This window comes from Rattus norvegicus, chromosome 5 (assembly GCF_021556685.1).
Source record: "Rattus norvegicus strain SHRSP/BbbUtx chromosome 5, alternate assembly SHRSP_T2T, whole genome shotgun sequence".
In the NCBI taxonomy this organism is placed as follows: domain Eukaryota; kingdom Metazoa; phylum Chordata; class Mammalia; order Rodentia; family Muridae; genus Rattus; species Rattus norvegicus.
In genome coordinates this window covers 115,587,096-115,704,656 of record NC_141538.1, presented here as the reverse complement: position 1 = coordinate 115,704,656, position 117,561 = coordinate 115,587,096, and the positions used below count along the sequence as shown (strand labels likewise).

General features: G+C 40.2%; 2 protein-coding genes and 1 non-coding gene across 24 annotated transcripts; all 3 read left to right on the top strand.

The window, feature by feature from the left end:
• Positions 1–42,908: 42,908 nt before the first annotated feature.
• Positions 42,909–87,908, top strand: Mysm1 (myb-like, SWIRM and MPN domains 1). Of its 21 annotated transcripts, none has more exons than XR_015619505.1 (22): positions 42,909–42,995; positions 46,689–46,764; positions 48,261–48,331; positions 50,512–50,589; positions 50,677–50,700; positions 52,014–52,092; positions 54,320–54,418; positions 56,580–57,298; positions 60,676–60,806; positions 62,009–62,112; positions 63,392–63,469; positions 65,004–65,092; positions 68,348–68,402; positions 68,729–68,779; positions 69,109–69,183; positions 69,678–69,866; positions 70,993–71,125; positions 73,673–73,778; positions 73,952–74,009; positions 74,801–74,969; positions 77,991–78,119; positions 78,574–79,742. XR_015619505.1 is itself a non-coding variant. In NM_001428926.1 (22 exon segments), coding segments are annotated over 20 exon segments (2,436 nt in total). In that variant the 5' UTR covers positions 42,926–42,933; the 3' UTR covers positions 74,960–75,397; positions 75,428–77,017; positions 77,076–79,738.
• On the top strand, positions 55,188–55,323 carry LOC120103252 (small nucleolar RNA SNORA70). The gene has a single exon (XR_015621537.1). It is a non-coding gene; the product is annotated as a small nucleolar RNA SNORA70 (small nucleolar RNA).
• An 11,187-nt stretch (positions 87,909–99,095) lies between the features above and the next one.
• Eqtn (equatorin) lies at positions 99,096–110,671 on the top strand. 2 transcript variants are annotated; one of them, XM_087550524.1, is made up of 10 exons: positions 99,096–99,653; positions 100,967–101,113; positions 101,329–101,484; positions 102,541–102,627; positions 104,057–104,119; positions 104,717–104,761; positions 105,810–105,869; positions 109,157–109,310; positions 110,218–110,291; positions 110,410–110,671. In XM_087550524.1, exons 1-10 carry the CDS (start codon positions 99,584–99,586, stop codon positions 110,535–110,537), a joined length of 984 nt encoding a protein of 327 aa, XP_087406650.1. In that variant the 5' UTR covers positions 99,096–99,583; the 3' UTR covers positions 110,538–110,671.
• The last annotated feature ends 6,890 nt before the right edge of the window (positions 110,672–117,561 follow it).

Genomic DNA, 117,561 nt, shown 5'->3' with positions numbered 1-117,561 from the left:
AGGTCCTTTGCATATATATTATGATTTCCCATGTAGTACTTTTATGGGATTCCTGAGGGTACAACAGATGTGTCTCTGCTTCATGTATTTTTCTCTTGGGCTCTTTCTGTTTTTTTTTTTTAATTTTTGGTCCAGTTCCAATATGTTTATTTTTGTTATATCATATATCATATCATTATCCCTTAGAGGCCTCCTTGTTTTCTAATGAGAGACAGAAAGAGGTGGATCTGAATGGGAGGAGGTGGGGAGAGACTGGGAGGAGCAGAGGAAAGGAAAATTGTAATCAGGATATATTATGTGAGGAAAGGAATCTACTTTCAATAAAAAGAAAAAATAGAACAACAAAACATGTAGAAAAGGATGGGATGTCACATGTTCTCACCAAAGAAATAGTAAGGGCTTGAAAGGGTGAGAGGACTAGTGACCTTAGTTTGGTGATTTCGCAATGAACACACGTATTTGAAATATCACATTGCACCCTATAAATAGGTACAATTATTTACCAGTTAAAGCTAAAGCCAAGGTTGCCAAGGATGGAAATGTGTGCATGTGGTCCCAACTACTCAGGAACCAAAGTGGGAGTATTCTTGGGTCTAGGGATTTAAAGTCACCCAGGGAACTTTGTGAGGCTTCATGGAAAGTCAATCAACCAATCAGTCAATAAACAAATAATCAAGAGTTCAGAAGAACTAAGGCTCTCCTATCCATAGCAGTTGGAAACAGAGCTTCTGTTTGAACACAGATCAGCCTGATGCCAGTGCCCACAGTCTGTGCTGTAACGACCGCTTCTCTGGGATGGCTTCTAAATTGATCGTGCCCTGCTATGTAGCAATGAGATGAAAGCATGAGTGTCCGTGGTGTCAAGGGGAATGCCATTCCAGAAACTTTGTTTTCTTAACAAATGAGGTTTAGATGCGTGCCCACCCCTTGCTCATTATAAAAGATTCATTTGCTACCCAAATAAATAATGAGGTTGTAGCTGTCTGCATTCAGCCATAGGAAGACACATAATTGTATTTCTTCCATCATGGAAGAACCAGCTGTGACACTAATAAAAAGGACTGCTTTTCAATTATTTCAACAGAGTAAATAAACGTCCCTCGTGGTTAACAGAAAATTGGTTTCCTACAGAGTTGACAGATCTGAGGGACCTGAGGGGGGAGGTGGCTGGGGAGTGAGAGCTGAGCTCTTCCTCCTCCACTAGTGCTTCTTTCTGAGGATGTGGTCTGAAGGTGCCTTGGATATTAAAGATATTTTCGGTTCCTTTCAGGAGATTACCAAGTGCACATCAGCTTTCCCCTTCCCCAGCACTCACCCTTCTGGTGGCAGGAAAGGCGGCTCCATTGTTTCTACAGCAGACTTTATGGCTATCACTTCGTCAATGCTATCAATTCATCAATGCTTTCCCACTCATTCATCTCACAAATATTTCTAAAACGAGTGACTTCTTTCCCCACAAACTAAACACTTGCTATGTGTCATCTGCACACACAGCTTTGGGGATACATCTGAAAGCATCAGCTCTTGCCTCAAGGTGTGAATAGTTTAACAGGGATATAGACCCACCCATCACTTTTTATGGGCCTTTCAAAAAGATTTCAATCCCAGTGGGAAAGGTAGTAGTAGAGTTTTCAAAGTCTTGGTAAATAGAATAAAAAAAGCCTTTTGCCTCCGGCCCTTAGCTAGAGTTACAATCCAAAGCCAGCAAGAGATCATTCAAAAATGAAGATGATGTAGCTTTCCAATGCTAACAGTGAGAAATGTGATTTTACTTACAGAATCTTAGTGGACATGAGCCATAATAGGAAGCAGATGACACACCTAAATTGAACAATTCAGAGACTGTTTCCTTACAAAAGTGTATGAGTGTGTGGGGATCAATGGTGTTGGTGGAAGAGGCTTCACCAGGAATATGGGAGAACCCAGGGCTAACAGCATCCAGGGCTTACCCCTTCTAGGTTCAGAAGAACCAGGAAGTGGCCTGGCAGAGAGAGCTGGACTGAGGAGGGAAGCAATTGTGTAGCCGAGTTGGTGATGAGCCCTAGCCTGACCAGGACGACTGGACAAGGAAGGTGTGGAGAAAACAACAGTTTTAATCACCGTTCCTTTGCCGTGAAGGGACACTGTGACCACAGCAACTCTTTTTTTTTTTTTTTTTATTAACTTGAGTATTTCTTATATACATTTCGAGTGTTATTCCCTTTCCCGGTTTCCGGGCAAACATCCCCCTCCCCCCTCCCCTTCCTTATGGGTGTTCCCCTCCCAACCCTTCCCCCATTGCCGCCCTCCCCCCATAGACTAGTTCACTGGGGGTTCAGTCTTAGCAGGACCCAGGGCTTCCCCTTCCACTGGTGCTCTTACTAGGATATTCATTGCTACCTATGGGGTCAGAGTCCAGGGTCAGTCCATGTATAGTCTTTAGGTAGTGGCTTAGTCCCTGGAAGCTCTGGTTGCTTGGCATTGTTGTACTTTTGGGGTCTCGAGCCCCTTCAAGCTCTTCCAGTTCTTTCTCTGATTCCTTCAACGGGGGTCCTATTCTCAGTTCAGTGGTTTGCTGCTGGCATTCGCCTCTGTATTTGCTGTATTCTGGCTGTGTCTCTCAGGAGCGATCTACATCCGGCTCCTGTCGGTCTGCACTTCTTTGCTTCATCCATCTTGTCTAATTGGGTGGCTGTATATGTATGGGCCACATGTGGGGCAGGCTCTGAATGGGTGTTCCTTCAGTCTCTGTTTTAATCTTTGCCTCTCTCTTCCCTGCCAAGGGTATTCTTGTTCCCCTTTTAAAGAAGGAGTGAAGCATTCACATTTTGATCATCCATCTTGAGTTTCATTTGTTCTAGGCATCTAGGGTAATTCAAGCATTTGGGTTAATAGTCACTTATCAATGAGTGCATACCATGTATGTCTTTCTGTGATTGGGTTAGCTCACTCAGGATGATGTTTTCCAGTTCCAACCATTTGCCTACGAATTTCATAAAGTCGTTGTTTTTGATAGCTGAGTAATATTCCATTGTGTAGATGTACCACATTTTCTGTATCCATTCCTCTGTTGAAGGGCATCTGGGTTCTTTCCAGCTTCTGGCTATTATAAATAAGGCTGCGATGAACATAGTGGAGCATGTGTCTTTTTTATATGTTGGGGCATCTTTTGGGTATATGCCCAAGAGAGGTATAGCTGGATCCTCAGGCAGTTCAATGTCCAATTTTCTGAGGAGCCTCCAGACTGATTTCCAGAATGGTTGTACCAGTTTGCAATCCCACCAACAATGGAGGAGTGTTCCTCTTTCTCCACATCCTTGCCAGCATCTGTTGTCCCCTGAGTTTTTGATCTTAGCCATTCTCACTGGTGTGAGGTGAAATCTCAGGGTTGTTTTGATTTGCATTTCCCTTATGACTAAAGATGTTGAACATTTCTTTAGGTGTTTCTCAGCCATTCGGCATTCCTCACCTGTGAATTCTTTGTTTAGCTCTGAACCCCATTTTTAATAGGGTTATTTGTTTCCCTGCGGTCTAACTTCTTGAGTTCTTTGTATATTTTGGATATAAGGCCTCTATCTGTTGTAGGATTGGTAAAGATCTTTTCCCAATCTGTTGGTTGCCGTTTTGTCCTAACCACAGTGTCCTTTGCCTTACAGAAGCTTTGCAGTTTTATGAGATCCCATTTGTCGATTCTTGATCTTAGAGCATAAGCCATTGGTGTTTTGTTTAGGAAATTTTTTCCAGTGCCCATGTGTTCCAGATGCTTCCCTAGTTTTTCTTCTATTAGTTTGAGTGTGTCTGGTTTGATGTGGAGGTCCTTGATCCACTTGGACTTAAGCTTTGTACAGGGTGATAAGCATGGATCGATCTGCATTCTTCTACATGTTGCCCTCCAGTTGAACCAGCACCATTTACTGAAAATGCTATCTTTTTTCCATTTGATGGTTTTGGCTCCTTTGTCAAAAATCAAGTGACCATAGGTGTGTGGGTTCATTTCTGGGTCTTCAATTCTATTCCATTGGTCTATCTGTCTGTCTCTGTACCAATACCATGCAGTTTTTATCACTATTGCTCTTCTTCAATTTCCTTCTTCAGTGTCTTGAAGTTCTTATTGTACTGATCTTTTACTTGCACAGCAACTCTTATAAAGGAAAGCATTTGACTGGGGGCTTGCTAACAGTTCAGAGGTTTACTCCATTGCTATCATGGCAGGAATCATGACAGCATGCAGGCAGACAAGGCTCTGGAGAGTAGCTGAGAGTTCTACATCTGGATCTGATCTACAGGCAGCAGGCAGAGAGAGTGAGACAGAGAGACAGACAGACAGATGGGCAGACGGACAGGCAGGCAGGCAGGCAGAGATACTGGGCCTAACTTGAGCGTTTAAAACCTCAAATCCCGTCCCCCAGTGACACTTCCTCCAGTAAGGCCTTACCCACTCCAACAAAGTCATACCTCCTAACCCTTGTCAAGTAGCACCACTCCCTAATGACCAAGTGCTCAGATCTATAAGCCTATGGGGGGGTGTCATTCTTATTCAAACCACCATATAACTACCTTCTCTTATTTGTCTACGAAGGTTTTTCTTCCCTTCATGTATAAGCTGTCTTCTGCCCTGAATCTGGCAATGAATCAAAATCTGTTAGATATGTTAGGTGATTAAGAAAATTAGAATAGACCAGAGAGGGAGAGAGAGAGAGAGAGAAAGAGAGAGAGAGAGAGAGAACAAAAGGAGGAGAAAAAACAGATCCTGAGAGATTTATATGTCTGAATAAAAGTTTAATTATTGTAACCAAGCCCTTGGGAAGCCACTAAATAATTCTATACTTTATTTGTATATGTACATGTGAACTCAAGTACATACATGTACAGGTTGATAAACACATGTATGTGTGTAGGGCAGAGGTGAAGCTAGGTGTCTTCCTCTATAGCTCATCACCTCATTTTTTATTTAAAATTGCATTTATTTTTTATGCATTCATTGCGTGAATGTTTGTGTATGCATGTGTGTGTATGCATGTGTATGTATGTGTGTGTGCACGCACACATGCTGCATGTGTGCATGTGTGTGTATGCATGTGTATGTATGTGTGTGTGTGTGCACGCACACATGCATGTGCATGTCCTCCACAATGTATGTGGAAGTCAGAGAACAACTTTTGAGCATCAGTTCTCTCCGTCTACCATGTGGGCTCCGAGACTGAACTCCAATCGCCAGGCTTGGTGGCCAGTCCCTTCACTCACCGGGCCACCTGAGCAGCCCTCCATCTTAGTTTTTGAGCAGAACCCCTCACTGAACTTGGAGCTCACTGATTGGCTGGTCTGCGTGGCTAGTTAGCACCAGGAATCCTCTTGCCTCCCCCTTTAGGACTTTGATCCCAGGTAATTAGTTTGGGGATCTTTTTTATTTTAATTGAATTGTATGGATATTTTACCTGTGTGTATATCTATGTACCATGTATGTGCCTGTGGTAGCCTCAGGGGACAGAAGAAAGGATCTATTTCCCAGTCCCTGAGGTAGAGATGATTTGTGCCACCACATAGGTGCTGGGAATCAAACCCTGGTCTTCTAGAAGAACAACAAATACTTTTAACCAATGATAACTACTCCACTATCCCTGGTGCATAAGTTTTAATATGAGGGCTGGGGATTCGAACTCAGGGCTTCCTCAACCCCCAGTGAATGATTTAAACTCAAGTCACTAGTATAATCATATTGATAGAACATTTCTTTGTCATAAAAGATGGATTGGAGGCCAATGAATATAGAAGAGAAAAAACTAAAGAAATAAATAGTGGATGGAAGTGAGAACCTGGACACAGGCCACAATTATGGAGATGAGGAGAAAGGGTGGTTTAGGCTTAAATGGCTCATGAGATGAAATGGGCAGCCTTCAGGCTGGTTCCCAGGGTTCTGACAGGAATAACAGTGCATAGCCCTACTTGCTGGAACTAGAAGAGAAAGAATAAGGTCAGCAGAGGAGACAAATCAGGGTGGCCTAAGGCATACTGAGTTCTGTTTCCCAGCCAAATGAGCCAAGTAGAGCTATTTTGATTTGAGTCTCAAGAGTCCGAGGGTGGAAGACAGAGGTGGGCTAAAGTAGACTCACAAGACATGGGAGAACAGTGGTGACAAGGCCAGGATGATTCACTAGGGGTGGTAGGAGAGAGGGCTTAGGCGAGGTGTGACTCTCATGCCCTCTTCATGAGTTGAAAACAAGAGTTCCTCCTCCATGGAGAAGTGTGTCAAAGAGCTTTGTGAATAGCAGATACTGACAGACATTCAGATGTAGAGAAAAGGTAAAAATGCACAGAAAGTTGGTTGTCTACTATGTCAGACCACACAGCAGCTGCTTTGTGACCAATAAGCACTACAGCATTGTCTGTGCATTGCACTTCCTACGGATCTGTCTCTTGTTCTACATACTGTCAGGGGGAGCAATAGACCCTACAGTGAAAAGAGCTTGCACTCTCCCTAAGCCTCAGCATCAGCAGGTAATCCTAAATGTAATAATGTGGCACACTGATGACTCCAAACTGGATATACAGCCCAGTGCCTCTCTGTAACTGACAGACACTCTTTTCTGTCCATTCTCACTGTAGAACGGTGACTAATGTTCTTTTCTCCATTTGAATTCAGGGACTGATGAAGCCAAACCCCTTGGAGACATTTGAGTAAGAACTGGGTTGTTTTGTTGCTTTGTTTTAATTAATTTGAAAATCATCGATACTGTGCAAATGGCAACTGACTCATCAAAGGTGGGTGTTTAGAAGGGATAAGTGGGAAAGTCTGATAATTTTTCTCATTAATTAATTTGGTTCTGAAAATAAGCAACGGTCCACATTCTCAGTGAAATAAAACAGACTAAAGAATAGCCAAGAGGTTAGGCCTGAGGTAGAATTATTTAAATTCTACCCTGGATATAGAATCTCACTTTGGGCAGCCATGCAACTGTGTGTGTGTGTGTGTGTGTGTGTGTGTGTGTGTGTGTGTGTTTATGTGTATACACACACATATAAGATTTTCCCTAAAATTTCTATGAATCCATGCTCTTTTATGATAAAAAGTTTATATTAAAAACACTGAACACACATGTGCTATGTAAAGTAAATACATCATTTATTATAATTATTATAATAATAAATATATTACAGTAGCTTGTTTTCACTATTTTAAGACTATCTGATTAATATAATGACATTCACTCCTTTATCTTACACCTAATAAATCAAGACTCTTTGGCTGCTGGCACCAGAAATTACAACTAGCAAGTATAGAACAGAATCTGCTGGGGAAACATGGAGCTTCCACAGATTTCAGAGAAAAGCAGGGAACTGGGCTTAGCAAAGTAAAAAAAAAACAGAAGCCAGGGAACTAGAGAGATGATTCAGTGCTTAAGAGTATTGGCTTCTCTTGCAGAGGACCTGAGTTCTGTCCCAGCACCCTCATGGTGGCTCATTTGTAATTCTAGCTCAAGGGGACCCAATGCCTAGAATACGGCATCAGGCACATACGTGGTACGTATACATATATGCAAGCAAAATACTCCTACACATAAAATAATACAAGTGAATATAAAAGGATGCCAGGGGAACTGTGGGCACACATCTTCAGGCACCCAGTGAACACCACCTGCCCTTCACAGAAAGATCTGGTCAGCCCAGTGAAGGTCAAGTGTCTTCTGAGGGCACCTTGCTATTTGTCTGTCCAGGAAATATTTGGCATCCATTACATTTCTTTTGGAACTAAGGTTAGCATCATGAGCAAACACTGCCCCCCCTACCAGAGTATTTTATTTTTATATTGCTGTGGCAAAACACCATGACAATGGAAATTTATAGAAGTATTGAAGTATTTAATTGGGCTTATGGTTCCAGAGTTTTAGAGTCCAGGATGGCAGCAGGAATAGCAAATAACTAACATCTTTATCCACAAGTAAAAAGCAGAGGGAGGGAGAGAAAGACACACACACACACACAGTGTGTGTGTGTGTGAGAGAGAGAGAGAGAGAGAGAGAGAGAGAGAGAGAGAGAGAGAGAGAGAGCCTGTCCCCAACAATCCACCCCACATAATACTTCCCAAATGGTTCCATTAAATGGAGACCAAACAAATGAGCCCATGGAATGATTCTTATTCAAACCACCACATTCTACTCCCTACCTCCAGTGACTTATGGGCATAACACAATGAAAATTGTATTTTGTCCAACTTTGAAAGTCTCCATAGTCTTTTATAGTCTGAATATCATTTTGAAGTCCAAAGTCAAGTTTCTTTCTTGAGATTCGAGGCAATTTCTTAATTGTAACCTTCTGGAAAATAACAAAGAAGATTATTTATTTCCAACATACAATGACACAAAATTCTCATTACCTTAGTGTCAACTGAAGCAAAATCAAAACCCACAAGGCCATCTTTAAATCCTGTAGCTCCATGTATGTCAGGGGGCTTAGTGGGTCTTCCATTTCAGTTTTACTGAATGAAACATACTTCTCTTTACTGGGCTAGTACCACTCCCTGTGTGCAGCTCTCCTTGACAAATATCTCATGGTGCTGGCATATCCAATATCTTAGGGTCCCAACACAATCCAGGTTTCACTTTCAGAGTATTACAAATGGGCTCTCAGGACCTAAACATAAGGACTTCCTTGACCCATGCCTGTCCTCGGGAGCTCCCTTTAACTGTGGGGGAAGGTTCTAAAAGCTCTTCATTCATGTAAACGTTCATGATTCTAAAGCTAGAACCACATGGATAACACAATCAAGTTTGACTCTCAATTGGGGTGAATCTCAGTACTCTAGAATCACACCTGCAGCAACCTTGACTTCTAGTACATTTTTAGGAGCAGAAATTCCTTAGGCCTTTTCCTTTCACAAGTTGGATACTTTAGCTGGGTAAGGTCTTACATTGAAGGCACACCTTCATTTTTCCCATCTTAGATCAGACCTCTCCTTAAATTTCCTTTTTACAGTGCAAGCCTTGGCTCCAGAACTAAATTTCCTGGTGCTCTTTTTTGCTCTAGACTCTTCATTTTGTATTCCTTTCTATCCTACTTGCTCTTTTTCCTTGTCGACCTACATAAGACAAACTATAAATGACTACATGATAGAATCAATATTAAGATGCCTCCACAACTCGAAAAAAGAAATTAGTCATTACTTTTCAATTTAGTGTCAGAAAAATTCTTAAGACAGGGAAAGAAAGCAGCAATGTTCTCTGCCACGATGTCATAGGAATGGCATCTACCCTACTTACTGATGTTGTTCCCCTCTGAGACCTCCACAATCCACATAGCTCTCACTCAGTATTACTATCTTTCGAGATCCTACTTGGACGGCCCATTTAAGTTTGACTTACAGCATTCAAATGCTTTCCTAGTCCAAAATCCCAAAGTCTTGCACGTTCCTCCAAAGAACTACATGGTCAGACCTGACAGCAGTAGGCTACTTCCTGGTACGAACTTCTAGCTTAGGTACTTTTCTATTGCTGTTATAAGACTCCATGACCTATGCAACTAAGAAAGTGTTTAATTGGGCTTACAGTTTTAGAGGGTTAGAGTCCCCAATGGCAGAGCAAAGACCAGGCAGCAGAAACAGCTAAGAGCTCAAATCTTGATTCATAAGTAAGAGGCAGGGAAAAAGAGACCAAAAATGGCAGTAGTCTGTTTAAACCTCAAAGCCTGCCACCAGTGACACACCTTTTCTAACAACACACACCTCCTAATCCTTCCCAAACAGTTCCACCAATGGGGGCGGGGGTGTATATGCAAATACATGAGTCTATGAAACTATTCTCATTCAAAATATCACACAGAAAATAATTTTTACTTACAATTTTCAAAGTATAATTTATATACAAGTATATATCTATCTAGAAATGTGTTAAAGTAGTCTCTACCTCCATATCTGTCCTTCTCTGATATTGAATCCATTTACTTTGTCTAGATCAAAAATGGAGTCAGGATCATGATATGACTGGAAACCAGATTGACTGAGAAACTGAGGTGGGAATAGTTTGAAGAGAAGGAAACTTGATGAACTGACTTCCATGGCTATGCTCCCAAAGGGCTTATGTCCATGTTCAGAAGAAAATGAAATGTGCTTTATTTCTGGTAACTGTGGTTAAGATCAGTCAGTAGAGGTTCAAGGGAAGCAGGTGTCATTTACAAACAGAACTTCCTAGCAGTCAGAACTACTCTACTCTAGAAAGATGGAAAGGCCTATGTTAAGGGAGTTCCAGATTAGGCTGCTATGGTGGTTTGAATGAGAATGACCTGAGTATTTGCTTAAAGACTGAAGCTAAAGTTGAAATCAAAAATGTCTAACTCTATAGGTGGTTGCTTCAGAATTCCAAAGCAGTTTTCACTCACACATACTAATATAGACTCTACAGGACATACTATAAAAACTGGTGTAGGTCTTCCTTCTCTCTAGGGTTGTTGGCAACAGGCCCATGAGAACAAAGGGAGCAGAGAGACTAACAGAGTTTCAGACAAGCCCTGTGAGTATGAACGGTAATAATGACAAACCAGAACCAGCTTCAGGAAGACAGATCAACTTCACTTGGAATGATCCAAGGGTTATGTATTCAGGGTTAAGGAAGAAGAAATGTCGAGGGTGGGCAAAGGTCATTGGCTAAAGACTAGGGTACGGGGTACCTCACTAGCATGGGGAAGGCACTTTAGGCATCTCAGGGGCTTGCTCTTCAGCTTCTCATCTGCGGAAAGGAAGCTGAACCTGTAAAGTTCTGCAGGTAGATAAGTGTGGGGCAGCAGGGGATGGGGTGGGGGATGGGGAATAGGGTTAACTCCCTAAACTATGTCAGAGAAGGAGAAGCCCTGGGGACAAAGGAAGTCTGCCACAGAGGACAATGATAGACTTTGTTGACCTCAGCAGGGCAACAGACTGGTTCATGACAGGCACTCAATAGATCCTAGGTCTCTTCTACCCATTTACCTTGTGACTTTAACCTAAACATGCCAATGGGCTAGTGCTCACCTCCCCGTGTTGGGCCCTGTAATATCTTCATCCTCCGCTGGTTACAGTGGGGTCACAACTGTTCTCATAATGAAGTTCTTAGGGATTCTTGGGAACAAGACATCTTCTTCAAAGGCTCCTCTTATGTCTTATTTAACAGAGTTGGGCCAGAGTCTCATCCCTAAACCAATCAATGGTGAAAGATCAAGCAATTGAATAAAGGAAGGAGAAAGGGAACTAGGAAAAAAAAGAAAAAAGAAAAGGGAAAAAAGATAATGAATGCTGCATAGGTGACAGCTGTGTCCCCCAGATCCATAATTTTCTGATAAACAAACCAAGGCATAGAAGGGTTTAATATTCCAGATTCAAGGGTAGGAGTGTGGCCATCACAGGAAGTGTGGCCATCACAAGAAGTATGGCCAGCCTAGAAAAGTGGTTCCCAAGTGGAAAGTCAGGGCCAGGTCAGAGCAGGAATAAGAACAGTGGTTCTAGTCTGCATGACACTTTGAAGTCATTTCCAACAGGATGGACTACATTAACTTCCTAAAGTTCTAGTTCCTAGGGATTCGGAAACCCTGAACATCAAAAGTGTTTTTCTTTTATTTTGTTTTGAATTCTCCAGGATGTTTTAATGCAGCACCGAGAGCAGAATCACTGGTTCAGGAGCAGAATGACGGTTGACATGTAGAGGGCTGATGCTAAAAGCACCGCATGACAGGAAAACATGGAGCCTGCCCCTTCTGCTTCCTCCCAAGGAACTGCTAGCTTTTTTGAGTATAGCCAGGTTCTAGTCCCTCATGTGACCCAGAACTTGACAGTTGGTCAGGCAGTTAATGATGGACTGAGTCACAGATGATATACTCACAAAACATCACTTTTATTCTGCTCCTACAGAGCAATCATGTTTCCATTTTACAGATAAGCAAACCAAGACCCTGATATTCTTCAATGATCTATCAACCAAAGAGATTGGGAGGGTGAGAAGTCAAACTAGAATCTAGAGAACAGTAGCAACCAAGAAATAATAGGGTCCTACGGCAGATTGCACCCCCTTTTGTCCACCCCCTCTTTCAACCCCTGTAGCATCACATCTTACTGATTCTGTTCTCCTGGCCTCTCTCATTCTCCTTGGAACCCTAGCCTGCCGGAAAAGAGGAAGAAAGGACTGGAGGTACTAAGGATAGCCCAGAGTCAGGACCAGTCCGTGTGCCTGAGAAACTATAGCAGTGGGCAATCCTACAGCCATCCACACTGGGAGGCCTGGGAGCTGGTCTGAACACAGCACTTCATCTGTGATGTGACCTTGATTAATTCTTTATTTCTGACCTCCAGTGTCATCATGAAGGGTTTGCACCAGGACATTTGGGTCACAAACTCCAGTTCTGAGGTCCAAGTAGATACAGGGAGATAAATGGGGACTGATGAGCAGACCAGTATGTGCCTTGTTGAATAACGCTGTGAACTAAATGAGTTCCAGAACCTGTTGCTATAAGGGCTGGTGGACTTCGCATTGTGAAGACTTTGGGGTTATTTTTAAAGGATTGCTATTAAATCCTTATTTTTATGTGTAATCTTGTGGTTAAGCTATTCACCCAGTAATAACAATAGTAATAAATGTGTGCAACAAAATAAATAACAAATTTATATATACATAAATATATATACATATATATACATATATATGAAACCATACATACATACATACATATATATATATATATATATATATATATATATATATATATGAAACCAGGTTGAACTTGGCCTCATCTGTGAGACCTCTGCACTAAATTGTCTGAAAGGCCCTTGCAGGATGTAGAAGTTAGAATTTCGGCATTAACTGGAACTTTTATCCAGGAAGTAAAATCGAAATGGCACCATCCTTATCGCAAACTCCTAGTAGCTCGGTGTGCATTTATTTCCCTGATCCCTGGAGAAATACCTTCCTTAGAGAACTCAGTCTGGTTTTAATAGCTGGCCTGATCACTTCATAGAGAAACAGTGACCCCTGGTGGAAGAACCCAGGAGAGCAATGCCACGGTGCTGAGATAATGTAAGGCTTAGGAGAAGTGACTGTTTTCACTTGAACTAGATTTAATGAAGAATAATAAATAAAACTTAGATGCATATGTACGGATGGTTTGATGTATGTTAGGCAAAAATTGGGCTTTCATGTATCCATTTGGGAGTAATTACTCTTAATATATAAAAAGAAGTTGAGGATTAGCAAAAGAATGAAAACATTTGCTAGATTGACTGACAGCAATCTGGAGTGGGCAGGCGTGGAGAGACAGCTAGATCTCCAGGCAGTGTTCTGAGAATCAGAGACTTAAGCGACTTACTGAAGATCTCGGTGATTACTTCCATGCATTCTTTTGATGAATCCCCAATAACTCGCCAAGGCATGGACTACTAATTATCTCCATTTGACAAATAAGGAATGCGCAGGACAGGGACTCTGAGTGACAGAGCCCTTGGCCGTTAAAGAACTTCTGGCTGACTGTGCTGTGTCTTTCGCAATGTTTATAGGGTCTTCAATCATCTCAAGAGAAAGAGTGCCGCTGGGATTCCCCACATGCACTCCAAGCCCTAACACTGCAAATTAAATACGTCTTGGACACCAGTGACTTTGACAGTCACCATGAAGACCTTTGACTGACAGCAAAAATCTTTGGGACAGGACATGAACATTTTCTTTCCTAATCACACTTGTGGTGTTAGGGATTGAACCACCTCACACATGTCAGGGAAGTGTCCTGCCACTGAAATGCACCGCCGGCTGGTATTTTTGTTCTTTGCTTTTAGAAAATTTTGAGAGGGTCTTGGCAAGTTGTCCAGGTTGACCTTAAACTCACTCTTCATCTGCTTCACAGGCATTGAACTTCTGATCCTCTGGTTCAAATCACTCAGTAGCTGGAACTGCACTTCTGAACCACCAGGCCTTGCTGGGTTTTTCTTAAAAGTCCATTATGAAAGACTTTCACCTTCATTGTAGATAACTGACAGGCACAACCAAGCTATAACACTGTAGGAGGGCATCACCCTGCACTGACACTATCCCCTTCTATTCGTTTCTTCCAATTATAACTTTATTTTATTTTTAAATAAATGTGATCAGACCAAACCCTGCTACTTTATTTATGATTATTCAAAGACATAGTTAAGTTCTGTCAAGATCTTTATTACAACCATATTTAAACATATAGCCATTAATTTGTCTAATTATACTGAGTAAATGCATCATATTTTATCTGTTCTCCTATCTTGAACATTTCCAGCATTTTGGTATTATAAACAATGCTCGAACCTTAAACATTCTATGAATACTTCAACATTGTAAACAAATGTTGTATACAAAGATGTTAGTAGTGGCCTTCAATTTTCTACCTAACTCTTACCCCCAACACACACATGTCCACTTGATCTTTACTGCACAGTCCCAAGTCTCATGATGTGGCCTAAGCCATTCCCTCTCTGGAATACTCATGAATCTATTCATAGGGAAGCACTGGTTCATCTTTCTTAAAAGAAGATCTTAAAAGCAAGCTCCACTGTTGTTGTCATAGAAAGGCTCCCTTCTCTGCTCTAAGACTTCTCATCCTGGTCTCACCATCCTTCTCTCTAATTGTTCTGTTTGACTGAGCGATGCAAGCGTTTGGTTAACCGGTTGGAAAATTGGTCATCACACTGCTGGCTGAATGGTATAATGGAGGAAGTCTAGTGTCAGAGCTAGATCATTATTGAAGATAACACAATTACTCATGCATGTGTGTACACACGTAACAACCCTGTATATACACTACCCTGTAAAGGCATTCTTTTTCCTGTTGGTTTTTTATTTTCTGGATGAGCACACTTTGTTCTTGTAGGTTATAGCAAAGAAAGAGCCCAGGGCCTAGGGCCCAATTTTAATTTCTACTCTGATATTCTACTAGATTTGGAGCAAAAACTCTGTTAGGCATAAAATTGAGTTCTGGAAGTACACAACCTACATAACTAATGAGAGAGAGAGAGAGAGAGAGAGAGAGAGAGAGAGAGATTTGTGTGCAGAAGTCAAGCACACTAACAGAAAAGTGAAGTAACTTGTATATGCATATGTATATGTATATGACTATATAGAATATTGGTTTTGGGAAATAAGGAATTAAACAAAACAATAGTCCATATTGTAGATGCAGAAGAAACTGAGTGGAAGGGAAAATTTAAAATATGGAGGAATATTTGAAGCTCAACAGATCGTCCCTGGGTGGACCAAAGAGGAAAATATCACAGATAACACACTAAGAAACCTCCTTCAGGCATAAGAGCCAGGTCCTCATGCCAGTGGGTAATCAAAGTAAATCAAAAGATATGTAAAAATATGTGAAAAAGAGGTTAGGGATATATAACCAAAGTCACCTAAAGGCAACTGTGTCTAAGGTCTCCCTATGGCATGGGCATTTGAAGCCCGGAAAACTACATCTTGTAAAATGTATATTCCCAGCGTGCATTCATTTCCTAGAGCTGCCATGACAAAATACCAGAAGTTGGCCAATTATGCAGCAGGAATTTATTTTTCCACTGTCCTGGAGGCTAGAAGATCTAGATCAAGGGATTAGCAGGGTGATTTCTTCTGACACTGTTCTCCTCTTGTACAAGAATCCCTGCCTTCTGTGCCATAACCTCTGCCTAGACTGGAGCCATGCTTTTGGAATAAGGACCACATGGCTTATTTCATGCTATCTGTGTTACCTCTTTAAAACCCTTATTTTCTGAATCCAGTCACATTGTGCGGTACCAGGGATCAGGACTTCCATGTAGGGATTTCAAATATGCATTTCAACCTCTAACAATGAATTTCTGGATGACAGCCACCCATTAGTTTAATAATGTGTCATCTGACATAGAGGAACCGCTCAGTAAATAATCATTGAATCAGCCAATGAGCACACAAGTACTGTCAGGTGTACCCACTGCCGTGGCTCCTCACAGGGATGGACACGGAAATGGAATTCTCTCTTAAGCTGCTTTCTTTTTTCTTTTTTTTCCTTTTTTTTTTTTTATTAACTTGAGTATTTCTTATTTATATTTCGAGTGTTATTCCCTTTCCCGGTTTCCGGGCAAACATCTCCCTAACCCTCCCCCTCCCCTTCCTTATGGGTGTTCCCTTCCCAACCCTCCCCCCATTGCCGCCCACCCCCCATAGACTAGTTCACTGGGGGTTCAGTCTTAGCAGGACCCAGGGCTTCCCCTTCCACTGGTGCTCTTACTAGGATATTCATTGCTACCTATGGGGTCAGAGTCCAGGGTCAGTCCATGTATAGTCTTTAGGTAGTGGCTTAGTCCCTGGAAGCTCTGGTTGCTTGGCATTGTTGTACTTTTGGGGTCTCGAGCCCCTTCAAGCTCTTCCAGTTCTTTCTCTGATTCCTTCAATAGGGGACCTATTCTCAGTTCAGTGGTTTGCTGCTGGCATTCGCCTCTATATTTGCTGTATTCTGGCTGTGTCTCTCAGGAGCGATCTACATCCGGCTCCTGTCGGTCTGCACTTCTTTGCTTCATCCATCTTGTCTAATTGGGTGGCTGTATATGTATGGGCCACATGTGGGGCAGGCTCTGAATGGGTGTTCCTTCAGTCTCTGTTTTAATCTTTGCCTCTCCCTTCCCTGCCAAGGGTATTCTTTTTCCTCATTTAAAGAAGGAGTGAAGCATTCACATTTTGATCATCCGTCTTGAGTTTCCTTTGTTCTAGGGATCTAGGGTAATTCAAGCATTTGGGCTAATAGCCACTTATCAATGAGTGCATACCATGAATGTCTTTCTGTGATTGGGTTAGCTCACTCAGGATGATATTTTCCAGTTCCAACCATTTGCCTACGAATTTCATAAACTCGTTGTTTTTGATAGCTGAGTAATATTCCATTGTGTAGATGTACCACATTTTCTGTATCCATTCCTCTGTTGAAGGGCATCTGGGTTCTTTCCATTTTCTGGCTATTATAAATAAGGCTGCGATGAACATAGTGGAGCACGTGTCTCTTTTGTATGTTGAGGCATCTTTTGGGTATATGCCCAAGAGAGGTATAGCTGGATCCTCAGGCAGTTCAATGTCCAATTTTCTGAGGAACCTCCAGACTGATTTCCAGAATGGTTTTACCAGTCTGCAATCCCACCAACAATGGAGGAGTGTTCCTCTTTCTCCACATCCTCGCCAGCATCTGCTGTCACCTGAGTTTTTGATCTTAGCCAATCGCACTGGTGTGAGGTGAAATCTCACGGTTGTTTTGATTTGCATTTCCCTTATGACTAAAGATGTTGAACATTTCTTTAGGTGTTTCTCAGCCATTCGGCATTCCTCAGCTGTGAATTCTTTGTTTAGCTCTGAACCCCATTTTTTAATAGGGTTATTTGTTTCCCTGCGGTCTAACTTCTTGAGTTCTTTGTATATTTTGGATATAAGGCCTCTATCTGTTGTAGGATTGGTAAAGATCTTTTCCCAATCTGTTGGTTGCCGTTTTGTCCTAACCACAGTGTCCTTTGCCTTACAGAAGCTTTGCAGTTTTATGAGATCCCATTTGTCGATTCTTGATCTTAGAGCATAAGCCATTGGTGTTTTGTTCAGGAAATTTTTTCCAGTGCCCATGTGTTCCAGATGCTTCCCTAGTTTTTCTTCTATTAGTTTGAGTGTGTCTGGTTTGATGTGGAGGTCCTTGATCCACTTGGACTTAAGCTTTGTACAGGGTGATAAGCATGGATCGATCTGCATTCTTCTACATGTTGCCCTCCAGTTGAACCAGCACCATTTGCTGAAAATGCTATCTTTTTTCCATTGGATGGTTTTGGCTCCTTTGTCAAAAATCAAGTGACCATAGGTGTGTGGGTTCATTTCTGGGTCTTCAATTCTATTCCATTGGTCTATCTGTCTGTCTCTGTACCAATACCATGCAGTTTTTATCACTATTGCTCTGTAATACTGCTTGAGTTCAGGGATAGTGATTCCCCCTGAAGTCCTTTTATTGTTGAGGATAGCTTTAGCTATCCTGGGTTTTTTGTTATTCCAGATGAATTTGCAAATTGTTCTGTCTAACTCTTTGAAGAATTGGATTGGTATTTTGATGGGGATTGCATTGAATCTGTAGATTGCTTTTGGTAAAATGGCCATTTTTACTATATTAATCCTGCCAATCCATGAGCATGGGAGATCTTTCCATCTTCTGAGGTCTTCTTCAATTTCGTTCCTCAGTGTCTTGAAGTTCTTATTGTACAGATCTTTTACTTGCTTGGTTAAAGTCACACCGAGGTACTTTATATTATTTGGGTCTATTATGAAGGGTGTCGTTTCCCTAATTTCTTTCTCGGCTTGTTTCTCTTTTGTATAGAGGAAGGCAACTGATTTATTTGAGTTAATTTTATACCCAGCCACTTTGCTGAAGTTGTTTATCAGCTTTAGTAGTTCTCTGGTGGAACTTTTGGGATCACTTAAATATACTATCATGTCATCTGCAAATAGTGATATTTTGACCTCTTCTTTTCCGATCTGTATCCCTTTGATCTCCTTTTGTTGTCTGATTGCTCTGGCTAGAACTTCAAGAACTATATTGAATAAGTAGGGAGAGAGTGGGCAGCCTTGTCTAGTCCCTGATTTTAGTGGGATTGCTTCAAGTTTCTCTCCATTTAGTTTAATGTTAGCAACTGGTTTGCTGTATATGGCTTTTACTATGTTTAGGTATGGGCCTTGAATTCCTATTCTTTCCAGGACTTTTATCATGAAGGGGTGTTGAATTTTGTCAAATGCTTTCTCAGCATCTAATGAAATGATCATGTGGTTCTGTTCTTTCAGTTTGTTTATATAATGGATCACGTTGATGGTTTTCCGTATATTAAACCATCCCTGCATGCCTGGGATGAAGCCTACTTGATCATGGTGGATGATTGTTTTGATGTGCTCTTGAATTCGGTTTGCCAGAATTTTATTGAGTATTTTTGCGTCGATATTCATAAGGGAAATTGGTCTGAAGTTCTCTTTCTTTGTTGTGTCTTTGTGTGGTTTAGGTATAAGAGTAATTGTGGCTTCGTAGAAGGAATTCGGTAGTGCTCCATCTGTTTCAATTTTGTGGAATAGTTTGGATAATATTGGTATGAGGTCTTCTATGAAGGTTTGATAGAATTCTGCACTAAACCCGTCTGGACCTGGGCTCTTTTTGGTTGGGAGACCTTTAATGACTGCTTCTATTTCCTTAGGAGTTATGGGGTTGTTTAACTGGTTTATCTGTTCCTGATTTAACTTCGATACCTGGTATCTGTCTAGGAAATTGTCCATTTCCTGAAGATTTTCAAATTTTGTTGAATATAGGTTTTTATAGTAAGATCTGATGATTTTTTGAATTTCCTCTGAATCTGTAGTTATGTCTCCCTTTTCATTTCTGATTTTGTTAATTTGGACACACTCTCTGTGTCCTCTCGTTAGTCTGGCTAAGGGTTTATCTATCTTGTTGATTTTCTCAAAGAACCAACTTTTGGTTCTGTTGATTCTTTCTATGGCCCTTTTTGTTTCTACTTGGTTGATTTCAGCTCTGAGTTTGATTATTTCCTGCCTTCTACTCCTCCTGGGTGTATTTGCTTCTTTTTGTTCTAGAGCTTTTAGGTGTGCTGTCAAGCTGCTGACATATGCTCTTTCCTGTTTCTTTCTGCAGGCACTCAGCGCTATGAGTTTTCCTCTTAGCACAGCTTTCATTGTGTCCCATAAGTTTGAGTATGTTGTATCTTCATTTTCATTAAATTCTAAAAAGTTTTTAATTTCTTTCTTTATTTCTTCCTTGACCAGGTTATCATTGAGTAGAGCATTGTTCAATTTCCAAGTATATGTGGGCATTCTTCCCTTATTGTTATTGAAGACCAGTTTTAGGCCGTGGTGGTCCGATAGCACGCATGGGATTATTTCTATCTTTCTGTACCTGTTGAGGCCCGTTTTTTGACCAATTATATGGTCAATTTTGGAGAAAGTACCATGAGGAGCTGAGAAGAAGGTATATCCTTTTGCTTTAGGATAGAATGTTCTATAAATATCCGTTAAGTCCATTTGGCTCATGACTTCTCTTAGTCTGTCGACATCACTGTTTAATTTCTGTTTCCATGATCTGTCCATTGATGAGAGTGGGGTGTTGAAATCTCCCACTATTATTGTGTGAGGTGCAATGTGTGTTTTGAGCTTTAGTAAGGTTTCTTTTACGTATGTAGGTGCCCTTGTATTTGGGGCATAGATATTTAGGATTGAGAGTTCATCTTGGTTGATTTTTCCTTTGATGAATATGAAGTGTCCTTCCTTATCTTTTTTGATGACTTTTAGTTGGAAATTGATTTTATTTGATATTAGAATGGCTACTCCAGCTTGCTTCTTCTGACCATTTGCTTGGAAAGTTGTTTTCCAGCCTTTCACTCTGAGGTAGTGTCTGTCTTTGTCTCTGAGGTGTGTTTCCTGTAGGCAGCAGAAAGCAGGGTCCTCGTTGCGTATCCAGTTTGTTAATCTATGTCTTTTTATTGGGGAGTTGAGGCCATTGATATTGAGAGATATTAAGGAATAGTGATTATTGCTTCCCGTTATATTCATATTTGGATGTGAGGTTATGTTTGTGTGCTTTCATTCTCTTTGTTTTGTTGCCAAGACGATTAGTTTCTTGCTTCTTCTAGGGTATAGCTTGCCTCCTTATGTTGGGCTTTACCATTTATTATCCTTTGTAGTGCTGGATTTGTAGAAAGATATTGTGTAAATTTGGTTTTGTCATGGAATATCTTGGTTTCTCCATCAATGTTAATTGAGAGTTTTGCTGGATACAGTAACCTGGGCTGGCATTTGTGTTCTCTTAGGGTCTGTATGACATCAGTCCAGGATCTTCTGGCCTTCATAGTTTCTGGCGAGAAGTCTGGTGTGATTCTGATAGGTCTGCCTTCACATATTACTTGACCTTTTTCCCTTACTGCTTTTAATATTCTTTCTTTATTTTGTGCGTTTGGTGTTTTGACAATTATGTGACGGGAGGTGTTTCTTTTCTGGTCCAATCTATTTGGAGTTCTGTAGGCTTCTTGTATGTCTATGGGTATCTCTTTTTTTAGGTTAGGGAAGTTTTCTTCTATGATTTTGTTGAAGATATTTACTGGTCCTTTGAACTGGGAGTCTTCACTCTCTTCTATACCTATTATCCTTAGGTTTGATCTTCTCATTGAGTCCTGGATTTCCTGTATGTTTTGGACCAGTAGCTTTTTCCGCTTTACATTATCTTTGACAGTTGAGTCAATGATTTCTATGGAATCTTCTGCTCCTGAGATTCTCTCTTCCATCTCTTGTATTCTGTTGGTGAAGCTTGTATCTACAGCTCCTTGTCTCTTCTTTTGGTTTTCTATATCCAGGGTTGTTTCCATGTGTTCTTTCTTGATTGCTTCTATTTCCATTTTTAATTCCTTCAACTGTTTGATTGTGTTTTCCTGGAATTCTTTCAGGGATTTTTGCGATTCCTCTCTGTAGGCTTTTACTTGTTTATTAATGTTTTCCTGTGCTTCCCTAAGTGTGTTCATGTCTTTCTTGAAGTCCTCCAGCATCATGATCAAATATGATTTTGAAACTAGATCTTGCTTTTCTGGTGTGTTTGGATATTCCATGTTTGTTTTGGTGGGAGAATTGGGCTCCGATGATGGCATGTAGTCTTGGTTTCTGTTGCTTGGGTTCCTGCGCTTGCCTCTCGCCATCAGATTATCTCTAGTGTTACTTTGTTCTGCTATTTCTGACAGTGGCTAGACTGTCCTATAAGCCTGTGTGTCAGGAGTGCTGTAGACCTGTTTTCCTCTCTTTCAGTCAGTTATGGGGACAGAGTGTTCTGCTTTCGGGTGTGTAGTTTTTCCTCTCTACAGGTCTTCAGCTGTTCCTGTGGGCCTGTGTCTTGAGTTCACCAGGCAGCTTTCTTGCAGCAGAAAATTTGGTCTTACCTGTGGTCCCGAGGCTCAGGTTCGCTCGTGGGGTGCTGCCCAGGGGCTCTCTGCAGCGGCAGCAACCAGGAAGACCTGCGCCGCCCCTTCCGGGAGCTTCAGTGCACCAGGGTTCCAGATGGTCTTTGGCTTTTTCCTCTGGCGTCCGAGATGTGTGTGCAGGGAGCAGTCTCTACTGGTTTCCCAGGCTTGTCTGCCTCTCTGAAGGTTTAGCTCTCCCTCCCACGGGATTTGGGTGCAGAGAACTGTTTATCCGGTCTGTTTCTTTCAGGTTCGGGCGGTGTCTCTGGCAGGGGTCCTGCTGCTCCTGGGCCCTCCCACACGGGAGCCCAGAGGCCTTATACAGTTTCCTCTTGGGCCAGGGATGTGGGCAGGGGTGAGCAGTGTTGGTGGTCTCTTCCGCTCTGCAGCCTCAGGGGTGCCCACCTGACCAGGCGGTTGGGTCTCTCTCTCACCGGGTCTGGGAGAATTATTCTATTTTATTAGTGGTATCACTAATCGCTCTTTGTGCCTAATTTATGGGCACATATATTATGCAGAGGAACATATGTATAGGAAGAAACACAGCATACGTGAGGTTTAGTACTACCTGTGGTAATGACTATCCTGAAGGGTTCTGGGAACATGTATCATGCTTGTTTTGAGAATGAGATAAAATAGCATGTGTGGATTATCTCGTATACAGTGAGTAAAAGATACCACTCCTCCATAAGGAATTCTCAGAGCCCCCTGGACAGCTATCCCACTACTGAGGAAACCAAGGAAGTTGTCTGATCTGAGCCTCGGATCCCCTAGAACCCTGAAGCTGTTGCTGGTGAGCAACAAGGCTCTCCTCCAGTTTTAACAGCCTCCCAGCTGATGAAGAGATGATCATTTCCTTCCAGAGTTGTTTCGTTCTCTTTCCAAGACTTCAGAGTAGCTGCTGGCTCCGTAGGAAGAAGCGCTCTGAAGCTGAGTCAACCGTCACTCATCCTGGGAGGTGACTCACACACCAGCGTGTGGTCCACAAATGCTATGGGGGTGGTACCTCTCCAGAGACTGCTGATGGCCCGGGCTGAGTTGTTTGTGATCACAAACCAGCAGACAGGAGAACAGCTGCTTTTAAGTTCTCATACCATCGTGTCCTGTCTGTACTCCTACAGGAGCAGGAAGGCATCCGCAGGCCTTTTGGAAAGATGAACTTGGGAGTGAGGGGGACCATTCTCCCACTCTCTGGCCTTCTTTTGCAGTCTGGCTAAGAGTCAGAATGAGATGTGGAAGGCTTGAAAAGTTGTGTTAGTCATGGTATGGTAAAGAGAATATGATCAGATGACAGGGATTTTGGAAACTGGGGGCAATTTCAGGGAGGCAATCTCATTCTGCCTCAAGTTTCGCACCATGATGACTATTTTTTTAAATACGAAATGTCTTTTTTAATTTTGTGTTTTCCCTATGCCATAATAACCTTCACATATGTTAGAGATTGAAGCTACACACAGCTCTTCCTAGAAAGATGAAAATATATTCTGCACATTGCAGGGGAGACGAGGGAAACTGACGTGTCCACAAACATTAGCAGGATTTCACAGCCAGTAAAAGCACCATACACAGAAATCTCTCATGACAGTTGAGCTGATTGGTATACCTTGCTAATATAATTCCAGCACATTTTCCAAGCCAGTTCTAACATTAAAAATGCTTTCCATAACATTTCATAGTCTTTTAGTTTATGGTGGACTTCATTATACATTCCATGTACATATACAGCCCACAGATGAATGATAAAATCGGCCCACGATAACATTTTATGAAGATTTAAAAATGATTAACTTATTGTTTTTCTGCCTCTTCCAATACATGAATACTTTATGGGTACAAGACCTCATTGCTCACCTTTACCATGTTTGCCCTGTGAAGGCTGGCACAAGTCCTGTGTTAAAATAGTCGAGTCTGGATCTGAGCCTTGATTTTCTCTCAAAAAACCACAGGGATGCTCTAACCCTGGATAATGTAATGGTGTCTTCAAATCAGGGTCTGAGGCCAGATGTGGTCTACAGTTATCAGTACCTATTCGTTAATTCCCCACAGAAAGTGACTGTTGGGAACTTCCATAACAGCCGCCTTTTGCCAGAACAAATTTATTGCATTTTTGTAAGAATATTAATTAGTAATAGAATTTTTAAGATTTAACTAAAGCGTCATCCCAGTCTGAGAACCATTAATGCTGCCGTCCCATATAAGTGTGCTCCAGCCTGTAATTATTAAAGCAAATGTTTTATTTTAAATACCTTCCTCTGGTTTATCTCTTATCATCGTATTTCCACCTCATTTGGGTCACATGATCTCCATTTTAAAGTTCTTAAAGAAGGTATATTTTTTAAAAGTGGATGTGATAGAGTCGAGACACACAACGGTTTTGTTAATTTACATATTTTATTTGTTATTCTTATCTAATTTTCAGTGCTGGAACAGGACCCTAGGGCCTGTGCATGTTAACCAAGCACTCTACCAAATGCTGTGAACAGAGAGACTCTAAGTTCAGCTCAGTCCTGTGAAATCCCATCCTCCCACTGTGTGGCAGGCACGTTGCTTGGCTCTTGTTCTGCAGTGGGAAAGCTCCCTGGATGAGCCTTTGGTTGAAAGCAGCTTCTCCTGTCTAGTGAGGTGCTGTGGTCTGAATGTGAGGTGTCCCCCACAGTCCCGAGCTGGTGCCACAGGACCTTTAAGAGGTGAGTCACTAGAGGCAGTCCTTGAGGCTTTATGGCATGGCCCTACCTTCTATTCTCTCTGCTTCCTAAGTGTATGTGCAATGTGACCAGCAGCCTCCTATTCCTGCCACCATGTCTTCCCCGCCTTCTGCTGTCCTTTGCATCATCGTGGACTGCATCTCTGTAGAACTGGAAGCCAGAGTAAGTCCCTTTTCTGTTAAGTTGCTGTAACTGGGGCATTTCACCAAAGCAATAAAGACTGGAGCAGGTCATGGGCAGCTTGCCGAATACTGGTTCAAAACATGTATTGGACTAGTAAAGTTGTAAAAACCATTTTCCAAGTTTACTAGTTCATAGGCATTTAAAGACCCTAATTTTATATCCTGCAAGTGAGAATTATGTAATTTTATATGTGGTGAGCAGCTGTGTAGTTCAGGGGAAGGAAAGAAGACTTTAGAATCAGAAATAAGTCGGCCTGAATTTTTCATTCTATTGACTAGCAAGTCAAGGCTTGAGGGGGGCAAAAATTCTTCACCTAAGGTGAAGTTAATAATACTTCTCTGGAGTCCTGGTGAGAACCGTATGATATTCAAAATGTGCACGTAAGGGGTTGGGGATTTAGCTCAGTGGTAGAGCGCTTGCCTAGGAAGCGCAAGGCCCTGAGTTCGGTCCCCAGCTCCGAAAGAAAAAGAACAAAAAAAAAAAAAAAAAAAAAAAGAGTGCTGTTCCTCCATAGAGCCCAGGTTCCCAACACACACATGGCAGCTTACAGCAGTTGGGAACTTTAGTTCCAGGAAAGCTCAGGACTTCTTCTGACCTCCTTGAGCACCAGGCACACATGTAATATCTATACATACATGGAAGCAAAACACTCATACTCACAAAATGTGCACGTAAGATCATACTTCAAAAGACTGTGCTTTTCTGCTCTTTTGTTTCCATGATGAAATCCTGTTAAGGAAATGTAAAGAGTTGCTTTTTTCACTTCCTCTCATGGAGAGATGGAATCTAGTTCTCCCCTTCATCCTAAACTAGTTACTTTCTTGACCAGCCAAATGGAACAGAAGTCATGCTTTGGAAATGGCAAAGCTATGTCATAAGAAATGCTGTTGCTTTCATCCTGGTCTCTAGGAAAATCAGTTTCAGGGGAAAGGCAGTCACTGTGTAAAGGACTGATTACTCTTAGTATTTTATGTGTGAAAATAGAGAAGACAGTGGGAGGAGGGATGCTATCCATGCAGAACAGTCATCCCAGACTCCTCCACTGGGTGACTTGTGTGTCAGTCTGGGGAAGCTAAATATAGTCCACATGTGGTGTAGCAAGAAGCTTGGTCCTTAGAGTTGACACTTTCCTTGAGATGTTTTACCAAGAGTGAGGAAAGGTGGGAAATGAAGAGAGAGCATTAAAGGGAAAAGAGAGAAGAAAAAGAACAGTAAGCAGTGGTCCTGACAGGATGCCAGGATTTTCTGTCTTTCCTTTCTGGGCAAGGGAACGTGAGCACACAGATGGGGCACAGAGAAAGCAATGCAGGTCTCAAATGCTTGAGAGTCAGGAGGAATCAGAGCAGGACTTTGAGCCACTGGCCACTTGATCTCCAAAGTTGATGTAAGTCCCTGTCCAACTGGCTCCGGGCATAACTGACTATTTGTCAGGAGCAGAAATGAATGTGTGTGCTTCTGTCAAACAGTGCTGATGAGGTCTTAAACCCTCCTGCTTGTGTGTCCTAGAGGGACTTATTAGACCCAGTTTGGGGCTTGTTTTTGTTTGTTCTCCAGCTTTAGAGCCTTTCTGCTCAGCTCACTTTGAGGGTAGGCTGGGGGCAAAGCCACACGAGCTCAGATATAAAGGGTACCTGTGCCGTGCACCGTAACCTGGCCGAGCTTTCTCCACCTGTATCACCTTCGTTTTCTCCCATAGCATTTCATCCTTCCAAAAGCCCCCTGACATTCTGGTGGTGAAACCGAAGCCCAGGAAGCACAAAAACTGATCCCCTTGTGTGTGGTTTCAATTGCTGGCAATCAACTGAATTTCTGATATACAAAATTCAAAAATAGACAATTTGTGTTTTAAGTTGCACATGACTGAGGATGACAGAGTCCTGTGCCATCCTATTCCATTATGCCCAAGCAGGAATCACCCCTTCATCTAGCATTTCCAAGACGGGTATGCTACCTGCCCATGAGCCACTCAGTAACACAGCGTTTCTACACTGTGCATATATACTACCTGCCAGGGATCAGCAACATCAACTGTGGTGATAAAATTCATCTTACTTAGTAATCCCAAAATGCAAATGTAGCAATCAGGAAGTTCAGCTATGTCAAAGAGAAACCATAAAGCCAAAGAGAAGCTTGTTTGAAAGGAAATGTAAATTTTTATTTTACACACACACACACACACACACACACACACACACACACATTATTCCATGGTTCTAGACATCTGGGGGACTTAGAGCATACCCATCCCTACGAAAGGAACACTATGAATGCATCCTAGCACCAAAGCCAGAAATTCAGATACTCCCTTCCACCCTACCACCATTCATTCTTCACTCCAGCAAACATCACCTTTCCCATACTGAGGATCTAAATGCTGAGATTCGAACAAGCCAGAAATGGAAAATTCAAAAGAGAGAGTGAAGCTGGGTGAGCAGAATGCTTTATAATCTCAGCTGGCAGGAAACTGAGACAGAGGATTGTGAGTTCAAAGTCTATCCTAACTACAAAGAGAGACCGCTCTCTCTCCCAAAACTTTAAAAAAAAAAATTAAATCCCTGTGGTAAAGTAAGGGTGGAGGGAGTGTCTACAGTGTCCCCTAGGGGGCATCTGAGATGGCTCTGTCCCTCCTTCCCAGGGTCCTGGCAGTCTTGGCCCCAGGCCTACATGGGAAGATGAAGAGAACGAAGGGAGGAGGGGCACGGGGGACTGTTCTGGGCTAATAACATATAAATACTGCACCCCAGGCATCAGAGCCTTCCAAGTCTCTGGCTTCTTTTATGCTGGGTCCAGACCAAAGCTGAAAATTGTAGTGGTCATAGTGTATTTTCAGGGGCTTAGTGGGATCAGTAAGGAGAATGATGTGGAATCTTCCTAATGCACTTTCTGAGCCAGGCAGCCTAGAAGCCAAAAATCTTATCAAATGTCATCTGGTCTACTTAACAAAGGAAAATCACAAGTTCAAGGTGTCAGTAACTGAGATGGAAATGGGCTTCAGTGAGCATGAAATTAGATCAAACAGAGGCCTGGAAAATGCTTCCCCATACTAAATGGAAACCATGGAGATATATATGAACAGTTCCTTGATGTCTAACTTTTCCCCCCTTTCAAAGGGCTGGGAAAATTAGCTAACTCTTTAAAGCACAGATCCGAAAACAAATAATTAACACAACCTCTGTGCTTTTGAAATTATTTTTACCGACCCACTTACCTAAACAGTGACTTACAAAGAGGTCTCTTGAGGTTTCTTATGTAACTGGAAACAAACCATGACACGGAGACAACCACACATGAACACATTGAAGAAAACCTTCTGCCCTCTGAGATCTCAGGCTGATGTGAGGCTTTTGTTGATGCTAAATATTACTAGTCCATTTCATTACTCTAGAGCTAGACGATGACATTTTCACCCCGAAAAAAAATGTCTGTGTCTGAGACAGGATCAGGAACTATGTCAAAATATATACAAAATGGAGACATGTTCAGTTTAGTTCAACAAATATTAGAGTACTTCTGCCCTAGTTACCGTTCTATTGTTGGGATGAAACACCAAGGCAACCTATAAAGCCATTTAATTGGGGGCTAGCTTACAGTTTCAGAGGGTTAGTCTATTATCATGGCAGAGAGCATGGTGACACGTTGGGTGGCATGGTGCTGGAAAAGAAGCTGAGAGCTCTACATCCTGACTCACAAGCAGCAGGCATAAAAAGAGACACTGGGTCTCAGGCTTTTGAAACCTCACAGCCCAACACCAGTGACACGCTTCCTCCGAGAAGGTCACACCTCCTAACCCCTCCAATCCTTCTCAAATCAACTAGGGACAAAAATACAAATATATGAACTTAGAGGGGCCAGTCACATTCAAACCACTAAACCATAGCACCTGCTTTATATCAAAAACTGAACAAAGAATTAGAGAGAGTTACAGTTGCATGAAGTAGAACCCTGCCTCCAATAGTCCGAACAGATGAGAGAATGAAATTAAAGTCTTTAATAAACCACCATGTTTCTCGGGTCTCTGAAGTCCCACCCATCTTGTGTCAAAGCATAGTGGCCTGGTTTACTCTTTTCAGTTTTAGTGGCACACAGCACAAGAAGGAAGAGTAACTTCTGCTCCAATAAAGTTTATATCTGATGAAATACAGTAGCTGTTAATAAGATATAACCTTGTTAAGATAAACAGGCTTGAAATAGCCTTTTAAACGCAAAAGTTCTTCCTTCCTTCCCTAGAGTATTTTTATTTTTTTTGAAGTTGGGAAATGCTGGTTTTATTATTTCTCCTTTAATTTTTTGTTTGTTTTTTTAAAAACATTTTTTCTTTTATTGGATTTTTTTCTTTACAATTTAAATGTTATCTCCTTTCCTGGCTTCCCTTCCAGAAACCTGCTATCCCATCCCCCTCCCCCTGATACTATAAGGGCGCTCCCTCACCCACCTACGCACTCCCTCCCACCTCCTGGCCCTGACATTCCCCTACACTGGGGCATCAAACCTTCTCAGGACCAAAGGCCTCTCCTCCCACTGATGCCCGACAAGACCATCCCTTGCTACATATGCTACTGGAGCCATAGGTCCATCCATGTGTACTCTTGGGATGGTGGTTTAGTACATGGGAGCTCTGGGGGGTCTGGTTGGATGATATTGTTTTTCTTCTTATGGGGTTGCAAACCTCTTTAGCTCCTTCAGTCCTTTCTCTAACTCCTCCATTGAAGACCCCGTTTCCAGTTCAATGGTTGGCTGTGAGCATTCGCCTCTGTATTTGTCAAGCTCTGGCAGAGCCTCTCAGGAGACAGCTATATCAGGTTCCTGCCAGCATCCTTCTCGACAACCACAATATTGTCTGAGTTTGGTATCTGTACATGGGATGGATCCCCCTCGTTGGGCAGTCTCTGGATGACCTTTTCTTTAGTCTCTGCTCCACACTTGGTCTCCATATTTCCTCCTATGAGTATTTTTGTTCCCTCTTCTAAGGTCTGAAGCATCCACTCTTTGGTCTTTCTTCTTCTTGAGTTTCATGTGGTTTGTGAATGCCCTAATAACCACTGAGTGCATAATAACCAGTGAGTGCATACCATGTGTGTTCTTCTGTGACTGGGTTACCTCACTTGGGATATTTTATAGTTCCACCCATTTGCCTAATAATTTCATGAAGTCATTGTTTGTAATAGCTGAATGGAATTCCATTGTGAATAATGTACCACATTTTCTATATTTATTCCTCTGTTGAAGGATCTCTGGGTCCTTTCCAGCTTCTATTATAAATAAGGCTGCTATGAACATAGGGGCGCATGTGTCCTTGTTATATGGTGGAGCATCTTCAGTTATATGCCCAGAAGTGATATAGCTGGGTCCTCAGGTAGTACTATGTCCAATTTTCTGAGGAACCTCCAGACTGATTTCCAGAATGGTTGTACCAGTCTGCAATCCCACCAACAATGGAGGAGTGTTCCTCTTTCTCCACATCCTTGCCAGCAACTGCTGTTACCTGAGTTTTGATCTTAGCCATTCTAACTGGTGTGAGGTAGAATCTCAGAGCTTTGATTTGAATTTCCCTGATGACTAAGGATTTTGAACATTTCTTTAGGTACTTCTCAGCCATTCAATATTCCTCAGCTGAGAATTCTTTGTTTAGCTCTGTAGCTCACTTTTTAAAAGGGTTATTTTATTCTCTGGAGTCTAACTTCTTGAGTTCTTGTATATATTAGATATTAGCCCTCTATTGAATGTAAAGATCTTTTCCCAATTTGTTGGTTGCTATTTTGTCCTAATGACAGTGTCCTTTGCCTTATAGGAGCTTTACAATTTAATGAGGTCCCATTTGTCGATTCTTGATCTTAGAGTATAAGCCGTTGGTGCTTTGTTCAGGAAATTTTCCCCTGTGCCCATGTATTCCAGACTCTTACCCACTTTCTCTTCTATTAGTTTGAGTGTATCTGGTTTGATGTTCCTTGTTCCACTTGGACTTGAGCTTTGTACAGGGTGATAAGAATAGATTGATTTACATTCTTCTACAAGCTGACGTCCAGTTGAACCAACACCATTTGTTGAAAATGCTGTCTTTTTATCCACTGGATGGTTTTAGCTTCTTTGTCAAAGATCAACTGACCATTGGTGTGAGGGTTCATTTCTGGATCTTCAATTCTATTCCATTGATCTACCTGTCTGCCTCTGTACTAATACCAAAGTTTTTATCACTATTGCTCTGTAATACAGCAGGAGGTTAGGGATGGTGATTTTCTTTGTTTGTTTGTTTGTTTGTTTGTTTTTGTTTTTGTTTTTTGGGGGGTTATTGTTGTTGTTTTTTCTATCTTTATTAAATTGGGTATTTCTTATTTACATTTCAAATGTTATTCCCTTTCCCGGTTTCCATGACAACATTCCCCTAAACCCCCTCCCATTCTATATGGGTGTTCCCCTCCCAATCCTCCTCCCATTACCGCCCTCCCCACAAAATCCCATTCAGTGGGGGTCCAGCCTTGGCAGGACCAAGGGCTTCCCCTTCCACTGGTGCCCTTACTAGACTATTTATTGCTACCTATGAAGTTGGAGCCCAGGGTCAGTCCATGTATAGTCTTTGGGTAGTGGCTTAGTCCCTGGAAGCTCTGGTTGGTTGGCATTGTTGTTCATATGGGGTCTCAAGCCCCTTCAAGCTCTTTCAGTCCTTTCTTTTTTTTTTTTCTTTTTTTCGGAGCTGGGGACCGAACCCAGGGCCTTGCACTTGCTAGGCAAGCGCTCTACCACTGAGCTAAATCCCCAACCCCTCTTTCAGTCCTTTCTAAGATCCCTCCAATGGGGGTCCCATTCTCAGTTCAGTGGTTTGCTGCTGGCGTTCACCTATGTATTTGTTGTATTCTGGCTGTGTCTCTCAGGAGAGATCTATATCCAGTTCCTGTCAGCTATTTTCTTGACTTGAAATTTTCAGGCACAATGATATAGGTGCAGATAACTTTACTCACAAAGAGATAATATATACATAAAAAGAACAATTTCATTTTCCAAAATTTGGTTATTTTGCCTAAATATTCAATTTTGCCCTGACTACACAACTCAAATTTCTTGTACAATTCTTTCTCAAACATGGTTCTCAAACGTTAAGAATAAACACCCAGGCAACAGAACTTCAGATAATCAAATTCCAATATTCCGAACTCAGTATATCTGCCAGGTAGTTCTCCACTGAGAGATCTTCCAACCATTTAGTCCTTCACAAGCCCTCCATTTTCCACAGCCTCCTCCTGATTCCTGCCAACCTCTAAACACATCTTGTACTTCTCAGAGCTCATTATTGCTCTTCTTTGTCCTTTTTCTGGAATGCCCTGTCACTGTCTCCCACTCGGAAATTCCATGTGCACCATCCAAAACCCAGGCCTATTCACGGTGTTAGCTTAGGCTTCTCCAGGAAGGTAAAGCCAAGTCAGAACTTGAAGACAGTCATGAATTTAAGAAATGATCTCAAACATCAGGAGAGCAGGCTGTCAGGATGAAAGGGTGAGGGAAGTCAGTATTAGAGCTAGCTTCTGCATCAGTCCCATCCGTGGGCACCCGGGGACCTGCCCTCTAAGCACCATTTGGCCTTTGAAATGTTATCTGTTGGGCGACGATTTATCCTTCTGCTTCTACTCCCCACCCCCATTGGTTCCTGGTTACCACCTCTAGGGATATTAATGTTCTTGCTCTTTTGGCTGCACATACATTAGAGAACCCCCTGATGGAGAAAGTAAGAGATGATCAGAGCTGCCGGGTTGTACTGGGGTAAAACTAGTCACCATCTAAAGGGTATGCCGATAAAGGGGACAAGAAAAGAGGTGTCTAACATCCTAGACTTAACTTGCCTGATCAGTTGCCCTCCATTGGACCAGCCATAGGCTTCTACTTCAGAGTGCTTGTCCTGCTGTGTTGTGGCTTTTTGACTATGGACTTAGAAGCGTCAACAAATTCTTGTTCACCTTGGTGGATGTACCCAGGACAATCACACCCTCTAGTACCTCTGTGGCTAAAAATGTACATTTAAATTAATAGATCACATAATGGCCACTCTATCTTAATTAGTTGATTATACAAGCAAGCTTCAAAAAGGGGGAATGAAAACAAAATTGATATAAACAAAGACCCCCAGTTATAGGGAAAAGGAATTATTTTAACTATACCGCCGACTACATGTGGTGGGGTTCTTTTTTGCCAAAGGTATTTGACAAAGAAGAAATGTTATAGCAGGAGCTCTATCCTAAGAAGTTGATTGATTGTTCAAGGAAGCTTTTTGAAAGAAAAGAAAGTAGGCAAAAATTGGGGGCTGAGAAGACAGTTGATGTAAAAAAAAATACACACTTATAAGGAAAGGAATTATTTTCACAATACTGTTGGGTACATATGCTGTCTATTTTTCCAAAAGAAACCTGACAAATAGGATATATACATGTAATATTAAGGACTAGTCAGTATAAAATCCTAAATAAACATGAGTGAACTGTAGCTACAGTCTATCCTTCATCTCATTAGATCCCTATCATAAACTGATTTATTCAAAATAAAAGCATAAATAGTGCATACACTAACACCAAGTTCTATGGGTTCTGTCTCAGTACTACCCAGCCCCCACCAACATCATCCCCTTGCTCATTTCCACCTTGCTGTTTCTCCCAGGCACATCTCAGCCTGAAGCATTCACACTAGTGATTCCATCCACTTGACATTCACCGTTGAACAGTTAAGACTCCCTAGGAGTCTTATTTAGAACTGCTAGTTCCCCAGCCCTCTGAACCCCTGGTCTCCTTTCCTACACAATGTCCTCCCCACGAATACATAAGCTTACTATGCCTGTTGCTTATTTCTCATCTGCTTCTAGGAAGTGAGCGATGTCCATATAGTTAACATTGTCTTTCTTTATGACATATCCCAAGCGTTCTGGATGGAGTTTGGAATGAATTGGCTAATCAGTGAAATACAGAACTAAATTGATTATCTGAAGGCTTGACATCAGCAATGTACTTCATAATGTAGAGGAGATGGGATGCATTTGCTTCTCAGACAATGATGATCACCCAGTATGGACCAGAAATGGAGAATCTAAACATCATACCTGCCCTGAGGACTTTCTGTGCATATGGGAACAGATGATCACAGGCATACAGTGTGCAGAGTTATAATAGGAAAGAGAGAACCTAAGGATGAACAAAGGATGTTTCATATTCAACAAAGGGAAGGACACCAAACTAGGTTTTGGGTGCGTGTGTTTATCAAGTGTGCAATACAGAAACAGGAGTCAGCACAAGCTCACATTGACACTGAGTCCCTTAATACAATCCTGAGTGAGTTCTTGTCCTAAACGTAGTTGTTTGCTCTTTGTCTCCCTTTATTTTTTTTACTTTCTTTTTTATTAAAAATAGATTTCTTTTTCTCACACAACATATCCTGATTACACAACATATCCCTGTACTCCTCCCAGCTCCCTATTGCCTCTCCTCACATCTGGATCCACCAGGTTTCCGTATCTTACTAGAAAATAAACAGGCTTATGAGGGATAATACTAAAATAATGTAAAAACCATAAGAAAACAAAAACTAACATGTTGGAATTGGGCAAACAAACAGAAGGAAAAGAGCCCATGAAGAGACAAGAGACAGAGACACTCACATACCCAGGAATTCCATAAAATCACTGAACTGGAAGCTATAATATATAAACACAAAGGACATGCAGAGTAAAATGAGAAAAGAAAGAATATATAGCGATAAAATAAACAATAATAAAGTTTAAAATATTTTAAAGAAAAGAAAGAGCCCTGATATAACATTGTGAGACAAGGAACTACCTTCGTTTCCTGATGCCTATCATGCAGCCTACGTTAAGAACACTTTGTTTCCCCAGTGAGACTCTCTTGGAGGAAACAATTTACAAATGGTTATCACTTGGAAGGAGTTTCCGGGTTAGGGATGGAAATGTGTGTCCACTTCTCTTTTCAGCGCTGGATCACCATTTTATTTTCACTGTTTAAATTCTGGCAAAATAAATTCTAGCACATGTGAAGTGCGTTCAGTACATTCCCAACACACAGCCATTACTGCCGTCCATCTACAGAATTCTTTTCATCTTTAAAAACAGAAGGTTTGTGTCCATAAAACACCAGCTCCACATTTCTCTTGCCCCCAATCTCTCAAAATTATAATCATATTTTATTTCTCTAGGAATCTGAGAGCACTTGAAGTCCACACAGGTATCACAGTATCTGTGTTTTGTATCCGGCTTGTCTCACGTTACATAATTAACTTGTCTCATTTAGCACAGTGAGATAAGCCAGTTACAAAACAATACTGGGACTAGACAGATGGCCCAGTGGTTAAGAGCACTGGCTGCTCTCCCAGAGGTCCTGAGTTCAATTCCCAGAAACCACGTGGTGGCTCATAACCATCTCTAGTGGAATCCCATGCCCTCTTCTGGTGTGTCTGAATGTAGCACCGATGTACTCATATACATAAAATAAATAAAAATTAAAAACAAAAAGCCAACAATACTTTGAGATTTCTTTCCCCTTAAGACTAAGTAATATTCTATTGTATCTGTATTTCACATTTTCTTTTCTATTTACTTACTAATGGACATTTGAATTGCTTCTATCTCTTCAATATTATAATACTTTTAGAAAACTGGTGTAAAAATGTTTGAAATTTCTGCTTTCAAGTTTTTGAATATACATACTCAGAAGTCAAATTACTAGAGTACATATTAATTTTATTTCTAATTTTCTTGCTGGTCAGTCATACTATTTTTCATAATGGTGCCACCATTTCAAGTTTCAGCAACAAAGCACAAGTGGTCCAGTGACTCCATGTGCTGTGTCACACCTGTTATTGTCTGTTTTCTCTAGTGGCTACCTTAAGGTATCAATTCCTCATTTTTTGTTTTTATAAAATACATATTAGGGGACCAGAGAGATGATTTAGTGTGTAAAGGTGATTGCTTCCCATCCCAGTGAGCACAGTTTAATCCACAGAACCCACATGGTAGAAAGAAAGAACCAACTTTCCCAAGTTGTCCTCTGACCACTACACATAAGCACATACAGGTCTGTCTTGTCTGTCTGTCTGTGTCCCTCCCTCTCTCTCCCTCCCTGCCTCTCTCTTTCACACACACAAATTAAATTAATAAAAATGAATACTTTTTTTAGTTTTTTTTTAAATCCAGGTCTTATTCAACCTGGATTAAGTCAATAAACCCCACAATGTGCCCACTATATAGGCAATGTGCTAGATGATATAGATTCAGAGTAGACAAAATTACCTCCCAACTTCATGATGCTTACAATAGTGGGCCAGACAGATATGTGGACCAAGGAAAAGTGACACCTTACACATAACATCAGAAAAAGAAAAAGGAAAAAGAATCGGCCAACAGTTAGTGTACAAAAATGTTTATTTGATGCGATCATTTATAAAATTTTGAATTAGTGTTCACAAATCAAAATTAATTTTGATTTCTGACTTCTTTTAGAGAAAAATTTGAAGGACGTAGTGGCAACTCTGGGCCAGAACTCCAGGATGGCTGCAGTAACCCAGAGCCGAACACAGCTGGCAGCCATTTTAAAGGCAAGAAGGACACCTAAACCAAATGTCCATTAGTAAGTAAATAGAAAAGGAAATGTAGAATCCACACAGGCCGGGAATGGGGTACTGAGTCCAGAGTCCAGGCAGAAGAACATTTTGATTATGGTTCACACATAACTGATTGGCAACTACACACAAACCCCAGTAAACACCAACAGTCCTTGTTCACTAAGTATCTAGGAGGTGAAGGTATTATCAAATAGTGTTAGTTCTGGAAGACACTATCTTTTTTTAAAAACTATTTAATCATTTTCATTTTAGAAGTGATGAAACCAAAACATATAGAGGTTGAGTAGCTTTCCTGATGTAACACAAACACAGTCTCTAGTGTTGACAGCGGAACAGAGGGGAATTATGCACAGAACAGTACAGAGGGCATTTGTTGATTTACCTGTCTGGCATCTTTGTCCTCTTCTGTGAAAATATAGCCTCATTTTGGTTTGAGGGTCACCATTCCTCCTTATGGCCTGTGATCCTAATGGAACTGAATCCTCTTGGCTTCAAGATTGGAACATGCCCCAAGCCTGTCTATGCCCACTCATCTGGAGCTACACCTGCCACTGGGGGTTGTGGGAAGAAAGGGTTTAAGTCAGCATGATGCTATTGGTACTCAAGACTCCGTGAAATAATGAAATGACTATAAGCTACCTTTCTTTGGATAAATTGCTTGCCTGCCCTGAGCCCCAGTTAACACATCTGCAAAGAGAAACAATTCCTACCTCAGAAAACTGTTGTCTGCCTGTAAAGAAAGAATGTACATAAAATGCCTGGCACACAGTAGGAGCTTATTGCTGTTGGCTCTTTTTATTCTCCTCCAACTAATGTCACGTGGCTGTATCATTGCTATAATTAAAATATTAGGAGGGAATTGGCAAACATTTCTCACGACATATTGAAAACAGCATTTTCAGTAGCTACCTTATGTGATTTCAGGGAATTGGCGAGGGAAAAGGGAGGGGGGGATGCAGCTTCATTTCCTGGAAAAACTCAAGCCATATCTAATGCTTGCCAAGGGTAGTCCATAAGTCTGTGTCTGCATTCATCTGCTTTGTCACCTCTGGATAGATAGAGTGGGCTTCCTCTCTGCTCATTAGCTATTGTGTTTTGAAGATGGGAATTCTTTTACATCTCTGGCAACCATTTAGCTGACAGTTTCATTCATAAGGAAATAATTGTATGAGAGCATTTGCATGACACTTTGTGCTCTTAAAGCACTTTGGAATCCAAACTAATTAGCATAAGCACTAACGTGTCAGAATTTATGGATTAAAATTGCAATTTTCCAGTTATACTTTGTTTTCCAGTACAAACACAGTGATCTTTTGTATTCATTAGAAGAGAAACAACACAGGAATAAGCTGTCTGTCTAGTGGGGTTAAAAGTACTATAGGCAAGAAACGAGATCGAGACTTTATTGATTAAACATTTCTCTAGCAACATCCACGAAGGTTTGTAGGATGAAGCCTCCTGTTAACATTTTCAAATCAACAATGCAAACAGGACACTGGTGCTTACAGAAGATGTAGAAACTCATGAAAAGATTCCATGCCACAAAATAATACTCTTTCTTCATTTCTGGATTTAAGTACCTCATACTAGAAAATCACCAGGTTATTATTTAATTTTAAACCAAATGGCAAACTACCAAATCACGAACTATTGCAAAATATCTCCACTGTAATATGAACGTACACCACAGCCAGAGGCTTGGAAAGAGTTGAGTGAGGGACACTGGAGTGTCAGCTCTGGAACTTGTTAGTCAGGGAACAGTAAATTTCAAGATCTTTGTTTCCTCCTCCCAACATGGGGCAGGGTACTAGTCAGGATTCTCTAAATGAATAGAAATGACAGCATGGGTATAAGCATGAGTGCATGCGTGCGTGAGTGCGTATGGTTGTGTGCGCGCATGCGCATGCGTACCTGTATTAGAGTACCTTCAGGCTGTGCTTTGGATAGCCCAACCGTGGCTGTCTTCTGATGGAAAGGCCTAAAATCTGCTAGTTGCTCAGTCCATGAGACTGGATATCACAGCAGTCCCAATCTGGTGCTGGCGTCCCAGAGGACTCCTAGGCAGCTAGTGGTCTTCAGTCTACTGGAATCCTGAAGAATGGCGTTCTAATACCAGTGAAGCCTCACCAGCAGCATAGATAAAGTTGCCAGTGAGAGTGAGGGCAAAAACCAAAAGCTTTCTTCTTCTGTGTCCTTTTATGTAGGCTGCTACCAGAAGTTAGGGCCCAGATTTAGGGGAGGTCTTTCTACCTCAGATAATCCAATCAAGAAGAACCCTCACAGGCACGGCCAGCTGCTTTAGGTTTTAGTTGATTCCAGATGTGGTCAAGTTGGTAACTTTCTTCTTAGACTGTACACACTGATGTCATATATTTTATGATTCTCATACTTCATTAGTTATCGTCGTCAACACCATGACCACCACCACCACCACCTTCATAATCATCCTCAACATCATTATCATCATCACTTTTATTATTACCTCTATGTGCCCTTGATCCTCCTGCCTCCACCTCCAGGACACAGATTTGACAGGCATGTATGCCATGCTTTTTTTTAACATTTTGTAACAGTCAGCAATTTTAGATTTAAATGCTAAGGGAAAGACTTGCGTATGGGAATAGAGAGATGATGCAGGCAGTAAAGTGTCTGCTTAGTATGAGGACCTGAGATCAAATCCCCAGCACCCAGGTAAAAAGTGGAGTTTGGTGGGATATGCCTTGCTCTGGGGAAGCAAAGACACCTGGCTGGCTGGCTAGCTAATCTCACTGAATTTGTGAGATCCTGCTTCAGCAAAAGACTGTATGGATATGTATGTGTATGTGTATACTATATATGTATATATAAATATATATCAGGTAGGGAATTGTAGAATATATATCAGGTAGATGAAGACATTCAATATTCACTTCTGGCCACTGAAAAGTGCATGCACTGAAAAGTGCATACTGACACACACACACACACACACACACACACACACACACACTTCTCATATATGTATCCTGTGTTACTTGTTCTTTGATATAGCCCCTGCTTCATCTCAATAATTTTCCTTGAAGGATATTGTTTAATATTTTAATCTTTCATATTTTACTGATTTTTCAAAACTTGTTATTGGGAATAAAGGTGCATGCCTGTAATCCCAACACTCTGGTTATAGAGGCCAGAGAATCTTGAGTTCACGGCAAGTCTCTACTACAGAGCAAGCCCTCCCTGTCTCAAAACAAAACAAAGTCTCTGAGTCCTGATCTTGGAAGGTTTGTTTCTTAGAAAGATATCTTTATGTTGACTGTTTTTCTCCTTATACTTTAAGCATATTGCTTTACAACTTTCTTGGTTTTATCTTTCTCTACAAGAAATTTACTGTCAAAGGGAAGCCTTTGTCTACTGGTTTTGAGCAGTTCAATTATAATTGACCTTAGTACAGTATCATGTTTTGTCTGTAGAGTTATTGAAATCTATTAATTTATTATTTTACTCAAAATATGAGATGTCTTCAGTCATTATTTTCTCAAATGCTTTCCTGACCTGCTTCCCAGAGATTCTATTTGCATATAGAGTGGGATGCTTGAAGTTGTTTCTTTAACATCTCAGTGTCTGCTTTTACTTATTTATATCACATTGTGTATTTCACTTGAATGGTGTATTTTCTTATGTGATCAGGTCGATTGATTCTTTCTTCAGGAATATCTACTCTTCCAATAGTTTCGTCAAATGTTTCATTTGTGACTGGAATATACTTTCCATTTCCGAAGGTTCAATGTTATCCTTTCTATATTTTCCATGTCTCTATGTAACGTTTTAAACCCAGAGAACACAATTAAAATCACTGTTTAGTGATCTAGCATAGGGACTCTCACATGTCAGTGCTGGACTAGTAAGTCCTAAGCATAGTAACTCTAACATCTGTGTTAGAAACAAATGGATTTCAGTGGAAACAACGTCTTTCCCGTGGCTTATATTTTACTTCTTTGAATGTGTAACTATTGGATGCCAGACACCATAACCTTAGTGTTTTAGTGTAACCAACTTGCTGAATACCTCTTATTCTTCTATTTCTGCATACTGCCTGAAGGTGATAATGAAGTTAAGTCACCTAGAAACAGTTTAATCCTTTCAGGTTTTGGTTTAAGGTTTGCTAGGCAGTTCCAAAGCAATTTCCTATCTACCCCACAGCTCTTACTACATAGGGTATATCCTTCATATTGTCTATCCAATAAGTGATAAGAATTTCTAGTCTGTGCTGCTTCCCTGCATGGGTATGGACCTTGAAACAAGACTGGGTGATGAGGGATTAGAGAGACAGAAATCTAACAAAGAAAAAGGAAAAAAACCACAGATGTATACACAGAAGAGCTGGGTCAGGTGGGCCGAGGCCACTCTGATGGAGTAGAGCCAACCATACCCACAACACAGAGCCCAAAACACAGAGCCTCTGCACAGCTATGTACAGCACAGGGACGTAGGTTAGTTTCTAGGAGGTCCTGGCAAGGAAGCATTCTCGGGCTGTAAACATCCTGGAGGAAGAAGACTCTGCACTTGCTAGCGTTTGCACACTGATCAATTGTTCATAAACTCTCATACTTGGACCACAGGAAGCGTTGCCATTCGAAGCCTGAGCCCTACAGAGATGTCTGTCCCATGTGACTACGGCTTTGGCTATTTAACATGGCTGAACACATCTCACAATACACACTCACCTGGGATTCCAATCAGTCCTAAGACGTCTGCTCAAGGTTTCCTCAGCTCCTCATACGTGAAGTGCAAACAGGCACCATCCCTGGCTCTGCCTGAGTAATGGGTACTGTAGTATTCCCTCTGGTAGTTCTTTCTGGCTATTTTTAACTTGGGTTAGAGACTGGTGTCTCTATTTTGCGTTTCCCAATTAAATATAACAGGCACCTTTAAGTGCCGATTCCGTGTCAGGTGACCTGTTAGCTTTGATTACTAGAGGAGTCCTCTGTCACATGCAAGCAAACAAACAAACAAACGTGGCTCCAGGTTGTCCCCAGAAGTAAAACTCACACTATTCAGTTCCAAATCACTGGGTATTCACTTTAAAATTTTTTCCCCTGCATTTCCTGCCATCACACTCTCAGGCTAAGGTGTGAAGTAAACTCACTTTATTGTTTCATTCACTTGTTATGGGGCTGCTTAGATCCAACATAACTCAAGCACCGAGTCAATGCAGATGACAAAAACATATTGTATTCAAGCCACTACTGATCAATCAGGGCTGTAGTGCATAGAACAGACTCGGGAAATGGAGTTGAAGGGAGGTCATAAAGCATATTTAAAGGATGAAACCATAAAGCAAAGGAGAGCGCGGCCTGCAGCTTCGTCCAATCATATTTTGACATGAGGGGTTGAGCAAGGGAGTTTCCACCAATCAGGATAGGAGTTGGTTCCTGGGCTGGAAACAGGAACTTAGTTTGACCCTGTAGCAAGCTGGAGATTGTCCTTGAGATGGCTGGACTCAGACGACTGTCTCCTTACAACTTTCCCTGAGATGGCTAGACTCAGACAGTTGTTTCCTTATAAGTTGTCTCTGAGATGGCTGGACTCAAAAAACTGTCTCCTTACAACAGAAGCTGTCCAGGTACTAGGAAGTCCCCCGGCGCCTCTAGGGCAGGGGACCTTGTACTTAGTTCCCCTCCACCACCACCACCACGTTTAAATGGAGTATGAAAACGAAATGGTAGTACTTAAAACAAGTTTCTTTTGCTTGTTCCCAACACACTACCTGTCCAACGTTTACTCCTACTATGTGCCAGACACCGTACTGAACACTGTCAGTATAAGGACTACCAGACAGGCTTTGTGCTTAAAGAAGTCACGGTCCTGACAGAGAAGACTCTAACTATATGAGAGACAGATTTCAGGGCAGAGAAATGCAGAGGTTGTATCTGTTTTCTTGGAAACCCGTTAAGTTCTTTGCTTCACAGGTTTCCAACAATGATTTGTAGGTATATGGTGACCCCCTCAGGGCAGTATAAAAGGCCGGTCTACCTAGCTGTATGTTTGAACAATCACGTCAGTTTTATGAACCTATTTCCTTATCCATAACATAAAATCCGTGAAATCTGCATCTATTCCCCTGGGTCATTCTAATAATTCACTGTGGTGGGCGGGGCGGGTAGGCGTGTGAGTGTGTGCGTGCGTGTGTGTGCGTGCGTGTGTGGTGTGCCTGTGTGCGCGTGTGTGTGTGCGTGCGTGTGTGTATGTGTGTGTGAAATTGAATCAGAGTCAATGGCTGCCACATGAACAGTTTACAAAGCAGGGTGTCTCGCCTGAATGGAAAGCCATCTGCTGTGAATAATCCCATGTAACAGGTGGGAGAAGTGAAATACCACACTCTGTCCCCAGGGAAGCAGCTTTCACTGTGTCTTGGTCTTTTGCGACAGGACCTTTCCCCGGAAGTGCGCCACACCACAGGCCCCGCCTCCGGTCCCGCCCCCGACCCGCCGCATCTCGCGGGATCTCACGAGTACGCCTGTGTCAAGTGCAGTCATGGAAGCTGAGGAGGCGGATGTGGATGTGGAGGGAGATGTGGCGGCGGCAGCACAGCCGGGGTGAGGCGCAGAGCGGGGTCCTGCGGGCCGGGCTGTGCTAGGCAAGGGCCGGAGGATGCGGTTGGCCAAGGGTCCGTGTGGACGGCGTCAGGACCCGGGTTGCTCCTGGCCGGAAGTCGGCCGGGTCCACGGGTCGGGGCGTGGACCTAGTGCCCTGGGTTGGACTGTTTGTCTCCGCTTCCTGGGTTGCAGTGGACCTGTTTCACTTCGGATTCCTTCCTGCATTCGCTTTGTCTCAGGCTCCTCAAAGCAACTTGAATCCTGGCGCCTAGTCTACAGGACCTGACTTCATAGACACTTGGTCCCGTCCCTGCAAGCGACCTTGATCCAGTGGTTTGAATCCTGCTTCTCAGGACAAGTTGTTGAAAACTTGCAGAGAGGCAGCTTATCTTAAAGGATCCAGATTTTAGAGTTGGACAATTCATGTTTGCCTTCTGCATTTGCTCTTCCTGTTTACTGTCAAGGCATTTGTGGCATTTCCAAGCAAGAATCACATGTCGATCTTACTGTTGTAAGCATCGAATGAAATAATTATGAAAGATGTTTTAGCATATGTAAAATGTTCAGCAGATGTGTTCTTTGCTGTGTTAGGGATAATAGAAGACCCAGTGAGGGATGTTGTTAAATACCGGTGCCCGCAGGACTGGCAGTGTCACTTTAAACTGAACCTGCTTTGGCATGTTGCTTTAGCAGTAAGCAGTGTTTGTCCTTTTAAGTAATGGGGGCCAGAATAGGATCTCCTGTAGGGGTCAGAAGACCTGAGTTGGAAATACAGCCAGGTACATTACCTGTAACTTGTCAGCGACTTCGTTAGAACTTTGTTGAACTACCTGGTGTTACTAATACTGCTCCATTTCTGGCCTGTATAATTCATTTGACAGGAGGGCTGCTTGTTTGTAGACTTCAGGTCCTCTGTGAGACACCAAAATAAGGAGCATTTAAAAATAGCCAGTGAGCTCTTAAAATGTGATTTTTTTAAAAAAAATGAGGGGTAGTTAACTTCATATAATTATTTTCTCTAAAGTTCTTAGGTAGAGAAGTCCAAAAGTTATTCGGATAGCCTGAGATAGCAAGAACTTTATTTATGTTGGTGTAATTTTTCAGTCTTGAACAAGTGCTTGTGAGTTTGTGATTTTTGTGTATCAGTGAGCTAAGTGGTCAAGCACAGTTTGGAGTTCATAGAGGAAGGAATTCACCTTGGGTTGAGTGAGCCTTACCTGAAAGCATTGATTCTGTGCCTCTTTCAAGTGTTCGTCTTAACTTTTCTGATTGTGTTTAGTTTTTTGTCTCTTTTTCTTGTACCATTTTCTTGACACTTGGGTCTACTGGTGGCATTTGTAATGTTAACCTCAAATGTTAGGTCTCTAAGCAGGGATAAATGAAGTGCTATTCATATATTACAATGCACCTGGCCTCCAGGTTCTCCCAGCATCCCTTAGTCCCTGCCTTTTGCAGAGCATGGCTGGCATACCCTGTCCCCTGCCCTATTTTCTTCAGCCCAGAAGTTGGGCTGCCCTCCCCCAGCTGCCCTTCTCTATATAATGCAGCCATTTTGGTTGTCTGTCTGTTTTGATCTATCCTTTACTCCATTGGACAGTCTCTTGGCTCAGCCGGCCTCTCTTGGTTGCATCTTCTCTCTGCATTCTCCTTACATGGTCCAGTTCAGGCTCATGTTCACGTGATCTGGATGCTCTGAGAATTCCCCACCGCTGTGGATGCTCTCCCTTTTATCTACAATAAACTTTCTTCTCCACCATACTAAGGAGCAGGCATGTCCTGTCTTTGCTTTCCTTTTCTTTCTTCCTTTCTTTCTTTTGTTTTTTTCATGTATCATACAAGCAGGATTATGAAGGTTTCTGATGTCAGCCACTGGTTATGGAGCACCTCTGACATTGCTTGTGGAATGGTGCCCTGTAATGCCAGAGTTTGAATCATGTTGAATTAAGTGTGAATTTACCCCTTGAGGTATGGTGTTATAGAGAAAAGTAGCATTTAAGGAACTCTTAAAGATTAGTTTGAAACCATACAAATTTTGAGCATTTACTGAAGCTAGGTACTAAAATAAAACACTGCAATTTGGTTTTCCTTCAACTATCCTTTGTTCTCATCTTCCTTTTCTGTAGGCTTTTCCCTAGTTGAGGAAAGGTGTTTTGCCATAAGACTTGTGCTCAGTGACACATTCCTAGTGACGTCTCCAAGCCTAGCATTTCTCATGACTTAATTTCTGTTAGGTTGATGTTTTGCTACCCTGACATTCTGATGCACAAACACACACTTCCTCAGATTCAACCTAATACTTGTTTTTGTTTCCCTAATCCTTTACAGACCTGTGTCTATGAGCTTCTGATTAGGACTCTAACTAGAACCTACTAGCTCTTCTGGCCTCAAAAGTACCTCAGTATCACTATATCAGCTTCCCTCTTTCAGATCTGTCTCTGAGCTGTCCCTAGTTTAGTACCTGACGGCAGCCTCCATCCAGTCTCAAGGCATAGACCTGAACTCCCTCCTTTTTTCCTCTGCCATCTTTCTAGTCCCCATCTGGTCACTTATTAAGTATTCTTTCACACAACACTCTTCTTGCTCATACTGCCTTTTCTGTAGATACAAATTATTGCTGTGTTTCTCTAGCATTTTTATAATTATTTTTGCTATCATTATTTCGCTCCTTGGTCCCCTTTTCCTGCTGAAGTTAAGTCTTTGTTACATCCAAATCTGATGATGTTAATACCTTCAGTTTCCAATAGGCTTTGATAAGGCTGGCCTGGAACTTGCCGTCAATTGGACTCTGATCCTCCTGCCTCTACCTCCTAAGTTCTGGAATTACAATTAAGTACCACCATGCTGAGTAGTTTAAAAGTCTTCATTCTTTCCTACAGACCTCTGTCCATTACCCACTTGCTTATTTACTCATTCACTCAACCGTTGATTACATTCTGTATCATCCCCTGGGTGTATATAACAGTTATGAAAATGAAGTTCCAGTTGTCGTAAAATTATGAATTCTTGTTGGGTAGAACTGACAATAAACTTTATGTATGTGTTCCATGGAGGTAAATAGACAAGGGTGAGAAGCTGGCTTACGACTCTTTTCTCCTGCACTGACCCAGTAAAGCTCTTAAGGTGTGAAACTAGAGCATTAGAGCAGAGGGTGGAAACAGTGGAAGCAAAGGGGCAGGTTGAATTGGATTGTGAAGAACAGGGGGCAAATTCAGATTTGTGGCTTGGACCCCTAGGGAGATTGTTACAAGGGCTAAGAGAGAAAACAGTAGAGGCCTGGCAGGTTTGAGACAAAGGTTATTTTAAGCTTAACCATGTAACTTGTGGTCCTTAAGGATATTGAGGTAGGTGTTCCAATGCATATATCAGAGTGTGAATGTTACGAATCCTCATTATGGTAGAAAATATTTCTGCATTGAATTTGAAATGATAGTAGCCTCACCTCTTGCACTCTTGGCAGACCCAGCTGTTGTAAAAGATTTAACTGTAGTGTTGTTTGTGTGTGCGTGTGGCTGCTGTGCTGCATTACAGTTCTCCCTTCATAGGCTGATGAGGCAGAGTAGGTGTTAAACTGTGTTCAAATCTTTGTTAAGGAGATGAGGTGCCTAGTATCAACAACTGGCCAGCCCCTGTCCTATGTGGTCTGTAGCCGAAAATGGATGCAATCTCACTTTTCTATTTTTGTATTTATTACAGAAATGATGGAAATACAGCATCAGTTTTTCAAGATCACTATCTTGATTCAACATGGAGAAGGGAGAATGGCTGTCTTGTAAGTATGCTAAGTCAGATGACATAACGGTGCAGCTAGTTGCCCAGAGTGCCTCTTTTCCTTTTTTTAACTAAGGCCTAATTCTCCAAAACCACAAAGGTAGTATATGGAAACACTTCCTTTAAAAGTAGAGGAACCTTTTTTCAACTATGAAAAAGTGATTTCTTGAGAAATAAATTTAGATCCAGCTTGATTTAGGGGCAGATCGTTACCTCTCCTCATATTTGCTAACTTTGATTTCTTCGAATGGAAGATGGATATCCTCACAGAGTCCACGTCTTCATTTAGCAGTAACTTCATTTAGCATACTCGCCATGCCAGACAGCAGGGCAGGTTAAAGCACGGCAAGTGCCATCAAGACAGACGTGACTCTGCTTTCATGGAATTCATAGACAAAGCAGGAGTTGGGCAGACAACCATGTGTAGATTATGAACGAGATAAGCTCCACTGACTGAGGTTACTAGGTTGGGGAGTCCCGAAGGAAAAGTCAGTAAAGGACACTGAGGAGGTGACATTTAAGTTGAAGTGTAATGGAAAAATGAATGAGTACATGATTAAAAAGTTAACATAGTAAGCAGAAGAAATAGTAAGTGCAAAGCACTGGCTTACACTGACAAGCTTAAATTTTGGAAGAGAACCAAGACAATGAAATATACAGCTTTCAGTACAGACTAGTGGACTCCTGTTTGTCAGATATGCTTTGGGTACTGTGGTAAAGAAAGGTCTAGAAAGAAGCAGAGTAGAGACGGAGGGACTGGTTAGGATGCATTTGTAATAATCCAAGCAAGGATTTAAACAGTGGCTTAGTCCTGTATGTTGCAGAAGAGCTCTAAGTGAGCCAGTTTGAATTATACTGTGAAGATAGAGCTGTTTAGTAGATTGCATGTGGAGATGGTAAGTGGTGGTTGACAGTGCTCCTTGCAAAGTTGGAAAGGCAGGTGCAGACAGGTGATACTGGATTGTGTTTTGCATGTTTCATTTGAGAAGCCAATTAGATATTCAAAGGGAGTTCTTGTGTGGACAGTGTCTGTAATAGTATGGAGCTTAAAGAGATTGGAGTTGAAAATTATATAACTTTGAGAATTGAAATGAGTGTAATTATTTACTCAGGCTGTGGCCGGAAAAAAAAACAAACTTGAGTTTTGGAAACAGGTTAAGTGTTTAGCAAACTGCCTGATGCCTAGGAGTTCTTTTGTGCATAGTGGCCATTATTACTGCTTACAGGTAAGGGGCATGAGCCTGGGAATCCAGCAGGCTTTACTGTGAGCTTTCTTGTCTTCCAGTTAGCATGCCACCAGTGCTGCAGATGCCTTTGTGGACTGTGTATTCCCGTCTTGGGGTGGTTGTGAAAATCAAAATCTATCTGTGTACTCATCTAATGAGTTGTAGCTGTTACTGTTTTAGCATGTCTTTCACTCAACAAAATGAGAAGGTTTCTTAAGTAATAAAGTATCTATAGAGAGTTAACACATGCCATTCTTTTGTTTTTAAATAGCCTTGGACTCTGGATAGCACCATCAGTGACGAAAACAGAGCTGTCATTGAGAAAATGCTGTTGGAAGAAGAGTATCCTTCATCGATTATGAGAAGAGTAAAGGTTTTAGGGCTAAAGTAGGAATCAGTGCAATCATTATAGAAGAGGCCACTGTAATTATTAGATGAGTATTGTTTGACCACAGATTTTTGATTGTGTCATTTATCTATGCAAATAGTAGCATGCTTTGCTGGTGAATCTGAGACTCATGCCACGTTTTCGAGTTTTTGTTGTTAGCCAAGTTTGCATGTAGAGTGTGCTTATGCTAGAAAAGGTAGAATATTTAAGTCAGAATCTTAATTCCAAGCCACCATTTTCATATCAACATAAGCTAAAACTGAAAGATATTTATCTGTACAAGGCTTGAGAACATGTGGAAATTTTCACATTGTACTGTGCAATTTACAGATGTTATATGAGAGTAAGTTTAATGGAAAACAAAATAGACTGATTTCCCTCAGAGTTTGTAGGTCCTTATCTTGGGCTTAGCAACTAACTGCTTATCCTGCTTAGCTTAACTTCTTTGATACTCAGTTTTCGTGTGTGTGTGTGTGTGTGTGTGTGTGTGTGTGTGTGTGTGTGTCTTATATATGAAAGGCTTAAACAGTAATTTCTGATTTTTCTGTCTTTAAAGTTTACTAACAAATACTGGCTTATTTTATCTTTTTCTTAGTCATTTTATGGATTTCTGTCCACTATTGCTGCTGCTGTTGTCATCGTTGTTGCTGCTGCTTTTGTTATTGTTATTATTATTATTATTTATGTGGGGGTTTTTTGTTTGCATGTATGTCTATATCACTTGTTTCTGGTACCTGTGGAGACCATAAGAGGTTGTCAGATTAGAGCTGTCATGTGGTTTCTGGAATCAGACTGAGTCATTCTGGAATAGCAGTTCATGCTCTTAACCACTAAACCATCTCTCCAACCAATTCTGTTCACTCTCTGATCCAGAATTTCTGTTATGTATTCCCAACTGTTTCTGTTAATTTGAAAATTTTTCTGTATTTTTAATTGCCATTGGTGAACCCCTTATTCCTCCCAAATATTAGTTATTGCTTAGATTATTCATTTAAATGAGAGGCACATATAATCTTCAATTTTCTAATACCTTCATATGAAAACATTGTTTCTATGTGTGTAGGTTGTGTGTGTATGTGTGCGTGCGCGTGTGTATATGCAAAGTCAGAGGTTGACTGTGGGTGTTTTCTTTATTCTCTATCCACATTATTTTTTGAGGTGAGGATTCTTATGAATGTGAAGATCACTGATTTGGCTAGACTAGCTAGCTAGTCAGATACTCTTCGGAGCCGCCTGGGTCTGCCACCTAGTGCTAGGATTGTACGTACACCAACTGTTGCACCTAGCTTCGGACATGGAGCCTAGCAATCCTAATTTAGATTCTCAATATTATGTAGAAGGCACTGATTAAGCCATCTCTCAAGCACCAAATGAAAACATCAGTGTTTCATACTAAGGCTTGGGAATCCACAGTACACTTTGTTCTAACACTAAATCAATACTTGTTGTGTTCCAAATGCTTTTATCTACATATGTGACTAGTAGCCACCATATTAAACAGTGCAATTCTAGGTTATTGAACAAGTAGTCACTAGTTCACTTTCAAATGTAGACTCAAGTAACAAGTAAAGAGTTACAGATAGGCATTTAGAGGATAGGGAGAACATATACATACATATTTTATATGTTTATATATATATAAAAGTTTGTCTCTAATACATAGCCTGATGTATGACAGGTGGGGGGGAAAGCTTTGTGGCAGGCTAGTTCCAGCGACACTGAGTAGTTCTTGGTAAATGTGATGTTACTTGTATTAATGAATAGAGGAATCCTGAGTTCTTCTCTGTGAACTTTAAATATATAGAAACAGTGGTTCCCAAATTACCCCACATAGCAAAGTCATCTATTTTGCTATTCGTATCTTAGAAAAGGATTGAGGCTATTCTTTCTTAGCCACTTGTGGTAGGGAAGAGAAAGGAAACCACCATCGTTGTGGTGCATACTGTGCAGGCATTGTGTTGTGTGTTTGCTGTGCTCTCATCCCTACAGGCACCATGGCCTATACAGCCGTGGGCAAGCTTTTAGAGGAATAGGTTTTGATTACATGTAAATATCTATCACCAGTCTGTCTACTTGATAGCATATGAGAATTATATGGCTTTAATATTGTTTAAGTTTCCTTAATAAAACATAGGTATTATTTATCTAATAAATCACTTCCAGGAAAATTCTGGGTTAATCAAAAGGAAAATGATAAAAAATGCACGAACAGGTAAAGTCAGTTCATAGTACTATTAAAAGTTTTGAGTTACAATTTTAAAAACTTCACAAGCTTCCTGTTTTCTTTTTTCATGTGCAGCCTACAGAAAACAGGAAAGATCATGTATGTATCTATATTTTTAAACCCTTGTTTTAAAAAATAAAAATTGTTTTTATTTTAATTAAACACAGTGTGTTCCCTGTATCTCTGAATGGTTGCGTGTGTGAGTCCAGGTGCAGCGTGATAAGTGCTGGCAACTGAATGCTGTAGCTACTGAGCCCTCCAACCCCTTTTAAAACCTTTTTAGTTCAATTGAAAAGTATAAGAAAAATTTTAAAAATTAGGTACGATCATTGGGAAAGCCCTCTTGATTCAAAAAATGTTATTTTTAAAGATGGCTTTGGCTCAGATGTTAGAATACATAATTTTATGCCATCTTTTATTTGCAGGGCTTTTTAAAAATGTCTTTATCTGCAGTTCCTCACACGGTAAAGAAAGGTAGCTTCCTAAAGTTTTGTGGGGAAATCTTTAGAAGCCGATGTGGAGTATATTATGAATTGAGTTAATCCCAGTAGTCAGAAGGCATGATCAAGATTTTTACAAGTTCAAGGCCCTTTCGCTCTATACAGAGTCCCAGGCCAACTAGGGCTACATAGCAACACCCTGTCTAAAAACTTTCTAGAAAAGTTAAAGGTTTACAAGTACCCTTCTTTAATTAGAAAAAAAGATGATCATTATTCATTTATAAATGCACATTTGAGCACCAAGCTGACTCTAGCTTTTATAGTTTGTTAAATAACAAAGTGAAGTTAGAAGATGGGATGGCTGGAGGAAATCAGAGAGCTTCTCTAGCATGCTTTAATTTCTTGTGGTGCAGATTTTAAAAGCAGTAAATGAGATGCCATAGTTTTATGATTTAAACTCTTAGGTTTTGGGGAATATATTACTGCCTGGTGTTTATTTTCAGTCTGAAGAGAGCTACTTGTTATCAGACTGACTACCTTTGATGTCTTTTAGTGTTGTCTTCACTCAGCCCCAAGGATTGTATTGTTTGGGCTCCAGTCATTCTGGTAGAGATAAGGAACAGGGTAAACCTCTAGGCACCAGCTGCTTCAGCTGTCTCCTTCCCCTCCTTCTGTAAGACTGCGAAGTCTTGGTTTTAGCCATGAGTGGGTATAACAGCAGTTCCCAATCCCCTTTCATAGGGGTTGCCTAATACCATCAGAAAACAGGTACATTATGATTCCTAACAGGAGTAAAATTACAGTTATGGCGTAACAATGCAATGATTTTATTGTTGAGGTCACCATAACATGAGGAACTGTATTAAAGGGTCATAGCATTGGGAAGATTGACAATAACTGATCTCTACATAAATATGGAATATATGGAATGTTCCATTTCACATCTTTTTTTCAATTTCTCTTTTCCTTCAGGGTACGTTCTCCTGCAAAACCATCCAGTTATTCAGTAAAGTGGACGATAGAAGAGAAAAAACTGTTTGAACAAGGACTGGTAAATAGAGAAATTTTTTTGTCTTTTTTTTCCCCCCCTCCGGAGCTGAAGACCAAACTTAGGGCTTTGCGCTTGCTAGGCAAGCGCTCTACACTGAGCTAAATCCCCAACCCCTCTTTTTGTTATTTTGTCTTTTTTTCTTTTTGAGAAATTTTTAACTTACAGTAAAATTATTCTAGAAATAAATTTTAAAAATTTTTATATATTTGGAATAGGAGCTGAATTCTTCCTTTTTTATTGTGCATAATCCATATTTTTTACACACATCTTTGAAGACTTGAAGCATTTTTTGTTATGACTGTTTCAGTGAAATCTCTTTCAAAGTATAGAAATTAAGAAGTATAAAAAGTATGTGTGTGGTTCAAATTCTGAAAACACTTTATAACATGGAAAATGTTTAATAAAATAATCATTAACTTTTAAACTATCAAGAATAGATTATATATTTTCTTTTAGGGTATATGTAACTCAAAATTAGTCTAAATTGATTTTGAGATTATATATACATTATTTAGGTAGTATATAATATTTGTGAAAGGTTTTTGAATAAAATTGAATTATTAACAGAAATTATGAGAAGTAAAATATGTATTTTTTTAGCCAGTAGCATGAGAGCTATGTTTCATGGTGTTTTAATACAAATACATAAACTATTTGGAGGTTTTTAAAACTTCTGAGTTTCTTTTTCTATACTGATGATAGTTATGCCAGTTTTTATTCTATTGTATGACAATCTAACAGTAATTTTTTCAGGATGGATGATGGCTTCAAGATTTGCTCCTTATTAAAGACTAAACATACATATGCTCATATTTACAATTGGTTTGTGAACCTAAGATTCTTCTTTTTTCTTTATTGTTGGCGTTAATGATGGTTATGGAAACCACATTTGTATGTTCAGAACTCATACCTAAAACTATTGGGTAATAAGTCTCACTCTCATTCATCATAGCCTTCTAGGGATGTTTTGTTCATATATAAGCAGATGAGAATTGATATAGATCCATAGAAATTTATACACAGAATATTTTCTTACAGTAGAAAACCTTTTCATATATCGGGCAATTATTGGCTGTGTTGCTCACTTTTACCCATTGATATAACTTCCTTACAGACTGGGCTGCTTCAGGTGTGGGAGAAAGGAATGACTTGGCACTGATGGTACAGGAAGGTTTCATTCCGTCTGTTTCTTTAGCGTGGGGCTGTATCTTTACTCAAGTTTGAAACTGGTTTATATTTCCTGTGTTTCTCTTGTTAGTGTCACCTTTCATTTTCCTCATGTTCAAGCCCCTAGTATCACAAAGGATCTGACCTTTTCCAGGTCCCTGCTGGCTCTAAATGTGATTCGCGATACCAAGTCATTGGCCTTCACACCAGTAAATAGAACTGACTCTTCACTTAGTTAATACTAGCTAAGTGTTACCCTTAATAATTTATAGTAGTTTTCCCAGAAACACTTGGAGTTTTAATAAAACACTCTTCTGAATGACAGAAATAAGTGTATAAATGAAACTATCATTTAGGCCAGACCTTTAAAAGTATTTTACTACCACAAAGCATGGATACTTGGTCCTGGGTTGTATTTAGTTTTGTTTTTTGTGGTTTTAAGAATTCTAAAATGGGGATGGTGTTATCTCCTGTGAGAAATAACTTGTGTTGGTAAAGAGTTATATACTAAATATGGTTTAGATTAGGTGTCTAAGAGTCCATTGTATATCTAGAATTGTGCATTTTCTTTTTTGTACTTGAAATCCCCATAGGACCGCCCAGGGTGTAACACAGCTTTTGGCCCCAGAAAGGAGACATTGGTTATACTTCATCTGTGATTGAATCTAAAAGTCATCACTGTAAACCCAGTGTAGTGTGTTTCCTACAGGATACTCAATAGGTATTGTAGAATACCAACTCTGACTTTAAAAGTTGCAGTTAGTGCAGAATGTGTCCAGTTGATCTTGTTTTTTTTTTTAATACATACATACATACATACATACATACATACATACATACATGTTATAACTTACCTCACTTTTGGACTGTTGTATGTCATTTTTGTATAGTTTCCAGAACTCTAGAGTCAAAGAAATGTGGGCTTTGATTTTAAATGCATAGTCTAGTAGATCAGGTTTCATTTTTTTTGTGCTTTAGAAATAAAGATTCATTTTCTTTTAGTTATTTTCTTTAATTTGGCAGCTGCTTGAAATATTACTTTTGTTTCTTTTGATAATAGGCTAAATTTGGCCGAAGATGGACCAAAATCGCAGCACTAGTTAAAAGTCGCACAGTTTTACAAGTGAAGAGTTATGCCAGACAATACTTCAGAAATAAGGTAAGCAGAGTACAGATGTCCTAAATAATAGTGAAACTTAGGAAAGTCAGCATAAGTACTCAGTGCAAACTGTAAGTGTAGTCTAGATTGTTTTGTTTTTGATATTGTCGTTGTTGAGGTGGGATCTTAATATATATCCCAATGTAGCCTAGAACAATATTATAATCCTCCTGGGTGCTAAAACCATAGGCATGAATCATCTCCAGCTAAGTAGTCTTACTGCTAAGAGTTTCTATAGTTAAAGTAATAAATACTCAAGATATATGTGAATCCTTAAAAAAATCATGTTATTTTATGTGTGATGTGACCATGCATGTATGTGTGCCATGGCGGGGATATAGAGGTGGGAGGACTGTGGGAGTAGGTTCTCTTCTTCCACCATGTGGAGACTGGAGATTGGACTTGTGTTGTCAAGTTTGGCTTACCCACTAAGCCCTCTGTCGTTTGTTAATTTTAAAAACACTGGGGCAGCTGTGTCCAGTCTGCAATCCACAGGTAGCTCAGAGTGAAGTGTCTGATGGTGTGTGTTGTGGTGTCCCAGCACCTCTTCGTTGTACTGCTGGTTAGTTCTATACAGCAAGTAGCATTCCTGGAGGAAATGTTAAGCAGCCTTAATGTTTTCTCCAGAAAATATTCTTTTATAAATATTTGCACTGTGAAAGAAACACGTAGAAATTTTAGAATTTAGGAGATATAAATGCTACCTAATGTAGTTATGAAATCTGTTTATGGTAAAAGGGTTTTTACTATTGCTATAAAGAACAGTTTGTTGCAGCTAACTAAGCCGGCCAAGTCCCTTTCCCCATGGGGACTGTGGTGTGCAGTGGTTGCAAACAGCAGCCTCCTTGGTAGTGTATGCAGCCCATTATCTATATGGGTTGCCTCAAGGGACCTTGGAAACATTTAAAAAAAAAACAGAACTGTCTGTAAAACTTAATAACCTTGTTCAGAAAGATGTATTTATGGTCAAGTTCCTTAACTTTTCAAATAATTTAACTATGTACATTTTTTGATTTAGGGTATATGAGTGTTTTACTACATGTATCTATATTTACCCATGTATGCAGTACCCTCAGAGGCCTAAGAGATTGGGCACTGGATCCTCTAATTGGAGTTACAGGCGGCTGTGAGCCGATATGTAGGTTCTAGAAACTGATCCTGTCCTGTCCTCTGGAAAAGCAGCCAGAACTCTATAATTGTTGAGCCAGCTGTCTAGACCAGTTATGTAGTGTTGCTATTTAGAATTTCTATTGTATGCATTTAAGATCTAGAAGCATAATTATATAAAATTTGGAAGTGTCTTAAATGAGATCTTTTTTCTAATGTAAATAATGTGTTCTACTAGTTGTATTTTATTCAATATAGCAAAAAATTGGAATTAGCCTAGTCCTTCAGTCCTTCATCACTAGATGACTGGATAATTTTATGCATGTATGTATCTATACATATATGTATGTATATATATATATATATCAACTTTAAAGAAAAATGAAGTTACAAAATTCATAGGAAAATGGATAGACTTAAAATATATATTTTTATAATATTAAGCAAGGCCACATTATCTCAGAAAGAGGGTGTTCTCTCTCATATAGGCATTCTAGACAATTATGTATATATATAAGCAAATGTACGTGTGGGTATAATATAACATATAGAAAGGAGCATAAGAAAGGCTAGATAGATATAAGGGGAATGAAGACAGAATGAGTGCAGGTGATGTACATGAAAAATGAAAGAGGATATAAAATTAACTGCTTTTCTAGTCAAACAAAACTAAAACACCAAAACTCTGTCAAGGATTCTTCATTTTTGGTGGTAGATACTTGCATAAAAGTATGTTCAAGAGTGAAAGTATGGAATCCAGTGTGGAGCTCCACAGGTTCAGAATGGCTGTTCTAGCTGTAGAAGTTCACTGAGATGTATAGACTTTGGGTCTGGTTAATTGGGTCTAACTTACAGACTTCGGTGTATGATGTTATTTTACTTGTCCGTTTTTTAAAGTAAGTTTATAAGATTTTTTTTTTAAGCAAGTGAAGGTATGATATCTGTTAACATGTGCTTAGTTTAAAAACATTTTATCTAATTTTTTTGTATAAAGTGATTAAACCTCAAATCTAGTTTAATAATATGTGTGTGTGTTATTTTGATTCTTAATAAGGTAAAGTGGGGTGCGGAGAAAGAAACACCAACTTTGAAGAGCAACAGTGATCTTCAGGTTAAAAATAAAGATGAAAGGACAAAGGTGTGGGTAGCATCAGATCCCAACCTTAATGCTGTAAAAATAGAGAAGTTGTCTGATGATGAAGATGTAGACATCACCGATGAGCTGGATGAGTTGACTTCTCAAACATCACAAAAGAATTATGGCGGCCATCTTACTTTAGATGTTCCTAGTAGTAAAATGTATAAGACCAACCAAGGAGAATTATGCCAAGAAGGTTCATTAGCTAAATCTGCAGAAGAAAATCTTCAGAATGTGAAGCAAAGTGAAGCAGAAGCATGTTCAAGCTCAGAAATTATGTCATGGGCTGAAAAACAAAATAATAATGGCAAAAACTCAGTTGAATTAAATGAGAAATACAGTAAACTGGTTGAGGAATACACTATGCTAACAGAGGAAACCAAGCACTCACCTTCTCCAGAGCCCTGTGAGGGTCAGAAGGACCCACGTGGAAATGAACTGCTTTTGCCTCCTTGCCAAGTGGAGGAGGAAAACCATGAAGGAGAAGAGCTTAAGCCACCGGAACAAGAAGTAGAAATAGATAGAAATGTCATTCAAGAAGAAGAAAAGCAAGCAATTCCTGAGTTTTTTGAGGGGCGTCAAACTAAAACACCAGAACGCTATTTGAAAATTAGAAACTACATTTTGGATCAGTGGTAAGAATTACATTGTACATGTTCTAAAAACTTGGTACTCTAAAGCATATAGATTAGGACCATGCAGAATTGTGGATTTGCTAGAGACTCAAAGAGCTTCTGCATGTCTTCCTTCAGTAGTCATGATTTAAAGTTTCTCATAGTGAACCTCTTAAAAACTTTGATAAGCATGGGCATCCATTGCTATCACAACATGTCATCCCACTGTAGAAGAGAAGCCTGGCTAGAAGGGAGTGGCCATATTTTTTAGGGGGCAGCAGTTTCTTGGGGCAGTGTTGGGAAGCTATAACTATAGAACATATTGGCCTGGGAAAGGAGAGAATTTCCAGTTTCACATGTATTTGAGAATAAAAAAGGACAAACTCAGAGACAGGAAATATTGTTAAACATGATTATAGTACAGAAATTGTCATCTGAATAGCTCTTCAGTGCTTGCAACTTTGAATGTGGAATGAACACAATTACTTAGGAAACCAAAAGACTACCCTCCTTATTAGCCTAGATACAAGGCTCCTTCAAGCATCCATAGATGCTCTTAATGTTTTAGAAAGCTTTCCAGATCTTTGGATGTGGATTCTGTGTTGTCCTTTGTTTTCTCCTCTATCAAAGGTTTCTCTGTCCTGTTTCAGTGGCTTTCTGCTAGAACCTAAAATGCTACCTAAGATTAACATGTACATTGTTAAATAATTCATTGCACTTAGATAGCATTAATTTACTTGGCTTTTAAAGACAGCCATGTTCTCACAAAATGTTTGCTCTGGCTTTGTGTCGTGGTGATTTTGCACCAACACGACCACTGAAGAACCATCTTCTGGCTAAGAATGTCATTAGAGTAAGAAATACTTAAGAGAAACAACTGCCATTTGCCTAGAGCTTTGTGGTTTACAGAAGGCTGCCCTGAATCATCTCATTTGAGTCTTCACAACAGGCCTGTGAAATAGGCAATGGGATCTCAGATCTTAGGGTACCTGCCTTTGATCTTTCAACCAGACACTGACCCAAGAAAGGTGTCAGTCCAACTCACTCATTCTATTACTCTACATTACCTAGTTGACAGCTTTTAAATGTGGATTAAATTAGATCTCTCTTCATACCTGGGTTTGGTTTTGGAAATAAAATGATGGATAGCCAAAATCAAAGACTTTCAAAACAATTTCTACCTCAGAAATGTCACAACTTGTGTATATTTAATGTTATTTTAGACAAAGTTTGTCACACTGAATTTTGGATTTTAAATTAGCAGGATAAATTACAGAGATGGTGTCGATTATATGGCAGTAGTTTCCTAAGTCCTTTTATTTAATACACAAAGCCTATTTGATATTGCTGTTTAAGTATGAGATATTTATTGGAAAAGTATAAAAGCAAAAGAAATGTTTTTAAAGAAAAAGTATAAAGTATAGAACAATATAGATGGTACTTTTTTTAAAAAGAGAAGATAAAGTTTTAAAAACAAAGAGACATACAGATCTTTCTTTTCCATGAGAACAGGTACAATTGGTTTTACTTAGGGGTATGTTTTTATTAAAGTGTTAGTCAACTGTTAATAACATTATTTTACCTTATTCTACCACATACCATGTGTTTGTTATATTTAAACCGTCTTCAGTTCTCTTGTGAAGGTGACTTCAGCTTCCGGGTTGATTCAGTATTTAAAGAGCTGTAACTCTGGCCTTAACCTTCTCTTCCTTCAGAGCTTCTGGTACTGGCTCTTTGACTCTTTGGTTCTGCTCAAGGAAAGTGATGTGTGTGGTGATGCTCTTCCCTATTCTGGCATCCTTTGTTTGTTTTTGTCATACAACTTAATACCACTGAAAATGCTGCCATTTTGTGAATCGTCTCCTACCGTAGTCCTGTAAGAATACAGGCAATGTGAAGGCAGTTCTGTCTGTTCTGTTAATCAAGTACCCCCTGCTTAAGACAGTGCTTAGATGACAGAAGGCATTTTAGTTGTTGGAGAAGATTTAGAGTCTTTGGTGAACAGAAATATTTACTATCTAAGCCACGCGTAAGCCTGTTGATTAGTGAAGACAGATGCAGATGAAACCACTTTCCAGGCTCCTGCCATTCTTTAGTAGCTGTGCGCTTTCCTATATTTTTGTCATGCTTGCATAGTTCGCTTTCCTTTCATCAAACATGGAAGTCTCAGCTTTTCTGAAGAAGTTACAATATTCTCCTCTATCACACTTATTTTCACCTTCTGTAGACCTTGTAGATTTATGGATTTGATTTTGCAGGTTTAGCAAGGCCTTCCCTAAGCACCCTATCTAAAGTAGTCTATGCCTGTTTGTTGGACTGTCTCCATTAGGCTTCTCTTTCTGTTTAGAGCTATTGTTTGATAACAAAGTATATATTATTCCTTTTTATGTATTGATAGTCTCCATTGGAATTTAAGGTCTTTGAAAACAGGAACTTTGCATTGCTCACCTCCCAGACTCTTGTTCCTACAACTGTGTCTGGGACATAGAGCACAGATACTTAGAGAATAAAATGTGAGCAAGTCACATCTGTGCTGTCAGTTAAGGCCTGGGTGGGTATCTGCATCTGTATCGCACCACTTCTTTATGTTAAGTAGGTGCTGTAGTGATTCTGGCCAGCTCCTGTACTCCCTTCTAAGATGAATTGGTAGTCAGTCTTACAGAATTGTGAAGGTTGAGCCTGGGTGTCTAACACTGCAGCATTTAGCTGATCAGTAATTGATTTCTACTACTGTAAAGTTCTCCGTTCCTGTTCAAAGCATGTTAAGTAAATAAGATTATTGTATGAATCTTTCAATTTCACTGAGTTTCTTGATTTCCTTTGGAATCCCCTAGAATATGTCTGTTTTCCTTTTTTAGAGTAAGTTCTTACAATTAAAAATAAATATACAATACTTAAATATTTTTTGAGAGAGCTAATAATTAACAGCATTGGCAAAGCTGGGAAAACCTTGGGGCTGAGAGTATAACTCAGTACTAGACTAGCTGCCTAGCAGCATGAGGCAGTACTATACAAAAGGAATAGTAAGGGGATGTCCCAGTACTAAGGCTTCTTAATTCCCAAAGTGCTCTTTTATTCACAGATGGAAATGTCAATTTGGTTCTTACAGAATAAGCTTCTAATTTCAAGTTTTGGGGATACCTGGGATCTGTGGGGCTTAGTATTGGGGAAAGAATACTTACTTGTAACACAATCATTTTTACAAATACTTTTAAGTTGTCAAATCCTTTAAAGATATTTTACATGTGAAAAAAAGAACACTTGGGTATTGGTTACACAATTAGGCCTTGAGTGAAGGTAAAATTTTAAGATTTTTCATATATTAAAAGTTTTCCCAAATATCCTTTTTAAAATGTTTCTATTCATCCAGAATAATTGTACTTCCATCTCTTAATTAGGGAAATATGCAAACCGAAATACTTAAATAAGACCTCAGTACGTCCTGGCCTGAAGAACTGTGGGGATGTTAATTGTATTGGACGGATTCATACATACCTCGAGTTGATAGGAGCAATCAATTTTGGATGTGGTAAAAATAAAAACCCAACAACATCTTTTACTTGGCATTTTTATCCTTATATATAGCACCCATTAATTTTTATGATGGTTCAAATAAGTGTATCATTAAGATTTTGATGTTAAAGAGATTGCTGCTAATTAAACTGGTTCCCTTTGAAGATACAATTTTAAAGGAAAGTATTTTATCTACATAATAGAAATAATTCATCAAAAGAATTCTTTGTCAAGTAAAAGTAAATAATATCAGAGAAATCTAAGAATAGCCTGTTTACTTTACAAATACAAGTTGAGACCAGCATAACTGTTAAAAAAAATTAGATGTTGGGAACTTTTTTGTGCATATTCCAAGACCCAACAAAGCCTGGTATTTGGAGTATATCTGTTCTAACATATTTTGAATAAGGATTACTTAACCTGTACTGTATTCCTGCTAGATACGCTTTCTAGCAATGACTAAACAAAGGAAATGCTTATGAACCTGTATATTTAATTATAAAAAAAGGACAAAAATGTTTTAATGAGACAGGTGAGGTGGCTCAGCGCATTTGCCCCTGAGCCTGAGACTTGAGTTTGATCACTGGGATCTACTTGGTAGGAGAGAACCAACTCCTAAAAGTTGTCCTATGACTCTAACATGCATGCACCTACTACACACATGTACCCATGTACACACAATTTAGTGAAAGTCTGTCATTCTTGATTTTTCTGATTCAAAGTTGATGAGTATACGTATGTCAGAGTGAATTCTACCCTATTGTTGAATTTACATGACAAACTCTGAGGAAAGCTGATGGTGATGGGCACAGGTATAATAAGAACCAGAGCCTTCCCACCCCTGATTTTGGAGATGAGCTAGAGAGCTGACCAGAAAGGCTCGACAGACGATTTCATTTTTGTGTGTCGAGAATGTACAGTCCACCTTAAGGTCACTCTTTGATGTAGGTGGCTTTTGTGCCCCAAGCTCTGTGTAGAGACTAGCTTTTTAGGAAACTAAGTTATTTTAGATGCAGCCACAAAGATGAGATACTGCTTTCTGTATTAAATAATTGCTTTTATTGAGCATAATGGCACTATTTAGAAACTAAGTGGCACATCAAATGTATGGTAGTGGGATAAGAATCATGGGGGTTCAGCTGTAGTTAGTATAGTCTGTCTTCCTAATTACAGATTGCACATAATAATAGACTGTTTATCTTTCCTGAATTCCAATAGAGCAGGCCATATACAACAGGCCACAACCAGTTGATAAAGTCCGAGTGACCGACAGAAAAGATGCAGAAGCAGCATACCAGCTTGCCTGGCGCCTGCAGTCCATGGTAAGCAGCTGCGCATTGAGTGGAGTCTATGGAATTTAAGTAGCCATTGAATAGAAGAACGTGTTTTTCTCTGGTGGTTCACCTTAGCCATTAATTGTATGTAAGACAGAAATCAAACTAGGAAACCCTGCAAATTCATTGGCAAAGTGTGTAAAAACATGTTTTACTAAAGTGGCCTTGGGTTACTTGGTTTTTATTTATAAACCTAACATGCAGAGGACCCAAGGTTGGTTCAGCACCCACATCATGGAGATTACAAGTGTTTGTAACTCCAGTTCCAGAGGATCTAACATGCCCTTCTGGCTTCCTGGGCATCAGGCATGTATGTAGTACACAGACATACATGTAGGTAAAAGACCCTAAATATTAAGAAAACATAAAAACAAAAAAGCACAGCACTGTACACACTAGCTGGGTGTGGTGGCATGTTCATTTAATTTCAGCATTCAGATTTCTGTTGAGTTCAAGGCCAGCCTGGTCTCCACAGTGAGACCATATCTCAAAAACAAAATAACAATTATCTAGCAAGTTTCCTGTAAACCAGTCACAATAAGATCTCATTGGCTTCACATTAAACTGGTGACAGGTAAAATAAATCTCAGATTATTTTGGCTGTGAGCAATTTCTACCTGAATTTGCTGTCTTAAGAAAGGTTGTTTTCAAATGGCTCTTTGGATCACACAAGTTACATACCTCTTTAGAAGCGGGTCCATTTTACACGCCTCAGGTACGATGTTTACAAATCTAGATAACTCACAGAGTCTCCACATTTTGTGGTTTTTCACTGTTTGTATTAACTTGGCACCTTTCTAAAGCTGGCAGCACAACCTTTTTTTATTTTTTTTCTATTCACTACACCTTTTGCTGTGTGTTCTTTTCTACCACAGATAAATGGGAGCAAATCCATTTTCTTTGTTCTTCTTTGTGGTCTTAACATTTTTGTCTTGGTATTTTAGCTACGAGGTAGTGGAAAGGAAAGTAAGAAGGACATCAAGTTAAATGCAGAAAATCATTAGTGCCATTCGAGTGGTTTATTGATACCATCACCTCATACTTGCCTTGCCAGCTGCTGCTCACAAGAACTTGGTAGCGTATCTAAGGAGAGAACTGACTGGTACACATGGTCAATAGAATACAGTTTATTGAGTTGGTGATCAGACATTAAAATACTTAAGTAGAGTTTTGCCTAGTTAGTGTTTAGATTTTGTGTGTTCATGTATTAAAGATTTTGCCAGGTTAATTTTGTTGTATTTGCCTTAATGTATTTTTCTTAATGTAGAGAACAAGGAGACGTAGGGTCCGAGATCCATGGGGAAACTGGTGTGATGCAAAAGACTTAGAAGGGCAAACATTTGAGGTAATTTGACCTTATTTGTGGTTCACCCATGAAACCTTGGTTCATTATTTTAGTCCTATGTATTATGCTGATTTCATTGTTCCTGTGTGTATGATCATTCCCATGTTAGTTAGTTTATTGAAAAATTACCATTAACCAAACCAGAGGCAAATAGTACTGTTAACTAGAAGTCTGACTTGTGCTGCGAATTTTGATTCTCGGTTTCCACATTATTCTCTCTTAAGTCAAGATGTACCGGACTGAGCAGTTGGAGTGCTCTATGCATTTCATTAAATGATATTCTTTTAAATGATATTTGATAAACAATTAAAATACTGTTCTAAACATTATGCATATTGAATTATAAATATTAAAGTGTTATTTCTACTAATAGAAGTTGAGACCCTGATAGGAAACATAGGCAACAAATATTGTACATATTGAACACATGTACACAGGTGTTGACATATAAAATTTGTTGTACATAATTAGAGTAGTAGAGTGGAAAGAAAGTATTAAGTGTATTTATTAGCTTTGTTATCTCAAGTAGCTACTTAACTGTACTAAATCTCAAATTTGAATCTATGAAGTATAGATGATAGCCCTCTGAAAGGATTTTAAAAGAATTGAGATGAAGTATGTTAAGATCCTAGCGTCATTCAATAAACCTGCTCAGACGAGGTACTCAATAAATGTTACCTTTCTCAGGCCCCCCTACCCACCCCAACCTTACACCTGGACTCTTGTTGGTATAAGAAGAAGTAATATATGGTTCCTTCCCGTAAGGTTTGTCTAAGGATATGAGGTACTCCTAAAGAGTGTGATGAGGAAAGAGTTCACACAAATTGAGATGTTTGAACCAAAGGATCAGGAGAAGAATCATCTCAAAATGTAGATGGAAGCATTCTAGGCTGAGGGAGTTGCGCAAGCAAAGGTACAGATATAGGAAAATACTAATCTTCTGGGAAAGGTACATAGTATGCTTAATTAGGGTGTAGGGGTGACGAGATTATGAACATTAACATTTAACTTCACAGCACACCAGTGTTATTATTTGCTTCATAAAGATGTGGCAACTGAAGCATGAGGGCTCCAGGGCTTGGTGATGGTCTCTCAGCTAATGATGTGTAGAGCTGTACATTTCTGCCAGAATCTCAAGATGTTAAGGACCCCATTCCATGGTGCCAGAGATCAAACCAGCGCTTTGTGCAGGCTGCCTCCTTAGCCCTGGAGTCTGCACCCTTGACTATCACACTGCTATGAAAGAAAATCAGCCATCTGAGCCGTGGAAATCTGAAATAAGAAATGAAAGACTTGAAGGCTTTTGAAACTTAATGACTGCTACCACTGATTGAAATGGGCAAGTCAGAAAAAACAAATGTTCCTTTTGATGGAGTTATATAATTTGACATAATTTTAGAAGTTATTGCCCAATATTTATTAGTAGCAAACAATGTATACCAACTTGGTTGGTCTTGTTCTCACATCTCCTTAACTGTTATATTTATTCTGCCTGAGTAGCTGATGAACCCTTTGATTGGCTGTTTTGTTTTAGCATCTATCTGTGGAGGAGTTGGCAAGAAGAGAAGAGGAGGAAAAGTGCAAACCTATTAAATTTTCAAAAGCTTCAAAACTTCCCAAAAGGTACAATGTTAGGTTATGTAATGTATTTTCTTAACTTACCACATGGCTAGAAAGTACATGGAAACACGCCCAGCCCAGTAGCTGCATTAGATACTTCTTACAAGATGTATTTAGGAAAATAGTATTTTCTTTTTCCCCTGCGTGAGCGTGAGCGTGCGTTCATGTCTCTGTGCACGTGTGAGCCTGAGGCTGAGGTCAGGAACGCCCTCTGTTACCCTCACACTGTTGTATTGAGGCGTGGTCTCCATCCAAACCTCAGAGTGCCGGTGTTGTCAATCTCGCTAGTCAGCTTGACTGGAATGACAGGTGAGCTACTCTGCTCGCCCAGCATTTGCATGGGTTTCTGGGACTCCAGACTCAAGCTCTCGTGCTTATAAGACAAGCACTTAATTACTGAACCATTCTCTTAGCCTTGCTGATTACATTTTGGAATTTTTTTTTTTTAATTATTTTACCACCGATTATCAGTTTGGGAAAATTTGAACTAGTGCTTCAAAATTCTGGCACACTGAGTGTTGGGGATTATTGTCTAGGAGACCTGTGTGTAACGGGAGCCATTCAACCCTACACATGGTCAGATAGTCTCATGTTCTGCTTGAATTTTCACAAGTAGTTGTGGGGTTTGTTGTTTTTAATGTGATACAGTAAGCTGAAAATTTTAATTTGCAAAATTGTCTTAGTAAATTGAGTTCCTTGATTTTCTGGCGTCTTACTTCCCGCCATGCCACATTAAGTAGACTTTAGTTTTGGCAAGATGTTAGGAAGTGCTGCTGCAGTTCTGTTTCCTTGGAGTTAATTAAAGCAGCTAACACTGTTATATTTATTTTATATGCTCTTATTTATGTGAACACGGTTGATCCTTTGACAGACCTTTGCAGTGTCAGTGTCACACCCATTTACCTGCAAGATAATGGAATGGCAATGAGACATACTATATTTGGTTGTGCTGCTTAGTGTAGAAATTGTGATTTAAGTACAGACTTAGAAAGGCCCAGGAACCTTAGACATTTTACTATAATTCTGTTACCTCTCCAAAATGGAAATTTAACCTTACCCTGTGGGCAAAATGGACAAAGTATTTTTTATTTTTTTAATAAGCCTAGACTCCTTCCAGTACTTAGACATTTAATATTCTGGATCTAAATGTGAGATTTAGATTTATTGTGATTTTTAAATTGTTCTGTGTTGCCAGGAACTTTAAACTGATGCATATTTTTCTTAGCTTTGTGCTTTTAGCACTGGTTGGTTGGTTGATTGATTGATTGATTGATTGATTTAGCAATTAACATTTCAATAAAGGTACTTTTTCTACTATTGATCACCAAATAAAAAGGTCTGCTGGAATAAGCCTTGGAAATCATTATTTAGTCATCTTTTATACATTAGCACAGTCTCATACACAAATCATATGTATCTTGCTTAAAACTCGAATTTAAAAGTTGTAGTCTTGTTTACAGTGGGGCATTCTTACCAAGCATGTCTGTGCACTTTACTTGTAGTGTTTATTTTTCATGACCCATTACTATTAGACACCCCTTTGCTTTTCTAGACTTTGGCTGGGGTTCAATATCTAATGCCTCTGTTTCCATATCTGCTTTTGTGTTCTGTCCGTTAAGTGTCTGTCTGGCTCTCTGACCTTCCTCTTCAGCAGCCCTTGAGGACACAGCAGCCTGCTCCTGTCTGTGCAGGTTAAATTCAGACACTCCAGTCTCTTCTCTCGTCAACAAGCATACATCCCTACTCCATCTCAGTTGGCATTGCTATTTTTGTTGGTTTTACTTATTTTTGTGTGTATGCTGTTTGGCCTACATATGTGTGAGTGCATGCCTGATAGCTTTGTGGTTATAAGAATCTGTTGGATCCCCGGAACTGGAGTTACAGATGATTGTGAGGGGCCATGTGGTCAGGGTCTTCCGGAAAAGCATCAATTCCTCTTAACCTCCAAGCCATTTCTCCAGCCCATAAACATTGGGGAGGGGGCATCTTGTTTTCTTGGTTTTCATACACGATCTGATATGTTCCAACGTAGCCCCAAATTTGATATGCAGCTGAGAATGACCTTAAACTACTGATCTTCCTGCTGCCGCCTTCCAAGTGCTAAGATTACAAGCATGTCTCATCTTGCCCACTTTTACATTGATTTAAAGATCTTTGTTCATCTTAAAAAGTTGTCTGCATGTTTCGGGCCCTGGGGCACAAGCCTAATAAAGTACTCTCAGGAACTCTGTTGTCAGTTGGGAATTCAACATACTACTCCAAGTTGTTTAATTTAGAAACATTTCTGATTTTCTTTCTATAAACATTTTTTCAGTACCTGGAGATAAAGCTCAGTGGGTAAAAGCATTTACTGCCATTGAAAAGGATCTAGGTTCAGTTTCCAGCACCCTCGTGGTGGCTCACAACTGTCCATCACTCCAGCTTCAGGGAGTCTGACATTCTCTTCAGACTGTCATGGGCACCAGACACACACAAACTTACACACCTGCATTCAGGCAAAACACTGATACACATAAAGTAAAATTTTATAAATCTAAAAAAATTAATACATTTTAAAAATTGTTCTGCTATTTTTTTTAAAAAAACAGTTTTTAGTGGTCAAACCTTTCTAGCGTTTCTTTCTGGTTCCACACATGCTTTTAAATCTAGCCTTGCTTAGATTCTTTTCTCCATTTCTTTACATTTTGAAATAATATAGGCTTTCTGTTTACATTAATTTGTTTAGCCGACTTGCTACTCCCTAACTTAAGAAGTATTTATTGGAGTTCCATTGTAGTGGATCTGTTACGATAGTGTTGGTGTGTGCATGTGTTTCTTTTGTGACAGTCTCCATATGTATCCCTGGTTGACCTAGACCAGATTAACCTCTGCCTTCTAATAGTACGATTAAAGGCATGCGTCCTAACACTCAACCCGGCCAGCTTTATGAGAACCTTCTTACTTGAACTTTCTGCGGGTCTCATGTCGGGAAATAGTTGTTTCACTGCAATGTTAGCCTCTTGTCAGCTGAAGAACTATGTCTGTTTATCATGAGCCTTTGGTTGCTAAAAGAAAATGAAACAACAGGGCTATCTTGTCCCAGAGATCCTGCTTTCTGTCTCATCTAAAAGCATGTGTAATTCCTTATAAGGGATTCTCCTAGTCTAATATTTTTTTCCTTCAGGCAAAAGTTTGGGTTTATATCATTGCTAATTTTTCAAATTAGTGATTAATACTTTTCTTGGTCTCTTTGAGCTATATTTTTTTTTTCTTTTTCAGCTCACTTGATCCCTTCCAACTGATACCTTGTCATTTTTTCAGTGGAGAAAAGCAGGTACTTATTACCAGTGAGTGCGCATAGATAATGTCCCAGTTGGATGGGAAATACCCTTTATCTGTGTGTGTGTGAGGCATGTATGTAGATGAATTGGACATGGCAGGGATATTAAGGATCTGGTGAATGAGTCAGGCAGAAATGAGAGGAGAGAGGATAGTTTCCTGCTGGGGCTTTGAGCTTAGGTGTTTTAAAGTCTAGTTTGCATTGGACTTTGATGAATGGTGAGACCTTGGTGGGGTGGGTAAAGAGAAAAGATGGATATTCTATCAGGGAGAACAAAATCTCTCTTTTTATTCTTTCCTTCTTTTCTTTTTATATTTCAGGAGCCATTTCAGGTGAAAGTAGCTTCAGAAGCACTTTTAATAATGGATCTGGTAAGGATGACCTATTGTGCTTCACTTATTTCTGTTTTGTGTTCATGTATTTTTTTTTTTTTTTGTAGACCTAAGAGAAAGAAGATACATATATATATTTCAGTTTTTAACTAATTCTCTTTACAAGGAATTGGGTTTTTCATTTGAAGGAAAGCCAGGCAATTGAATGTTTCCATAGTTTAGGAAAAAAAAATGAGTTGATGTGAGTTTTCTCCTTCAGAACTGTACAGTCAGTGCATTGATAGCAGTGTTCCAGAGAGTGAGGCAGATTGTGACTTGGTAGCTGTGTTTGTGAATGTGGTCTGAGTCTGCCCTCATGTTTCCTTTAGCATGCCCACGTGTCTATGGCAGAGGTGATTGGGCTTTTAGGAGGAAGATACTCAGAAGCTGATAAGGTCCTTGAAGTAAGTCTTCTTTTTAAAACATTTCAGTTACCAGCCGCTATACCAAATATTTTATAGAATTCAGAAAATATAATGAAAATACTGATTTATATCTCTATGTATGAGAGTATACAAGTATAGAAAATTATATACTCAGAAATGACTTAGCATTCTATATACTGAGCATCTGTTTTCTATCAAGAGGGAGAGCAGTCTGCCAGCCTTGGCTACACACTACCTTCACCAGAGAAAAGCTACAACTAAGGGCTAGTATGCTAGTCTTGTGGGTAAAAACTGGTATTCATCATTCTGCTGGAATTAGTTTCCTATGTAATAGAAATGGTTGAAAATGCCATTGGGTAGGCATTATGGTGCAACCTGGAAACTAGCCATTTTCATGCCTTTTAGATTAGAAAAGTGCTAGCTAAATTCCTAGCCTATAGTCACACTTTTGGAGTTTATTTGGCAAGTAATACAATTGATTTCACTATAATCATGCAAGAACAATCTCACAGGTCTGTGCAGCAGAGCCATGTAACAGTCTGAGTACAGGACTTCAGTGTGAGATGGACCCTGTCTCACAGACACAGGCCTCAGAAACCTTGGCTCTCAGAGGCTGCAGTGTTATTGGGTGGTACCATTCTCATCCTGCGTTTGATCCTAATCCGTCTTTACGCGATATTGACACACAAGCCAAATACCAGGTGAGTTACATGCCTACATTTTATAAATTGCTACACATCTTCTTGTTGATTTCTATGGAATAGCAGTATTATTTTTAGCTTTACATTTCTAGCATTCTTTACATCTGCAGTTTTGAAATAATTTGGTTTTTTCCATGAAATTACATTAATAAGCATTTGAAAGGCCAGCAGTTGAGTTTAGACGGGTTTGTTGTTGTTGTTGTCATTGTTTTGGTTTAGACAAGCTTCTGGAGCCTTTTAAAACTGACAGTGTGCAGTAGGGCAGGACTTGTAACTGTAGTAGTCAAAAGCATTGACACCTCTCTTGGGAAAAAAGTTTTGTTTTCAATTTTATGTTTAATGTGTGTTTTCTATATAGGTAGCTATTTGTAAGTTATTGCCATGTTAATAAGAATTATAACAAATTATAGTATGTGAACACATTTGTAATATTTATTTCATTTTGTGTGACAATGACTATTACTCTGTGGCCCTTGGCTAACCAGGAATGTGTGGTAATTCTCCATTCTGTCTTGAGCACTGAGGTAGATATGTACCATCGTACTCAACTAATATATGTGAGAGCTCATGCTGCCTTTTGTCTATAACTTTGTGTGTGTGTGCGTGCGTGTGTGCGTGCGTGCGTGCGTGCGTGCGTGCGTGTGTGTGTTTGGCGAGGTGCACACTCCTATGTGCAACAAGCACACGGGCTAGAGGAGAACAGTCAGTGTCCTGCCACTTTCCCTCGTATCCCCTTGAGATGGGGTTTCTCACTGAGCCTGTAGCCGGCTGGTACTCAGCAGTGCTCCGTCTCCCCATCTCCCTCCCCGGCACTAAGGCTACAGTTACATGTGCATATACCTGTTCACACCAGGTTTATTATGTGGATTCTGCATAAGTGAGTCCTGCTCCTCCTGCTTGCATAGCAACTACTATTACATGCTAAGTCATCCCCCGAGCCATGCTGCATGTATTTTTTAAGGATCATTTCTGACGAAAAGCAAAGACTTTAGCCTGAAAAATAATACTTAAGGCATTTCATTCAGTTGCTGCTGTTTAGATGGGGCCCTTTTTTGTGTTCTTTTCTCCAGTTAGCTGTGTAGAGCTTTGATAGTTGAAATTAATTATACTTTTCTTATCATTGCAGAGTTATTTCTCCAGAGGAGGAGCAAAGTTCATTGGAATGATTGTTAGTCCATATAATCGAAGTAATCCTTTACCATATTCCCAGATTACCTGCTTGGTTATAAGTGAAGAACTTAGCCCTGATGGTACCTATCGTAAGTTGTCATCAATAATAAGTTCTTGCTGTCCCTGTCCTCAAATGAAGGAACTTAGAACTGTAAAACTCTTTAATGAGATAGATCGTGAGTCAACTGTGGACTTGATGGATGCCACCTAGTTAAATCAGCGCCTTTCCTTTCATTCTAGTGGCCTTAAATAAAAGGAAACAGTGTTAGAGCGGGCAGTGTACATGCTGAGCACTGGAGGCATTGTGTTGCACAAGCTGTACATTTTGGACACTGAACATTGCACACATAGGCAGTGTATATACTGGGCACTGGAGACATTGTAGTACATAAAACATAGTTCTCATATCATCTTGCTTTCCCTGCTGTGCCATGTAAATAAAGAAAATATAAAACCATAACCCCAGCTTTCTGTCACGTCCCAGGATGTTAAGCTTCCCAAAGACAGATTAGATTTCCTAAGTCCATCTGTTTTAAGACAGATTAATTTGACATAGCCCATTGCCCAACTTGGTTTCTCTGGGATGTGTGTCTCCTGTATATCTCCTTGTGGTTGTCCTGGTCAGCTCTGTCTACATAGAAAGTAATACAGCAGACTAAAAAGACAGGGAGGGAACTTTGATGGAAGGAAAGTAGTTGGGGACTCAGATCTTCTCTGTGTGTAGTTGTGTGTGATAGGCACTTTCAGTGTTTCCTTCCCATTGAATCAGGACATCTTTGTCACTACACGCTGTACCGTACTCACTTTTCTATCCAGTGTCTAGCCCAGAGCCTGGTATAAAGTGGATTCTAAATGAATGTTTACTTAATAATTAATCTCTTAATCTTTATCTTGTTTAGCATCCTATACTTCATAAAGTCTTTTCAGTCCTGTTGACTGCTAATATATCTTTTATATATATATATAAATCTGCAATGTTTTCTGCTGTAATGACCACTTTATCTCTTAATGCAATGTATTTATTATTTTTTATGCCTAGTACCAACTAATATGCACTAAATTGAATGAGTATCAATAGTCATAGTCCAGAGTGCCCTGCTAAGTACAGCACATAAGGCACATGAGTTTTCAACTTAACTCAAATTTATAAAAGTTATAAAAGAAAGCATCACAACAAACTTACTTTTCTTCTAGTCGCCTCTCAGTCTGCTGAGTTTTGATCATGAGCCTCTCTATTCCAATCATTTCTAATACAGTTAGTTGGTAATGAGTACATGTGACTTTACATTTAAATACTATAATTTAATAATTTAAAATGTATGTAGTGCTGCTTCTGGCCAAAATGAATTAATAAGGACCAAAATAATAGACAGAATACACAAAACCATATTTTATTTAGCATATAACTCAGGTTGTGATCTGTGAGTCACTTACTTTTCATTTTTTGGAAACCATCTGGCCCAAGAGTTGAGGTTGTCAAGAGGCTTTGAGATGACTGTACTTTTCTACTCCGAACCCAGGTTACCCCTTTAGAATATCTCTAATAGCTAAGCATTCTCTGAACTTTGATCAGTTACAAAATATACTTAGTGATTAGTTTTCTAATACCGTGGTAGCTAAAAATAATTCTGAATAAAAGGCAGTCTTTACTTAGGTACCTTTTTTAAATAGAATTTTTCTTAGTCACACTATGTAGTTCTATACGGCTTATTCATTCATGTACATGTTTTCTGTTAGCCCTACCGCACCCTGTAGCATTTATTCCCACTTTCAACTTTAATTAAGAATAGGAATTACTCAACTATCTTTAGATTCTGGTTCTGACATTCCCCGTTTATTTTGTGGGACTTACACTCTCATTTGCCTCTGATGCTTCTGTTAATGGGGAATAAAATGACCTTGTTTACAGAGTCGGTACTTGCAAAGATTGTAGCCTGCACCAGGCTTTCAGTAGGCAGTTACTGTAGCTGGCTACTGCTCTGTATGTAATCCAGGTATCCAGGTATGCCAAGTGTCGTCCTTACCAAGGGGTCACTTGCTCAGTGACCCCTGCAGTATGTCATTGTTCTTCAGTTGCTAGAGGAGACAAGTAGAAAGAGAGGAGAGGAAATCTGAGGACTGAAAAGAGCTCTAATTATCCTTAGGCTTGCTGTCTCTTTCCTCTCCCAAATACCTCTTTTTGTATATTGATAGTTAGTGTGGCCTTTCTTTCATTGGGAAAGTGCTTTTGCCCTAGCCATAAGGCCTGCTAGTCCTCTCAGTTTTAAAATAGCAATGCTGCCTGCTGCTGCAGCATTGTCATGGGCCGATGACTGTTGTACAGCCCCAGCTTGGTACTGACAGTGCCCTCTCCTGCTCAGAAGATAACCAAGAGGACAGCCTGCCTTCACAGGCCTTTTCACAGAACTGTCAGAGAAGGGGCACTTTTTACTTCTCATTGATAGAAATAGCTTAGCATAGACATGCTGGGAGGAGAAGTAAAGTCAGTCAGTAAAACATTTGATGAATGCCCAGTATCTTCAAAGAGCTGTTCTGTTGGCCTGCCAAGCTATGATCTAAAAATACTAAAGAGAATTTTAATTAAAAGGGGATTGGAGAAATAGTTGATGAAAATGTGTCTCTTTACACTTCTCTAGGTTTACCTTACAAATTTGAAGTACAACAGATGTTAGAAGAACCTCAGTGGGAATTAGTGTTTGAGAAGACAAGATGGATAATCGAAAAATACAGGCTCTCTCATAGGTATGTGCTGTGGTTTCTGATACGCTACATTGGCAGTCTTTCTCTTAAACTGAATCAGAGAAAGTAAAGCCTAGATTACAAATAGAATACTGATGTCTGGCATTAATGACAGTTTATTACACAACCAACTGTATATTTATCTCATCGATTTCTTCTCATATTTCTTCCTATAGCAGCGTCCCCATGGATAGAATCTTTCGCCGGGATTCTGACCTAACTTGTCTGCAGAAAGTAAGTTGCCTTCATTTTTAATTGGTTTCATTGCTCAGATTGCAAAGCTGGTCATCTTGCTGTGTTTTCCACTGTTTTGTGAATTCATTTTAGATGTTTCCTTTATTGATTCACTTTGCAAAATTAGTGTGTTTTATTGGCTAAGTGTATATACAGAAATAATTCTCTTTTAGAACACATTTGTCAATGTTAACTGATATATTTCTTAGCAGGTTATTATTGTGTACAGTGAAGAACCTTTTTTCTTTCTTTAAACTTTACAAGCAACCATGTTTTCCTCTTAACCATAATGGTCAGTCGTTTTTAAGAAATATAGTATAAATGTAATTTAAATTTAAATGGTCATTTTGCTCTAACTTTGTACTTGAAAATTCTAAAGGTTTAGAATTATTTTTCTACTTTCGATTAAGATGAATAGACTGTTTAACATCTCTGGTTTGTTTTATTTTAGTCGTTTAGGAGTAATCTAAAAAAGTAAACATACTTTTTGCGGCCTTTTTCTGTATACTATTGAAAGACCACTGTATGCATCCCCCAGAAAACCGCTCAGAGGGCCAAAGTCACAGACTCGTACAAAGTAGGCAGCACTTCTTGTATTGCTTGTTTCCTGTGGAGTTGGTAGGGAGCTGGATTTACCTTCAGCGGTGACTCCAGTGCTCCAGTCGGAGATGGTGAGGACAGTGTTTCTCATTCGAATAGTAAGAAATCTGAGGTCTAAAAAGAGATAGTGACAGTTATGCAAGCCCTTTTAATACTTAAGTATTTAAATATAAAACTTTTTTTTCTACTAGCTGTTGGAGTGTCTAAGGAAAACACTAAGCAAAGTAGCCAATTGTTTCATCGCTGAGGAATTCTTGACTCAAGTTGAAAATTTGTTCCTTTCCAATTACAAAAGCAAGGAAGAAAATGGACTGGCAGAAGAAAACAGTGCAAAGGAATTGTTCATGTAATTATTTTAAAGTAAGATGTTCTAATCTTGGCATGCTATTGTAAATAATTGAGATTTTTAAAGCAATATAAATTATGTATTTTTTTCTGTTAATCCATAAAACTCTAAACTTTCCCACATAAATAATGTGTGAAGGAAGAGAGATTGGCTTGTTCTTAGAGTAGTAATCAAGAGTGGTAGGTAGACCCCTGCCTATATTAAGCGGCGCAGTGGGCCATGATGGCTTGAGCTCTGGCCAGCTTTACAGTGTGCAGCTTGATAAGTAGACTATGGCTAAACTTGGCTTCTTCTCCGAAGGAGTCTGTTTCTTACATTGGCATCTTATCTCATTAGACATACTTTCTCCCCACATGTTCCCCACATGAGGGGTGTGTGTGTGTGTGTGTGTGTGTGTGTGTGTTTGTGTGTGTGTGAGAGAGAGAGAGAGAGAGAGAGAGAGGGAGGGAGGGAGAGAGAGAGAGAGAGAGAGAGAGAGAGAGAGAGAGAGAGAGAGGTGGGGGGAGGGAGATTTGGCTATTTGGGTGTTGCAGCCTAGGTGTGGAACAGGTTAATGTGGTTGAGAACTACTGACTAATAATTGGACAACATGCTCTGAAGTGCCAGCACTGCAAAGGGGGAATACCCTTAGAAATGTTCAGACAGGGAGACCAAAAGGAAGAAGGACCAACCTTCAGTCTGCTGCATCTGCTTCAGTCTTATTGTGAACCACTATACTGTACCATAGTCAGCCTCCTCAGGGATTTAAATGTTTAAATGAAAAGTAACCTTTTTTCATGTACAATTCAAATCATTCATGTACTATTAGTGAATATTTCTGCTAGCTGGAGAACTGGTGGTTCCCCTTGTCCACGCCTTCCTATTGGTGACAGTTTTGTTATATGGAAACTAAATGTGAGCTTAGAGTTTTCTCTTTTGCTGCTGTTGTAGTTACAGCCACAGAAGGAGGTAGCCCTGGATGGAGCGGCTGCTGTCTTAGGTGGCCTGAGTCTGATTTGGGCTGTGTGATTTTTAGAAATGGACTTTGCTTTCTCTAGGCCAAGTTTGTTTTATGCAGCTGAGGCTAATCCCACCCTGAGTGTTGCTCTAGCTCTGGTTTATCTGCTGACTTGTTGGGCTACACCTTTGGAACTTCACTTTCAGATTGTGTGGGCCCCAAATTAACATGTAGTTTACAAGAAAGCCAGCAGTTTCTCCATTTCCCTCTGTACATTTAGTACAAACAATGAAACATACTTTGTAAAAGTCCTCTTGAAGTCTAGAAGTATAAAACTCAGAGCAAATAATCAGGAGTCCTGAGCTCTCACCTAATCTGCTCAGCTCTGGTACCTGACCTTGCTCCACCCTCAGCTCCCTAAACTCAGCAGCTGAGACCCAAAGAGCTAAATTCTGTCACTTGGTGTCTCTGCAAGCCCAGAAGGCTACAAAAGTCAGTAGCAGCTTTCCTTCCCTTCACCTGTCTGCTCACAGGTGCTGGAACAGACCTGAAAGGGATGGTAGTTAACTTTCTTGCTGTTTTCCAGAATGATGTTGAATTTTAAAAAGTTCTTTCTTAAATTTGGGCTTTACACACACCAATGGTTAACTGTATTCACTGAGCTATACATTGCAAGAACTCAAGGGATAGCAGTAGTCAGAGTGTAGGGCCTTGAGAACAGAACTTTTTAAGCAACTATTAAGAAAAAAACAACTATCTTCTGACTATAGAATATATTTGTAATTTATCTTATGGAATATTTAAATACAGAGAAATATATGCAAAGTATAGATATCTCAAATCTACTGTTGAGAAAATATTTTACATAGGAATTAAATTCTTAACCAGTTTTTAACAGCGTAAATTCAGAACACTCAGAGTTACCGTTTGTCTGCTTTTGTTTCCTGTCTGTTCTCTGTGCCACCCTCTTTTCTCTTGTCCTAGTGTCTACACTTGGGCAGCTGCCGATGGCCGCTCTGCCAACCTTGGCCTCCTGAGAATAGTTAGAGCCAAGACCCTAAAGAAGCACAAATGAGTCTGGAACTTGAGGGGGCATATAACACAGAAGCTCCTGAAAGAGAGAGAGAGAGAGAGAGAGAGAGAGAGAGAGAGAGAGAGAGAGAGAGAGAGAGAGAGAGGGAGGGAGAGAGAGAGAGAGAGAGAGAGAGAGAGAAAGGCCCATTTCAACAGTGTTTGCAGAAGTGGAGGACCAGAGATGCCCAAGTCTCTTCGTCCTAAATTCTGTTTTTATTGATGCATACAGCTGTAAAATGAGCTTAAATTTTGTTTCTTATTCTGACATGGCTAAGGAAACTTAATAATACTTCTATATTAGACTTACTGTTATCGCGTCTCAGCCTTTTGACTAAGATCAAGTGTAGACTTATTGTTCTTCAAAATTAATACTCAAGACAGCCAAATCAGTGAAACAAGACCAGTAAGGTGAAGCTCCATGGCTGTCGTTTAACCTTGGCCATTTTTTCCCTGTCCATTTAAATGGCCTAGAACTCCCACTCTTAGAGTTGGTTTGGCCACATGCTCAACACTCATGAGGTTTTAGGCACCATGCACTTTTGCTCATTTGGACCCCTTCCTTAGAGAATTTAAAATTATGTTTTATAATTGTGTTTTATAACATGACAGTATTCACATTTTAATTAAAATATTCTTTTAATTTAAAAATTGGGTTATTTTTCCTAATAAAATTAAGTAAAACGTTTGTTACACACCCTTTAAAATTCTGAGTCTAGATTGTGCCTGTGTTCTGAGAGGGTTGTTGGAGAATGCAGACAGTGTTCTCCCTCCCTTACCACCACTCCGTTATTTATTGCCACTCCAGCCAGGGGTACTGCAGCTCCTACTATCACAGGCCTGCACATCTGAACTTCATTCTTTCCCATCCTAGCCAGAACTCAGTATGGCTTAGATCATTCATGGGAGGTGGGGAGTGCAGCAGCTAGAAATCAGTAGATAGGAATTTTACTTTGGTTCCTACTTTTACAGCCTGTGTCTCACCTTCCCTTTTCTCTCAAACCCTCATATTCATCCATTCTCACAGCCCATGAGTCTAAGAGCTTTCTGTCATTTGCTGAAAGTACTTAAGCAGGCCCATTCAGGACATCCCGCAGTTGTTTATGGTTTAGCATTGGCCCGGGCGTCTCCACAGAATGTTCCTCCTCAGGCTGGGGTAGGTGAGGTCTGTGACATGCAGACTGTAAGCACATGCAGTCGCTTCATTTCTCAGGACAGAGAAAATGGCAGCCTTGGCTTTCCAGTGAAAGCCATCTACTGCCCTTAGTCTGCCTTCCCCGGGTGTGTTGCCGAGTCCTGGCGGAAGGAGCTGGAGAAGCCGATAGAACCTGTATGCGCTCTGCTCTGGCTCTGCTCTGTTGCTGCCCTTAGTCTGCCTTCCCCAGGTGTGTTGCTGCCCTTAGTCTGCCTTCCCCGGCTGTGTTGCTGAGTCCTGGCGGAAGGAGCTGGAGAAGCCGATAGAACCTGTATGCGCTCTGCTCTGGCTCTGCTCTGGTGCCAGCAGAAGGCACCCACACACACTCACAGTTTGCCAGCAGACATCCCATGTGGGTTTCTTCTCATCAGTAGGGGAAGTGGCCACCCAAATTTCCCTTGTTCTTCTTTACCAGCCAGGCACTCAGTCTGGTGTCACGTGACGCGGCCGCTTCTCAGAAGTCTGAGAAAAGCACACACATTGTGATGAACATGTACTCTATCAGCATTATCAAACTTAACAAAGAAACTTCATCTCTAGAACTGCATCTCAAGCTTCCTGTTTGTTAATATGCTCTTATAACAATATATTTTGTAATGTATCCAGAGAAATCAGAATAGTGTGATATCCTTATTTCCTGACCTTTTCTGAAAAAGTTTTATGCATGCTTTCATTTCCTATAACTTTGCTTCTGGTATCTCTTTTACCTTATTATTACCCCACCAAATCAGAAGGAAATAAAAGCATCCAAGAGGAACTTAAAAGGTTCTAAATGAAACTAAACTTTAAACCTGAAATTAATTCACAGCATCCAGGTAACTTATTTTTGTCCTTTGCTGATTCTGTCATATATTCATGTGACTTCCTGGGGAAATGCCTGGTTTGTTGTCTCGGAGGATCCTAGTAGCTTTTGAAGAATTTGTTAAATACTTTCTCACAGTTCATATTTCCTGTTTTATATAATATCATAAAATTGAGACCTGAGTGGTGGTGCACACCTTTAATCCCAGAACTCAGAAGCAGAGGCAGGAGGATCTCTACAGTTTGAGGTTAGCCTGGAACAAGACTGCTTAGTAAGACCCTATCTTAAAAATCAACAAAATGTCTGTTTCAGCATGAGTTCTAAAATTGTAATTAGATTTTATTTAGCCTGATTTATGTAAATAAGTCTTTTATATTGCCTTTAAATGTATAGATTGGAGTTAACTTGCACAGTTGTATTGTATATAAGATATTGCATGACCATTAATGAACTTGTTGCTGTTTTCCCACAATGTTAACAGTTTTGTGAATTTTTCACTATGCATTTACAGTGTTCTATAACAATGACTTAAAACTATTTTATACATTTAAACATTACGTTATATTGTATATATCTACTTAAAGAGTATTGTAAATGTCAGTGTTTATAAAATTATGACTTTCCCCAAAATATAAACTCATCTTTCCAAACTAACTTGTGACATATTACAAATACCGATTTTAAGCTTTGACATATTATCTTGTAGTGAAAGCTAAGAAGAAACATGCTGTCAAGTAAATGTAAGCAAAATTTGAAAATAAATTTGATGTCTTTGTAAGTTATTAGCAATATGTTCTTGGATTACAAAAGGAAGGCACTATCTTAGTTACCTTTCTATTGCTGTAACAAAACTCTGTGACCAGAGCAACTTAGAAAAGAGAGCATTTAGTTTGGGGTTCCCACTTGGGTCCAGAGGGTCCATGATCATGTATGGAGTATGGCAGCAAGCAGCTAAGCGTGGCATTAGAGCAGTAGCTGGGAGCTTAGATACCCTATCCCAAGCAGAAAGCAGGGAAAGAGTATGGCATAAACTGTAGAGTCTACTCTTCTGTGGCACCTCCTCCAACAAGGTCCTACCTTCTAGTCACTCCCAAACAGTTCCACCAGCGGAGACCAAGGTTTCAAGTGAATTAGCCTGCAGGGCCTTTCCAGAACGTTCATACACCACAGCCACATTAATTCAGCCAGGGTTTGTTGAACATCGCTTACACTGCTCACAGTCAGGGACACAAAGTAAACCATATCTTCTTTCTACAAGAATCTGATTAGTGAGAAATAATGACACAAGCTGAAGTTGGTTATAAAATAGACAAGTGTTAGGCAGAGAATGGTGGTGAGAAGGCTCTAGACTCGAAGCTGTGAAGTCGGTGCCTTTAAAAGAAATATCTGGCAGAATTTGATTACGTGATGTTTAGGGGATGTTGGAAGTGGCCTTAGTGTAAGTGAATGTTAGGAAAACTATTTATGTTGTAGGGCATATGAAAATGATAATTGTGAAAGCAGCACACAGCCCGCCCACTAAATTTAAGTTACAGAAAATATAAAGTACAGGCCAATGAGGTAAAGGCATCTGCTGATGATCCGAGAGGAAAGAGAACCAATTCATGCTGTTGCCCTCTGACCTCCATGCACCATGTCAAGTGCTGATACACGCACACAAAACACTTTTTTTTTTTCAAATACATAGAAAGCAAAACTCTCACCTCAAAAATTTCAGGGTAAATATTGGTTTAACTGATTTTGAACTTTCCAGTTTTTTCCTAGCATGTAAGAAATTATATGTTTTATACAAAGTAAGATCTTTATATTATCTTTATATTGTCCTCATTAAAACGCCCACTGTAGTGCAGCATTAGCTTGCCCGGTGTGTGAGGTCTTGAAGACCCATCCATTCGTTCCGTATGTGTGCAGCATCCCACGCTCTAGTCTGTCCTAGTGGATCTGGTAGTGCACAGTGGAGAATCTCATTGTTCCCATGTGTCTATTGCGGACGTTTGGTTTGATTTGTTGTTCTTTTGTCAGCGATCAGTACTTGCAGGAGGGATTTCTAGTGATTGCTAAGGCAACAGTTTTATCCCTTTTAAATGTTTAGTGTCTTGGAGAAGTTTTTAACTTTTTATAGTAATTTAAAAGTCAAGTACCCAAGTAAAAACAATGATTTACTTACACGATGTAATGAAAACCTGAGAGTCTTTATTCTATAAAGCAGGTATTTCAATGGGCATTTATTCCTCCATGTAGCTGTTAGGGACTCCTACTGATTAAGTACTTGGCTTAATTCTGATTGCAGCCATGGTGTTAGAGGCCGGCATTGTCTCACACTTCTCTTTGTGCTTGAATGGCTTTCTGTATCACTGAACCACAAGTCTATCTTCTGACAGAATGCTGGTTTAAACACGGGCTTACACGTACATATTCATTCAGAATCTTGCATTTTTCAGAAAATTGTACTAAAATAGAATGCTTGTTTTTGTCTTTCATATTATTCCTATTATCCTACTAGAGATAGTAGGGTATAAAAGATTTAGTGGGTATTGGGGTTAGGGATATGGGGGAGGGCAGTGTAGCCAATGTGTTAATCAAAACTAAGATACGCGTAAAAACCTTTTGGAAACCCATCACTTAATAAGCTCATTTCAAAATACAAGTTTAAAAGAGGGAAGTTGAACAGATTACCCTGCATTAGTAGTGCCACTCCCAGAAGTCATAGGTTATTAAACTAAAATTGCAGTACCAGACATGGGTGGCTCCCCATGAGATAATTGATCAGGGAGACCCCAGAAGTCTCCAACATAACGCAGGTCATAGCCATTGCTCATCATCACCATAGCGACATGGTAAGGCCCTGTTGCTAGGCACACCCTGGACAAGACTTCAGGAAATAAGTTTCAGTGGAGGGCAGACTTTTTCCCTGCTGTCAAGTCTTCATGGTGCTTGACAGTGCTCTAGCCCTGAGGGGTGAGGAAAGGCATCAGCAGTCTCACCTCATGCTGGACTCTGCGTGAATCCATATTGACTTGTCAGTGTGTTAGTTTGAACGGTAGTGCTCCCCCCACCCCCACCCCCGCATAGGCTTATAAAGTCAATACTTGGTCCTCAGTAGGTAGAACTGTTCGGGAAGAATTAGGAGGTGTGTTATAGGAAATTTTCAGGGAGTGCTTTGAGATTTCAGAAGCCCATGCCATTCCCTCAGTGAGTTAACTGTCTTCTTGCTTGGGGATGAGGTATCTAATCTCTCTACTACTGCTCCGATGCCATGCCTACCAGCCTGCTACCACACTCCCCTCTATGATGCTCAAGGACTCACCCTCTGAAACTGTACACCCCCAATATACTCTTTTTCTCTAAGTTGCCTTGGTGTGTCTTCAAAACAATAGAAAAGTAAGACACTGAGTGAGACCTGCTCAGTTGGCAATAGTGGCATGACTTAGGGAGGTAACCAACTGCTTACCAATTGAATGTGAGGCCTGCTCCCCAGGAAGGAATCTTACTCCTGGTACTGTAATCCTGGTCATGTCAAATTGCCTGCTAGTCAGACTAGAGACATTTACCCATTAGACTGTGGAAGCTACCTCCCACCCTGTTGTGCTTTAGTGATGTTTCTAGATTATCTGAATTCCTTCCATCGGGGTTTTTATGGCTACAATCATAAGAAGTAATGATAGAAAGATTTCAGAAGTCAGTTCAGAATACTAATAGTTTGAGGGCCAGGCAGGAGGAGTCTGGCTTAGCGCAGAGAGGTGGAGGACAAGGGACCTTCAGAATAGAAGTGGAGTCAGATACCAGGTAAGATGATCCATATGGTTCCACTTCTCAGGGGAAGGATTCATGTTCAGATGCTGACCACAGCATACTTAGGAAAGGCTGACTCTCTGGAGTCAAATTGCCTGTCAAGATAGGTAAGCAGTGCCACAAAGGATCTCACCTCAGGGATGCCCGACATTGAAGGCTCAGGACACTTGCTACCACCTCATCCTCTGTGCCAGACGACCTGACCTGTTCCTAGTTCTCAGTTCAGTGGAGAAAGGCTGAGACATGGGACATCGCCAAGCCAGTTTCCTTTTAAGAATTAAAGACCTAGAAGCTTCAGGTAGGCTAAAAAACCCAGACAGGACAGTTGACTTGACTTGATAATACATGTGGGCTGACCGGATACAGGAGCTTCTGATAGGATATACCAGCCTCATTAACCTGCAGATAGAATCTTTCATCCCCAGAGTCCTCCTTTCCCCCTGAGACTCCGAGTCCCCTGCATCACACCTCAGGATCCACTCCCACAAGACACTGGTGTCCTTCAGGTATTCTGATTAAAGGGACAGTCCTACTGAAGAAGCCAGTCTCTTTTATTTACGCATTGCCTCTATCAATACCAATCTAACTTCTTCCCCAGTCCCCAACCACGCAAGTGCCTACTTAAACATCCCATAAAGTACCCTTAGGTTCTCTGCTCCTGGGCCTTTCACCAAGGTCCAAATCCAAGTGAGAGCCCAGAAGTGTACTGTTGCTTCTCCAAAGCCCTCTGATACATACTCATTGGGTGTTTCCACACTGACCTACGCAGAGCTAGAGACCCTGTTACAAAGGAGCCTTTGATCTCAGAATTTGCTTTCCTGAAGCTTGAGCTGCAGCGCTCTCCTATAAGTGACATAGATTTTTTTTCCATGCTGATGATTATTTATCCATCCTAAAATAACTTCAGATACAAACGTACCACAATCTCATTTAGCCCTTGCTTCAGATGTCACAGGGATGGCTGCCGATGGCCCCCATTTCATCTCTTTGAGAACACCAGAGATACTCCAAGATGGGGAACTTCAGATTCACAAAGCCTATAGACTCCAGCTTTACAAACTTTGCAGTTTCTCTTTGAAGCTGCATTATACGTTTGCCTTCCCCTGAATAGTATATCACAGAGCCTCTTGGTACCATTGAGCTTCTCTGTGCTGGTAAGCTGCAGGCAAGCAAGTGGGAGTCCGTGGTTTTCACTGTCAGGGCTTTGCTGACCCACACTGCTTTGTTCTGTGGAAGCCAAAACTTTCCCTGGGAATTGCTTGCCTGTTCTCATCTTAGGCTGTTTGGCTTCCCTTACTGATTTGTGAGTTTATTGTATCATTCTCCCTTCTGGAGCCTTCCTGTTGTTCCACATAGACAATTTACATGCGCAAGACATCACATCAGAAGTATGAATCTCAGACATTTTGAACCTCATCGTCGTGTCATAGACCTCATGATCAGCCATACTCGGAACACAGGCACACTAAAATACTACCCATGATTGCCTTCCTGCTATTTATGTATAGGCATATATGAAACATGAATGAATTTTATATGTAAAGTAGGAAAGCACATCAAGATACAGGCAGATGGGGCTAACAGGATAAAGATGTCTCTCCAAGCCTGATGACCTAAGTTCAACTCATGAAACCCACATGGTAGCAGAGAACTGACTTCTACATGTGTACCATGGCATGTGTGAACATACAACATACACACAAAATAAAATACAATACAAAGTATTTTTAAAGGTAAGAGCTTTCTGAATACTACTTAAGTCACTCAGGAAATAAGACGATTGTCAACAAAGAGGACTTAGTGCAAGGAAGTTAATGGATAAAAGAAATGAGTGTGTGAGGGGCCGGCCAAGCTGCCTTTTCTGATTAATGCTGGGAGAACCAAAATGGGGAACTAGGAGGCTCGAGGCAGCTAAGTATTTGAGTGCAATTTGCACAGCAAGACTCATTCTTATTACAACTCCTTTGATAACAGTTACACAAGTTTACAGTTCAGCAGAGAAGCTCATGTTTAGCTGAGGCCACCACGTTCAAGGTTACATGAAGCACAATGTCATTTTCCTTCAGAAAAAAAAGAGGTATGGGAAAAGCCATTTTCCCTAACACTCTCCAGCAATCAAGGAAGATTCAGGCATTCCTAGGATATTTTTGGCATTCCAGATTCCCTTTTTGAGGAAATATCAACATTGGCTGTTCCCATGCCTGTGTCATAAATTCATTTTATCCTTACATACACTTGGTTCACTCCCCAGTACTACAGGATGGGAGAAAATCCTAGTGGAAGAATTATGCTGGGTGGGAATTTACAAAGAACTCAAAGGACTAAACAGAAAAACAACCACAAAACTGAAGCCTACAGAATGAGGAAAGAATGTCACCAACTCCAAATCTGACAGAGGGCTGATATCACAAATATATAAAGAACCCAAAACTAGACATCAACAAACCAAATAACCCAATTAAAAATCAGGGTACAGATCTGAACAGAGAATTCTCAACAGAGGAACCGCTGATGGCCAAGAAGCACTTAAATAGATGTTCAAGGTCCTTAGTCATCAGAGAAATGGAATTCAAAACAACTCTGAAATCCCATCTTATACCTGTTAGAATGTCTAAGACCAAAAAAGTATGTAGGGCAAGGAGAAAACATTCCTCCATTGCTGGCGACAGTGCATACATGTACGATCACTTTGGAAATCAATTTGGCAGTTTCTCAGAAAATCGGGAATAGATCTTTCTCAAGACCCAACTTTACCGCTCCTGGGTATATACCTCAAAGAAACCCCACCATGCCACAAGGGCTTTTCCTCAGCTCTGTTCATAGCAACTGTATTCATAATAGCCAGACACTGTAAACAAACTAGATGTCCCTCAGCTGAAGAATGGAAACAGAAAACGTGGGATGCTTAAACAGTGAAGTATCGCTCCACTGTTAAAAACAATGATATGAAATTTGCAGGCAAATGGATGGGTCTAGAAAAGATCACCCAGAATGAGGTAACCTAGGCCAGGAGGATAAACATGGTATGTACTCACTTCTAAGTGTATATTTGTCAGAAAATACAGGATAGCTGTGCTATCTACCACAGCCCCAAAGAACCTAAGTAACAAGGAGAGCCCGTGTGGGGGACACTTGAATGTCACTGAGAAGAGGAACTACATAAGACATCAGAGGTGGATGGATGAAGGGGACTGAGTTGGGGAGAGGTTTGGAACAGGAAGGACAAGGTGGAGGAAGGACGGACAGAGAGACAGAGAGTACTTGGAGAGACAACTGAATTGGCGGCCATCTCTGGGACAAGCTAGAAATGTAGGACAATAGAAAATCCCAGGAATCTATGAGGGTGACCCTAGCTAAGACTCCTAGCATTGGAGAATATAGAGCCTCAACTGGCCATCTCCTGTAACCAGGCAAGACTTCCGATGGAAGGGTTGGGACACCAACCCAACCATAAAACCACAGATCCACAATTTCTCCTGCCTACCGGGTGGAGGATGGAGCAGAATTTGAGGGACGAGCCAGCCAATGATCGGCCTAGCATGAGAGCCACCAAGTCACGAGAGGTTGCCCACCCTGACACTTAATGATATTCTGCTCTACTTACAGACAAGTCTAGGTTAACTGAGAGTCTTCACCCAACAACTGATGGAAACTGATGCACATACCACAGCCAAACATGAGGTGGAGCTTGCGTAAGCCCATGGAAGAGAGGGAGGAAAGGTTGAACGAGCCAGAGGGATCAAGGACACCACAAGAAAACCTACAGAATCAACTAACCTGAGCCCATAGCAGCTCATAGAGGCTGAATTGCAAATCAGAATGCATGCATGGGATGGATTTAGGTCCTCTGCACATTTGTAACAGTTGTGCAGCAAGGTCTTCATGTGGGACTCCTAAATCAACAACAGGGGCTATCTCTGACTACAATGCCTATCTCTGGATCCCCATCGCCTAACTGGGTTGCCTTGTCTAATCTCAGTAGAAAATGTGTCTTGTATTACTGCAGCTTGATATGACAAGGCTGGTTGATCTCCATGGGAGGCCTCCCTTTTCTGAGGGGTTGCATGGAGAGGGAAGAGGAAGGGACTGGGAGGAAAAGAGGGAGGGAAAACTGACATCAGGATGTAAAATAAATAAATAACCTAATTAACAAAAAAATGTAAAAAGTGGGGCAGGAAGCTGAATAGGGTATTTTTAAAAGAAGTGAAACAAATGGCCAATAGATAGTTTGTAAACTTTCAGCATGGCATAATAACCCTAAGGGTGCAGTAATAGCACATGGACTTTGGCAGTAACCAGCACCTCTTGATTGAGCTTATAGCTTGTTCAACAATAGGGGATTCCTGCCTGGTACTGGAAAACCTAGCTAGCTACCAGGGCTAGAAAAGTCATGGATCTTGGAAGAGAATCTACAACGACCACTTTATTACACCAGCATAATCCCTGACTACACTCCAGATACTTAATCTCTAAATAAAGGACTAAATATAAAGAGTACCCTTAGATAAATACAATTCTCATCCCTCATCAAGGAAATTTCTCTCTGCAAGAGACAGAGACCATTACAGAAACTACAACCAACCAAACTGTGTAGTTGTGAAGCCCAGTCCCAATGGATAAGTCTGCAAAACACTCCTGCACCTAAGGCTCATGGAACATTGCAGAGGAGAGGAAAAATGGTCTTAAGAGCCAGAGGATGAGGGAGTTTGCTGTGAGACTCTGTCTCCAAGTAATGTCAGAAACTATAAAGTCTCACCAACATAAATACGAAACGAGCTGAACAAAGACAACAGACATGCCGAAGTGGGTGAGTGACGGCCAGAGAGGCCCCACACAAAGACCTACAGGCAACTAAAGAAAGCCGAGGGTGAGAGAAATGGTCTTCACCAGGGATGAGCACACCAATTGGTTATCTAGTGTCCTGAAAACCTGTATAAAGTAACATTAGACAGACTGCACACATTGTATGGAGGAGTATATATGTATAATATATGCATGTAACGGCAGTTAATGAAAAATGAATCCATGGCTTTGAAAGAGAGCAAAGAAGGGAAATATGAGAGTTCAGAGGGAAGAACGGGAAGGGGAAATGGTATAAACTATTAAAATATAAATAAAATTACCCCCTTTATATATAACATTAAAGAGTTTATTATAAAAAGGCTCCTTCTTAAATTTAAAGCTACTTGTGAGATTCTGTTTCACTTAGTCAGAATGGCCATCATCAGGACAGCAAATAAACACCAGAGAGGGAGGCTACGGGGCAAGTGTAGCTCTTTTTCACTGTTGGTAGTGATAACCAATGCAGCCCCTGTGGAAATCAATGTGGTTTCACAAAAAAACTGAAACTAGATCTACCATGTGACCTACTCTTGGGCACACACCCATAAGGGAAGACCGGGATGAGATTTTAAAAAGACAGGAAAACTGGGACCACGAAAGTCTTCCATAAGCTCATGTCTTAGGCCAAACAAATGGATTAAGAAATGTAGCAGCTTTTATACTATTGAAAGGAGAATGGGGCAGAGTCAGCAAATGTTGGAGACGAAGGTGAGTGACAGATGAGATAATGTTCCTTATAATTGTCTTTTTACCTTTTTACATTTATTCAGAGGGAGTGTTGGGTGACAAGGTTTTTCTTGGGTAGACACTACCTACCTGTCTACTCACCCAGATAGAGAGCCCACAACAGACCAAAACAAAGTACAGTATCACCCAAATCCAACTTGATGAGCCATGAGTTTATTGGAGTTACATACAGGAATATTGGAGGCTTACTTTGAGGAGCAAAAATGACTCACAGACAGCTGCATCACCAAAACCCACCCACCAAGGATGACTGCACAAAAGCTGGAAACTTGGAGTCCTCTATACAGCTTGCAGGAGGCTAACAGGTTGGGAAATGTCTCTTCCAAGTGACTCAGTTGGTTTAAATCTCTTCTAGGGAGCTCAGCTGGTATCTTAGTCAAAGTTCTGTTGCTGTGAAGAAATGCCATGACCACAGCTACTCTTGTAAAGGAAAACATAATTGGGGCTGCTCTCGTATAGGAGATTTTACCTATTATTTTCATGGCGGGAAGCAAGGCAGCATGCAGGCGGACAGAGTACTGGAGACGTAGCTGAGAGTTCTATATCTGGCTCAGCAGGCAGGAGAGGGGGGCGGGGCAGGCCTGCTTGAGCATCTGAAACCTCAAACCCACCCCCCAGTGACACACTTATTAGCAGATGAAATTATTTTAGAAAATCGATATAATTTTTTTCTTAAATGTTTTATGTAATATTGGTTGAGACTCTTCTCGCTTTAGGATCAATGAAAAGTGTTCTGTGTGACTGGTGAAAACTAATCCTCTAAAAACACAAAGAAGAAAAGAAGCTTTAAAAACTGAAAGACCAGTGAGAGAAAGCTAAAGAAGGAGTGTTTAAAGCGTGTCTCTATACGCCTGACTGCCTAGCTTAGCATAAGCCAGAAGACTATGAAAACTGATCCAGAAAAGGTATATTCATTATCTTAACTTAAAATGGACAGACAGTTCCTTTAACTCTGAAACTAAAAAGTAAGAAAAAGGAAATTTAACTTAGCAAGTATTTTTATGACACAGTTATTAAGTATAAAATTTAATTTTAAAATGAGGCATGAATTAACTTTTGCCAGCATCTTTAAAAACTTGCTTTCCTTTTGTTCGTTTAAAGGCTGTTTTACACAGTAGGCAGAAAACAAGTTTAAAGGCCAAGGACCATATGGAATGGACTAAGGTACTGTTGAGTATAGATAATTGTTACTCAAATAGCAAAGTTTTTCCTCAAAGATTCCAATTCCACTTTAAAATCTTAAATCAGCTTTGAATATAGTGATTTATTTGCTTGGGTTGATAGGTATGAAAATTAGTGGTGACTTACAGCGATTTTTGGCTAAATGATAAAAGTTAAACACTCTGTGCCTAAACATCTCTTGTATAATCTACCCCAGGCTTCACATTCATGTGACTGCATTATGCATTGTGCATTCGTGGTTACCTGCATAGGAAGCACTGAGTATGCGTGAGATACATTTTTCAGTCTTCTAAATACAGCAACAGGTAGAGATCTGGGGAAAGGATTAAGTTTGTTGGGAGGGAGATGTGAATTGTATCAGGTAAGGAAGCTGAATTCCACGTCTTTTTTTCCAATTTGAGCTACTGTTGTGTTAGAACTTTTCCAGCCCCTGGGATAAAGTGATGGACTAAATTCTGAGGCGTTATGGAGCTTAGTATATGTCTTGGAATAAAACCAACATAAATAATATGTCAGATGGAAGGGAGGCAGAACTAGCAAATACCAAGACGTTTTCATTGGAGCTAGAAAGTGAATAGCTAGAAAGCTATACTGAGATGCTAACATTTGAGGAAAGTCTTAGAGGAAGTGAGCTGGTCTAGAAGAAATGTGAATGTAAAATTCAAATACTTTTGGTGTTTCTTTTCTGTCAGTGCTGGGACTCACAGACCAGGATTCTGTACGCTCCAGGCTGACCAAAACCACTCAGTCAACAGGGTCTCGAGCGAGGGAGTGAGGATTACAGAAAGAACAGACAATGAGGCAACACTGTAGTATGACTCCAGCAAGTGCTGAAGCAACTTTATTTTTTCCCAAGCTGCTTTTATACCATTCTAAGTACACGCAAAGAATAGGGTCAGTTCTAGGTGAAGGAACAAACAAGGCATAAACAAAGTAGTCAAGGAACAAAGAAGTCAATAAACAAAGCCCTGTGATCACTGTATCTAGGGATTTGTCAAGATGATCAAGATAAGAGGAACATATTCTTCAGCTGTATTTATCTTGAGCCTACTTTTTTTTGTCCTAGCCCAATGTCAAATATTTTTGCTGATATCCTTGAAGCAGTACCAAGAGCTCTCCGTATCTCCCTATTTTTTATTTCATAAACAAGACTGTGCCTGTCTTAGGTTGTTCTGACAAGAATGCCATCCTTACCTGCCATTTAAAATGAATTATCTAAGGCATGCGTTTCTGTCATTGATTGGTAAGGCCTTGTACAGAATCTTACCCATCATTGACTGCCTGGCTGTTGAACTAGTGACTTTGACCAGGGATCCATTTTAAGTTGCAAAACATGTTGATGTTGTTAAAGGCAAGTTTTATCAAAATGGGTAGGAATAAAAGTATTCCCAAGATAAGAAGGGCCAACATGATCAAACTATATAAGCCATTCATGAAGCTTGAAGATGGAAATACTGACCTTAAGCCATGAATAATTTTATCAACATTATCCACGGCATCAAAACTCAGTGGAGCAGCATTCTTTAAATTCATAATCTCAGTTTGCAAAATTAAAATATCCAGAGAGGTGTTAGAATTATGCCAAATACCCTGCAAGTGTCTTTGAATTTTCTCCCAGTTATAGTGACTGTCTTGTAAGTTTTAGAGGTGACACAAATCCATTGATATTTAATGTGACACTTGAAATGACTCTTATACTCTGAACCTCCTTTCCAATAATTTGAATAGTATCATTAAGAGCATCAATCATGTTTCCAAAGCCTATCTAAATCTTCTTGAATACTGAGAGCATTAGTAACATTTTCTGCTAAATTATTAACAAAAGTGACTATCTTAATTTCTTGCATCAAAGCAATGGCAGAAGCAATGGCACTAGCTATTAATGTAATCAAAGCTGCTATGCCAGTAATAATCAAACCCACTACCCTCTTGCTTCTACCTAAAGCTTAATTCATTCCTTCCAATGTTTGTGAGCCTTTTTCAGAATACCAAGGTCCTGTTATACTCACAGGCAATAAAACAAAAGCCAGTTGATAGACCACCATAACAGACATGCCAGATTTCAATACATTAACACAATTAGAAAGTGTGCAATCAGCACAGGTTACATTAAATACCATAGAAGACTCGAAAATAATTTTAACACAACCAATTAATAAAAGATGAGGAGGCTTAACACGTGAACTAACATTTGTTCAAAATCCAGAACCTGTCCCAATTTTGTCCATTGCTAACATAACTTCATAGAGAGCTGCAGCTAACTTCCAAATATGCCATTGAAAATGACCTGAATTGAACTGCCAAGACCTATAAATATTCCCTTTGACCAATGTTTGATTGACTCCCAGTCCAATCAATAACTTGCATATTACTGGAACCATTAAACCACACTGGGGGTTGATTATAACATTCTTTCCTTCTAACTTTTGCTAAACGGCAATTCTACTTTCTCTGTGGGTTTAGACCCACAAGGTCATACCTCATGAGGATCAGTGGCAGATCCTAAATGCATTTCTCCCAAATTTGAGTAAACACAGAGACACATCCATCATTCCTACTATTCTTCACAAGACAAACAGTAATCCTATCGCCAAGTGCATTGAAAGTCATGGTCTTCTTATAAGTTGGCTCCTTGGTCCAAGGAAGTTCAGGAAATCGAGTATTATTACTGGCCACAAGAATCTCTGGTCTGGACCACACTGCTGGATGCTGGATCAGGTGGCTCAGCTGTGACCAATGCAGCTTCCCAGTCACCATTGTCAGGGCACTCAGCAAGCTCACAGTCAGCATCATTCTTTGTCCCAGCATCAAATTGCTCTGGCAGCCACCACATTCCTTCAGCATCCTGTGGAAAAAAAAAACATGAACATGGCCGCTTCCCCATATTAATACCTGATCAGTACCATGCCATGTGCCAGTAAGTGGATCCTTGCATTTCATCTAGGCATAAGTATGCTGAGTTGTAGGGTGTCATAGACAGTCAGCTGCAGAGAGGTCCTTAGCATCTAAAGTCAAAAAATCCAAAATAAAATTTTGTGGTGAAGGAGTATACAATTATCCCCCTCTTCTTGTTTTGTTTTATGTAACTTATTTTTTGGGCTCATTCTAATAATCCAGTCTCTCTAAAATCAATACCAAATGCATTATTTTTAAGTTACACAAAGTTTGGCTGGCAGTTCTCATATATGAATGCATGATGGTGCAGCTTTTAACACCTCATTAAAGAAACATTGTTTAGATTCCTATCTTTTATAGGTCTGGTTTCTAGGACAGGAATTACATAAAATATAATCCAAATTTAGAGTTATCTTTAGAGACTTGTTTCCCTAGCTTGGCTAATGCCATGTGCTGTTGCCCAGAATGACTCTGACCCTGAGTTACCAGTTTTAATCCAACTTTCTGTTACCAATGTTACAAATTTTTTAACCATACCCAATAACTTATAAGCCAATAACCAAGACACGCAGAACATATTTATACATTTAGGACCTATCAGAAACAAAAATGAAGTGGCTACACACATCATTTACATACTTAGACTAGCTAAACAAAATTTTCTCATTTTTTTTCTAGCTGTAATTTTAAGGGAGGAGCACATTGTTACCTGCTGAACCCAAATATTCCAGCAGATGAAGTTTTAACCATTTTTTTCTTTTGACTGAAACACAGAGCAACAATCAAGCAATGAAACAAAACCACAGTCATAAACTGACAGACATGTTTACGATGTCATCACACAGGTGTAGACAGGTACAAGACAGAACGAGGCCTGTCATTGGATGAGAAGGATGGATGGGCAGGTGAAAAGTTTTAGAGAGGAGGAGATTGGAACCGAGTAGAGGAAGAAGCAGCTGGGAGAACATGGAGGCGGATGTCAAGATTCCTCTCTGCACCTTTACAGATTGTTATGAATATTCTTAAGGGATGGATGTGTACAGGGCTTTGTATGTTTAGGTGGTCAATTATATCTTAACAATTGGATCAGAGGTTAGTGTATTGTGTGTTCTTTCATGTGGCAAATTAAGGTCAAGAGAGTTTGTAGTGGCTGGAGACACTAGGCCACCATGGAATTGGGATGTATATTTCTGGCATGGTGGAAACCTGCCTTGGGAACTAGATGGGTAGAGAGATTGTTGCCAGGCTCAGAGAGAAGCCATTGGCAGTGTGAGATGGGATGGAGCAGAGCAGGTGAGACGCCTTGTTGACTGAGATGAAGATCTCTACCAGATGTCTTGGGGCACTGTGGTGCTGGACCTTGTGCAGGGTAAAAGACATCCTTTTTTATAATTTTACAGCAACAGACATGGGCAGACTGGCATGCCAAGGACAGACATTAGACAGAGAGGGAAGAGAACCAGATGTCCCACCAAAGGACCCAGATATCCTTCCAAAGGAACCCAGGACCAGGACTAAGCATTCCCCCAGTGGGAACCAGAGTGGAAGCAGGACGTCTTTTTTGACTTATCTTGACTCGTCTAGGTTTTGGCATATTTCTAAGCATACATTCAAAAAGCATTCTAGCATTACCCTGTGCCATTTACATAAGGTTTACTCACCACTGGCCCAAAACTTTTTTTAATTGATTATTTTATTTATTGGAATTTCAATGTTATCTCCCTTCCCTATTTCCCTTCAACAAACCCTCTATACCCCCTTTCTCCCCTGCTTCTATGAGGGTGTTCACCCACCCACTCCTGCCTCAGTGCCCTGGCATTCCCCTATGCTGGGTCATGGAGCCTCCACAAGACCAAGGGTCTCCCCTCCCACTGATGCCACATAAGGCCATCCTCTGCTACATATACAGCTGAAGCCATGGATCCCTCCATGGGTACTCTGGTTGGTAGTTTAGTCCCTGGGAGCTCTGGGGGTTCTGGTTGGTTGGTATTGTTGTTTTACCTATGGGGTTGCAAACCCCGTGCACTTCCAATTCCTGTGGTGTGCTTCACAAAGCCCCTCATACTTGAGCCCCAACATTGTGGCAACCCATGACCAAGCCAGTTCAGTCAACAATGTCTCAAAGGAGGGAATGAGGATGAAAGAAAAAGGGACTATTAGACAATACTATAGTATGACTCCAGCAAGTGCTGAAGCAAGTTCATTTTTTTCCCCAAGCTGCTTTTATACCATTCTAAGTGCATGCAAAAAAATAGGGTTACAAACAAGGAACAAACAAGGTATAAACAAAAATAGTCAAGGAGCAAACAAAGCAGTAAGCAAAGTCACCTGATCACTATATCTGGGGATTTATCAAGACAATCAATATATAGGGAACACATTCCTTAGTACTAACATCCTAAATCTGGCCGATAGCATCTTTATCGATAGATCAAGAACTAATTGGGGAACAAGATCTTAGCATCAGACCCATTCCCTACAACTTCCTTGTACTACCCAATGTCAAATATTCTTGCTGATATCCTTGAAGTGGCAGCAAGAGCTCTCCACACCAGGCAAGCTCTCTATCTCTAAGCAACTAATTTAAACAAAGGTGCACAAGACACTTCACAGCTCCTCATGAGGCTGAGGCAGAATCATTCCTTAAGCACATGAGTTTGAGACCAGTCTCACCAAATCACAAGACTTCATCTCAGGGCAAAAACAACAACAACAAAAACCCAATTTATGTTGTTATTAGTATCTTCAGTATTCTGAGATGAGCATATAAGGAAATTGTAAAAAGTGATCTTGTCTTCCAGTCTCCATCTGTGCTCAGAGCTAAGGCTGTCCCACAGCCCTCAATTTCCAAATACTGCTTGGAGAGAGCTGGTCTCCCAGGAGTCCTCTCATTCCTTAATCCACAAATGAGACCCCACCTTGATTCCAATAACTACCTCAAGAGGGACCCACCAGGAGCGCACAGGGCACAGGAACTGCAGAGCAGCCTGGAACAGGATCCTTCTGGTCTCCATCTGAGCCCAGAGCTAAGGCTGTGTCCCACAGTCCTCCCATCCAAATCGCACCAGGAGAGAACTGGTCTCCCAGGAGTGTTCACAATCCTAAGATCACAGACTCACAGGCTCACAAGAGGGAAAAGCTCCAGTCAGAGACAGCAAGACCAACGAACTACTACCAGAGATAACAAGATGTTGAGACACAAGTGGAAGAACCTAAGCAACAGAAACCAAGGCTACTTGGCATCATCAGAACCCAGTTCTCTCACCACAGCAGATACTGGATACCCCAACACACTGGAAAAGTAAGATTTGGATTTAAAATCACATCTCATGATGAAGACAGAGGACTTTAAGGAGGACATAAATAACTCCATTAAAAAAATACAGGACAACACAGGTAAACAAGTAGAAGCCCTTAAAGAAGAAATGCAAAAATCCCTTAAAGAATTTCAGGAAAACACAACCAAACAGGTGAAGGAATTGAACAAAACCATCCAGGATCTAAACATGGAAATAGAAACAATAAAGAAATCACAGAGACAATCCTGGATATAGAAAACTTAGGAAAGAGATCAGGAGTCATAGATTCAAGCATCACCAGCAGAGTACAAGAGATTGAAGAGAGAATCTCAGGGGCAGAAGATACCATAGAAAACATTGACACAATTGTCAAAGGAAATGCAAAATGCAAAAGTCTCTTAACCCAAAGCATCCAGAAAATCCAGGACACAATGGGAAGACCAATAAGGATAATAGGAAAAGAGTGAAGATTCTGAACTTAAAGGGCTGGTAAATATCTTCAACAAAATTATAGAAGAAAACTTCCCTAACCTAAAGAAAGTGATACCCATAAACATAAAAGAAGCCTACAGAACTCCAAATAGATTGGATCAGAAAAGAAATTTCTCCCATCACATAATACTCAAAACATCAAACACACAAAGCAAAGAAAGAATATTAAAACCAGTAAATAAGGGGAAAAGGTCAAGTAACATATAAAGGCAGACCTATCACGATTACATCAAACTTCTAAACAGAAACTATGAAAACTAGAAGATCCTGGGCAGATGTTATACAGACCCTAAGAGAACACAAATGCCATCCTAGGCTACTAAATCCAGCAAAACTCTCAATTAACATAGATGGAAAAACCAAGATACTCCACGACAGAACCAAATTTACACAGTTATCTTTCTGCAAATCCAACCCTACGAAGGATAATAGATGGATAACTCCAACACGAGGAAGGAAACTACACCCTAGAAAAAGCAAGAAAGTAATCTTTTTCCAACAAACCCAAAAGAAGAGAGCCAAAAAAAGAGAGCACCTCTAACAACAAATTTAACAGGAAATAACAATCACTATGCCTTAATATCTTAACACCAATAAATTCAATTCCCCAATAAAAAGACATAGACTAACAGACTGGATATGTAAACAGGATCTAGCATTTTGCTGTATACAGGAAATACACCTCAGTGACAAACACAGTCAATATCTCAGAGTAAAATGCTGGAAAAAAGTTTTCCAAGCAAATAGTCCCAAGAAACAAGCAGGAGTAGCCCTTCTAATACCAAATAAAATTGTCTTGCAACCAAAAGTTATCAAAAACTATAAGTAAGGACACTTCATACACATCAAAGGAAAAATCTACCAAGAAGAACTCTTAATTCTGAATATCTATACACCAAATGCAAGGGCACCCACATTCATAAAAGAAACGTTACTAAAGCTCAAAGCAACAGTGCACCACACACAATAATAGTAGGAGACTTCAACACCCCACTCCCATCAATGGACAGATCATGGAAACAGAATCTAAAAAGAGACACAGTGAAATTAACAGACATTTTGAACCAAAAGGATTTAACAGATAGCTATAGAACATTTCACCATAAAACAAAAGAATATACCTTCTTCTCAGCATCTCACAGTACCTTCTCCAAAATTGACCATATAATTGGTCACAAAACAGGCCTCAACAGATACAAGAAGATTGGAATAATCCCATGCATCCTATAAGAGCACCACAGAGTAAGGATGGTCTTCAATAAAAACAAAAACAACAGTAAGTCCACATACACATGAAAGGTAAACAACATTCTACTCAATGATAACTTGGTCAATGAAGAAATAAAGAAAGAAATTAAAAACTTTTTAGAATTTAATGAAAATGAAGATACAACATACCCAAACTTATGGGACACAATGAAAGCTGTGCTAAGAGGAAAACTCATAGCGCTGAGTGCCTGCAGAAAGAAACAGGAAAGAGCATATGTCAGCAGCTTGACAGCACACCTAAAAGCTCTAGAACAAAAAGAAGCAAATACACCCAGGAGGAGTAGAAGGCAGGAAATAATCAAACTCAGAGCTGAAATCAACCAAGTAGAAACAAAAAGGACCATAGAAAGAATCAACAGAACCAAAAGTTGGTTCTTTGAGAAAATCAACAAGATAGATAAACCCTTAGCCAGACTAATGAGAGGACACAGAGAGTGCGTCCAAATTAACAAAATCAGAAATGAAAAGGGAGACATAACTACAGATTCAGAGGAAATTCAAAAAATCATCAGATCTTACTATAAAAACCTATATTCAACAAAATTTGAAAATCTTCTGGAAATGGACAATTTCCTAGACAGATACCAAGTGTATCTCCAAGTGTACAAGAGAAAACTTTCCAGCACTCAAATCTCTTAACATGTGTCACTGATGAAACATTTGTCTCCACCCACTCTCTTCCTCACTTTAAAATACTGAAGGTTGTACTCTGCACTGGGAGAGAAGAGATCCCCAGACTTCACCAATACTTCCCAAAGTGACTCTGCCCTTTGCTTTTCTCCTTTGTAAAATTCTATTTTACTTTGATGCTGAAACTAGAAATTTTTGAGTGCCGTAACCTTCTGGTATCAGTGATTCAGCTTGCCTTGGTTCAGTCCCTTTTGACTAGCAGATGTGGGATGATTTCATCATGCAGGTGTAGGCAGGTACAAGATAGAACGAAACCTGTCATTGGACGAAAGGATGGGTGGGAGAAAAGTTTGAGGTTAGAGGAGGAGATGGAACTGAAAGGACAAGAGAAGAGAAGGCGGAGAAGCCAACTCCAGGAGAGAACATGGAGGCTAACGTTAAGATTCCATGCTGTACCTTCACAGGTTGTTATGAATGTTCTTAAGGGATGGATGTGTACAGGGCTTTGTATAATTAGGTGGGCAATTACGTCTTATCAATTGGATCAGAGGTTATTGTGTTGTGTGTTCTTTCATGTGCAGATTTAAGTGTAAGAGAGTGTGCGGCAGCTAGTCAGGGCTGCCACGGAGTTGGGATGTGTGTTTCTGGCAAGATGTCTAGCAGATATCTTGGGGGCACTACAGTACTGGCTCTAGGGGGGCTAAAAGAAAACCGTTTTTTATAATTTTACAACAACAAGCAGACAGTGAGTCCCTTCATTTTTTTTTTAAATCTTCCTTCCACTTGTAGTCTCAGCTCTAATCTTGGTAGTTTTTGAAATGCTCATGGTTTGGACTTCAGCATACAATTTTGAGGCAGATGCAACTCAATCTACATGTGCCAATGTATTCTAGTGGTAGTACTGATCCTGAGATAGGAAATTAGGATCAGTGTTTAAGCAATCTTAGTTTCTTGAAGTCCTATCTATATAACCTGTTATATTTGCAGTCTGTCAACTCAGGTACCTACGGAAAATGTTCAACACATCAAAAAATTATGACAGCATGCGGGAGGCAGATGCAGGTGGATCTCTGTGACTTTGAGGCCAGCTTGGTCTACATAATAAGTTCCAGAACAACCAAAGCTATGTACAGAGACCCTGCCTCAAAAAGAAGAAGAAGAAGAAGAAGAAGAAGAAGAAGAAGAAGAAGAAGAAGAAGAAGAAGAAGAAGAAGAAGAAGAAGAAGAAGAAGAAGAAGAAGAAGAAGAAGAAGAAAGAAAGGGAAAAAGTTTAGCCTGAGAGGACTCAGTGGGGGTGGGTGGGTGAGAGAGAGAGAGAGAGAGAGAGAGAGAGAGAGAGAGAGAGAGAGAGAGAGAGAGAATAAAACAACAAAGAAAAGTCTATTAGTGTCCCCAAAAATGCCAATTTGACTTTTGGTATTTAGGGATTCCTGAACTAAATATAATGTTACATTAATTCATAGATCACTTGCTGCATGCCAGAATTTGTGCAGATAGATTTGGGTAACCATGTTTCTCCAGCTCTTGTCTCCTCTGTACTATCAGGTATGATTCTTTTATGTACGTCATAGTTGAACTTTATCATCCAAAGTTGTTTGATGGTTCACAACAACATGAGGCATGCTTGCTTCCTGATTCTCTGATTTCCAGTGTTGAACCATGTTAAAGAGGCACTTGAGGCCAGGGCTCTAAGAAATTTATCAGCTCAGTCTTTTCCATCTTCAGGTTCTTACTTGAAATGAGTGGAAGAGTCTGAAAGAAAAACAGTGCCAAACGTAGGATCATTTCCCTTTGGTTGACTGACTTTGGTCAAGAGCCTAGCTTGCTTGCCCATCTTTCCTTTGAACATATGGTCTCTACTTCCTTTATCCTTGTAAGCAATTAGACTCTGACGAGTCTGTGCTCCACATCACCAGGGACCGTCAGTAAAGGACCACAGGCTGTCTTGGATCTTCCCCTTCACTGAAGACAAGCAAAAGTCCTGTGTTGTTATGCTGTTTTTCCCGATGCTTATGTTTTCAGTATAAATGTCATCCACAGTGGAGGGTTACCATCAATGATAAAGTTAGCACACTTCAAATTCCGCCGATCTTATAATAATGCCCACTAGCCCTCTGTCTTTATTGTTCATTGTTATTATGTAAGTAATCCATAATTACATTGTACTTACATTGTATTACATAATACATTATATTATGTAAGTACAATGCTATTCATGTTGAAGTCTCTTTTTTACTATCTAAGTATTACATCTCTTTATTCAAATGTGAAGTTGGGCATCATTGAAAAAGTACTAAACAAGACATGTTAATATGTTATATCTTATAATGATATTTTATACATCTTATATAATATATATTAAAACATATCTTATAAAGATATAATAATATAATTTATTATATAATATAAAATCAATGCATCTTAAAATTTAAAAGATGTTTCATAAAAGTTTTATTACAGAACTTTATTATTTTATTACAAATAGTTTATGAACCAGAACTTGAATTTTGCTTTCTTTGACTAGATTTTCACTTTGTTTTGCTTCATTTGTTTTATTGTTGTTGTTTTGTTTTAAGTAAAGCATGCCATTAAAAACAAAACTCCCATATTCCTTAAATTTTTATGTTATTATCAACAAGATATTTTTATAAATCATGAACTAATAACTAACATTATTTCATGAAAATACACGTATCATCTTTCCCAGAAAAAAATTTAAAGTTTCTTTTTAAAAAACTAAAAACATCATAACACCAAAATTGAAATGAACCATAAAATGGAGTCACAAAGCTCTGGGCATTTCCCTGGCGTTCTGTTTCCCAAGAACAGTGATGTCATAATGTCCTATTGAGTCTTAGGACCTTCTGGGCCACAAGAAGAAAGTCCTGAGGAGACAGTAGATTGCTGGATAAATCACACCAATTTCCCAATGGATTTTATACTGTTGATCTTTTTATCTGGAGTTTTCCTCCCGAACATTTTCAGTCTACAGCCCACTGTGGAACGTAAGTGAATGCTCGAAATTAGTCAGTCAGAAGGATGACCCTCAAAGATACAAAGTCAGAATATGGAAATTCTCTGCATGATGATTGAAAGTTGGAGGTCTAATATAATTTAACTTTTAAAATATCAGTCTCTAACTGTGAAAAATTTCAGTGGGAGGGAGCAGGAAAGAAAACGAACACCTTCTGTTCATTGGTGTGTCCTGTTTCCTTTCTAGAGGATCCTGGTGTGACGATTTCAGATGATCAGTATTATGATGAGGAAGAAAATAATACAGATGAGAATTCTGCTATTTTCCAAAAATTAGAAGATAATGGAGGTGATACTCCTGCCAATGAGAAAACTGGCAATTACTATAAAGACATAAAGCAATGTAAGTTTCAAAGTAAATAGCATACATCATCAAAAGCTGATGCAAAAAGATAATGCGCTGGTCTGGTTTGTCTCTGTTTTTCTTTGGTTTTAGTTTGTTTTGTCTTCATGCTGCCTTGGAAACTCCCATCATTCTTTGCTTTCCAGTTTTGAATTCCTGATTGACTTTGTAGACGTGTCAGCATGTAACGTTGAAAGCCTTGCTTCCTACAACTCTTCATGGGGTATTATGAAATGGAACAAGGCTGTCTTTGTCAGTTTCCCCTAACCATAGTTCAGCATGGCACTGTCACTCAGACTCACTTGAGTGACAACTGATCTAATTCCAGGGCAGTTAGCCAAAACTTTAGTTTGAGGTGTGAATCTGTTTTGAAGGCTGCTGAAACAAAATTCCACAAATTAAAAGGATCAAGACAATCAAAAACTATTTTCCTACACTTCTAGAGGCTGGAAATCCAAGATCAAAGAACCAGACAAGGAAGGGCTCCATCCAAACCAAAGGTTGGGAACTCTTCCTTGTTTCCTCCAGTGGCTGGTGGCCAAGGTATTCTGGAGATTGTGGGGGCATCAGCTTAATCTGTGCCCCACGCTCTTCCTGGTATGGACTCCCTGATTCTGTAGGCAGATTTCCCTCTTGTGCAATGACGTTAGACAAAGCCAATTAAAAGCATGCTATACTCTAATCTGATTTCATTTAATATTTTCAGCAACCTTTCTCCAATCCTGTCTCATTTTCCAAGACATAGAGGTTAAAACTTAGTGACAGAATTGCTCTTCTAAAAATAGATTTTTGGCATCATATACATACCTATTTCCTATGAATTTCCACAGCAATTGTTTCTCATGGTTATGTGTCATAAGAAAATTGGTTTGACTTTTTTTCCTCATGAATTTTCACCTTACCCCTTGCTCTACTTCCTTTGAAGAAGAAAAATGTCTCACACTTTTTGTTTGTAATTATTATTTCTTTAGTCAGTTAAAGTTAAAGAACTACTACGAAGAAAAAAATGTAAGAAGTGATTTACTGGTTGCTAAAAACTTGGGATTTTCTTTGTAGATGTGTTCACTACACCAGATTCAAAAGGCACGAAAACTGAAGTGTCTGTGACAGCCACAACTGACCTGAAGTTTACTATGAAGGACTGTAAGTACTGAATGCACTTCAGCGCTGCACACACCAAGACCTTAGGGTTCCAGAACAGCCCCGGGGGAAGCAGGGGAAGCCCAAGGCTTCACCTCTACAGTTCATCTTCTGGAAGCCAGCAGAGTTCTGTCATCTCCCCGCCCCCCCGCCCCCACACACACCTTTTCTACTGTAAGTTTTTGTGAAACTCTATGTCCCTTACAGTGACTATTCCAGAAGGCAGACAGAGTTTCTCTTTTCTAAAACTTCTGTTTTTCAGTTTGCATAGAAGGAAACATTGACCAAATTTAGTATTCCAGGCTATTACTCACCTTTCTTAAACCCGTATTTGTGGGTTTTTTTTCTCTTTTATACTTTTATATTTTGAAGAGCAAAAAGTGGCCTTTTTCTGGCTATGGGGCAGAATATCAATACTGGGGCAGACTCATTAATGCCTAATTACTAACAAATTTACTTGACAATAATGGAGTATTTAGCAATTCCAAGTCTGTGGCACTCACACCTTTAGGACAAACTTAGTTAATTCACCATGTATCTTGCTTGTGTAGATCAAACCTCTTGAGTTGTGTGGAATAAGATCCAGTTAACTGACTCTTACACATCCCAGACACTTCAAATTCCCAATGCTATCAGTTACTGAGAAGCACGTACCCAAGGAAGAAAACCCAAGACCCTAGATTCCATCTCCACATCTAGAGGATTGTCAAGAAGAGTTGAAGTGCCTTCTACATGTAGAATATTCCAAAAGCACAGGTCCATCAGATAAACAGAGCTCTCCAGGATAGCTTTCATTGATAAATTGCTTGAGCATACTCTCTATAAGGTAAATGGAGACAATTGGGTGGTGTTCTTCTTAGTAGGAATTAATGGTTGTATTGTAGCTTGGATTAGTCTTTTGTTTTGAGTCCTGTCAGAATCAATTATTTCAGAAATAGGACCCCTTTTCTACTCTTCCTCATTAACAGGATACCTGTGATGGATCTGCAAGCTCTGTAAATTGTGTCCCTCCAAAGAAATCTTCTTATAGAGAGATGGCACCCCATTTGGAACATGTGTTACTATTTGTCTAAGTTAACCAGTACAGCCCAAATACTCTCATCCAGGCAATTCTGCAAGGATGCCTCATAGACTGAGGCTTACACTGAGGCCTGCCTAGCGAGCCCACCGAAGCCAAGCATCTTACCCAACAGCTCTCCATTACCTCTAAGGCCTAAGTTCCATGTTTTTCCTCTCCGTCATAGAGTGCAGACAAACCAACCCACTTCAGACATCCCAAAAACATAACTCTCCAATCTCCAAGGCCTTTCTTCCTCTTCTTCATTTCTGATTCAAAAAAAGAAAAGTCATTCTCTTTCCTTTGTTCTCTCCTTGTCTGGACAACTGGTTGGTGTTTTAAATATGCTTAAAAATGCTTTCTCCCTTTTCCTAGATAAATCCAGCAAAGCAACTGCCAGTGGAGAAGAAGATAAACGTAGTGAACCCTCTCGTAAAAGTATTACGACTACTACACTGTACTTGCTATCTGGAGTATACTATCATATGGCTCATGCCATTAGCTTGCACTCCTTTGCACATGGCTTGAGTGAGCAGCGTGGCCAAAGAGCCCATGCTGCTGTTGTTTAGAACCACCTGGAATCTTTTAAGTGGCAAATACGTAAGAGTCTGTTTTCAAAGGCACCTGACAAGCAATGGGAAGTGAACATTATGGAAGTTTTAAAAATATTTATAAATAGACATGTAAATTTACAAAATACATTTATAAAGGTTTGGATTTAGCTCAATAAGCATCTGGGGTATATTTTCACATTTTTTATGACAACGTACATATCTCTACTTGACTAAGGAATAAATGTATCTCTGGTCACAATGACTAATATTTCCTAGGATTATTTGAGGGAGGGTCTTGGGGATGGGAGGTTACAAACTCAAAATTGCTGGTTTTTTTTTTCCTTGCCAAGGTCACTGTTCCTTATGAAATATTTGGGAAGCCATACAATCCAGGGTGACTCTCGTAGGTTTTTGAGTGAGTGTGAAATTAATTGGGGACAATAGATTCTCATCCATTACCCCTGTTATCTCTTTTGAACAGGCTCAACCCCCAATGTGCCTGCATTCTGGACAATGTTAGCGAAAGGTAAATTAATGTAGTGAGGTAACTGGGGAAATGTTTTGATTTTCTAATAGTTTCTATAAGAAGGCATTTATAACATTTTATATAAGACGTGACTAATTTCGAACAATAATCAACAGACGTGTGTTTACTGCCCCTTGTAATAGCAAATGTTGTACTCGGAGAAATGATAAAAGTTGCAGTTTCTGAGTCTTCTGCACCCAGAAGTATGTCCTCCTGCAACCGTTGCAGTGTAGAGTGTACCTTAAAAACAAGAGGACACTAGCTGGTATAGGGAAGTTGGTTTTCCTGTCTTTCATTGTGTTGCAGGTAACTATCATGATCTTCTTATTTTCTAGCTTTGACTACAGAAACAGATGAGTCCAGATTGAAAAAAGTCACCCAACTGAGTTCATGGCTCAGCACTGAAACCAGGTTTTTGCCCAGTGCAGCTCCTCCATGTTTGGAGCAGCATGTGCATAAACACAGAGATGCACACACGAGTGAAAAGTGTCAGTGCATGTTTGTGCATGAAAGGAATGTGTACAGCATAAATACACATGCACAGTACAATGCACAGATCAACCCATGCATGTATATATTCTCTGGAGATACAGAGGTACACGTTACCATATGTAATATATTGCAGACACATTATAAAAATGAAATACACACAACGTTCACTGGACCACCATTATTTGTGTGTTTTGTATTTACATTCAGGATTTTCTACTCACTGAGATCTCTTTGTTACCACAAAGTCAGCATTTGTAGAATCTTTCAAGGTCATTTGTCAGTATTGAGACAGCTTCAAATATTTTTAGTTTCCGTGCAGGTACGGTCATACCTTGAACTGTCCCCTAAGCATAGTATTAAATAGTTTGTTAATGTCCTTAATAGTATGATGGACCCAATGGAAAATACACACACACATTAGATAAGCTCTGTTTCAACATGAGTTATAGAGATGTCCACTTTACAAAACAACACTAAAATGAATAGCTTTATACACATGCAAACATTTTAATACGTGGATGTTACTTATCATAATATCAGCATATTGTTTTAACAGCTATAAATGAAACAGCAGTGAGCATGGATGATAAAGATCTATTTTATCAAGCAATTCCAGGTAAGAACAAAGTACTTTAATTAATAGATACATAAATGTCACCTCGATTTTAGTGGCTGCATTGTGAAACAATTTCTCATAGCAAAGGGTAGTGTATGGAAGAGTGTAATTGATGCTAATGCCACGTCAGAGAGGACATTGACTACATTAGACAAATTTACCTCTCAAGTATTCTTATTACCCCTTTACCAATGGTTACTACTATCTTCCAGTCTTCTAACATACAATATTGAAACAGATTGATATGTGAGTGAATATATGTTTTATATAGATGTGTGTGTGTGTGTACATGTATGTAGGTATTGTATATAATGGTCTTTTAAATATATATTTTAAATCTATAGAATATATAAAATAAAGTATATATGTGTATAATATATAAAATGGTCTTTTAAAATGGGCTTTTCTTTAGAGTTTTAAGGTGTGTGTGTATGTGTGTGTGTTTGTGTGTGTGTTTGTGTGTGTGTACACACAAATGTATGTATGTACCTATGGAGAACAGAAGAGGGCATCAGATCCCTTGGAAGTGGAGTTACAGGTAGTTGTGCACCTCCAGATATGGGTACCTCGAACTAAACTCCTAGTTTAGATGGAAAGTTGTATTAAAAGGCAATGTTTTAATTTTCTTCAAACCCTTTGCCCTACAAGTAAATAATTGAAAACAACATATGTTTGATGGCATATCTAAAATCTGTTTGTCCAGTTCTGTAATGACTTATTTAAGAAAAGTAGCTTTTGCCTTGAGTTATTTGAAGAAAATGGAATGGTGACAAGCCACTGACCAAATGACAAAGCAGGGATGAAAAATGATGGATACCTTAGAGACATGTCATCTCTGGATGTTTGCCCTTAAGCAGCTGAACGTGGAATGGATTCCTACCATTTGCTGAGGGCACATTATATATCGGGTGCACTGATATATACTGACACACACTATATATCACGTGTTCTGATATACATTGACACACTCTCAGGTATTCTGGTGCTTTAGCTGCATTATAAGCGTTCTTCCATCATGTCCATTTTATGAAGAAATTGGGGCATAAAGCAAAGGCCAGCCCAAATTCTGTAACTTTCAGTGGTTAGATATTCTAAAGCCTTCTCCTTGATAAATATACTGTGTTAGGAAGAGTAAAAGATTTGCAGGACAGGGAGACCAGAGCAAACTACCCTTCAGGCGTACTTCGTTAGGAGAGTTCTAGGCAACCACATTCCTAGGCCTAAAGTAAAAGCAGTTAGGAGAGACAGCATCATGGACAATAGGCACCCATGATAGGACCTTGAAGAGACAAAGATCTTTCAGTTCTTGGAATGTAAGAAGGATACAGCTTCATGACCACAGGCAGCTATGAGTTGCTCTGAAGGGCTAGACCCTTCAGTTCTATCCGCTTCCTTCAGATCAGAGAACAAAAGCAGTTTCTGACCTTTGTTTACTGTGTGGTAGACAAGACATTTTATACCACTACCTAGTCTGGCTTAACCTCTATGGCTCCTGGCACAGACGGCACAGAGAAAGACTTTAAAAAGGAGGGTAAAGTTTCTGTTAAAGGCTGTCGTGGGCCTAGATATTAGAAGACGGGGCCGGCTTGGGCTTAGAGGAGAACTCAGTAAGAAATACAAAGTCACAGCAGTTTTCTGTAACTCAGCCTCTGTCTCTCTCAGGTGGGGAATGTGGCACGATTTGGTGGGCGTGGGGGTCAGAGCAGCAGCTAGAGGATCTTTTGAGGTAACAGCATGAATGAACCCACTTACAAAGATGTTGTAGCATCTTAATCCTAGCACTAGGGAAGCAGAGGCAGGCAGTTCTCTGGAAGTTCAAGGCCATCATCAGCCTGTTCTACTTAGGGAATTCCAGAATAATCAGGTCCTTCCCAGCCCACCCGACACCATGACCATGGCAAGTCTTACAAAGAAAGGACAATATTTAATTGAGGCTGGCTTACAGTTTTAGAGGTCCAGTCTATTATCATCATGGTAGGAAGGATAACAGCATTCAGCATGGTGCTGAAGGAGCTGAAAGTTGTCTATCCTGACCCAAAGGCAGCAGAAGGGGATGGCCTTCTGCAGGCAGCCAGGATGGGCTCTGATTCTACACTGAGCAGAGCTTGAGCACAGGAGACCTCAAAGCCTGCCCTCACAGTGACACACTTCCTCCAACAAGGCCATACCTCCTAATAATGTCACTCCCTGTGACCAAGCATTGAAACACATGAATCTGTGGGCATCATACCTATTCAAACCACCATAGGAACTATAGGTGTATTTAAGGGGGATAGTTCATTTTAATATAATCTGCTCAAATGTTCCCAAATGGGTCTCAAATCAGATAATCATTCGCAGCTGTCCATGTTTCATTCTACTTGGAAAATAAATTTTTTGTTTGGTTGGTTGAGAATAGAGACTGAACCTAGGCTTTCAAACATGCTAGCAAGAACTCTACTGCTGAGTTGTGTCACCGGTACAATCATTAAAGTGTTCAAAAGTCAGAGAACATTGACATGGGGACATGTCTTTACAGTTGCCTATTACCTAAATATTACCTAGAAAGTAGTGAAAATGCCTGCAACACTGTGAGCAGGCATGGGGGAACTGTGAGAAGAAAAGCTTCAGCATTAAATATATTCTAAGTCAGACATAATCTCAAGAAGGTCCAACATCTGACAGAAAAGCAGTTTCTTCGGATTTTATCAGAATGTTTCTGGAGCCAGGCGCGATTCTGTAATTATAAACCCATTTCAGGAACCTTAAAATGTCATTTCTATTTCTTTTTGCAATACCAAGCACACCGAGTTTGTCCCTGTTAATAAAATGGCAAACTTATCTCTTAAGCTTTATAGAGGAAACCACCAACACTACACACTTTGAGTTCCAAAGAATAACCAGTGCATGCCAACAGCAAGGCATACACCTGTCCTCCCCGAAGAACCAGTATCTTGTAAATTGTTCTAACAATCTCTTTTGAGATGATCAGTTATTTAAAGTGGTCTCCAGTAAAGCCAGGAAAAGAAGCTATATAAAAAAAATTCGTTATGAATACTTGGGTTTAAAACCCTATTTTGATTAGTAGAAGATTGCATACTTTTATGAGTCTATAAAATGGAGTTAGGCACAGCTATTCCAAGACTGTTATGAAGAAAGAAAGAGAAAGTGTGTTTGTGGCCTTTGCTTAGCCATGGTCTGGCATGGGAAGAGTGGGCTGTGATTACTGCTGATACATTGTGTTCCTTATTCCTCAAGGAAAGCTCCCACGATGCTCAGTTTCTCATTGTGTTCTTTCTTTCCTCCAGCCTCTGATTTAAATAATACCAATGAAGACCAGCTGTCAGAGCTAGAGGAAATCAAGCTCAAATTAATGCTGGGAATCTCACTGATGACACTTATTCTCTTAATTCCCCTCTTGATATTCTGTTTTGCCACACTGTACAAATTGAGACACCTACGGTAAGCCTACTGGCCTCTGTGGTCTTCAGAACTAGTCCATGGCCTCTTCTTCCTGTCTTGTGTGTATTGATAGGAATATGTTTCCCCCTCAGTAATGTGTAAGACAGTCAGCTTGAATCCACTTCCTCTAAGCATTAGGAACGTGGGCTCTGTCTCAGGGCCTATCTCACTGTTTTGAACACACATAGTTCATTAGGAAGGATATAGAAGCTAGAGAATGCTTCCTCCCTCTGTATCCCTGCAAAATAGCCCTGGAACACAAAGGTTATTTATTCTCTTCTAAGTAAATCATTTGCTTAGGATTTAATATTTAAAAATTTTTGGTAGCCTTGCTTAAGACCTTGAAACAGACAGAAAATCTGCAATTTTATGCCTTGAGGTCTAGACATTTATCTTAAATAATCATTTGTCTTTTCTTATAAAAATATTAAATTCCATTTGAGCCTGAGGGCCTGATTGATCTCTTTACAACGTTTTTTGTACACCTTCATAGATTACTTTAAATAACCCCACATGACTGCTTTTTAATGTTCACAATTATCATTAATATTACTGTACTGACTGGGGTGATTTGATGATGTATTTCTCTGATCCATTAAACCTATAAAGTTAGATATTTACTCTCCCTAATTCAGCTTCCCTTTGTGTTTCTTTTTAAGCATGTATTAATTAAGGCAACTTTTATTATTGGCTTTTAAATTCTAATATTGCAGTTTGATATAGGCTGCCTACACCAGATATTGCTGGTTCATTCACACAAGGATTAAGTACAATATAGCTATAATGAAAGAAAAACCATACCATTTGCATTAATACATTGGACATAATCCATTTCTGTCTTGACTTCTGATTTCAGTCATAAGTCTATGTAACTAAAGACCACTCTTGGTGTGTGTTCTCTTTTTAGCGACAAAACTTGTGAGAGCCAATACTCCGTCAACCCAGAGCTGGCAACTCTGTCTTACTTCCATCCATCAGAAGGTCAGATACATCTTTTTCCAAAAGTGCAGAGAGCACACATTTTGGGGCCACCCTTCTTCAGAGATGAAACAATCCAGCATAAGAAGTTCAAAATCTAAATCTATGGATTTTTCTGCAGGCTCTAATCAAACAGTCTTAACCGAAGAGTCAAGCTTCCTTCCTCCTGAGGAGTCGGGTAAGGTGGTCATCATTGAAAGTAACACAGTGAATGAGGCTGAAGTCACGGAAGAAAGAATCTCTGAGTAAATAACTTTAATTCTTTGGTTATAAAAACAGACCTGTGTTTGTCACATAAATGTTCTCCTTTTGATACTGCACATTTCAGAAACATCCACATTTTCTGACTTCCTAAGGACATTCAATAAAAACTATCACAGTTATTATGTTATAAGAATTATTTAAAAGAAAATGTACAAGGAAATAATTAAAGGAAACTTGTCAAATAAGCTCATCAGATAGTCTAGAGACTATGACAGGTCTTCATGGCTGGAGGTACCTCAGTGATAGAACCCTAGCTGAGTATGCTCAAGACCACCTTGGAGCTACCGATCCACCCACGCTTAGAGCAATAAAACCTCACACTAAGACTCATCTTTAAATGAGGGCATTTCCATCTTTACCTTTACATGTGCCTGACTACTTTACTGCTCTCTACACCAAAGTTTAAAAAAAAAGTCTGGCTTATGTTTCATTAGCTAAACAGTGGTACCAACAAGAGATAAAACTAAGCCAGCAATGAATACTGCTAGCATTCTTGAGTTGTTTTGAGGCTATGCAGCTGCTCTCACTGGTCAGGCGGAAAAACATGGCCAGCAAGATAGCTCAGCTAGAAAGTGCTTGCCATATAGAAGCCTGACAACCTGAGTTAGATCCCTGGAACCCACCATGGAATGAGCAATCTGGGACTCAATTCCTGCTTGTCCTGACGTCTCCAGGTATACTGTGGCATGGGTGTATGTGCCCATACAAACATGATAGTGAATTAAAGAGTTCCTCCATTTCTAAAATACTTGTAATCTTTGGGGATAACATGTTGTGCCAGTAAGTCACAGAAGAGGTCCTTTCAGCGGGTAATTTCCTAGAGAGGGAGTTGTTATTATTTACAGCTCTCTCTCCCACCAGTCACATGCACCCAGGATCACGGTGCTGTAACTGGGAAGACACTTCAAAGTCTGACTTTATTAAAAACTATAGAAGCTATCTATACAAAGGATATTTCAATTTATGAAATAGAGATACTGTGTCCTTAAGTGGGACCATCCTAGGGCAGGCATCTGGCCATTTATTTGTAGGTATGTGGATGTGGAAAAGACCCAGAGCAGATGCCAACAAGCCTCCATTTACTGGCTGCCAGACACTTTGCATCACACTGAGTTACACTATGCCATGAAAGACGCATTTATTTCACAAACCAAGTTATGGAATCTCGTGGGCTGTGGATGTCCTTAGTAGGATGCTTCTGCAGCATGCAGAAGGCCCCAGTTTCTGTCCTCAGTACCAAATAAATCTGGGCATTTGTGGTACACACCTGCAGTGCCCACGCTGGGGAAGGAGGGACAGGAGGATCAGAAGTTTATCTTTAATTACATAGGGAGTCTGAGGCCAGCCTGGGATACAAACCCATGGAATCTCAGGTGAGCCAGAGCCATGCCTTACCTGAGTTGCTTGAGTTTGGCTATGATCCACAAAAGGTCAAAGGCCCTTAGGGACAAGGACGTCCAGAGGACATTAGCTTTCGCAGTGTTATTTCATCTCATGAGAAGTTCTTTTTACTGTCTTTGGCTTAGCAAGATGTTTCTTCTTCCCTGTGGAGCCTAGATTCACTTCTCTTTCCCCACCACTTCGAGAGTCCTTAGGGTGATCTTTTCTCCCCAGACTCTGTTTCACTCACCATCGGTTGAGAGGGCAATGAAGTTCCACCTTTGAATAGCTGTGGACTACATAAGCCTCTACCCATGAGAGAAACTCGATTACAGGGCAGGCGTTCACTTTGTCCTGATCCTGCCCAATAGTGGACAGTTTCTGAGGCACCGTGGGTCGCCCTGAGCATTTGCTACCCTCTGCCAGTTCCTTTTGCCATTTCTCAGGCCTTTCTGACAGTTCTAGGGCTGGATTCAAGCCTGTGTACCTAAAGCCATGAAGGCGGGTGAGGGGTCAGTGAGCTAAAATGGCTGCTGGCGCTTGAATGTAGCAAGGCACTAAGGAGTTCAGTTGAGTCTCCCAGTGTGGAAGGCCTTGTGAGAAGATGGCAGGAGGTTATCACTAAGGCCACTAATAGTGCCTCGTTTTCCCCTCTGTCCCTCCCCCTATCCTTAGAGGTGCGAGGAATTTTCTTGTTTGAAAACAGTGGAAAAGTCCACTTTCAAATCAAAATGTTTCTAGCTGTGAAGCAAAGCATTATAAGGAAGTTTAATGACTCTAGTATTACTAAAATGGGCAAAAGTGACATGTTAACTAGGTTTTGAAAGTTATTCCAGTATGTTGCCCAGTTATAGATCCAGGTCTGGCATGCACAAGGCCCTGGGTTTAATCTCCAGCAGCACAAAAACAAAACCAACAGTAAAACAAACAAAACAAAAAACAAAACACCACCTGGCTTTCCAGACTCCTGACAAAACTGATAGATATTTAGAAAGGACAGTCAGTAGGGATGTTTGAGGAAGCTGGGTAGAGGTACATGAAGGATGTTGGACAGTCTTTCCTGCTCTACTGTAGAAATGAGATGACAGCACACAGACCATGTACCCTTGTCTCCTGCTAATCCTCTAAGCTGTCAATAAACCTGCCTTTCCTGAGCAGGTTCCACAGACCTCCTGGCTTGCTTTTCTCCAGCAGCTGACAGGTATCTCCCCATTCTAAAGCACCTAGGTCTCCTCAGTGCTTCCTCGTACGCCACTCACCCAGCCTTCAAGAATTGCTTTAAGTTCTGCCTTGCGATAGCTTGGGTTGCATAGTAATCACTTCTGCTCAGTTTCCTTCTGCTTGTACTGTGGGCCAGTTCTTACAGACTGGCTGAGGTAGGTGAGAGAACTTGCCTGAGACCTCGGAATCAAACCAGGAGTCCCTCCCCGCAAGTCTGCCTAGCATTACCCTAAGAGCCAGCCTTGTTCTCCTGTTCCTTCCTGCATCAAGTCCTGAGGTATGCCTAACATGAAATGCTGGGGATCTTTCATGGAAGGGGGAGGGAGCTTGTTGTGTGCTTTTGGGGTGGTCTTGCAGTTCCACAAGTCCTGGCTGACAGAGCTTACCTAGTGATGTTTAGGATTGTGTGTATGCTGATGCTGTCCTTCAGGGCAAGTAAAACTTAGCATCTGCCTGGTTTTCACTACGGTTACAACAATGCAGGGCACAGGGGCTGTTGGGAAAGGCTGTGGCGGGAACTGGTGAGGCTGGAGAAAGGTGCTCGGGAGGCTTGAGCAACAGAAACGTGTGAAGGTGATGTCCCCAACTGTCTCACATGTGAAATCATCATAAGGAATTTTCTGTGCTCTGGGGAGGGTAGGGTAGGTGGGGACTCTGTTGACAGTTGTACCTGGACATTGAGACTTGCAAATACTCTGTTGCCTTGTAAAGCAATTACCAATCAAAAGTAGATGTTTCCTAGCCAGGGAGAACTAAGGTGGTTCTGATGCAGAAGCTATCCTCCTGTGGGTGGTAAGAGAAAAAATACCCATGGTGAAAACTCAAATTGTTGACATATCACAGCAAGGCTGGGGTGAAAAGGAAGATTAAGGTTTAGCATGGGAATATTTGGAATACTGAAGCACACGAGTGAGGGACCTCAGTAGATGAGAAGGCAAAAGCCTGGGTGGAAAGACAGCACCCTTCCTTCCCCACCCATCCTCCCAAATCCCCAAAGCCATTGAAAGATATGCACAGATTCTATGCCCTTATTTTCTTGCTTCTAATGCAACTGATGGTGACAGCTTAAATTGCCAGTCAGGAAGGTTTCTAATGAGAGGCTTCTGCAGAAGAGACCACCTCAGACCACTCCAAAGAGCTAAATGTGGGGTAACCAAGAAAATATATAGTTACATTTTGTTGACTGATTATTAACTCTCTTTCCACAGTAAAGCCACGTGCTTGTCATGTAAATGTGGGAACAAAGAGCGCTTAGTGTAATTAGCAACGCCAGAGACACCAGCAAAGGTCTGAGGGCTATGATGCCAACCAAGGGATCCATACTATCAAGCTACAAATCCAGCAAAGATGGCGTCAGAAATGGTCATTGTGGGGCTTCAACCGTCCATAACAGGGCCAGCATCTCATGAACAGAGTATGATCATCTCCTTGGTTGGACCAGAAAGACATGTCCTATTGGCTCTGGCCCATCTTAGCCCAAAGAATGAACCAATCTTAATAGAGCTCACCTCAGCCTTGGTCAAATTTCTGTCATAGACATAAAAGTTGTAACAAAGGAATTCTATAGCTTTTTCCCCCTTTCCTGGATGATGGATGTTCTCTCTCTCTCTCTCTCTCTCTCTCTCTCTCTCTCTCTCTCTCTCTCTCTCCCGTTTTATTTTTCCTTAATTTTCTCGCTTTTCCTCAATTTCTCACTTTTGTATAATTCTTCTTAATAAAGCTTGCTTCTGTTTTTCACAAACTCCCACAAGGTTCTGACAAGCCCAGAGCCATTGTCTCAGGTTGATCTTTAGTTACCATTATGTGTCTGGCACCTCAGAACCCTGGGTTAAGTAAAACTGGGCTGAGAAAGTGCTTGCTGTCTTAACTCACAACCCTTGCAATAGCTGAAACTGTTTATCTAAACACAGCTTCTGGTGAAGTGGTAACGTTTAAGCTGCAGAATGGGTAGACTTTTGTTTCTCGTGGTCCTGTTTAACAATGCTTTCCAAATTTCAGCAGCCAGTAAACTCAATTTATGCCAACATGTATTTCTGGCTGAATAACCAAGCTCATTTAAAGAGAATGTAAAACCCAGATGTTACATTTAGATCCCATGATTGCTGGCATCGTCTGATTTCTCCTTCCTCCTTTTTAAAGCAGCTACCTTTCCAGTATATTGTTTTGGATTTCAGTAGATTTCTTAATAGAATATGGTCAGCAAGTTGAAGGCTGTTGATCCAGGGAAGCTTATGATGTAAAAAGGATGCATGTGTATTGCCAAACCCTGCAGATTATCTAAAGTAAATTCAGAGTTCTAAGAGCATAATTAGACCACATCTCATGTTAGTTACGGAAATAATAAAGGAAAATGGATCTTTGGAAGGAGGAGAAGGACATGATTATTCTAGTAAACAAAACAAAACAAAACAAAACAAAACAAAACAAAACAAAACAAAACAGGAGGTGCTGCCCCGGGTATTGTGACCCAGCCTGAACTTCAATTCTTGGGTACACTGGACAGTTTTTCTCAGGATTATAAATCCACATGCTTAGGAATTTTGTTTGCTAATTCTGAGATTTGAGTGGTGGGTGGAAATGGCCTTTATTTGATGTCTGAAGTGTTCTGAAAATATGAATTGTTTTGGTCAGAATCTCAAGAGAGACGTACCACAGAACAGTGAGCCTGACGTTTTACATGGTATTTTGTTGTAGACGAAGGAACTGTTTTGCTGGGGGAGGCTGTGTGCAGTTCTGTGAGTCGATCATCTATTTGAAGTGTCCAGTTGCCACTGGTTGGTAATCAAGTAAGTAGTTTATATCTAAAAATGTTATCTTCAACAGTTTAGTTTGTAAATGAGGCTTGGATTTTAACACATACTCAACCGTACTGTTAAGGCGGGTAGGTAGGCTAAAGTAGAATAATTGCTTTTTTGCCACTCAGCTAGAGCTTAAAGAGATTTTTCAGGTTGAAAAAGCATTTCTTGACCAAAAAGGAACTTCACAGACTCCCAAAACAGATGTGTGTCCTTTAGTTGCTTATCTCTGTGGCAAAAGGCCACATACATTTCAGCTTTCCTTTGTGCTTAAGACCTCCTCATCCACCAGGGGGCAGACGTGGGAAGTAAATGATCACATTCCTACGGAGCCATTTTCCACTATCTGCCATTGTCACTGAAAACAGCTTTATTGACACTGTTGAATTTTTCACCACAAATTAATAATGCCCACCTTTATTATTTGAAGACTCAGAATTTTAAATTCACTTACCCAGTCAAAGCCACAGGTTTCCCCCAAGTCAGGAGCTACTGGCCTTCGGGATGACCATTCGGACATAATGAAGAGTAGCCACTTTCTAAAAATGATTCTAACATTTGCACTTCCAGTGAAGGTTAGATAAGGGGACACAGTCACCTTTCAGTTGTCACCCTGTGGTGCTATGTCTGGCCGGCCCCTGTAGCCAGCAGGATTTTGTGTTTGTGTGTCATTGGTGGCTTCATTGCCATCCAGAGGAAACGATAGAAAAGACTTGTTCCTTTGAAGGAGAGAGTGGAGAATAGTTTTGAACTCATTGGCACAGGAAACGACTTTATGAACACTGTTAGCACAGGAACTCAGATCAACAATAAGTGGGTCCTCGTGAACTTAAAAAGTGTCTGCAATGGCAAAGTGGCAGACTACAAAATTCCCACTTTTACTAATTATAGACACTTTTACTAATTATATATTCAATAGAGGACTAACACAAAAATATGCATAAGACTCAAAAAACTTAACACCATGAGTACAACCGAATTAAAAGTGGGGTACAGATCTCAACTGAATTTTCAAAAGAGGAAACTCGAATGAATGAGAAGCACTGAAGGGAGGTGCCCAAGAATCAGTGGGAGTGACCTTAGCTGTGACTCACAGCATTGGGAACATGGAGCCTGAAAAGGCCGGCCCCCGTAGCCAGCAGGAACTCTAGTGGAACAATAGAGATATCAACCCACCCTCAAAACTTTCAAACAAAAATGTATACTGACTACAAGAAATGCAGGGACAGGGGATATAGCAGAAACTGAGAAAATGGCCAACCAATAACTGGCCAAACTTGAGAGCCATCCTGTGGGCAAGGAGCAGTCCCTGACACTATTGATGGTACTCCATTATGCTTCCAGACAGGAACCTAGCATGGCTGTCCTCTAAGAGGCTCCACCCAGAAGCTGACTCTGACAGATGCAGAGACCACAGCCAGAGTGGATGGAGCTCGGGACTCGACAGGAAGACCAACAGGATCAACCTGTATTCTCGGAGCTCTCAGAGGCTGAACCACCAAGCAAAGAACTGGCTGAACCTAGGTCTCCCTGTACATATGTAGCAGATGTGCAGCTTGATGTTCATGTGGGTCCTGAGCAAATGGATCTGGGGATATCCCAAAAGCTGGTGG

Coding starts and splice junctions, on each gene's coding strand:
- Mysm1 (XM_087548087.1), top strand. CDS start 42,934: ATGGAAGCTGAGGAGGCGGATGTGGATGTGGAGGGAGATGTGGCGGCG. Junction 54,419..56,579: donor GACAATACTTCAGAAATAAG/GTAAGCAGAGTA, acceptor ATTCTTAATAAG/GTAAAGTGGGGTGCGGAGAA. Junction 74,010..74,800: donor ACCTAACTTGTCTGCAGAAA/GTAAGTTGCCTT, acceptor TTTTTCTACTAG/CTGTTGGAGTGTCTAAGGAA.
- Eqtn (XM_087550524.1), top strand. CDS start 99,584: ATGCCAGAATTTGTGCAGATAGATTTGGGTAACCATGTTTCTCCAGCT. Junction 104,762..105,809: donor CTGGACAATGTTAGCGAAAG/GTAAATTAATGT, acceptor TTGTTTTAACAG/CTATAAATGAAACAGCAGTG. Junction 110,292..110,409: donor TTACTTCCATCCATCAGAAG/GTCAGATACATC, acceptor ATTTTTCTGCAG/GCTCTAATCAAACAGTCTTA.